The sequence below is a fragment of the Rattus norvegicus genome, chromosome 7 (assembly GCF_021556685.1).
Source record: "Rattus norvegicus strain SHRSP/BbbUtx chromosome 7, alternate assembly SHRSP_T2T, whole genome shotgun sequence".
NCBI classification, from domain to species: Eukaryota; Metazoa; Chordata; class Mammalia; order Rodentia; family Muridae; genus Rattus; species Rattus norvegicus.
In genome coordinates, this window is record NC_141540.1 from 137,349,696 (window position 1) to 137,493,152 (window position 143,457).

Below are 143,457 nucleotides of genomic sequence, written 5' to 3' on the forward strand. Positions count from 1 at the left end.
TAGCACAGCAATATCCAGTGACTGCCAAAGATCTCTGTCCTTAGTGACAAGGCCAGTGGCAGCTAAGGGGATATGCTGGCTGGTTTTGTATGCCAACTTGACACAAGCTAGAGTCGGCAGAGAGGAAGGAGCCTCCCTTGAGGAAATGCCTCCATGAGATCCAGCTGTAAGGCATTTTCTCAATTAGTGATCAAGGGGGAAGGGCCCAGCCCAATGTGGGTGGTGCCGTCCCTGGGCTGGTGGTCTTGGGTTCTATAAGAGAGCAAGCTGAGCAAGCCAGGGGCAGGCAAGCCAGTAAGTAACATCCCTCCATGGCCTCTGCATCAGCTCCTGCTTCCTGACCTGCTTGAGTTTCAGTCCTGACTTCCTTTGGTGATGAACAGCAATGTGGAAGTGTAAGCTGAATAAACCCTTTCCTCCCCAGCTTGCTTCTTGGTGATAGTGTTTTATCATAGCAATCAAACCCTATGACGGGGGCGACGTCTGAGGTGGGAAAGAAGCATCAGGAAATGACCAGTAAATATCCCCACGCCCCTTTCTGCACAGCTTTAGAGTAACTGGGAGAACACTGTGGACTCACTCCGCTGAATGTGCTGCCTGTTGAATGAATTCGCTCACCCTAAAAGGACGGAGGTTCGTTGCTTTCTGCTCAGAGAGTTCCTTTTCTCACTCCCTATCTTCTTCACACAGGTGCCAAACGCAGGCCGGAAAGAGGATGCTAGAGAAGCGTGTGCCTCAGGACCGTGAAGGGCTTCATCGATAGCCCGTTTTACAAGCTGCGGCACCTAAAACCTTGGCACACGTAGCTAGCTCCAGTATTGCATGGCCTCAGTTGCAGGACCAACGCCATAGAAGTACAGGAGGCACAGTCAAAGGGGTTCAGGCACGGGTCGGGGGGCGGCCTTCCCCGGGGACCTTCTCAGGAGCAAAGTCCAGCAGGTACAGGGGAAAGAACAGCCAGACACGGCGTCCCCCACCCTTCTTTCTCAAGATCCTTGGGGTCTAATCCCAGTGTTAGGTTTGGTTAGGAGTAACAAAACCATGCCCTGGTTCTGCGTGGAATAAGTTCAAGGGAGAAGCTTCTCATAGGAGACCAAGTGCACGGTCCGGACGGAATCTAATCGCTTACGCGCCCTGCTCCTGGAGGAGGTGGGGCTGACTGAGGGTTCCAGAAAGCACTCCTTGTGGTTGGAGAGGCACCGCCAGATGGGCATGCTCACTTCTGAGTGCTTTTTTGAGACTTTCAGTCAGGTATCTCGACCTTGAGTAAGGTTCTTCTCAAAACCCCTAAAGACTGTACTGGGGATGCTGGTGCTGCTCTAGGGGACCGAAGAGCTTCTCCATGGGACGGACAGAGAAACCAACAGAGGGAAAAGAGAGACGGTGGAGCAAGATATCGAGAAAGTAAAAGTAACTCATTGGCACAGCACACAGTTCCTTGTGGGATGGAAGCTTCTGGAGCCGTCTGGCTTTGGCCTTTTCATTGGTTCCTCACCTTTCTTGGGATTCAGACCTGGGGCAAGGAGCTGAGGTGAATACTTAACATACCAGAGTAGACTTGGCCTCCAGGTTCTCCCGGTATCCCTCGGTCCCTACCTGGCACACCATACTCTCTACCCTGAAATTTCCAGCCACAGAACTGTATGAGGCATCTATATTTTGGACCAAGAAAGACTTCCTTTCTGTACACCGTGAGATGGAGACGCACATTTTGTAGAAAAACCTTGAAGATATTGAAATGGGGTGGTGGGGGGCATGCTGGCATTTCCCGGGTGACCTCTCAGTGGAACACTACACAGCCCTGCAAGTTTTTTTTTTAAGTTTTATTCATTTATTATATATAAGTACACTGCAGCTGTCTTCAGATACACCAGAAGAGGGCATCGGATTCCATTACAGATGGTTGTGAGCCACCATGTGGTTGCTGGGAATTGAACTCAGGACCTCTGGAAGAGTAGTCGGGTGCTCTTAACCGCTGAGCCATCTCTCCAGCCCCTGCAAGTTTATTTTAAAAAGACCTATGGTGGATGACACCATAGCCATGACCATTTGCAGTACCCAGCCAGGTCAAGTCTCTTCACCAAACAGACCTCTGCCCCCTGAAGCTTGCCCACGGCTGTTACAGACTACAGGCTAATACTGGGGTCTTTGGCCTGGCCTTCCCCAGAGTCTCACAGAGGTGTACCGAGGACCTTAAACTACTGACTACTGACACTCCCAGAGCAGAGATTGGGTACAGGCTTCAGCTGATGCTCCATAGACATATTGCAGGCTGTACCCATGCAGCCTGCATGTCCAGGACTGTTTTCGATCCAGAAGCAACAGTTTTATGTACACCAAGTCCCAACCCAAGATCCAGCAGAACAGAATCCCAAAGGGCAGGTTGACCTGAGGAGAAAAGCTTCCCTGAGCTGACAGGGTTTTAATGCTCCACTTCATGGCTATATAAGGAAGCCATAGCTCTTTCTCCTCAAGCGGTCGGTGTGCGGCCGTGCTCAACAAAACAGAATTAAACTTCTCTGTACTTTCTGAACGCTGAGACCAAGTCTCTCTACTTTGGCAAGGCAACATAGCCCTGGCCTTCCTTGAAAAGTCACCCTGGAGAATGCTGGCCATTTGACAGCTATGTCAAACAAGGGTAAGGAGTGAATGTCTGCAAAACTCTCCCAAGAAAGCTGGCCTAGAACCAATCTTACAGGCCTGCAACCTGTGCCCTAGTTCCAAAGGCAGGGACTAATCTTGTCTAGGCCAACAAAGGAAACTTCCTCATAGGCCGGGAACCTCATCCATAGGGACGTTCAAGTAGAAAGGAATTTTCTCAAACACAGAGACAGTGTGGGTGAGTGCAACGGTCTCCTAGGTTTGCTTTCCTAACTAGAAAATAATGGCAAACTTTTTTTTTCTGGTTCTTTTTTTCGGAGCTGGGGACCGAACCCAGGGCCTTGCGCTTCCTAGGCAAGCGCTCTACCACTGAGCTAAATCCCCAACCCAATGGCAAACTTTTAAAGCTCTGTTCTGCTGCACCATTCTAGATTGCAAAGGAGGCTTTTAGGGTCACTTAACATCAAACCACACCTATACAGATACTCAGGCCAGCCATACTGAGAACAGCCATTTTTATCACCAACAATAATCTATGAGACTTTTTTTTTTATTATGTCAGGGGTTTTGACTTTGAAAGGGATTAAAATAAAATACTGGGTAAACTTTCAGTGAGTGAAGTATGTGTCCCTTCTGGATCGTGCTATTCTCTATAACCTACAAGATTTTTTTGTGCCCTACCTTTAATTAAATAATTAATTAATTAATTTTTGTCTTTGAGGTGTTTTATAATCCTGTAACTTGTAGCAAAACTGGGAAGAGGCAGAAATTTTTATTGCCCAGAGATAAGGGAATGAACTCTGGCTGAGATATTAATAAGATTTGACCTCCCTGAGGAGGTCAGTCTTACACCAATTGCTTCCGTGTCTGTCCTTGAATTCTTCTTTGAACTTCCCATCGAGGCTTTGTGCTAAAATATTGAACCCGGAGCCTTGTAAATACTTTTCAATGCTTCAACTTCTTTCTACATAGTCCCAGGCTTAGCTTCAAACTCGCCACGCGTTCTAGACGCCCCTCCCCTGCCTCCTTCTCTTGGTGCCTTACCATATCCGACATTGTAATCATCTTTAAACATCCTGTTCCTTAGTTATTAAATGGGCTAAAGTTGGGTGTGGCAGCTCATGGCCCGGGTCCCAGCACTGGGGAGGCTGACATAAAAGATTGCTATGAGGGTTGGGGATTCAGCTCAGTGGTAGAGCGCTTGCATAGCAAGTGCAAGGCCCTGGGTTTGGTCCCCAACCCAGAAAAAAAGAAAAGAAAAAAAAAAAAAGAGATTGCTGTGAGTCTGAGGTCAGCCTGGTCTACATAGTGAATTACGGGCCAGCCTGGGCTACCTTGCCTTAAACAAATAAATGCAAGCAACCAAGTACAACCAAGTATACAGCTTGCTCACATATATTTTGTACGTGTGCCCCTAGGTATTGTTCAAAGACGTTATCTTGACTTCTCTTTAGATGTGTTGTAATAGTGATCAAGGATAATGGTCCTCAAAAACCATCCCTCCCTCCGCACCCCCACCCCCTTGAATTTATTGAGAAACCTTTATCTTCCCCGTAGGTTCTAAAGAACACCTTTCTGGTACCATCTGTGCTGTCATAGTGACAATTATTTTTTGCCAATAACAAGTTGGTTTTAGTGCTTGTACCTTTAAGATGAGTTGATAATTATTCGGTCATTCTGATATTATGCTAAATCTAGCAGGCAGATCATAATTCAACTTGAATTAGTCTAAAATTAAAGAAACCAGGTGTTTGTTTGTTTGTTTGTTTGTTTCCTTTCAAGGCCCAGTTATTTGGGCCTCATTCATCCTCTCCAGACTGTATAAGTAGACATATTAACTAACCTCTCCAGGATGCAGCAAACAGGGCCCGAGGTGCAGTTTCCAAAACCCAGGGGTGGGACAGAGCACCCTTAGCCCAAGGATTATGTTACAGACAACAGAATTTGACACACACACACACACACACACACACACACACACACACACACACACAGTGACAGTGGGCAGGAGTCAGAGCTACCACGTTGACTCATAGTCTATCGCTGCGTACATTTTTCCCTTGTTTGGCTTGAAAGTGTTCATTGCCCACACCTTTTGCCGTGACCTCACAGATTAAGAAATTTATGGGGCGTGGTGCGCACACCTTTAATCCCGTCACTCAAGAGGCAGAGGCAAGTAAATCTGTGAGTTCCAGGGCAGACTGGGTCTAAATAGTGAATTCCGGGATAGCCACCTGTACTCCACATAAAGAGACACTGTCCCAAAGACACAAACACACACACACACAACACAAGAGACGTGTAAGGGTAACGGTATCAGCTTTACTAAGGAAGATCCAGCTTGGACATCCTTGCTCCCACTTTTGCCTAGAAACTGCATGTAGCATTGTGGCTCTGTAGGGTGGACTGTTGTTAACAGACCAGGGAGACATGGCCAGCCTTACACCTAGCCACGGGGCTGGGGTGTCCAGGCTATCCTTGCAGTATCTATTTGTGCAAAAGATTTGTGCATCTGACCCTGGTCCTTTTGCCTGTCCACCAAAACCTTAAGGTGTCAAGAGCAGATGATGGAAGGAAATGGCAAAGCTCGAAGGCTGGGAGATTTCTCCCCGAAGGTCCTTAAAGAAAGTGTCCAGAGTCTTCCCTATTCTATGGTTGCTACAATGTATCCTCCTGCAACCGGGCAAAGGTTGGATATACTGTGTACAACCTGCTCTGATTCTGAGCAGTGGAGAAATGCATTCCAGATCAGATGATACCTTTAAAAACAAACAGTCTAAAGACAGGATCTTGCTGTACAGTCCAGGCTGGCCCACTTTGCCATCTCTTTGCTGGGTCTCCCAAGATGCTGGACGACAGACACGTACCACCAGGCCCAGTTAAAGTCTGCGTTCTTGAAGATAAACTTCCGTGAGCTAGAATGATGGCCAGTGGACAAGGCTTCCCCCAGCCACTCCTAACAGCATGAAGAACCTTCAGCCCCGCTTCCCAAAGAATCACGCCAGGCTCGTAAGTACTTTAATTCACATTTTAATGTTTGAAAACTATGTTAACACTGCATTTATAGAACAGAACTTCTTACATTTTTTTTTATTTATACCACACCCCGAAGGAAAAAAAATACCCAACTTTATGTGATGGACAGTGAACAGGTAAGTCTAGTTACCTGTGATTCACTTTGGATGCCCACCTGAAATCATTTACAAGGTTTTTACATTAGTAAAATAGTGCTGTGCTACATGTACTGAGTCAGATGGGGATCGAAGACACACTGGACTCTAGAGACTGCACTGCGTACCGATGGTTAAGATTCAAGTGTTTGGGGGAGGGGGCGACAAGACCATCTATGTTGGCATCAATGCTAAAAGGCAGACATGCACGACCTTCAAAGGCTTAGACATCACAGATGCTGTCCTTCAAACCTGCGCTCCTAGTAATGTTCAGCTCTCACCTCACGGATCCCAAAGTTTGGGAAACAGCAACTTCAGTTTTGAAAACAAAAAACCAAAAACCAAACCCTCCCTAAGTTCTCTTTTCACAACTTCTATGAAGTAGCATCAACGTTCACTGTGAAAGGACATAATGTAGTGAAAAGTCTCCTTTTGGGCATGCCTGTTTCCATAGGACAATGATTTCCCCCTAAACATCTTTCCTGTAGCATCTAGACAACAGATCGCAATACCAGCATAAGAAATCAAAGCAGTTATTTCCCAGACATTTTTCTCTTTTCCAAACAGTTAAGGTTTTAGGCTCCAGATTTACATTGACAGAACTATGGGAAAGAAGGTAAAATTCTTCTAGTTCCCAAACAAAACCACTAACATCTATGAGAACATGGGTTTTTTTAAAATGCGGAATACTAGTGACCTCTATTTCTGTGTGGATCAACACCTGCAAAAATATACAGCCTCCTATGTATGTACAACATATTTACAACAGATGAAGGGTTCCTAACGTGAGTCTCAGCTGCATAGATTCTTCAAGCCTTTGGACAGATAGGCCCAGTGCTTTGCGGTTCTTTCTCCCAGAAGCCCTCAGAAGAGACACCCGCATCCACTGGAAATTAGCATTGTTCTCCACCCACTCAGACTTAGCCTTACTTTCAGTCATTACCCACAACCCCGCTCTAAAGCCCCAAGTCTTTTTTTTGGGGGGGGGTTCTTTTTTTCGGAGCTGGGGACTGAACCCAGGGCCTTGCGCTTCCTAGGTAAGCGCTCTACAAGCCCCAAGTCTTTTATTTTCAGGAATTCACTGTGTTCTAGAGGACTATGTTCTGTTGCAGAAGGATTCTCAGACCTGCCGTCCTGGGAGAAACATTGTAACATTGCTAACTAGGAGTGTGGCATCTCTCTCTGAGTGCCTGGATGCTCCCGTGAACAGGCAGCACCATTCTCAAAGCCTTGCCCCGTTCTAGTTCTAACCGGATGGAGGCTTTGCTGTAAAGTAGAAACCACACAGATGCTCACACCTCCCACCTCTGCCCTAGTCCAGTTAAAGATGCCACCTCACACAGTGCTCCTGCATCAGACCAGGCTCTGCTGCCCTTGCAGCTCCCTCAGCAGTGCAGACCTGTCACCGGAACACTCTGTGTATCAGTATTTTCTATTTTGCAGTGCTGGGACTGAATTTCACCAGGAGAGCACCCCACCCCACCACGGACATGGTCCCCTAAAAAACTCAGCAGTACCCTTTAGGGCTGCATTTGCAAAACGCATTTTTTTAAAAATTTACCTATGTTTTCTGAAAGCCTCAATTGGAATCTTCACAGCTGTAAGAAAACAGACTAGTGCCTCAGGCTAGGTTCCCTAAAGTGCAGGCACCCCAAGTTTCACTCACCCCCTGCACTGCATTGGCAGCAGGACCGAACACAGGTAGGGGCTTCCAGGATGTTCTCTCTTTCCTGCTCTGCAGACACTGGTGGGGTCCTTTTCTACCTTTCCTGGCCCTCATTCCTCACACCAAGAACCAGTCACCTTCTGAGGCTGGGCTGAGTGGTTCCCAAGCTTGATGTCACCGGCCTCACCTGGAGGCTGGACCTCAGACTTGCAGAGGACAGGTTGCTCTACCCACTGAGTCTGGTGGGGCTGACGATTTGCTGCTAAGTCTCCAGATGAGGTTCCTGCTGCTGGCCTGGGATGGTGTGTGTGTGTGTGTGTGTGTGTGTGTGTGTGTGTGTGTGTGTGTACAATTTGAGAAACACCAGCTTGGGGACTCGACTTCAATCCCAGAATTCTTGGCATAATTGTTACAGTGAGGCATCCTGCTACAGCCCTTAGTCCTCTGCAACCCACCCCGACGGTCTTATGTCTCTCTGCAGGGTCCATAAATGTACAAGAAGGATGGGGAGCCTTCATACTGTTCATCTGATCACCAAGCAGTGAACCCATGGCTACCCGCACAGGAGCTGTTGAGAGTGCTGTGTGCTGGCACCAAAGCTGGTACCCTGGAGAAGCTATGAAGTTAACTGCAGGCAAGGAGGGGAACCCTAGGGACCCCTCTTCTTTGACCACCATCCTACACTCAGGGTTTTGAACTTAGCCCCTCTTATCTTAGAGGAGACCGTGCTTCAGGGCACTGGTGTGGAGCCCTGACCCCACTGCCCAGCAGGTGATCTGTGGCAGAGACAACGGTCCAGATTCTGCAACAGGCAATGGGGTATTCCTAGAGACTCCGACACACCCCATCTCCTGCCAATCTGGGGACTTAGCTCTTCCACGGTCCTGTTACTCCATTTCAGCTCAACATCCTCTTCCAGCTGCTCTGGGCAGGTCTAACTGCCACATCGAACTCAACGGAGAAAAATCCACTCCAGGTGACAAAGCTTTAAAATCTGTTCTCCCTGTGATCAGGCCTAGACCATGCCTGAAAGAGTTGGTTTTCCTTCTGCACAGGCTCTAGGAACCCTACTTCTAAAAAGCAACACTAATCTAGGAATCTACAGTATTCTGTGTTACAAGAACCAGAGAACAGTTCTAAACCCAAAGTATGAAACTGGCTCTGGCCAGCAATGTGCCGAAGGAAAAATCGGTTTCCCTCGGTGGAGGCCTACTAGGCTTGAGTCTACTAATTTAGCAGAAAAATATCTGTTACGTCTGACTGTTCTGCTGAATGCTACCTGACGTCTGCGATGCAGGTATGTTCTGGCTGTCGGTTCATTATTCTGAACAAGTGTAAGAACAGCCCGCTTTACAGGACGACCACGGAAACTATGGAATTACTTGGTGGTATCTGACAAAATGACATTAAGACCCATTATATTCAAACTCAGGTACACATACAAAAGAGCTTTAACACACACACACACACACACACACACACACACACACACAAAGAACCCACGCATCACAGACATCGACAACAATGTGCTTCCTGCCAGTAAGTACACTGTGAATACATTTGTTTTACCAACACAAAAATCCAGAGGTCCGAAAATCACAACACGTCCCAGAGTTAGTGAGTTTTTGAATTCACTTTGCGAATGTAAAATTGAAATGTTACAGAAAAGGGGGTGGGGGGACAGCAAGAGGGGAATGCAGCTTGCAAACTGAATTAATGTTTATCTTTTTAAACAGTGCAAACAGAGCTACAGAGGTTGGCGGGACCTTCCGTCATTTCCCGTGACATGGGAAACGTTTGGGCAAAGGGCGGAGACGGCTGTGGGGTTTACCCTTTCTCCTGCCTGGGCCCTGTGGTCGGCGGCCTGAACAGGAGGCGGACGGAACAGTGAAGCACTATGAGAAGAATGATACACAGCAGCAGGCACTCTCATGTCTACCCTGTCTGCAGGACTTCAGGCAGGAGGAACGGCGTCTATAGCTAAGTGTCCGGGCCACTCGGTTAGCGTCTACTCATCTCCCGGTATGAAATCCGTGCTCAGTGTGTTTTTGTATCTGAGGATTTCAACCAGAACACAGCTGGCTGCAATGCAGACCATTTGCAGAGAACGATCATCGTGTGTGCACCTCGTGTGCACCTCACCTGCTGTGGCTAAGCTATGGTAGCCTCAGGGATCCCCATCAGAGGGCAGGCTGCTGCTCTAGGTTCCCTAGCTGCCCGTGTCTGAAACTCTTAGTTTCCAGTCTCCTTGAAGTTTCCCTCTGCTCCCCTTAGGCAGGGATAGGGACAGAGTATAGGCAACTCTGCCCTCTTGCCTGGGTCACACAGAACAGGCGTAATGGGATACAAGGGGATAAAAAAACAGACGGGGAGGGGCCTCCTGTCATTCAAAGCTGTGGCAGGAGGGGACACACAGTGACTTCAGTGGCTCTCCACTGAGCCTCTCTCTGGGAGGTTTGCTTTCAGGACTGAATGGTGAGTTGATGGGGAATAGAAATGAGACTTATTTAAGGTACAAAAATCTTCTATTTGTAGTAACCTAGATTTATAGATATAAAACAAGTCTTTCAAAGACTCCATTAAAGTAAAGTACCCAGTATAAAACAGGCTGACCTATCCTAGGCCACCCTCAGGTACACATTCTCCTCTGTGGCGGAAAAGTTGGTGAACTTGACTAAAGGCTGCCGGGCTCACAAACCAACAAACCGTTTCCCCCTTCAACAACGTGGGTGTGGGCTGAAGGTAGTCTGGTTAAGGAATACATCCTCGGACACGGAGCCAAGGGGGCCCAAGCAGGTGACTCAGCCTAGAGTAGCAGATGCTCCAGACGCCAAAGGGGAAACAAAGTTTCATTCCTGAGATCTCCCGAATGTGTATTTTAATATATACAGAGGCGCCATGCCCAAGCCTTCACAGCTACAGACGCTCCCAGGGAATCACTCCCCGTGGGAGTAGGACAGAGCACCAGCAGGCCCAGGACAGTCCCCGTCAGGTGATCAGAGCTGCCTCAAATATTGGGCACGCTCAGATGCAGCCAGGGCATGCAACCTGTCTCTCAAAGGATTTAACCCCGTGTGCTATGTTAACCAAAATAGGCAAATTATTTATGAAACCTTTTTTTTCTCTGAAACCGTAATTTTTTTTCCGTAAAGCAAAATAAATATATACAATTCAAGATTATTTTCTCTTCTAAAAAGATCCAGATAGCGTGGGCGGAGCGTCAGTAGGAAAACGACTTCAGGAGCTGGGTATCTAACAGGTGAAGACGACTGTTGATCATGTTTCCGAAGTTCTGAGAGAGAGAAGCCACATCAGTGAGGAGAGGGAAGGAGAACTGTGGGAAGGGCTGGACAAGACGGCTGCACGAAATCCAGAGAGGTGGGAATCCAAGGTTCCTAAGCGGCGGTCCCGAGAGGGCATGAGTCTTCTAGGAGTGAGTCTCTGTGTCGCAACCCAAGAGGAGCTCTGTGCGTTTCTGTCTCTGTAAACTTGCAAAAGAAGAGTAGGAGGACTGCTGATGGGGACTGGATGGGTGTGAGCAGGTGCTGGGTTGGTCGCTGCTGGTTTCAGTGGCCTTCACCATTGCTGGAGGAGCAAGCCCAGTCGTAGATGACTAGGGGGATGCTGATCAAGGAGAACAACACCCCCAGGGCCAAGAAAAGGGCCGCCTGAAGCAAAGAGACATGGGTTATTTCCAACATGGCCGACATTTTCCATATGCACCCTGGGAAGAACAGAAACTTCTGCTCTCCTCCATAGTGTCTCTTGGTATTTATCTGGAGTTTGTGACGACCGTGGCTGAACTCTTCTAGAACTGGGCGAATATGACCCTGCATGACAGGCAAACAGCAAGCTGCTCTGGTGGTAATACCTTCTACTCCTGACTTCTGGGTCACAGCGGGTGTCGGCATGCTACAAATGCCTGGGCCTCCTTATGAGTTCCTCGCTACAAAGATCACAACCTAATAAGCTGGGTGTGGCGGTAAACGCCTTTGGTCTCTGCACTTGGCAGGCAGAGCCCTGTGGGTTACAGACCAGCCTTGTCTATACGGGAGTTCCAAGCCAGCCATGGTTAGAGTTACAGAGTAAGACCCTGTCTCAAAATAAAAACAAGAACAAACAAACCCCCAAAACCCCCAAACCCAACAACTCAAAAGAGCTTTAGGAAACCTAGCCAGGGCATTTTGTTAGCCATCACCTGTCAATTCCCATCATTACTGAGAAACAAACATGAAACGTCAAGTCTCTGTTGATTTGATCTCAGGGTATTGGCAGCAGGGCAAAACTAAGTGATCTGAATGAAGGCCACACGTGGATCAGTCAGTCCGGCATCCGGGGTACATTAGCATACACACTGCTTGAACTTGACAATGTTTCCCACAGACTTTGTGGGCTGGGGCTGGGGGCTCATGAGAGCCAGGAGCTTGACTGGAAACTGGAAGGAGTCTGAGCTAAGGAAACGGTGGTAAATGGTGTGGCTGGTAATCCCTTGGCAAGCACAGCTCCTCTCTATGACTCTTTGGGAGACCCGGTTTTGGTATGTGAGCGGGTCTGGAGAAGCCTGCCGAGATCGTGGGCACCAGGCCTCCACTATTTGTAGCTTCGGTAGGAGTTGGTGAATGTCCTGCCCTGGGAACCTGCTTCTTCCTTCCTGGCCTTGTGTGGACTCCCTGCACAGGGACAGGGGATCTGGGACTCATGGCTTTGAGGATGATTCTCTTGGGGAACTAGGGTTCTACAGCATTGATCCTCGCCCTCCCGAGTGTGCAGTGAACCATCTGTCCTGCTTGCTTCTCTGCTCTGGGTCCAGAGACTAAGGCACCATGTGTGTCATGTGACTGCAGTGCCTATCCGATCTGGGAGGCAGCTCCGCAGCCAAGCCAAATGGTTCTCCAGACCAGACCGAGCCTCTTTAACCCTGTTCCCTCACTGTCCGAGCACATCACCTTCAAGACGCCCTTGAACTTCAGCAGATCCACAAACAATCCCAATATAGAAAGGGAATCCAGATCTGCTTGTTCCAAAGCACTTCGGTCAAATCATAAAAAAAACCCTGCACTGCCTGTGTCCTGACTTGTGTTAGGGAGCCAGATGGTAGAAATCGCTTCCTATCTTGCTAAAGACAAGGCATCGTTCTCCAGAGACCCAGGAGTGCAAATATCCACCCCCGTAGCCAGCCACGCCCTGGGTGAGAACGCAGGCAAAGGCCCAGTCAGAGCATCACTAGAAAAGCTACAGGGAGTGATGGCAAGAGTTCTGATCTGAAGCTTTGGGTAAGGGGAGATGTTGGCTTGCAAGTTTAGATGGGGAAAAGTATAGACCAGAAGAATGACAGTGCTCCGGGCAGAAGACATACCCAAATCCTTTGAGTATTCTTGTCTCCATCCTGGTTCGTGATTTTTAAATAAAGGGACGAAGGAAGGATGAAAATGAGCATGTTAGCAGACGTCACCCCTGAAAAATCAAGAAAGCAATTGTTTTAGGGGTCTCGAGAGGAAAGTCGCAACCACAAAGAACGTCCAGACACGGCCATGTGGCCACGAAGCCATACCTACGACTCCAAATATATCCTTCATGGATGGGATGAAGATCACCAACAGGTTGATAATCACAAGGAGTATGATGGTCACCAGGACATGGCGACACAGGTGGAACTTCGTCTTCTTGGCCAGCTCAAACAACGAGGACCGGACCTGCAGCAAAACCAGAGATTAAAAGTGCTCCAGAGCGCTCGGGGGCTGACCTCCACTCTCGAAGGAGCTGATTTATTGGGAATTTCTCAAGCGTTTTCAGTCTGCTTAACAGTCTGAAGGTCTGGGGGGTCTGGACACCAAGCATTAAGACCTCCGTGTATGAAATAGTAGGGTTTCCTTTTGGGTGGCGTGACTTCATTTGAGTGGTCTCTGTGGTAAGGTAGGACCGAGAGGCAAATACTCCTATCTATCTATATTCTTGTAAAAAGAGAACGGTGGAAGACCAGAACGCAGATCCAGTCCCTAGAAGCCACACTAACTTAAGGATCCCACTTGCCGTCTAAGAGGCTTGGGCTGAGCCGAGTGACGATGACCAGAAAATCTACCCATGGCAGGCTTTCTCTGAACAGGATCCTGAAGTCAGAGGGACTGGCCAAAGCCTGGCATCTCCCTGTTCCCCGAAAGCCCATTACTCACTGTGAAGAACAGTACGGGCACCGTGAGGATGACGGCCACAATGACGGCCAGTCGCACAGTCAGGATGAGAATGTCGCCTGTGCTCTGGTACTTGTGAAGGAGGTCTGACTGCACCTTTTCTGAAACGAGAGGGAGTCAGGGAGGTTTTAAAGGAGACCCTCACATTGACCGTTCACCTAAATAAGCAAGACTTTACAAGAGCCAGGAAGGTGTGCTGGCTGGTTTTGTGTCGACGTGACACAAGCTGGAGTCATCGGAGAGGAGGGAAGCTCAGTTGAGGAAATGCCTCCATGAGATTCAGCTGTAAGGCATTTTCTCAACTAGTGATCAATCCAGGAGGCCCCGGCCCATTGTGGGTGGTGCCATCCCTGGGCTGGTGGTCCTGAGTTCTATAAGAAAGCAGGCTGAGCAAGCCATGGAGAGCAAGCCAGTAAGCGGCACCCCTCCCTGGCCTCTGCATCAGCTCCTGTCTCAAGGTTCCTGCCCTGCGTGAGTTCCTGTCCTGACTTCCTTTGGTGATGAACAGCAATGTGGAAGTGTGAGCTGAATAAACCCTTTCCTCCCCAACTTGCTTCTTGGTCATGATGTCTGTGCAGGAATAGAAACCCTGACTGAGGTAGAAGGCAAGGTTTTGAAGGTTTTGAACAATCTGTAAATTCAAAGAAATGTCCACATGAACTGTGTGCTATCAGTTAAATTGGATCTGAAGTCCCCAACAGAAGAAGCTGCCTAGAACGGGAGGCTCCATTTGTATTAAAGAAATGTATGGGGGAAGGGGCATGAAACCCTTTCTCTTTGCCTTTCCACACTGGAAACTCACGCCAAATAACGTCAGACTTCCTGCAGGAACCATGGGCCACACAACCCTCTCTCCTTCCAACCTGCTCCTTCTGTCTTAACTTCCGGTTGTCAAGCAGCCAGCAAACTAACTCAGCTGCCATCAGAAAAGAACTCTTCCCGTTTGTGCCCATTTCCCCCGTGCAACAGTCGTTAGTGTCGGAGCGACTTCCATTTGCCTCAACTCACAACTATAGGAGACGTTGTTTCAAAGGCCGTGGATGCCGCAACAGAAGCTTGAGAAGGACGGGAAACCCTCACGCTTCACGAGTGACTACCCACCCCCTCACCACTCTCCTCCCGAGCTTCTCACTGTCTCAAGGCTGTGGGCAAGAAGTTCAGACTGTGACACACACCGGCCCCCACCATCGGTTTCTGAAAAAGGACTGGAGGTTATAGTTTAAAAAAAAAATTCATTAGATCGAATTTTCTTTACTCGAAGTGCATTAACCACCTATAAATAGCCGAGATTCTCCCTCTAACCGTATGAACGGACCCAGGCTCTATTACCGTTGGAAAAATGGATGTACGAAGATGACGCATACCTTGACCAAGGTCACCCGGGCGGAGAACGCTAGCTCTCTTTTCTACCCTCTCCACCGACCCTGTGATACAGGAAACCCCAGAACGGCATTTTTACAAAATCGAGAGAGGAGGTTTGGTGGTGCTGTCCTCTGATGCTTGTGAAGTCAATAACCTTCCTCCAAACTAAATTAATCTGTCAATCTGTTTGAATGTTAGATTATTTTATGGTGAGGGATGAGTCTAAAGAAGAATTTAATAGGATAGCAGAACCTATTTACATAGTTCTCAAACTGCAGGGCCATGGACGAGAAGCCCTGGCAGGAAAGCCAGCCGCCATCCAGACGGGGTCGGCAGCACAAACGGAAACCAGAGTCTCTCAACCTCTGCTTCTTCCCCGTCTTACCGCCTTGCCTCCCAGTGCGGCACCGAGTTCCGGAGAACAATTAGGTGCTTTATTTTTAATTAACGTTGATTGTCACGAGTGTGGGCTCCGCTCTTTCTCACTTTCAGCGTGTGTGCCTGTCTCTCTCTCTCCCTTTTCTATTAATGGAATCTGACCCAGTTTGTGGTGTCAAGCAGGAAAACCTTCTCCGGTGCCGTTTTAAATTCTCCTAAGATGGGGTGCTTCTAAAATGCGATTTCTCTGAAGAAGGGAAAAAGCTCCAGAGGAAGAAAAGAGTTTACATCATTTTCAGGAATTATTCTACTCTGTGACTTGAGTGAACGTGCTAGGAACCATTACCGGTTCCTAAGCAGGCAAGACAAAGCAAAACAGAGAACTTGGATCTTTTGTTTACTCTTTGGCTTCGATGTAAAGTATTGGGTTTTCCTGATGTTTTCACAGATAGGCATGGCCGGCGGAACCACTTACCATAAAAGGTCAGGTACCCAAAGATGGCGGTCAGGAAGTACATGACAAACATAGCAAAGAAGGAGATGTTGGAAACCATCTGCATTTTTTTCTGTGACCGACTGAAAACAAAGACAAAAGACTTTTTAAAAATTACCTCGCTGATTTAAAGCGTCAGGGTCACCCTGAACGGAGAGTTTCTCTGGTCAAGCTAATGCATGCCCTGAGCGGCTGACCCCCTGCAGTGATGTGGCTCAGTAATTCCTTAATAAGGAATGGGTGCTGAGAGGCAGAGCCCGGGATTACTCCTGAGTGCCCTTCCAGGGGCTTTTAAAAGCCTGTCATGTTCTCATCTGCAGGGTGGACAGTTTTTAAGAAAAACACTGGTGGTTGCTTTGGTTTCCCACGCTGACCGGGTACAGGGAGGGACATTCAAACGTTCTTCCCCGGTCCGAGCGGTGAGTTAGACCAACCCTAGGTCTGCTGACTGGGGTCTGGTTTGGCTTAGCCTCAAGTACACTCTGAGTTCTGCCTATCTCCATGAACTCAGGAGCTCTCGGCTAAAATGGGCTCTAGTGGTCAGGCTTATGCTGGGGTTGGGATGACCCTTCAAGCTGAGCTACCGAACAAAGAATAAACAGCCTGTGTCGCTTTCCACCAGCCATAGCATCTAGTTAGGCTGTCAGATAGCAAAGGTGTTGTGGGGAGTCTAGAGAACAGGGACACTGGGAAGGGCACAGTGAAAGGGGGTCACAAACTAAGTACTGACTACTCACTAAAAACAATTTTATACATATATTACACATATATAAACATATATAAATATATACATGAAAAAATATATATACACATTTATATATTTATTACATATATATATATATATAATAAAAGGATATACTTATTAAATTCTCTAAGTTTAGGATCATACGGAAAGAATAAGCTGTGTGCACATAGATGCAGGCACTTCAAAATTTAAATTTAGCCGCGTAGCCATTACCTAGGAGAGTCAAAAAACACTCAAGAAGAAAGCCTGCCAAGTGCTAAGGGACATCTCCCAATGGGAATGGGAGACACTGTGTGCTTCTTCTGAGTTCAAGACTACATGGGTGACAGCCTTTATGTAGAGTGAGTTTGAAGACCGTGGGCTAAAAAAGCACCTGTGAGAACTTATAACCTGGCCTTTACCTCTCTCTGAGACAACATAAAAGCTAAGTCCATAGGAAGGCAGGATGGTAGTGTACTATTAGAGAAGCTGAGGCAGGGGGATTGTGAGTTTGAGGGTAACCTGGGCTACCTGGTAAGATCCTATCTTAAAAATAACTGTAGGTAACGAAACCCAACACAGATAATGACTAATTAATCACTTAAGGCCACATAGCTTGTTACTTTCTTAATTTATAGCCAAAGATACTGCCCATTCTGTAGCTTCCTTAACACAGGGCTTGCTGGAGAATGGCAGGACTACAGTGAACGCCGAAGCTGGATGTTGAGTCTGTGTTTATTTTCAGATGAAACCTGCCCACTGGTAGGAGGGGGTGGTAAGGAACCAGGTATGATAGCAAAGTGAGTCTTACTCTTTGAGCTCGCTGTAGATTGGCAGGACAGACGGGTGGCAGACAAACGCAAACGCGATGGTTGGTAAAGCGTACACCGTCTACTCGAAGGAAAAAGAACACATTCAGGATCGGTACCTTCACCACGAAAATCACGCAGCTGCCTTACGTCTGAGCTTATTATCAGCCTGCTCCTCAGAGTCCTGGGATTACGTGATGACTAAGAGGATTTTGGTCTCCAGATATGAGCAGCTCTTCCAAGAAGGCTTATCCAGTAGAGCCACAGGGCTCGTCTGATAGAGGAACTTAGAGCTGGCTCCCATGGTGAGTGTCAAATAAGGATACTGTCAGGTACATGGGTCCCCAATGCAGCTGAGAGAGCACTGGACAGGGCATTGCTACTCTCTGACATCCTTCAATAAATGACGTGACTTGTTTAGTGCACACTTAAAAGATGGTATCTAAGCAGAAAGGTGGCGGTGCACCCCTTTAATTCCAGCCAGCACTCGGGAAGCAAAGGCAGACAGATCTGAGTTCAAGGCTGGCCTGGTCTATATAGTGAGACCGTGTCTCAAAACAAACAAACAAACAAACAAAAATGCTATCTAGTAGAGAGTTTAATAACTCTCTACTTTGGCTATATTTTTAGAGTAAAGAAAGAAATCTATTCATTCTTTTGGAGGAGGTATTTTTTTAAAACACCCAAACTCAGCTTCTAATACAGAAACAAAAACAAAAAACAAACCACAAAACTAAACAAACAAAACCAAAAGAAAAATAAAACTCTTCTGAGGGAGAGTAAGGAAAAGTAATGCATGTGATGATCTAACTGTCCCCAACACCTTCTAACAGGAACCTGTGACGGGAAAATAGGACCTTCCCTTTCACAGTCATGGGAAGCCCCCGTGGGGATTCCACCCAAGTCCGACTGACTGCAGAGGTGGCTCCTGTCTTCTAGGCTGCCAAGCAAGCCACAATAGTACAAAGGTTTCTAAGTGCTCAATTGGGTATTCCCTCCACAACCTCCGCACAGGAGAGGCTGGAGGGTGTGACTAATCAAAGCACCACCCAGCACTCCACACAGGAGAGGCGTGGAGACCATCATCTAGAGAGATCGTTACAAGGACGCAAAGGTAAAGGGTGTGAGGGGGAGCGTGTGTGCAGCGGAGCTGTGAATTCCTCAAAGGTGCATGAAGGAACAGCACACAGAGGAACGATGTGCTGACTTCTTTTAAAGGTGAATACATCCCAAATGGGTGGCTACAACAGGCACAAGAGACATTATTATTGAATAATTTCAATAAAAATGCTTACCTTTGAGTTGAAGGTGACATACTTTGGTGTGCACGCGTCAGTCACGTTAGCACTTACTGTTGAGTTCTGTTCCCCATTCATGCAAGGAATCTGAAATTTCTTGTAGATGACCTGGTATTGAGAGACACAGGAGAAACAACGGAAACTGTATTAAAGCCAAGACACGAACAACTGCCCCAGGGCCTCTGACAATGTCAAAACTGCAGCAAGTGCTTCTATCAGAACTTACCACTATCAGGAAAAAAACCATGCAGCTCAAGGAAAATCCACTAGTGTAGCCAAGATACCCTTTAAAAAACAAAAGTAGCAATTACTTTCATGACTTCATTTCTTGTAGGCATTACTTCAAGCACAGTTTGGGACGTCAATAAGCCCACGAGTCCATGTGAAAGAAAGATGCTAGTTTACTTGACAAAATCATATGGATAGGAGAATGATAGTAAGGCTTTGAATAAAAGCATCACATTTGATATTTTGATTCCAGGAATACCTGGAAGATTTCAGGACACAGATCTTAGAATCTAGGGAAAAGGCCTTTTGGCTTTGGCCCTCAGCCTCTGTGTTGGTGCATCCTGATGCCAAACGGACTTACTCCTTGGTCTTCCTCACAGCTCATTCTTGTGCACTTACTGTGGGAATCCTGAATGGCACTGATAAACTCCTCTCTCGATGAGAGGCCAACACAAGTGGACGTGAGCTTCTGGGAACAGAGACCAGCGGTTCTCAGCCTTCCTAACACTGTGACCTTTAACACAGTTTCTCATGCTGTGGTGACCCCCAACCATAACATTTTCATTGCTACTTCATAACTGTAATTTTGGTATGGTTATGAATCATAATGAAAATATCTGATATGCCACTCCTGTGAGAGGGTCATTTGACCCCTTAAGGGGGTCATGACCTACAGGTTGAGAACCGCTTGAATAGGGCATTTGAGGGCCTTATGCCTCTTGGAATGCTACGGAAAGGTGGTCACTTCAACCTCCATAAGGGCACATGGCCTCCCAGGAACTGCATTATTCTCACCCCCGGGAAGAACTGTTTACTATAACCAGAGGGACAGACACGCCTACAGAAACCCAGAGAACAGAGAAATAAGTAGTTAGGAAAAACCTACTTATAAACTTCATAGACACTGTATGACTGACTCTGACACATCTTAGTTTACCCAAGATAAAAACGAACAAACAAACAACCCTCGAAATTCACAACTACATTTGGAAGAATTTCAATACAAAGTTTGCCTTAAATTAGCCCAGATTTTAAAAATGCAATTTGGAGCCTTCAGACAGATGGAATTCTGTCTTCATTATTCACTGTGTGAAATCCCCGAAGTCCTAGGCATGCTTGCCTCCAAATATAAGCACAAAAACAAACGTCAAAACCAAACGGATGGCTTGCAGATCATCTGCCTTTCTTTTTTTAAACTTTTCAATTTACCCTTTGGCGGGCGAGTCACTAAGCCTGACTGTTTTCTAAACCTAAGTGTGGCTCATAACAGTTCTGTTTTGTCTTGATTAGCAGATTTGAAATCTCTAAGTATAAATGATCAGAATATTTAAAACCACAAGCCAGCCAAAGCCAGAAGATCTTGAGTTTAAGACTTAGGGAGACCCTATTTCTGAATTCACAGGAAGTAGAGATGTACTCAGTAGTAGACCATTTGGGTAGCATGCATAAGGTCCTGAGTTTGATCCCCAACACCATAAAATAAAAAAAACACAACACAACACAACTTAGTAGGAGAGTTCCATTTTCTGGACTTTTTTTTTTTTTATAGAAGACTGTAAGTTGTGCTACTGAAAATATCAAATGTCAACTCTGGTTCCAGAACCTCCTCCCTCCCATCTCCAGCTCAGTAAAAAGGCTTCTCAGAGTCTGCACTGTGTTCTCAATATCACGTTAACATCAGCCCTCACTAACACTTCCAGTTTATGGTTTATTTGGTCTCTCTTAATGAACAAAAGCAAAGCTGTCCATTTTCCATTTCTGACTCATTGGGGACTGGACTGCCTGTGACAAAGGCCAGATCTTTCTTTGCTCACCCAGGTTCTTCAAGAGACACAGCGGGAGAATTATGCCAAAGGTTACCATCACCACCAACACTCGGCCATCGACGTACCAGGCTCTGGAAGGCAGGCAAAGGCTGGGTTACAGTCTTTAATTGGAAAATGACATTGTCGAACCCCACCATAACTTTACTATGGTCTCATTTTCATGCAACTGATAGAAGGGGTTTCCCCCGCCCCACTGGCTAAATGTAGCATTCCTGTGAATTATTTATGAATCATGTTTTCAAAGCCAACTTAGTATGTGGCATTCTGTCAGATTACAACTTGTCTTATCAATCATTTAAAGAGAAAATTCTTTCTGTTTTATTTGTATGAGCTCAGCAAGAAAGGAGCCACCACAGGTAGGCATCCTCCCTCCTGGATCCTTTGAATTTGACCTTGAGTGGAACACAGAGGAACTACGGCTTCTACAGTTTCCCTTGAAGGGAAATGGAGACACGGCTGACAAGGACCCTTCAACAAGAGGCCAAACACAAAGCTGTGCCAAACGCAGCGCTCCCTAGGGTAAGCTACATTTTTAATGATGTAAGTTCATGGAAATTCTGCTCCCAAATGCCAGGAACTTTCTTTAAAGAAAAGAAGATGGGATTGGGGATTTAGCTCAGTGGTAGAGCGCTTGCCTAGCAAGTGCAAGGCCCTGGGTTCAGTCCCCAGCACCGAAAAAAAGAAAAAAAAAAAAAAGAAGGTAGTGTGTTTTCTCTCCTTTGCACGTTGTCCTTCTGTATTCAAGACACTCTACATGTGCTCTCTTCCGAGGGCATAGGTATGGGGTTCAAGCTCTTTACCATTTTCAAGGTAATGGATAAATCCAGAGATACCTGGGGTCACACATTTTCCATTTATTTATTTGCGACCCTTTAATAAATACACTTCCTCGTGTTGTGCTGACCCCCCAGCCATAAAATTATTCCGTTGCTGCTTCATAACTGTATTTTGCTACTGTTATGAATTGTAATGTAATTATCTGATATGCGGTCCCTGAGAACCAATGAAAGCAATTAGTTAAATCACGACACACACCAAAAAAAGAGAAAGGGAAAAAGGTGAGAAGCTTACGAAAATGTCTCCTCCTCTCCCATGAGGGATTTTATGGCTGAAGGAAGTTCATTTTTCACTATGAAGAGGTAGCTCAGCATCGCTGGAGGAGAACGAGAACAAGTTTAGAACGGGTGACACCACAGCTCTTCTCTCAAGGCACAGGGACGGTGGCAGCTGTTCCCAGGCCCCCCTTCAGTGAGCACAGGTGACGCTAGCTCTCACTGCAGCGTTTGACCCTGCCTCTGCTTTACTGTCCGAGTGCATGCAAGGACACTTGCTGCTCGCATCGCGTTAGGTCGCACGTGGACACCCAGCCGGCCACCAGCACTAGAGAAGCCAGTGATGTCTGCACAGAACCGAGCCATGCGAGAGAAACTCGCCCTTCTTACCGCCAGTGTTCTGCAGAGAGGTGGCTCCGAAGATCACCAGCTTCCCCGTGGTGCCGAAGACTTGCTCTCCCAGCTTTTCGTAGACCATGCAGCCTATTGACAAATTGAGTTTGAGAGTACAAGAGACGACAAGGTTCTAAGAGTCAGGATGGCTGGCATCTCTCGGTGCTATGGGCTACTCTTCAAATGACCCTGTGCCTGTCTCAAACTCTTCTTACCTTGGCACTAGAGGGGTTAAGCCACTGCCATTTTGAACAACCTGGACACCTCTCAATGTCACACGCTACCACACTGTTTTTCCTTTGTCAAGCAGGCTTCAGGAATATTACAAGTAAAGATTCAGTCATGCTGGGGGGTTGGGGGAGTTCCCACACTAGCTAATCTTAACTCATGGATCTGGCATATGGTATTAAAGATTTGATTTTTAAAGATCATCACATTCAAGAACAAAAATACGTAGTAAATAAATAAATTCTTTTGCATTAAGGCCCTGATTAGGCTAATTATCTTCTACTGGAAGTAGGAGGCCCATCCACACTTTAACCCCAGGCCTCCTTCACCACAGGAGAATAATAATGACTTCATCAGGGAAGATTCTTGCTGTAGCTGGCCATGGTTAATGCAGACAGTTGTAACAGATCAAAGTACTAAGAAAAAGTCAAAGTGGAGGATTTGGCCTCAAATAGGAAAACTGTATCACACCTCTCCCCCGCCCCTCCCCCACAGTCCTCCCCCAATCTCCCATCCTTAAATGAAACTCATTAAGCTCAGTGGGCCACATAAAGAAAAGGAATGGGGGGGGGGGAGGACCTGGTGAGGAGTGTTCCAGACGGAAGGGGCGGGTCAGAGAGAGGAAAAACAGGGATTCAAGTACTAAAATTCATTATATAAACGCACAAAACTGCCAAACGCTTCTTCAAAATGTAACAGAAGTATCTTCCTGATATCCCTTTAATCCCTCCTGCTTTGAATGTAACAGCAAACTTAGAACATCTACCAGTCATGACACAAGAATTTTCGTCCCGTGTAAATACGGTTCAGGGACACATAGCTGACCGAACAAAGTGGCAGACGCGTCTTCCTGAAGGACAGACTGCAGAATGGAAGTCCGCCTGAAGAGAATTTTGGTTGTAGCAAAATTCTCAAGTGGCCATCCAGCTCATTTGAATATGTAGTAAATTTCTAAACCAATTCGCCAAAAATAATAAATAAATAAAACGTTTATGCTTCCCGGGGGCAGTTCATAATTTCAGAAGGTTCACAAGAAGCAATTTGGGTCAGGCTATAATTAAACCTTTGCTTAACCTCATGTAAGACCGGTGTTTAAACTGGATAATGACTAGACTCTGAATTTATTACAGAACATTCCAGTCATCTGCATACAACAGCTGGCCAACTCGGCTTTAGTCAAAGTATTACAAACATTATCCAGTGTCCCCGGAGTAGAAAATAAACACTTCAGGGGTTACACTGCCCAGAGAACTCGAAGTCCCTGGTAGCGAGCTCACTCCCACAATGCCTCGGGGGCAACGTTTTCTCGTTGGAATATGCACAATGAGAATAAAAGGCCCGTTTGCTTAAGACCCCGGAGCCTACGAAATAGAAACCTTTGTCCAAGGTTTACCAAGGCCTAAGGAAGCAGTGGAGCTTTTAAAATAAGGTCACCCCAAACTAGAAAAAACGGGTACAACGGAGAGCGCGCTGTAAAATGACACAATGCACACTGTCCTGAGCATCCTGCCTCCAACGACAGCGTACATCTCAGCTTACCGGTTTCCTTGGAGCAGATCAGTAGTAGGTTTATTGAGTATATAGACAGTAACGTCACCGAAGTCAGAAGTATCCTACAGTGAAGAAAATAAATCCTGTTGTATTATCTTGAGAGCACATCATGGAAAGGCAAAGACCTCCTCCCGGTCAGCACCCAAAAGCTGGCTGCCTGCTTAGTTAAAATCCTCACTAGAATTCTTCTATCGGATGAAACGCTCATCGGAACCCACGTGAGTGTACCTGTCACCACGGGGGATGTAACTAAACACCCAAGCAGCTACAGGAAGACACTGAGGTGACTCGGCTGTAAAATCAGGTTATGAAAGAAAGGCTTTGTAGCCTATGGCATGAATACTGTCGGGTTACGTCCTGGTGAGAAAGTGGTTTTGCACACAGGGTGGTGTCGGAGCAAGACATGGGTGACCTTAAGCGAGTGACCATGTGACTTTGGCGGAACTGCTTGGCTTCCAGACCTCTGATTCCTCATGTATAGTCCAAAGATACACCAGATGACGTGACCCATCGCTCAGAAGCTATTCCTCCACGTGAGCGTATGTCATTAATCTAATTCTCTTCCTCTGCACCTGGTTCCTCTTAGATGTGGGGGCTCTCCACAATCGAGTACAACACAAGAACAAATTCATGTTTTTGTTTTGGTACACCTGGCTCATTAACAGACCTTTCTCCAGAAAAGGGACAGCTAAAATGACATGGGGGCGTCCACGGTTTATTTCTATAGCGCTCGGGTAAACCAGACATGATCATGGAAAAGCAAAAGGCTTGTTAATTAGAAAAAGAAAACTCCAGCCCACAAACAAAACCCCCACACTTCCTCATACAAGGAAAAATGCCCCACATAAATTGGCCCCACTTTAGCCTTAGCATAATTAAAAGCGGTTCTTTTTCTGATGAGTGTTATCGAGAGGCACTTGGCACCTTAGGAGGCTCTCTGTGAACTCAGGCTCTCACACCTCCCCCGCTGCACACCTGTGGGCCTACAGCTCTGCCCGGAGGCTGCCTCTTCTGGCCTCTCTTGTCTTCCCACACACCAGGCAGAATGGCTGCTTCCCCTGATCCTAAGGCATTGATTCCCCGGCAAACTGCACTCGCTACTTGGAGAGACGACTAGGGAGCTCACAGTCACCAGAACAGATGGACTCCAGAAATGGATCTGGAAACGAGAAGGCCAGGCTCCATGGAGGCAAAACAAACACCAGGAGAAAGAACAATAAAACTGAGCACTGGGAAAATCCTGCTGGCAAAGGGAAACTGAGCCATTCATGATCGCCGAGAAAGAACATTCTGATTTATACTTATTCGGCAAAGGTCCCTGAGTGAGGAGTCCAATGAATAGTTAAGGTAAGTCCCAGTGGTACACATACACACACATATACATGCTGAATAAATATATATGTTTATATACATATACAAACACATACACATATATACATGTTAAATAAATATATGTATATGTACATATACACATATATACATGTTGAATAAATATATATACACATACACACAAATAGACATGCTGAATAAATATATATGCGCGCGCACACACACACACACACGTTGAAGAAACAAGCTTTGAGTTTCATTGAACGCAAGTTCATTGAGTTCAAGGGGCAACTTCTCCAAGCCCATGTGACATGGCACAAGGTAACCTGGACTTCCTCGGAGGCCTTCCACCCACAGACCCAAGAATGATGAAGGGAAATTGCAGCCTTGTAAGAGGAAGATGCAGCTAGCAAGAAGAGCTGATCGTCGCCATCTACGGAATAGCGACGCACTCTAAGAACATGGCTGTGGTACTCGCTCATCTGCTAGAGCTCCTGGGACCACACAGCTCTTACATGGTTCCTTTCCCCTTCCGGGGCTCCAGCTCTCTGCAGATGATACTCAGTGGTCTCTAGCCAACGGCAGAGGTGAAGAACCTCTTCAAAGGCTCCTGATGGACCTCAAGAAATACGGATCAAGGAAGATTTCAGTGAAGTGTCCCTGTCTTTCCCACCCCTGAACACGGCGGGATGAAGCATTCTCACGATAATGAATATGACTCGGTCCTTCCATGTGTGGTGACATGATATGGCACCCTGCAGCCAACAACGTGCAGTGTCCGCAAGTCTTTGCCTCAGACCATCCAATCTCTGAAGAGTCTCTTTTTCCTCCTTCTCAAAACACCCCCCCCCCCGCCTTCTTCTTTCTCCACCCTCCTCCCCTAGAACAGTCTTGCCATATAGTCCGACCTGACTTCAAATCCATGGACCTCCTGCCTCAGCCACCTGAGTGCTGAGATTTCAAATGGGAGCCACCACACCCAGCCAGAGCTTCTTGTCCAGAACTGGAAACCAATATTAAACAGACCCTGGGGCTCAAGAGATTAAGAGCAATGGTTGCTCTCCCAAGGGGACTGGGAGTCATTCCCTAGAGGACAGACATGGCAGCTCATATCCAGTTGGAGCTCTAGTCCCAGGGGACCTGAGGCTCTCTTCTGGCTCTCCACAAAGCACTGTACACACATGCCAGTACATAGGCAGACAGGCAAACAAAACAGCCATACACAGAACACTTTTTTTTAAAACCTATCTTTTTCTATCAGGTCACTAAAAAGCAAACTGTAGATGTGAAAACTCCAATTAGGCTATACCAAAACCGAGCAGAAAACTTAGCGGGATGCACCTTTTTTTTTTGGTGCGATAATGTTGTCTAACTGATTCCAACAAATGGTTGGAGAATGGTTTAAGAAACTCAGGGGAGGGGGCTGGGGATTTAGCTCAGTGGTAGAGCGCTTACCTAGGAAGCGCAAGGCCCTGGGTTCGGTCCCTAGCTCCGAAAAAAAAGAACCAAAAAAAAAAAAAAAAAAAACTCAGGGGAGGAGGGGGAAGCAAAAGAAAGAAAAACAACAAGAAAAAAAATAGTTTAAAGAAAAGAAAGAAAGAAACTCAAGTTAGAGATGCTTTAAGAACCAAAGACCGGGCTGGAGAGATGGCTCAGTGGTTAAGAGCACCGACTGCTCTTCCTGAGTTCAAATCCCAGCAACCACATGGTGGCTCACAACCATCTGTAATGGGAACTGATGCCCTCTTCTGGTGTGTCTGAAGGCAGCTACAGTGTACTCAATACAATAAAAATAAAATCTTAAAAAAAGAACCAAAGACCATGACACCCGGACGAGAGAGCCAAGAAGAAAGAGGGAGGATAGATAAAGCGTGTGGTTACTTATGGGAATGCCGGGTCTCAAGCTAACACTGACCCTCTTCATCCAAACAGTCGAACTCATAATCATGGCTTCCTGCAAAGACACAACACCACCTGCCGGACACTGCGGCTTCCACGCTGCTAAGCACCCGGGAAAGCTGGCTGCCGAAGGGGGCGTTCTGATGTGGTGATGGGTTGCCAAGGTCTTCCAGGCCGTCTTTGCCAAGGGATCTTAAGTATGTAACTAGACGCGGACGGGTGGGAGGGGAGGCGAGACGATGCACTTCGGACTCTGAAGAATCCTTGCGCCGTGACACTTCAGAAGATGTGCTGTAGGAAGCAAGCGGTGATGGCACAAGCCTGGGAGCCCAGTGCTTGAGTGCTGATAGCAGGACGATCTGGAGTCTAAGGCCAGTCTCGGTGACTTAGCATTCTCAACGCTAGCCTGGGCTACATACACGAGAGTGTATCTCTAAACAGAAATAACGCAGCTCCCAAACAAATAAAGAACCTCTCTCCCCAAGATGTGGTATGGGGGTATCCTAGGAGATTCTGTTTCTCTGGACAAGAAGTCTGTTAGGAAACAAAACTCTTAGACTCTTAGCTCAGAGCACAATCTTCAGAGGCTCTGCCTGACATCTCTTGCCCCAGAAAAGGAGGCCTCTGCTCTGTGCCAACACGGACATCCACATCGGCAATGCCTGATGGGGAACGCACTGGGATACGGGTTCCATTTCTGCAAGTTCTGCGTGTTAGAAGCGAGGTAGAGCTGAAGTTGCTACAATTACTTCTGCATTTGGGTTTCCATTTTTACCTCTGGGCCCTCCTCAATCGACCTGAAATCTAATGGCTCATCCACTTAACAATCCTCCTCACTGCCCGGCTCTCTGGCTTAACCTCCTCTAACCTTTCTGTCTGTTCGTCTTGTGAGTATCAGGGCTGTCTGCAGGCCAGGCAACCTCAAGGGCTGTGTGCTGGGACAAACTCAATGACATGCCGTCACTATTTGTCTAAACGGCGAAAAGCATGGACGGATGGGATTTTTAATTTTCTGAGTTGGACATCTTTAAGAAAATACAACCCGTTCTGAGATGAACTTCTCTGGCAGTTGAGTTGAGATCGGGCTAGGGTTACCTGGCTCTGTCTTGCCTATCGAAGTGTGAAACTCCACATGCACACAGGCTACATTTGACCTCTCAAGTCTCGTGAATTCTCCTTGAATTGTTGACCCGCCTTACTCTGTACTGATGATCTCCTCAGCTTCCTCTCTGCTGTATGCCTTCCTCCAGACCTCTGGCAGGGGCTGCTTAGAGTCAGACCACCGGAAATGGCCAGCCATTCGCCAACGATCCAAGCCCAAAACGTGCAAGTCAGACAGCAGGTCACCTGTTGTCCGTGACTCCCGTCTACTCAGCAGGAAGAACACTATGTCTAACTTGCAAGTCTGTCCAAAGGCAACAGTCTGCCTGTCTCCCTTTTCTTACTGAGATCCCCTTTCCGTCCAACAGCCAGACTCCTCTGTCTTACTGCTTTACTGTGTATCCCTAGGCTGCAGGCTGGGGGCAGCTGATGGTTTAATTCACCTGTTCACGTTCAACACCAACATGCAAATGCGCCAAGAATCAATGAACTCACAATTAGGGTCTTGTCTGCAAGTTATGTGAGACCACACCAACATCTTGGTAAAACCAAGAGACATCCCTATCTATCTAAGGCGGTCCTGTGACCAGGTTGGTCACACTTACCTCAAGGGTTGACCTACTCTTGTGACTGTGGAAGGATAATGTAGGAGCTTTTTCATGCAGCCACTGTATGAAAATGAGCTGTTTATCCATTTACTCTAGGAGACTGCTTGAGCCCTTCAGAAGTCCTTGGGGTTACATCTGTCCGCCACAATCTTCTGAATTATTTTGACCGTGCGGGCACGCGCTTGTCTTCCTGCTGTGTAAGTGCACGTGCATGTGTGTACGTGTGAAGCCAGAGGACGATCACAGGTGCTGGTCCCCAGAAGCTGTTCACCTTGGGTGTTGAGGGAGGGCTTTTCAGTGATGTGGAGCTTGTCAGGTAGGTGAGGCTGGCTGATCTGCCGGCCTCAGGGATCTGCCGCCTCATCAGAACCGGGATTACAAGCTTGAGTCACCACAACACTTTCCCAAAACACAAGAACAAAAACAAACAAACAAACAAACAAACAAACAAACAAACAAACAAACACACACACAGTCCTGGGAACTGAACTTGGATCCTCAGCTTGTGTGACAAGTGCCTTAACCAACTAAGTCATATCCCTAGACACTTTAAAATTTGTTTTAGAAGATTTACTGTTGTTATTCCTATGGGTAGTTATGTATATATCTGTACGTAGGTATGTGCCCGTTAGTACTGGTGTTGGAGAGACCAGAAGTCCCAGATATCCTGGAGCTGGAGCTACGGACAGACAATTGTGATCTGCCTGACATGGGTGCTGGAGTCGAACCAGGGTCGAGCCCTCTATATCACAGTCGTGATGATGTCGCAAGTATGATTGGGCAGACGTGCTCTTTAAACTGGGGGAGTTTTACTGTAAGGTACCCCTGAGCCACTGTCGCAAACAAGTATGTCATGACACCTTAAGAGAGGTGACAGTGGACTGGAAAGGTCTAATTATAGGCCACAGTGCCTACGACACTCCCACCTCAGCAGCTGAGCCCTTGAAGAGAGGGAGACAAAACAGCAGCACTGCTGTGAATCCAAAAGTAGCTCAGGTGGGGGCATCTGGGGCTGCCGCACGGCTGGACGCTCACACCTTCCTCTGGGACCAGTCTCTCTCTGAAGAACAGAGAGTTCCGCCCTGCCCTGCAGACTCCGGCATGAGATGAGTGCTCTTTTCGGCGGGTGTGGAGTAGGACCATGCACTGATGCTGGTGGGCTATGGGCCACGCCTGCAACAGGGATCTGTGACGCCTAGCTCTGGCCTAGCGGCATACGTGTCTCAGTTGTCCCTGATTCTCAGCCTGCATATCTGTGCACCTGCCGTGCTGTCTGTGTAATTGACAGTAATTAATAAAGCACTTTATTGCTTACTACCAAACACAAACTCTGGAGAATTCATCCTGAGCACTGTGTATATTTCACTAAGCCTAGAGAGGTTACATATTAGGCCCAAAGTGGCAGAGCTAAATGGATCGACGAACTAGGATCCGGTGGCGGGCAACTACTTGTAGAATTTACACAACGGGCCAAGGAAAGCCACGGTTTTAATAGGCTGCCTCCGGAGCAAGCAAGGGTCAATTATACACACAGCACCTTTCATTGGCTTCCTTGTGGGCAAGTCTAAGTTCTTTCACGAGAAATTTGTCTTGAACCAGTCCCATGGTTGGTTGGTTATTTTTGTCTAGAAAGCAAAATACTTCTCACTGATGCCTGTATCTAATACATTACCCTACAAAGAAAGGGGGCGGTTAAAAGAGACAAGAAGGCAAAAATAGAAACTCTGCAGGAGGCCCCTGCTTGCTGTGGAGGAAAAGCTGTACCAGTTACAAACCTGCTCCTTACATCCACTTCCTGCCCCAAGTAGGTTTGAGGGCTGTGGTTTTGTGAGGGACGTAGTGTGTAAATGTTGACACTGTCCTCCTTCCGCCTCCACCCTACAAGGACAACTGGCTTCTCTCTCTTTAAACCTAGATGTTTACCCATTTGAATCATGTCCCGACACCTGCTTCCAGCCTCCGGAGATGTAACTCTTAGTGAAAGTCTTTGTAACAAGTGAAGTGCTTGAGGCTTGGGTTTAGATTCCAGTGCCCAGAGCCTGCTGGATGTGGAGCTTCATCCGCAAGGCCTCCCTTACTCGGTTTCCATGGGAACTCTGCATGCCCCGGATGCGAAGCAAACAAGAGTGCCCAATAGATATGGTCCCTAACACCCAGGGCTTAGTGTCACCCTAGGAAAGTTATTTAACCTCTGTGAATCGCAATGTATTCATCTGTAACATGGAGATGACAAACAGGATTCTTGGGATTCTATAAAGTCACGCATAGTTTATGGCTGTCCCACCTTTGTATCTTTTTAAAAAAAAAAATCAGAGGCCATGGAGAGTGACTGTGAAGCTGTTCTCTCGGCCTCTGTGCGCCTACTCTTGATGTGGACGTTGATTCTTTAACGCTGTGCATGGGTCTAACACAGAGCAAAGCAGAACTGGACTACTCAGCTTTCCTCTCTGTTAAGTCAGCTAGTGCTCTGGGAGATGAAATTTAAGTTGGATTTGCAAACTCCTGTCTCTGAACTGCATTTAACCTGCCCTGCCGGGCGGATGCACACCATTTATCTACCGTGAGCCAGACCGAATGGCATTCTGAGCACCACGGAGCTGAATGACGGGGCAAAGACCAAAGGCACCATGGTTGTCTCTTGTAAGCTGAGGGAAAGACAGTAGGACAAAACAGAGGCCATGGTACTGCCCTCTGGATACAACCTCACCACAGGCAACTGAGTATAGACAAGGAGAATTCTTGTGCACACGCATGGCCCACACAGGCATACACGCGCTCCCATTCTCTGAGACCAAGAGGACTGAATTCTGAGGACCCTTTTTCAGAGGCGCCGTGGATAAGCTGAGCTAAGCAAATGAGAACCGAACTTTTGAAAACAACGCGCGACAGTCATCTCCTACGCAGGCCAGCTCTCTGTTTACCAAACAGGCCCTCATTGTGAGCCTGGCTCTACTTCTGAAAAGCTTCTAAACCCAATGAATTTCAATAGAGGTCAACGGCTCTAGCCCTGTCCTTTCTACATGAATTCCCAAGGTTGGCAAGCTCCAATGTGTCACTTCTCCTTTCAAGTGTCGTTATTCCCAAACAAGGGCCTCCAAGGCCAACGGGTTTTGCTGCCAGAGAAAGCACATTTTTCTCCTCAGATCATTTCTAAGGAACTGTGACAATAACTCCAAGAATTTTACAAAAAACAAGTAACTGACTGACAAGAAGGGAGATGAGTACGAAAGCCATGGACCCCAGGACCATCCGGAAAGATCGAGGCCTCCAGGCCTTTACACTACATATTCATCTTTCCTCAGGGGTGCCCAGAGCAGATGGGCTAGCATTAACACGAATTACTTCGATGTGTGGCACGTATGCCATCCTCTGTTTAGAGCAAAATTATAACCTTGGGGGCGGGGGAGGGTCATTCCATCACTCCGCCTCTTGAAAACATACAAGAAGAGATGGTGTCCATTCAAGAACAGAAGGCTCTCTGGAAAGGCGCCCCGCAACCTCTGCTCAGTGGAATTGTGGGAAGGAGTACAGACGTTAGAACATGGTGCAAGGGGTTGGGGACTTAGCTCAGTGGTAGAGTGCTTGCCTAGCAAGTGCAAGGCCCTGGGTTCGGTCCCCAGCTCCGAAAAAAGAAAAAAAAAAAAACCAAAAACAAACAAAAAAACCTGGTGCAAAAGGAGAACATGAAGGCCTTGGGAACAGGGAGATGGCTCGGTTGGTAACGCGCTTTCTGTGAGGACCCGAGAGAGTTGCCTTTGGCTTCCTAATACATTCACATATGCATACGTGCGCCTGCACATGCACGCACACTCATGTGCACGCAAGCATGTCTTGATAGTGAAGAATAGTTGGGGATAACATGTTCTTAAAGTGACAATCTAATGCGGACCAGATTCCTACAATGTATGGACAGAGGAACTAGCTAGCGTGTTGCTCAATCTGTAACTCAAACATTCTGGCCAATGCACAGATGTGCACAGGTTGTCCCCATGGTCCTTCCAGCCAGTATTCACTCTGTTTCTCCTGCTACAATGTCACATATGTATAATCTACCATGGAAAAGTTTCCGTACCAGTCCCTAAGTCCATTTGACTCTTCTAAGCAACGGACTGATATTCGGTGGAACGGCCACAGGTTTTCAGCCCATTTTCTTACTGTAGATTTGACATCGTCTGACTTTACTATTACTTGGTGTTTAGCTTGATAATAGGTGATTAAAAGTTCAATTACTTCTTTTTTTTTAAAGATTTATTTATTATAGATGAGTACACTGTAGCTGTCTTCAGACACACCAGAAGAGGGCGTCAGATCTCATTACAGACGGTTGTGAGCCACCATGTGGTTGCTGGGATTTGAACTCAGGACCTCTGGAAGAGCAGTCAGCGCTCTTAACCACTGAGCCATCTCTCCAGTGGGGCAAGTGCTTTTAACCTGCTGGGCTGCCTTGCCTGCCCTCCTCTCAGCTTCGCTCAGGCGAAGACAGGGTTGCTCATGAAAAGACTAGAGACGAAGATGAAATGGCCACGTGCATCTCTCCTGCGGGCATCGGGTCCCCACTCCTGGGAACACTGGGTTCTATGATAGCTTAAGCCGGGCTTGCTTCCTACAGAAAATAAATCTGTTAAAACAAACAGACAAACAAACAGACCCTGAACTAGGAAAGTCCTCTCCATGTAGCACATGGTAAAGGCAGCCATTACGCTAAGCCAAAAAAAAAAAAAAAAAAAAAAAATCACACCAAGAAGTTTCCAGACCCAGTGAAGCACCACACCCAGCCCCAGGGCGACAGGGAGGAGCCTTCCCAGTTGAGGCTCTAAGGGAGCCTGGGCAGCCCGAGGCCCTTCCCTGCTGGCCACTGAGCTGGATCAGGGCCCTGGAGCAGCTGATACCTGAGGCTGCCAACTGCTGTGAGCAGCTGGGGTTTTTTAAACAAGTCAGTGCTTCCTTGTTCTGAAGCTGCAAGCTTTCGTGTTCTGTGAGGAACTTCTGAGTCTTTATACCACTGCCCTCGAGGGCCTCCACCTCGGGGCTTTGATTATGCCCCCTTCTCCCTTCAAGTATATGGAATAAAACGATTCCTAATGGCTTCATCCGGGGAACTCTTTACCCAATCCTTAGCTTTGTTTAGAGATTAAAAGGCAACTGACTAGATCAGTTATCCCTAAACCAATATAATTAAGTCATCAATCTTTCTAGGAATGGTGGGTTGGATACAAGGATTTAATTTCTCCTGCTTCCTCGTGAGAAGCCACCAATAGGTCTTTGTATGAATTTATTTACTAGTAAATTGCTAACACACACACACACACACACACACACACACACACACACACACACACACACACACAAAACAGGTCCATTCTGGAGGGGAGAAAAGAACTGGAACCTGGACTGCTGGAAGAGAAAGACAGCATCAATCTAGTTCATACCGGAATCTCCCTGAAGCACTGCCAGTATTCCAAGAAGCCAGGAGAAATGGGAGGATGGGCTGAAAGTATGCTGAGTATGTTTAATTTCCTTGAAGAAGCTGCCAGGCTCCGCCTGCCACCATATACGCCATAAACATAAGCAGCTGTTCCTCTCCTATTTTGGCCAAAGTCTGAAGGCATCAGTCAATGTACACTATAGGTCTAGCCGGGCATGGCAGCACACACCTATAACCTAGCACTTAGGAAGCCGAGGCAGGATGCTTGCAAGTTGGAGGCCAGCCTGGGCTAAACGGTGAGGCCCTTTCTTTAGAAACAGACACACCCCGCCTCAAGGGAGGAAATGCAGGCGGTAATGAAAATGAAACACTCAGGAACACATGCTCCTGGGACACTCTCCGCTATCCCTTTTCCCTCACTTGGTCTCAAAAAGATGGCGGCCACGCCCTGCAGGAAGGATAACCTTAAGAGCCAAGAGGCACATCCTACAGAACCCAGGCGGTTGGTTCCTGAAGCTAAGGACTTCTGCAAGTCCCTCAGGGGAGGCATCACCTACAGGCCCTATGCGATCGTCAGGCTCCACTTGGCCTGTTTCCCCCACTCTAGACACTGTTTGAGTGTGAAATGAAAGGGTACGCCCAGAACAAACAGAGCTCAAGTGGGAGCACGGGGGCAGGGGGGAGGGGAGGTCAGACAGTAAAGAGACAAGAGGGAAATCCACGAGATGGCTGGCCCAGTCTGTCCAGCAAACAAATCCCATGGGGGGTTGGGGGGGGAATGGAGAGAAGTTCGGAATCTACACAGACCAAAGGAGACTTAAAGTGTAGGGGCCAATCGCATTTGATGGACCATATCTGATTAAGCCAACTGCTTCTATTTGCTCCTGGTGCTGCAGGCCTGCAATCCCAGCACCGGAGAGGCAGCGGCAGTCAGATCTCTGTAAGAGTGAGGGCCACTTAGTAAGACGCCACCTCAAAAATATAAAAACGCAATTCGAAGCCATTTGAGTACTAGTTGGGTGTTTGACAGTAAGGAACCATTAACTGTAGGTTTTAGCCATGACTTTAGAGTCCACAGCAAGCCCTTCAAGATTCTGAAGGCCAACTGTTGCTAATACCGAGTGCCCTGGTTACACAAATTCTAATCCAAGACACAGGAGGAGCAGAAGCGTCCTCAGACAGGAGTGTCTCAGCAGCAAGGAACAGTAAGGAGGCGAATCCAGAACGGCCAGGAGATGGGACAAGGACACCAGAGATGGAGCAGGAGAGAGAAGTCCCAGAAGTAATGAAGACCCTCCCAAACCAGGAGCCTGCTCCACTAACGGTAAAACAGGGGGCTGGCGCCAGCACCTTCTACGGCTGTCGCAAAGACTCCATAGAGACCTGTCGCAGAACAAGAAGTACAGGAGCCATGTAACCAGGAAGTTGATGCTTAACACTGTGTCCACAGATAACTTGATACAATATGGTCGACATAAAAAACAAAACAAAACAAAACAAAACCAACCCACAGAGGCAGTGAGACGGCTCACTGAGTAACGGTGTTTGCTTCACAAAACCTGATGACCCAAGTCAGTTCCTCAGACCGTGTGAAGGCGGAGAAACTTCACAAGTGACCTGTGTGATGGATGAGAGGGAACGCAGATTCCTCATTTGGCATACAATGGAAATCAAAAGTATAACTACCTGAGCATGTCTGTAGTATCTTCAGAGATTCAGAGTTTCGGCGCATATTTAAAAAAAAAAAAACAGAAAAAATGTATTGTCTGATACATTTTACTTTTAAACCTGGCACACTGGTTCACACACTGTATTACATATATACATGAATCGTGTGTGTGCGTGCGTGCGTGCGTGCGTGCGTGTGTGTGTGTGTGTGTGTGTGCGTGTGTGTTGATGGGCCAGTTTGGCCACTACTTCCAGTAAAACAAAGCTCCCACTGAAAAGACCAGAGGAGCATGGGGCAGACTAATGAGGAAGCCAGAGGCAGGCAGGATCAGGAGCATGGAGCAGGCCAATGAGGAGACCAGAGGTGGGCGGGACCAGAGAAGCACGGAACAGGCCAATGAGGAGGTGGCCAGAGGTGGGCGGGACCTCCCAGACACCTGAGAGTGAATGCGAAGACAGGGCTTGCGAAGATTTTCCATAAAGTCCATTTTAACCAAGTCCCAACTGAAAATATTCGTCATGCCCCACCTAACTGTCTGAGACGAACTTATGCAAACAGAAAGCTGGCGGTTTCCACTGACACTGTAGAAAGGTGCTGCTAATTGCTCGTCTCCAAAACAAACAGTTCCTTAGTACATCTTGGATAGTTACAACAACACAGTGACAATTACTTTTGCACACAGTACGTGCTCCAAAGCAGCTCAAATACCAGAGCGATAAGAGCTGGGTTAAACGAGTTTCATATTTTGACCCGGTGTCTGAGACTTACAGCGACGCGTGGATCCGGAAGTAACAAATACAAAAAGTTAAATAAAGCTAATTTTGAATGTTTCTGTCCTTACAAAATACACGCACATTTCAGCAACTTGATTAATAAGCAAGAATTTCTTTCTTGTAGGCACTCAGTCTGTTACTGAGAGGCACTGAAGCAAACCAGAAAGTATATGTTGGTTACTTAACCAAATTAATAAATAAGCAAATAAAACTGTTTAGAAACTTCTCTCTTTTTTTCTGTCTGATGAAGGAAGTGGATAAAAGGAGGATATGACCGCTCCTAGCTGTGGTTGGGGAGGAGGTTTTTATTGTAGATACGGAAGAGTACAGCCAAAGGGTTCAGACAGAAATTGGCCATGAGAGAGGGGTAGAGGAGAGAGAGGAGAGATGAGAGAGAAAAGATGAGTGAGAGAGATGAGAGAGGAAGAGATGGGGTGGGGGAGAGGAAGGGAGGGAGGGAGGAAGAGAGAGAGGGAGGGAGAGATGAGAGATTAGAGAGAGGGAGAGAGGAAGAGAGAAAGAGAGAGAGGGAGGAGGGAGGGAGAAAGAAAGAGAGGTGAGAGGGGAGGGGAGGGAGAAGGAGAGAGGGAGAGATGCTGGAGGTTTAGGTAAGGGCAGAGGAGCGCTGGGAGGGGCCACAGGTAAGCCCAGAGGCCAAGTAACCTAATAGACACCAGTTAGCCATCTGTCCCCCAGGTTTCTTTAGGAACTGACAGGAAGCATACAAAACACCAGACAGAGCCCATGGTGCTGCCAATACTCACAGAAACAGGAGGATCCCCGTGTTGGCCAAGGCGAAGGCGAGGCCCAAGATCCCACTGCCCATGATGGCGTTGCTCAGGTTAAAGACAGACATTCCCAGAGAGGTTGTTCCTGGAATCTGGACAGTGGAGACAGACACCATCACTAAGCGCGTGGTTGGTCTCAAGGCATTCCTTCAAGCCAAAGCCCTTCCAGAGCTACCAGAACCCACCGAGAGACGAAACTGGAGAACTTTTTCTGCAGCCTGATTTTTTTTTAATGGGTTGTATGAGAAAATGTAGCCAGTTACATAGTAACATTTTCAGGGCAGAATGAAAGCCCTGACTCTGTGTATCTGAGGTGTGTAGTTAGGTAACACATATGCTGGTATGTTTCTCTCTCTACAACACACACACACACACACACACACACACATATTTAATTTATTTTGCATCGGGACAGCAGTTTTCCCCTCCCTCTTTTCCTCCCAGTTCCTCCCTCCACACCCATCCACGCCTTCTCAATTCTCTTCAGAAAAGGGCCTACCTCAATGTCTATCAACCATGCCTGGCACAGGACATTGCATTAAGACTAGGCATCTCAGTGAGGACAGACAAGGGAAGCCACCTTTCTCCCCCCATGTCCCTTGCTACCCATGGCAGATGGGAGAGCTGGCCCCAGGGTGTTAGAGTGGGAGAGATGGCTCTGACCCTCACTGGACACACTCAGGGAAGCAGTCTCTGCACCTCACCTGGGCTGCAGGGTAGAGCTGGCCCTGGCGGCAGATGCTGCTGATGAACCAGTCCTGAGTATGTGAGAACGTAGGAGCTGGCTCCGCCCCTTGCCAGCATTAGGTGGGCCAGTCAGAACAGGGCAGTGAGCAGCTCGGATACCTCTCAGGCTCACATCCGGGGCTTTGACTTGGCTCACCCCAACATCTGCCCCATCAAACGAACTGCTGGAGTGTGTGAAGGGCCCAGTCCTATGGATCCAAAACTACAAGATTTCCATGACACAGGGCAACAACAGGATATCCAAGAGGAGTCCCAGCGAGAATCCAGTACTGATGGAGTAGGAGAAGCCAGAGGCTTCAAACCAGACCAACAAGTCACTGCAATAAACACTGGCAAGAAATGAGGACAAAAGGGAACACTATGGGGTATGCTGTGCCTCACTACATATTCCACAAAAAGTTTTTTTCTCTTTTTGGGGGAGGGGATTGCAAAGGCAGGTACAAGGGGCTGGGGAGATTAGTGGAATTGGAGTGCAGGGTGTGAAATTCACAAAGAACCAATAAAAAGTTAAAAAAAAAAAAACTAGGCACATTCTCTTCTAGAAAGGCTAGACAAGGCAATCCAGTAGGAGCAAAGGGACCCAAAGGCAGACAACAGAATCAGAGGTAGCCCCTGCTCCCACTGTTAGGAGTCCCACAAGAAGACCAAGCTACACAACTGTGTCATATGTGGAGAGCCTAGGTCCGTCCCATGCAGGCTTCCTGGCTGGCTGTTCAGTCTCTGTGAGCCCGTATAGGCCCAGGTTAGTTGATTCTATGGGTTTTGTTGTGGCGTTCTTGCCCCTGTGGTTCTTACAACCCTTCCTCCCTCTCTTCCCTAAGCTCTGCCTAACGTTTGGCTGCGGGGTTCTCAATCTGCTTTTCCATCAGCTGCTGGATGAAGCCTCTCTGATGACGACTGAGACGCCAACCTATGAGTACAGCGGAATGCCCTTAGGAGTCATCCACTGACTTAAATTTTAATTTAATTTTTATCTACTTTTCATTCTTTTCCATTCATGTTTGGGTCTATCCTGGCTCTCTGAACTCGCCAGTATCCGGCCACTGGCCGTGCCAGGAGTGGGCTCCCTCTCCTGGCATGGTCTCCAGCCACACCAGTCATTGTCTGACTATTCCCACAATTCATTAACCTTTTCGCTTCAAGCTGGCAGGACAAATTGGAGGTTGAAGGTTTTGTGGCTGGGTTGGTGTCCCAATCCCTCCACTGGACACCTTACCTGGTTACAGGAGATGGCAGGTTAGAGCTCAGTAACCCCTACTACTAGGAGCCTTAGCTGGGGCCACCCTCTTAGATTCCTGGGAGTTTCCACCACTGCACCAGGTTTCTAGCTTGTCCCAGAGATGCCCTCCAGCCCCCAACTCCAGCGGCCTTTCTCAGTGCTCTCCCCACATCCTCCCCACACCCGATCCCTCCTGTTCCCATGCTTACTTACCCCTCCACCCCCATTAATTCCCCTCCCCCATCCACACCGCTACACCTACTCTGTTTCCCCATTCACAGTGAGATTCACCTATCCTGGCCTTGAGACTCTCTGTGTTTTTGGATTTCAGTGTGGTTACACTTTATTCAACCGCTAATGTCCGCTTATAAGTGAGCGCATACCATGTCTGTCTCTCTGGGTCTGAGTTACCTCAGTCAGGATGATCTTTTCTGGTTCCACCCCTTTGCCGGTGAATTTCATGAATCCTTGTTTTTAATAGTTGAGCAGCATCCCATTGTGTAGACGAACCACGTTTTCTTTATCCAATCTTCAGATGAAGGACACCTAGGTTGGTTCCAGTTTCTGGCTATTATGAGTAAAGCTGCTATGAACATAGTTAAGAGTCTTTAGGGCAGGATGGAACGTCTTCTGGGTTTCTGCCCGCGAGTGTTACAGCTGGGTCTCGGGGTAGACAGATTTTCTGAGTAACTGTCATACTGGTTTCCAAAGTGGCTGCACAAGTTTGTAACTCCCACCAGCAGTGGAGGAGTGCTCCCCTTGTCATCCTCGCCAGCATGAGCTGCCATCTGCATTTTTGATGTTAGCCATTCTAACCGATATGAGATAGAATCTCAGACTCATCTTGAGCCCCATTTTCCCTGATGGCTAAGGATGATGACCATTTCTTTAAGTGCTTCTCAGCCATGAAACATTCCTCCGTTGAGAATTCTAACCCCATTTTTTAAAAATGGATTATTTGGTTTGTTGATGTCCAGGTTCTTGAGTTCTTTATATATTTTGGGTACCAGGCCTCTGTCAGATATGGGGTTGGTTAAGAGCTTTTCCCATTCTGGGGGCCACTGTTTTGTCCTATGGACAGTGTCCTTTTGTCCTATTGACAGTGTCCTTGCTTTACAGAAGCTTTGCAGTTTCATGAGGACCCACTTATTAATTGTTGATCTTGGTGACTGCTCGATTGGTGTTCTGTTCAGAAAACTGTCTTCCAATGCATTCTAGAATATGCCCCACTTTCTTTTCCATCAGGGTCAGTGCATCTGGCTTTATGGTAAGGTAAAGATCCACTTGGACTTCAGTTTTGTGCAGGGTGATAGATGTGGATCCATTTGCCTCCTCTACTGTTTTTTGAAGGTCCTTTCCTCTTCCCATTGTATATTTCTGGCTTCTTTATTAAAAACGGATGTCTGTAGGTGTGTGGGTTTATTTCTCGGTCTTCAACGTGATTCCATCGATCAACCTTTCTGTTTTTATGCTGGTACGACGTGGTTATTATTATCGCTCTGTAGTACACACAGCTTGAAATCAGGGAGGCTGATACGCCCAGAAGTTTTTTTATTGTACAGGACTGTCTTAACAATACTGGCCTTTCATTTTTCCATACGAAGTTGAGTACTGTTCATTTGAGGTCTATGGAGAATTGTGCTGGAATTTTGATGGGAAGGGCATTGAATCTGTAGATTGTTTTTGGTAAGACGACGGTTTTTACTATGTTAATTCTACTGATCCACAAGCCTGGGAGGTCTCCCCAGTATCTGATACCTTCTTCAGGATCTTTCTTCAGAGACTTGAAGTTCTTGTGATATGGGTCTTTCACTTGCTTGGTTAGTCACACCAAAATATGTTATATTCTTTGTGTTAGTTGTGAAGGGTGTTGTTTCCCTGATTTCTCTTGTATATAAGAGGGCTGCAAATTTTTTTTTAAACTTAATCTTGCATCCAGCCACTTTGCCGAAGGTATGTATCAGCTGTAGGTGTTCCCTGGTAGGATTTTGAGGGTCGCTTATGTATACTATCATAATATCATCTGCAAATAACAATACTTTGACATCTCCCTCTCCAATCTGTATCCCCTTGACCTCCTTCACTTGGCTTATTGCTCTAGCGACAACTCCAAGTACTAATTAGATAGATACGGAGTGGACAGCCTTGTCTTGCCCCTGGTTTTAGTGGAATTGTTTACGCTTCTCTCCATTAACTGGGTCTGGGATAATGGCTTGCTATGCATTGCCTTTATTATGTTAGCTAAATCCTTTGTATCCCTGACCCCTCGAAGACTTTAATCATGAAGGGGTGTTGGGTTTTGTCAAAGGCTTCTTCAGCATCTGATGAGATGATCATGTGGGTTTTTACTTTGTTTGCTTATATGGTGGATTCCACTGATGGATTTTCATGCTGAACTCATCCCTGCACCCTTGGGATGAAACCTACTTGATCACAGTGGTTGGTCTTTTCAATGTGTTCTTAGATTTGGTTTGTATTTTACTGAATATTTTTGCATCAATGTTCATGAGGGAAATTTGTTTATAATTCCTTCTCTGTTGAGTCTGTGTGGTTTATGTATCAGGGTGACTGTGGCCTCATAAGATGAACTTGGCAGTGTTCCTTCTGTCCCTATTTTCGTGGAATAATTTGATGAGTATTGGTAGAATTCTGTTTTTGTTTTTTTTTTTTTTTTCGGAGCTGGGGATCGAACCCAGGGCCTTGCGCTTGCTAGGCAAGCACTCTACCACTGAGCTAAATCCCCAACCCCAGAATTCTGTTTTAAAACCATCTGGCCATGGGCTTTTTGATTTTTGTTAGTAAGGAGACTTTTAATGACTATTTCCTTATGGGTTATATAGGTGTATTTACATTTTAAATCTGATTTCGCTTTAACTTTAGTAAGTAGCATCTATTGAGAAAATTGTCAATTTCTTTTAGATTTTCCAATCTTGTAGAATATAGGTTTTTGAAGTAAGCTGTCTCTTTTCATTTTTGATTTTTTTTTAAAGATTTATCTATGCATTACAGATGAGTACACTGTAGCTGTCTTCAGACACACCAGAAGAGGGCATCAGATCCCATTACAAATGGTTGTGAGCCACTATGTGGTTGCTGGGATTTGAACTCAGGACCTCTGGAAGAACAGTCAGTGCTCTTAACCGCTGTCAGTGCTCTTAACCACTGAGCCTTCTCTCCACTCCCCTGATTTTTTTTTTTTAATTTGGATATTCTCTGTTTTTTAGCAAGTTTGGCTAAGGGGTTTGTTTTTCTTGTTGATTTTCTCAAAGAACCAACTTTTTGTTTCATTAGTTCTTTCTTTTTTTTTCTTTTTCTTTTTCTTTTCTTTTCTTTTTTTTTTTTTTTTTTTTTTTTTCGGAGCTGGGGACCGAACCCAGGGCCCTGTGCTTGCTAGGCAAGCACTCTACCACTGAGCTAAATCCCCAACCCCCTCATTAGTTCTTTGTATTCTTTTATTTTATTGATTTCAGCCCCTTCCTGCTATCTACTCCTCTTGGGTGTGTTTGCTTCCCTTTGCTTTAGAGCAGTCAGGTGTGCTGTTAAGTCAGAAGTATGAGATCATGAGTGATCATTTCTTTACGGAGGCACTCGGTGCTTTGACCTTTCCTCTTAGCACTGTTTTCACTATGTCCTGTAAGTTTGGGTAAGCTGTGCCTTCATTTTCACTAGGTTCTAGGAAACCTTTAATTTCTTTATTTCCTCCCTGACCCAGTGGTCGTTCCACAGACTTGTTCCGTCTCCATGAGTTTGTGGGCTTTGTGTTGTCTTTGTTGTTATTGAAGCCCAACTTTAATCCACGGTGGTCTAATAAAATCAGGGGGTTATGTCAATTTTCTTGTACCTGTTGAGGTTTGCTTTGTGACCAAGTGTGGTCATCTGTGGAGAAGGTTCTGTGACGTGCTAAGAAGGAGATAAATTCTTTTGTGTTTGGGCGAAATGTTCTGTAGGTATCCGTCAGGTCTATCTGCATCATGATGTTTGTTAGCACCATTATTTCTCTGTTTAGTTTCTGCCTGGATGACCTGCCCATTGATGAGAATGGGATGTTGAAGCCTCCTGCTATTCATATGTGGAGTTCGATGTGTGATTTATGCTTTAGTAATGTTTCGTGAATGAATGTGGATGCTCTTGCATTTGGGGCAGTAATGTTCAGATGTGAGACACCATCCTGGTGGATTTTTTCCTTTGAGGAGTATGAAGTGTCCTTCCCCATCTCTTTTGATTAATTTCGGCTGAAAGTCTATTGTGTAAGATATTAGAAGGGCTACACCAGCTTGCTCCTTGGAAAATCTTTTCCTGCCCTTTACTCTGAGGTAATGTCTATCTTTGATGTTGAGGTGTGTTTCTTCTGTGCAGCACAAGGATGGATCCTGTTTTCCCATCCAATCTGTTGGTATGCATCTTTTTATTGTGCAATTGAGTCCACTGATATTGAGAGATTTTAGTGATGAATGATTGTTCATTCCTGTTATTTTGATGGTAGTAGTGGTGGTGGTGTGTGTGTCCTATGTTTTCTTGAATGTAGTTAACCACTTTGGGCTGGAGTTTTCCTTCTAGTATCTTCTGTGGTCTTTTAGAGTCTGCAAGACATCTGTCCAGGCCCTTCTTGCTTTTAGAGTCCTCTGAGAAGTGGGCTGTTACTCTAAATCTGTTTCTTGGCCTTTTTCTCTCACAGCTTTTACTCTTTCTTTGTTCTATGCATTCAGTTATTATGTGGCAGAAGGACTTTCTTTTCTGCTTCAATCTGTTCTGTAAGCTTCTCTTATGTTTATAGACATCTTTCTCTTCAGGTTAGGGAAATTTACTTCTATGATTTTGTTGAAAATATTTTCTGGACCTTTGAGCTGTAAGCCTTCTTCTATTCCTATTACTCTTAGGTTTGGTCCTTTATGGTGTCCCAGATTTCCTAGATGTTTCAAGTCGGAAACTTTTTTTTTTTTTTGGTTCTTTTTTTTCGGAGCTGGGGACCGAACCCAGGGCCTTGTGCTTGCTAGGCAAGCGCTCTACCACTGAGCTAAATCCCCAACCCCTCAAGTCGGAAACTTTTAAGATTTAACGTTTTGTTTGACTGATAAATCTATTTCTTCTGCTGTATCTTCAACGCCTGAACCTCTCTCTTCCATCTCTACATACCGTTGGGAACGCTTGCTGTACGTGTAGTTCTTGTTCACTTACCTAGATCTTCCATGTCCAGAATTGCCTTAGTTTGCGTTTTCTGTATTGTTTCCATGTCAATTTTCAGGTCTCCTTCACCCCCTTAACATTTTGTAAGTGGTTTATTGATTTCCTCCAATTTTTTTGTCTTTTCCTTGATTTCTTTAAGTTTTTTTTTCACTTCTTAAGAACCCCTATCATTTTCATAAAGTTGGTTTTGCGGTCGCTTTCTTGCGCTTCAGCTGCATAAAACTATATCTTGCAGGCCTTCCTGTCATAGCACGGTGCCCTAGTGCCCTGGCTGTGGTTGATTGTGTTCTTGCATTGGCCTTTAGGAATCCAAGTTTGGGATGATTACAGGTCTAGGTGCTAATTTCTGAGTTGGATGGGTGTTTTGTTCCTTGGATTCTGTTTCCCCTTTGGTCTTGTGGCCTTTGTGGCCTGGATTTCTGACCAGGTAGGGGCTTGACTTCTGGCAACTTGCTTGGCCTCTGGTGCAACAATAGCTCTCTCCTTTTGACGGACTCGGCCTGTACCTAAGTAGAGGTGAGGTGGGGCCGAAGAACCCACTACAACGGGTCTTGGGGGGGAACTGAGTCCTGGGAGTGGGACAGTTCAGCAGGCAGGGGCTCCCTCACCAGTCCTTCTGACTCCACATATATTTTTATTCTGCACTATTCACACAGAAATGCTGTCCCCAGTCACACGGTGTGGTTACCAGTCAATGCTCATGCTGCCCCCAGTCACGAGCCCTTAGGCTCTCAGAGTCAGCTGGTACATGCTGCCCCTCGTCATGTGGTTCTCAGAGTCAGCTCCCACAAGCTACCCCCAGTCACATGGTTCTCAGAGTCGGCTCCCACACGCTGCCTGCTGCCCCCAGCCACCCCCCCAGTCACGTGGTTCTCAGAGTCAGCCCGCACTCGCTGCCCCCAGCCACACCCTGAGTCACGTGGTTCTCAGAGTCAGCCCGCACTCGCTGCCCCAGTCACGCCCTGAGTCACGTGAATCTGCTCGCGCACTTACATACGGAGGACACTTACATACTCGTCGCATTTCCTTTTCTCCAGATGGCTGTTCGTGAGACTCCTCCTACTCTCCCGATCAGAGATGAACTTGCTGAAAAGACACACAGAACACGGTTAACCTCACGTTAATGACTGTGAGTTTAGCAGGAGCCTTTCCAAAACACACTGCACGCACCACATGACAAGTTGTCAGCTGGTTGCCAAAAACTGTCTTATCAACTAGCCCCCTACGTGCGTGCATGTGTGGTGTGTGCGCGCCGCTAGCACACTAGCACGCACATTCTCTACATTTCTGTTGTCAAATAAGCTCCGGGCACTCCCAGGCAGGCTCTTCGCCTCATTCCTGTTTATATTTCTCTACCAGCCACAAGGGGGTTGTTGCTTATCTTGAACGAGAGAGACTGCTATAAGGTATAAAAAAGCTATACATTTTGAATCATTTTCAAGGTAAACTAAAACATCATACACAATTTAAGTTAGCTTTTATGCGGATTTCCCACTAAGTAGAAAGTCAGAGGGGCTGGGGATTTAGCTCAGTGGTAGAGCGCTTACCTAGGAAGCGCAAGGCCCTGGGTTCGGTCCCCAGCTCCGAAAAAAAGAACAAAAAAAAAAAAAAGAAAGTCAGATAAAACCAAGGCTACTATGCTCCTGGTGCTGAAAAGATACTAGAGGCAAGGTTCCTCCTGAGCTCAGATCCTACTATATAGGGTCACTAAGCACAACCCCCATGTCCCGCTCCCTTGAAAAAAGTCAGCAGCTGCTTCACCACCAAACATCCAGTTAGCACCAGCTGTGTGCGGCACAGAGGAACAGATACTGGGGGCTACGAAAGCTCTCTAGGCTACCAGGGTCCAAACTGGGAAGCTACCGTAAGGTAATGACCCATAGTTAGAGTCAAAGCCAGGGACTTAAAGTCAACTGTAATTCGGACGCTGACTAGGTCCAAAGGCTTGGGTATATACGGCCTTAGTGCTCTCCTTTGTCAAATGGAAGAGCATTACCACGCCGCCTCACGGCAGGTGAAGGAGGACGGAGCCTGAGAAACCGAGGTCAGTCCTCTCCCAGAGGGGCATAAGTTAGGACTGGGTGAGAACCAGACACAGAGAACTCCAGCATGTAGCACAGACACAGCACCACAGAAGAGCATAAAACGTCCTCAAGACCAACACAACGCAGGCAGAGGTAGTTTAGAGCTGTGCGATAGAAACTTGGGATCTGTACAAATTCTCCATTCCAACAAAGCCTCTGGGCCAGGTGGTGACGCACGCCCTTAATCCCGGCGCTCAGGGAGGCTGAGGCAGGCAGGTCTCTGAGTTTGAGGACAGTCTGGTCTGCAGAGCAAGTTCCAGGATAGCCAGGGCTACACAAAGTCACACACAGTCACACACACACACACCCCTGAAACAACTCCAAAACAAAAGCTTCTGCTAAAGAAAAACCCATTCCCAGACAAACTAACTCTCTCACTCCATCTCTCCTTGCATTCCAGGGATTGAACTCAGGTCACTAGACGTGCACTGTCAATGCCTTTCCCCACCCAGCCATCTCGCTGGCCCCTCTTGTGTGTAACCTTAAAACATTTCAAGAATGATGTTTGGCCCTTGTACTGCCTAGTTTTCTGTGAACTTGACACAAGGTAAAGGCCTCTGAGAGGAGGGAACCCTCATTTAAGAAGATGCCTCCATAAGATCTGGGCTTGGGCAAGCCTGTAGGGCACTGTCTTAAATAGCGTCTGATGGGGGAGGGAGGGCCCAGCCCATTGTGAGTGGTGCCATCCCTGGGTTGGTGATCCAGGGTTTTATAAAAAAGCAGGCTGACCAAGCTACGGGGAGCAAGCTCTTAAGCAGCACTCCTCCGTGGCCTCTGCATCGGCTCCTGCCTCCAGGTTCCTGCCTGTTTGACTTCCTTGATGGACAGTGATGTGGAAGTGTGAGCCAAATAAGCCCTTTCCTCCCCACTGCTTCTTGGTCATGGTGTTCATTGCAGCTCTAGACCATATCTAACAGCCCTTCTTGAGAAATTCAATTGTCTGGTTATCATCAGAATAAACCACGGTAAATCTTTCATCAGTAACTTCAAAGCCACTTGAATCTAATTTAAAGAAACATCTTTAAACTGTTCAGCACTTTACATACTTTTTTTCCTGAATGATGCTACTTTTCGCAATAAAGTTTCTTTTAAACACACGTATCAGTAATGCCGTCTTATATATCTGCCCCTTGTTGGTGTTAATTCAAGGGATCTGCTATTACCACTCTAATTTGAAATGTTTTATTAGAATGAATCAAAGGCTACTCTCTCTGTGCACACAGGACATTTACTTTCAGACCCTTGCTTGCTACAAGCTGCTGTCCACAGCCCCTGCTGGGCCTGGGGGAAGAGAATATGGGTGGGTCCCGAGATTCAAGCCAACATTGCTATAGGAAAGGACCCTGCCAGCTAATGCTGGTATAGGAACGCAGGCATGTGTAAAGGGAAGATGAATTAAGGAATCCAGACGTCAAAAGCAGGATGGTGTAGAGTTGGGTAGAACAAACTCGGAAGCAGAAGCAAGAAAGTTACAGTTGCTTTCTCTCAGCAGGACAAGGGGACCCTTGAGGTAGCTGTCCTAACGCTTAATGGGGCTTTTGCCCCCAGTATTTTAAGTCTTTCCACAGAATGAAGGCTGACTGATAAGGTGAGGCGGGGCAGGACAAGGCAGCCCACAGGCACATGGATGCTGGGCTTGTCCAAATAAAGAGACTCCTATTTAAGGGCAGTTACTCAATAGACTTATCCAAGCTAATTGTAGTAACAGACTCAGGTCTGAGGAATCCTGGGCCAGGGAGGCTCCCATTCGCCTTCCCTACAGAGAACGCTTGTTTTCCGAAGAGAATTTCCATTAGTTTTTAAGCACAGAAAAAGCCCAAGTATTTTGTCCCCAAATAAATCAAAGCATACATAAATCTCCCTGTTAGGGTAGACCTGGATTCCAGGCCTGGCAGAACTCCAGGGCTGGCGGCAGAGGATTGCTGGGCAGAGAAGAGATGTGGGAGGGCCTGACAGGAGGCACTGTTGCAGAGGAGGGCCGTACAACAGGCTCAAACACTTGTGAAGGGCTCAAATACCGAGGCCTCGCCAGAACAAGAAAAATGATACAAACTTACAAATCATGACCACTAAAATACATGAAGACCCCGATTCTGTGGCATGGCAGTAGATTGCTCAGACATCTTTGTGGGTGCTGTATCTAATGTTGTGGAAAAAGGCCATGAGCAAGGCAACTTATTAAAGAAAACATTTAACTTGGAGGCTCAAAGGGTTAGAGTCCATGACTGCTGTGGTGGGGAGCATGGCAGCAGGCAGGCAGGCCTGGTGCTGGAGCAACAGCCAAGAGCTGATATCCTGATCCACAGACATGAGACAAAGAGAGAACTGACTGGGAATGGTGTGGGCTTCTGAACCTCAAAGCCACTCCCCAGTGACACACCTCCTCCAACAAGGCCATGCCTCCTGATCCTTCCCAGAGAGTTCCACCAACTAGAGACCAACCATTGAAACATAGGAGCCTGTGGGAGTCATTCTCATTTGAGCCACCACAGTTGGCTTCTCCACTGTGTATTTCAAATCTTTGGTTCTGCCTCAGTGTTCAAATCACAGCTTCCACCCTTTGGCTCATGAGGATCCCCCTAAGTATGGGTGCGGTTGTGGTCAAGACAAGTAAAAGCCAAAAATAAGGCAGCAGCTGGGGTCTACTTTGCCAAGTGTCCCCTCCTGAAGCCCCCTCTGGCTGGTTCAAACCTTCAAACTATAACAAGCCTCCTGACCCTCCAGTGTGAACTGAGTTTTCTGACCTACTTACTACACTATCTGTTGCATCTAGGGCACCAGGTGATGTTCAGTGTTGATTAGCCCCCAACGCAACAGCTCAGAGGGGTCCTCTACTAAGGAAGTGTCTTCTAGTAACTGGTTACTAGGAACTACCTTAGGCTGTAAGAAAATTTAGTATGTATTTAACCTCACTTACATTTATTTATTTGTTTTACTATGTAAAATGCCAAGTATTTAACTCCATTTATGTATTGGCTACAAAAGACTTTATTTATTTACTATGTAAGATAGAAGTACTTAATTCCATTTATTATTTATTTATTTATTTATTAGCTATGAAAGACTTCACTCATTGTGTGTGTGTGTGTGTGTGTGTGTGTGTGTTGTTTGTGTATACACCAGCATGTGAGGCTCAAGAGACAACTTTTGCAAGCCCACATGGGCTCCAGGATTAGACCTCAGCTTATTGGAGCTGCAGATTAGAACGGTGGCTTATTGACTTGTGACTTAAGAGGGGGTGAGCCCAAACAACCCTTTCACAGGGGCACACATCAGTTATTTTGCATATCAGTTGTTCACATTACGATTCTTAGCAATAGCAAAACTACAGCTATAAAGTAGCAGTGAGAATAAAATGTTATGGTTGGGGGCCACCCCCGCATGAGTAACCAACTGTACTAAAGGGTCACAGCGTTAGGAAGGTTGGGAACCAGTGCTCTCAGATGAATCCCCTTGTTCTCCTAATTGCAGTTTCTTCCCTCTGATTTTTAAATCTTTACTTTGTGTTCCTGTAAACTTAAAAGAGAGAAAACCAACTTTTCTTCTTGTCACGGAAAATTCCATTCAAAACAAGTAGGTCAGGCAGCTTTCTCAGCCAGTTCCATCTCACCATTTTTTTTCTTTTTCTTTTCCTTTTTCTTTTTTTTTTAAAAGAGGTAACTGGCTGTTTAAAAATCACTGACCTCTGGCACTGACACTGACACAAAAACTTATTTTTATTGACTTAAAAAGTTCTGTGGGAGAAGGCATCTATGACAAGTGATCTCAGGATGACAAACTTATTATTAAAAAGAGTTTACGCTGGGTCAGTCTGTACCCATGAAGGAGAACGTGGAAGGCCATCAAGTAGTCGGCTGCTCTGCAAATAAAATAAAACGGAATAAAAAGCTTACGACAGATGACTTAGCGGCAAAACCTCAGCCACGAGTTGTGCGACAGAAAGAACGCCTCTAGACAGGAATCTGTCCCAGCTGGGTTCTTACTAACCGTTCCAACCCCGTTTGATGATTTGCAGCACACGAGGTGAGCGAGAACAGAGCTGTTGGGCTTAAATGCTGGCCCCTGGTCCTCTCCCTGATATACAGACATTCCACAGAGAAAGACAAGGGCAGAAGGCAGAGACCTAAAAGGGGAGCAGGGCCAGCATTCTGGATGTGTTTGTAACATTAGCACTCTGGTAGGAGAACTGAGTCCTGGCCAACCTGGGCTATACAGTGAGTTCTAGTTAGCCTGGGCTACAGAGCAAGTCCCTGTCTCAAAACAAAACAGAAACAAACAAACAAAAAACCAAAACAACTATCCCCCAACCATAAATAATATAAATTTTATATATGTATATATGCATATATAAATCACACACACACACACACACACACACACACACACACACACACACACACACACACGATCATGAAGTGTGGGGGGATATCAGTAAGCACGTAAAGAGAAACAAACGAGAGGCCTGAAGGTAAAGACTGAGGGTGGATGAAACCTTATTTAGCTCCAAACTCCACTGACCATAGGACAAAAGAGACCTGACTTGTAAACAGACTGACAGAAGCCAGAGAAGACTTTTCAGACATGTTTCCCCCAAAATACAGAAAAATTAAGGGGGAGAAGATAACTTTTCAAGGGATCTCCAGGTGACTATGTATACAGGGACCCCACGTTCTTCTACAAATGAATTTGAATCTAACTGCATTCCTGGCTCATAAGCAACCAATTACACACAGGAGTAGACGGGGAAACCACATGCGTAGGGAGATAGGCTTAGAGTTCTCCGGATATTCAAATATCTCACCAAACTTAGGACAGCAACCGTTAAAACCAAAAGCCAACCACGAGATGGAGAAGGAGAAAGCACCTGGCAAAGACAGAGTGTTACGGTTTTATGGATGCAGACGCTTCTCAGACTTGGAACTGCCACGCCGACCGGACTCCCCGGATGTGGCTCATCTAGTTCAGTAACAGTGAGGCGGGCTCCATATTATTGTAGAGAAATTAAATGACTGAAGTTACAATGCTAGTTCCTGAACTGCCGAGCTAGAATCCAAACCTAACCAAGTGTCCGCATATACAGCCTGTGTCCTTAATCTACCAAATGGACAACGTTGCCAACTCCCTGACACACTGTAGCCAGCCTCAGGGGGCTAGGTGACGTTCCCAGACAGTAGATGTGGGGGGGGTGAATCACAGAAAATCTGTGGCAGGGCCAGTATTCAATACAGGTCTAAGCCCTAAGCTATGTGGTCTCTCTTCATCGTCCTCTCTTTTGCCGGTCTGCCCTGACTCAGACTAGAGAAGAACCGTAACGTCAAAATGATCAAAATCCCCCTTCCCAGGGGTCTCATCCAGGGATTCATTAAGAGCTGGCTTGTCATCCCAAACAGTGGCCAGAGAATCCTCCCTGACCTTGCTAGAGAGCAAATCTCAGGACCTGCTCCAGACTTCCTGAATTAGAACCTGCCTTGAGCCAGCTTCACAGTGTTTCACACATACATTAAAATGTCTGCAGAGGTCTAACAGGCTGTTTAGAAGGATGGTTATCCCTCGCTTAAATTTCTCACTCTCTGGCAAAACTTGGCGTATGTAAAAGAAAATAGTATCTGGCTTGGAATAATAGCCAGCATTTGGATGCCCAAGTGGCTCCACTCTATGATTAATTAAACCTCAGAAATGATCTTTACTGTATCCGGGTTAGTTTCCGGGCAAAGCCATAGCTTTGCTAGATGACAGGTCAACCGAGATGATCAATATCATCTTCAATGTCTTCTCCAGTTCCCTACAAAGAGGCCCGATGGGAAGAAATTCAGTGCTTGGGAAACTTACTTCCCTTAGATTTTATAATGGGCCCCGCCTTCCCGCAAATGCTAGCTCAATACAGGAAGAGCCAAGGGCGGGCAGGCGGGCGGGCAGAGCTGGAACAGGGAGCATGAGATACAGTAATGATCAAAGGCGGGTCGCTCAGTGGGGCCTTCAGTACAATTAGCTGCTTTTTTAAAGTTTGTTTCTTTTTATTTGTTTCACACTGTCACGTTTTGTGTTTAATTGTCACAGCCAGAAATGAAGTAAGGGCTGGGGCTGAGTGGACAAGCTCTTGCCTGGCACACACAAAGCCCCGAGTTCAATCCTTCATACTGCCAAAACAAATAAACCTAGAAATGGAGCAAGAATTGTCAGTTATGTTAGTAAAGGACAGGAAGTTAAATGAGGGAGAGAGATGTGGGGGGAGAGGGAGAGAGAGAGGGGGGAGATGGAGAGAAAGGGAGGGAGAGGGGAAGAGAGGGAGGAAGGGAAGAAAAAAGGAAAGAAGAAAGGAAAGAAAGAAAAGAAAGGGAGGGAGGGAGAAGGGAGAGGAAGGGAAGAGAGGAAGGGGAGAAGGAGGGAGGAAGGGAAGAGAGGAAGGGAGGGAAGAGGGAGGAAGGCAGAGAGGGAGAGAGGGAGGAAGAAAGAAAAGAGAAAGGAAGAAGAAAGGAAGGAAAAAGAAAGAAAAAGAAAGGGAGGGAGGGAAAAACGAAGGAAAGAAAAAAGTAAGAAAGAAGGAAGAAAGGAAGGAAAGACAGACACACAAACAAGATACTGACTTTGAGAGGGTGGGAAAAAGTTCTCTATGAAACACCAGGCAAAACTCTCCGGCCCCAGCTGTTGGTTCATCACTGTGTGTGGGGAAGTGAGCTCACCCAGCTGGAGGCCGAAGTCTGGGCAAACAGGAGTGTTCCTTCCACCTACTCAAATGACACCTTAAAACCGGACAGTTCCTAAGTAGAACTTGTAAAATTCAAGGGTAGATCCAAGCTGAGCGTTATAAATGACTCACTTTAAGGCAACGTTGCTTTAGGAATCAGAACATCCTACCTGACCACCATGAGGCAGAGGTCAGCAGGAACCACAGTGCACCAACAGCTTGGAACCATTGAAACAATTACAACCAGACGTTTAACCAAGGGCCCAGGCTTGTATCGCACATAGAGGGATAGAGAGACAGATTTAGACGGGTCAGGATGGCTCCTTGATGGGCAAATTCCCTCTCATTCACAGAAGGCTCATTTTGCATTATGGGCTAAGGAGCCATGGCAGTATAAGCAAAACACTTGGAAATCGAGAAATGGATTCAACATCTGTAAGTTCGAGGCCAGCCCAGTTTATATCGCAAGTTCCAGGTTAGTTAAGACTACATAGATAGACCCTATTTCAAAAAAACAAAATGATGACGGTGATGGGGGTGGTGATACAATGGCAGTTATGGGAACAGTCAGAGAGATGCTTGCTGCTCTTCTGGGATACCCAAGTTCAATTCCCAGCTCCCAGGTTAGGAGGCTCACAGCTGCAGGTAACTCCCGCTCCCGGAAAATCTGACGCCCTCTTCTGGTCTCCACGGACAACTGCACCCACAGGCAGGCACTCCCGCACAGACACTCTCTTTATACATACCCCACCCCCTGCACCCTGCTGAGGACCAAACCCAGAGCGCAAGCTCTCTCCCACTGAGCCAAATCCTCAACCCCTCATATACATAATTAAAAAGAAAAGAAATGGAAGCCACCATTAATTATCACTCAAAAAGGTGGAAGGAGTAAAGTGAATGAGTCCAATAAAGAGAAACAATCACCTAACACTGGAAACACACTTGGACGCCAGGAAGTGTCCGTATTAGGGGCTTAGCTTTCACCACAGGGAGGAAAAGGGAACTGAAAACACCCTGGCACGCTCTGTCAGCCTGTACTCCAGCCTGTCAGAAACGACTTCTACAAAGATGCCCGCCCGTGGCTATGCTTTTATCCTCCGCGCCCTGTCTCGTAGGGGCCCTCACAAAGCGAAGCGCAAGCGCGGATGGCATTCTAATAAGCCGTCCCACGGGAGGACCCAGCCCGTAAAAGGTGCTAGCCACAAAACCTGACCACCAAGAGGGATCTCTGGAATCCACCCGTTAGAAAGAAGGAACCAACTCCGGAAGGTCGTCCCCCAACCTCTGCATTCTTACCGCGACCCCTCCCTCTCTACCCCACAAGTACACCAGGGCACGCAACTAAAATGTCTTAAAGGAGACCTGCAGGAGCCGCCCTCTTCCGGACCCCTGCAGAGGGAAGGTTTCCGCTAAGGATCCATTAAAAAAACAAAAACAACAACAACAAAAAACAGATTAAAAAATCCCCAAGGGGTTGGGATTTAGCTCAGTGGTAGAGCGCTTGCCTAGGAAGCGCAAGGCCCTGGGTTCGATCCCCAGCTCCGAAAAAAAGAACCAAAAAAAAAAAAAAAAATCACCAAGTCCCAGAATGATCTCAAGTCATTTAGAATCAATAAATTTGGTTCTACCCAGGTAATTTAGCAGTCTCGGACTCAAGAATGAGAAGGACTTGTACCCGCCTCCTCCCCATTTTTCTCTTTCTTGGACTATGTCTTCCCCCACCCCGCCCCAGTCCTTCACAGAGAGCTGTTCCGGCTTATCAGTTGCTATTACTATTCAAAATCCAAACCACAACAACGTGCATGGTTTCTTTTTTTTTTTTTTGGTTCTTTTTTCCGGAGCTGGGGACCGAACCCAGGGCCTTGCGCTTCCTAGAAGAGCTCTACCACTGAGCTAAATCCCCAGCTCCGTGCATGGTTTCTTTTTTTTTTTTTTTTTTTTTGGTTCTTTTTTCCGGAGCTGGGGACGGAACCCAGGGCCTTGCGCTTCCTAGGTAAGCGCTCTAACCACTGAGCTAAATCCCCAGCCCCCGTGCATGGTTTCTTAATTAAGATGCGCAGCAATGGTCACAGCACACGTTCGGGTATGAGACGTGGAAAATTTCCAGTCAGTCTAATTCACAGCCACCGCGCTTTGGGAGAAGTCTTGGCTGGTTGGAGTCCAGTGTGTTTATACATTTTTATTAGACTCAACCGAAAGATTTGAAAAGGACGAATAAATTACTCTTCTACTCCCCTCACCTGCCATTCCAGATCGACGTGCAACAGATGTCACAGAAAAAATTCAAATTGCACCCTCAGAGGAAGCGGAACTTTAGTGAACGAGTAAATTCACCAAAATCACCGAAAACCGGAACAGCTCTTGGCAGCCATTCTTTCCCTGGGTGGCTCTTACGGGGAAAAATGCTCACCTATTTATCTGGCCGTTCTCCACTTCCGTGAAGTCATTAGAGTCGTTGCTGACATTGTCATCCTCGGGCACCGTCATGTTCTGCAGCTCCGTTAACTCGAGGCCACTTTTGAAATGCATCATATTTGGGTGTCTGTAGTCAAGAAATCAATCCGAATGTCTTCTGTTCTGAGGACCTTGAGTAGCAGACAGCAGTGAATAGAGATGCCCGAGACCCCTGAAACAGAGCAAAATAAAGGGCTATTCAATGAATGGACGAGAGTGTCGACACTGCACGAGCCCCAGTGAGAAGCAAGCAAATAAATTAGGCAAGAAATGACACTTTCAGATCCTCCCGCCAGACACATGAAAACGAGAAGCTCATCTCTAAATCTTACGGCACTCACACATTTCCCTCCATTTTCTCCTTCAGTTAGTCAATCGCATAACCTTTAGCTCACATTTATAGAAAGCTCAAGTTATCCGGCTGGAGAGATGGCTCAGTGGTTAAGAGCACTGACTGCTCTTCCAGAGGTCCTGAGTTCAATTCCCAGCAACCGCATGGTGGCTCACAACCATCTGTAATGAGATCTGATGACCTCTTCTGGCCTGTCTAGAGAGAGTGACGTGTACCAATACACAATCAATCAATCAATCAATCGATAGATAGAACTAAAACTAAACCCTTTAAAAAATAAATAAAAAAGTTAGCAACAGGCAACCTACACACTTTTTATAAACCCATATTTAAAATGAAAGTGAAGGGCCAGCGAGATGGCTCAGCAATTAAGGCACTTGCTACCAAGTCTAAGTATCTGAGTTCAATTCCCACAACACACACAGGGAAGAAGAATCAATTCCTGTGGCAGCCTCTGACTTCCACATGGGTGCTGTGGCATATGGTTCCCCAACCGTAAACAAACAAGAGATTTAAATTTTAATGAGTAACTACTTAACGGGGATGGGGGGTGTCGGGCGATCCAGCGGCTTTAATGGCCTCGCTCGCAGTGCAGGCACAAGCCCATCGCCGTAGGACAAGAGTACAAATCCCCAGTGAAAGGCATCGCTGGGGATCGACCTACAACCTGGACTAATTTTATTTTGGAATTTAGCAAATAGTTTATACATCCACTGCAAGAGATTAAATCAATCTCTGGTGAAATCAGTCCATGTCAGGGAATTAGGGAATTAAAAACTCATACTCAGGGGATTTCGGTTAATCCACCTGCTACTTCTATTTCCTCATCAGCGATGAAAGATGATCAGAGAGAGGTCTTGTTTTTCCCTCACGCGGATGGCTGCAGCACCAATTCCGGAGGTGACGCCGACAAAACTTATGGGAAGAAATTTGGGGACACAGCATGAAACATGAAAAGGACAGCCATGAAGGCTAATGTAAGGCCTAACCAGGGGTGGCGGCACTGACCTGTAGACATGAGGGGCTGGAGCGACAAGGGGAGCGATAAGGGGAGGGAGAAGGAAAACCCACATAAGCGTGGCTTGGCCCGCTAGTCTCAAGTATCACTTCAAGGACATCTTAGAATAGCACAGAACGCTAAAAAGACACAACTCTAGACCCTAGGCCTGTGACTCTCAGCCTTCCCAATTCTGCAACCTTTTAGCACAGGTCCTCATGTTGTGGCAACTCTCCCCCAACCATAAAATTATTTTCACTGCAACTTTGTAACTGAGTTCAATTTTGAGACTGCCTTGAACCGTGATGTAAATATCTGATGTGTGGGATGTCTGATACGCAACCCCTGTGAAAGGTCGGTCATTCCCCCAAAGGGGTCGTGACCCACAGATTGACAACCTCTCGCTTAGATGAAGAGCTACCAGCAACCAGCAGTTAATGATGGCTGAATGAGAGAAAGTCGAGTCTTCTCCCTCCCTCAAAAGGTTATCCGATCCCAGCGGTCAGCCATACACGCGCACATATGAACAACATTAGGTAGACACCGAGGGTGGTACTTATACTTGTATATGTGTGTGTAAAAACATTAAAGAAGTCACAAGTTGGGGGAGTAAGGAACTTGAGAGGAGTTGAAGGTAGAGGGGTGGGGTGGAAGTTATGTAAATAACAATATTCGTGTGTGAAACTCTCAAACAATTAGGTAAATGAAAAAAAATAAAATTGAAGTTTAAAGAAGTTCATATATTATCTGATTCTGAATACTGCCAGAGGACAGCAGCCTAGGTCAAGGAAAATCTGAGGTACCGGTACAGATGTTGGGGCTGGCATGCTATCTAACAGACCCACAGAAGTACCCAGGATGACATAGTTTGGGGTATAATCTCTCTGTAGGTGGAGACCACACAATGATCCTGTTCCTTCCAGGTCTCCCATCTAGAAGTAAATTTTTCTGGTGTCAGGCGATTAAACTTCCACAGCGAAAGCACATTCTAACATCTCAGATTCTAGGAGACTCCCCTCCAGCCGCACCGAGTGCCTCTGGGAAGGTGGGAAGCCAGGAAGGGGTGGCTAGCGTTGACTGCTTTGGGGGTCTGCAAACAGCGGCGACGGTTGCCCCGTCTCCTCCATGCCAAGTCGAGCGCTTGGCTGGACCCCACTCTCACCTCTGGGATTCCTTTAATGGAAACTGTCCGGCAAAGCCAGCTGGGTAATTTTTAGACTCGTGACTCTCACTCTTGCTTCTGAAACTGCCTGACAGGCCTATGGGCTGTCTGTGTTAAGGAGTTTTTCTCTCTCCGAAGTAGAAGGGAATAGGATGCCAGGCGGGGATTTTCTAAGAACAGAATTTGATTAGTAAGAGATTTGGAGTCTGCTGATTGAAGCTAACCTTTCATGTTATCTGTGTGTGTGTGTGTGTGTGTGTGTGTGTGTGTGTGTGTGTGTGTGAGAGAGAGAGAGAGAGAGAGAGAGAGAGAGAGAGAGAGAGAGAGAGAGAGAGATACAAACAGCACTGACCTGTCAGGTATGGAAGTGAACATTACTAAACCCCTCCGCCCCCCCACTACACCCACGCAAACACCAGTCAGTACAAACTCATCAAACAGGACAAGTTTTCCCGGGTATTAAATGAGTCTCCTTGAAGCCTAACACGTTCTTGAGGATGAAAACCAGAAACATCAGCAAAACTCATCACGATTCTCACCTCCCCTGGGCTGTGCTGGGGAAATAAATACTTGCCCAAATTCTCACTTTCGTATTTGAGCACTGTCTTTCTTAGTTAGGGTTTTACTGCTGTGAACGGACACCATGATCAATGCAAGATTTATAAGGGACAACATTTCATTGGGGCTGGCTTACAGGTTTAGAGGTTCAGTCCATCATCATCAAGGCATCCAGGCAGCCATGGTGCAGGAGGAGCTGAGAGTTCTACATCTTCGCCCAAAGGAAGCCAGGAACAGACTGTGCATCCTCAGGCAGCTAGGAGGAAGGAGGGTCTCCAAGACCACCCCACAGGGACACACTTCCTCCAACAAGGCCACACCTTCTAATAGTGCCACTCCTGGGCCAAGCATATACAAACCACCACAAGTACCAAGCGAAGATGGAGTTTTAAAAATGTTGAAAAGATCAGATCTTCAGTGACCTGCGACAGGACTACAGAAAAGCTATTTGGATTGGACCACGAATTTTCTTTCTTCCCCGAGAGAAACACACACTGGATGGAGACTCTAGGACAAACGTAGAAGAAATTCCACCACCTAAACATAGGCCAGAGACTCACTTCCTCCTCCTCGTTTTCTTTCATTGTCTCTTCCTCCACCTCTACCCCCGCGACATCCTTCTGGTTTGATGCTGAAGATTTTAGATTGTTTTTAACCTACTTTTTTTTTTTTCCCCATGGAGTACCAGTCTATAAGGGTAGTGAAGGACAGAAATGTTTTTCCAAGCTGTTAGTTTTGGGGACATGGTACAGAGTTCGAACCTCAGTTCTCATGGAAGAGCTGTGTACACTGCTTGTATTTATAATCCCAGAACTGGGGGTGGGGCGGGGGTAGGTGGATCCCCAGATCTCCCCACCCAGCCAATCTGATTGAACTTGTGAGTTCCAGGTTCAGTGGGAGAATCTGTCTCAAAATCTAAAGTGGAAAAGAGATGAAGGAGAACAGCCAAGGCTGACCTTTGGCCTCCACAGGCATGTAAGTGAGCATGAGCACACATGTGCACACACAGACCACATGCATATGCAAAAACAAATGTCAGTTCCTCACTAATAAAAAAAATACAGGGTTCATGTGAAGTGCATCTTTACAAAAGGATGCAAACATTGAAGCGTTAAACTGTTCTCAGCAGCAATGATCACCACATTTTGGGATTCGCTGTAGGTTTTCCAGAATTCTGCTGTGGAGACATTGCTGCCTCACGAAGGCACCCCCTCAGGACATCTCTGCCCAACAAAAGGGGACTTGGAATGAAAAGGTATACGCTCAAGAGAATGAGATTCATACAGGTCATTAAGAGATGATTTTTTTTTCCTTCGTGTGTATTTTTAGGTTTGTCTTCTGCTTTGCGACCGTCTCACATAGGCTGCCTAGGATGACCTTGAACTTGACCTTGATCCTTCTGCCTCTACCTTCCAAGTGACGACATCACACATGGGATCACCGTGCTCGGCTTTGATCCCAGCACTCAGGAGGCAGAGGCAGGTGGATCTCTGTGAGTTTGAGGCCTACAGAGTAAGTTCCAGGATAGCCCAGAGCTACACAGAGAAACCCTGTCTCAAAAGAGCAAACAAATTATATATGGTTTTCTACCCTGAGTTCTGACAACAAGCCCGAATCTACAAGATCACCGCTAATGCCTGGCTAACTGCTCAGGAATGGGTACCCGAACTGTCACTGCTGAAGCTCCAATGCTTGACCGAGAGATTGACAGATAGAGAGAGGCCTGAGCTGAGGCTTCTCAGTGGGAGTAACCCATGATTGGTCAGTAGAGGTAGGAAGTTCAGATTGGACTTAACGAACACGGAGACACACAAATCATAATTTCCCTGAAGGATAAGCAATTATAAGCATTAAGGCCCTTGCCCGTCCTCGTAATTCAGAACTTGGGAGACACTAAGACAGAAAGATGGTGAGTGTGAGACCAGTCTGGGCTACCATGGAGAGAGAGTCTTTGATTCCAAGGAAGTGAAAATCGTCAGGGGGTGGGAGACTGCTCAGTTACTCCAGAGCCCCCTGCATGAGCACAAGGACTCAATTCAGGTCCCCAGTGCCCAGGTAACAGCCTGACAGCTTGCCTGTGACCCCAGCATTGGGTACAGGATTTCGGGGGGAGAGAGAGAGGAGATCAGTGTATCCCTGGGGCTCTGGCCAGACAGTCTAGCAGAAATAGAAAATTCTAGGCTCAGTGAGAGTCACTGACTCAAAAGATGGCCCAAAGAGATAAAGTGGGTCACACCAGTGAGAAAAGACACTTGCCACCAAAGCCTAATGCCCGGGACCCACATCGCAGGGGACAACCAACTCCCACAAGCCATCTCTGACACACACACACGCGCGCACACACACACACACACACACTCAGACTACAGTTTAATAAGGCATCATACAATGTTAACCTAACTATAATCACTACACCTCGATATTTAAAATAGTTAGAAACCACGTCTCTCAGCATTCCTGATCCTCACCAAAGCCTCGTTTGCACTGGTCTTGAGGCAGGGTTTATTATGATCCCTGGGACATTTTAGCACAGCACCAGAGGAAACTACCTCATAAGATGACTCCACGCTGCGTTATGTATCAGGACAGGGATTTGCCAATCACCCTGTTCTGGCTTTTTTAAGTCACCCGGAACCTGTTTAAGCAGCAAGGCCATCCCATAGAAGATGTTAACATACCATATTAGCATGGGATATTTGCACGACAGAGAGAAAACTAACACAGACATCCAGGAGGACATCAGAAATACACATGTTCACATACACGTGTATGCATGTATGGACGGAAGTAAAGATGAGGAAGAGACATGATAGGACTTAGACTGTGTCTTAGACTGGGGTGGGGGTGCTACTTACACTAGGGGCAGGACTAACACGCTTACTTAGTACTAGGTGAGGGGCAGGACTAACATGCTTACTTAGTACTAGGTGAGGGGCAGGACTTAGATGCTTACTTAGTACTGGGTGAGGGGCAGGACTAACATGCTTACTTAGTACTGGGTGAGGGGCAGGACTAACATGCTTACTTAGTACTAGGTGAGGGGCAGGACTAACATGCTTACTTAGTACTAGGTGAGGGGCAGGACTAACATGCTTACTTAGTACTAGGTGAGGGGCAGGACTAACATGCTTACTTAGTACTAGGTGAGGGGCAGGACTAACATGCTTACTTAGTACTAGGTGAGGGGCAGGACTAACATGCTTACTTAGTACTAGGTGAGGGGCAGGCTAGCTCAGTTACAGGGAGTACAGGTGGTTGCGAGCTGCCTGGTAATGGAACCTGGGTCCTCTGGAGGAGCAGCCAGTGCTCTTAACTGCTGAGCCATCTCTCCAGCTCCTGTTTTGTTGTTATTATGAAGAAATAATAATAAAACAATAACAACAACAACAACAATAATAACAACAACAACAGTATCTTAGCTCAACACCTGGAGTCAACCCTAAGAGTTAACGAAGTTGAGGAAGTGTTCACAAGCCAAACAAAGGACAGCCAGCAGCACCACTGCAGACACTGGAGATGCAAATTAAAACCACAAGAGGCAACCTCACGCGCCTTTAGGACCACCCTCATCGAAACTCAAGAGAAACATTGTTGAGGGTGTGGAGAAAGAGTGTCCTTGTACACTGTAGGTGGAAATTTACATTGAGAATCCTAAAAAAAAATAAAAATAGAATCACCATATGACCCAACAATCCCTCTTCTGGGCACACACCCAAAGGAATGAAGTCACCACTTCTTGAGGACATCTGCACTCACATGTTCGGCGCAGCGCTATCCTGATAGCCGAGACTATCCTGATAGCCGAGACGTCAAAACACGGGAACTGTCCACGGACAGCTGGATTCGGAAAGAGTAACACACACATATGCACACACAGACACACAGACACACCCACAGACACCAGAGAGACACACGAGTAGACACACAAACATACACACACATGTACCCTCGCAAACACACATATACAGACACATAGACACTCAGAGACACACAGACACATCCGCAGACACGCAGACGCACACAGAAAAACAGACACACACAGAAAAACAGACACATACACACAGACACAGAAAAACATACACACACATACAGAGACACACAGAAAAACAGAGACACAGAACCAGACAGACAGACAGACAGACAGACACACACACACACACACACACACACACACAAATAGTCTTATTCTTCCCAGCCATCTCTCCCCACAACTAACTGAGGCTGTTTGCACACCGGAAGAGTCCCAGATCTGCACTTACACTCTAGTGATCTGCATCTTTATGCAAACACGGGTCCGTATTTCAGAGGGCCTCAGACAGACTAACAAGTTAACCACAACTTACTTATGTAATCTCCTAACTCGTTACTGTTACTTAGGTTACTACCTATAACACCGTACTTTTAGTTGGGTTATCTTGTCTAAATGCAAAGTCATCACTTTCATGTCATATCTGTTGTCACATGTCACTGGGTAAATAAAACAAGAAAAAGAAAAATCAGAGAGAGCCAAGTTCCGGAGCCATTTCCCATAGGACCTGATGATTTTGAACCCAGAAGAGAGGGACACTTTGTAATCTCAGCACAGGAAGGCAAGGCAGAGGACTGGTACAAATCCAGCTTGTCTACACAGTGAGTTCTAGCCCAGCCAGAACTACATAGGGAGACAAGACAAAACAAGCAGCAAAAAAAAAAAAAAAAAGCCAAACTCACAAACAGCAGGACACAGCACCAAGGGATGCTACAACTTCTAGATTCCTAGGACACTGCACTCACAACGCACATACCCACACACGGATACACAATACACGTAATTAAACAACAAGATCAAAGCTTAAAAAAAAAATCAGGGGTTGGGGATTTAGCTCAGTGGTAGAGCGCTTGCCTAGCAAGCGCAAGGCCCTGGGTTCGGTCCCCAGCTCCGAAAAAAAAAAAAAAAAGAAAAAAGAAAAAAAAATCAAAGTGGGGCTGGAGAGATGGTTCAGTGGTTAAGAACACTGACTGCTCTTCCAGAGGTCCTGAGTTCAATTCCCAGCAACCACATGGTGGCTCACAACCATCTGTGATGGGATCTGGTGTGTCTGAAGAAAAACCAGTATGTATATAAAAAAAAAAAAATCGAAGACCTAGGAGAGGCAAGATGGCTCAGAAAATTAACGAACCTACCACAAGCCTGATGGCTTTGATCCCCTACATGACAGAAGGAGAGAAATTATTCTCAAAACTTGTCCTCTGGACCTCACACACACACACACACACGGTGGCACCACAGCTGGCATTGCCTGTGCACACACGCGCGCGCTCTAAATGTAAACAAAACAAGACCCTAATATTAGGCTGCATACAGTACTTCCACTAAAAGCTTAATGCTGACAATTGAAATCTTGGGAGACAGAGTGGAAGAAAAATGCTCTTCTGTAGCGAGAGAGCAAGAGCCGGCAGAGCGCAGAGCAGGCCGTTCCTCTTGTCTAAGAACCCAGAACAGTCCACGCCAATGGCTGTACCTGCACTGGCAGCACGTATCCTTGGTTCTCTCCGGCCTTCTTGGCTTCTGCTCCGCACTCTCAGAATGCCTGACCCACCCTGTAACCTGTGCGCACGGCACTCTCAGAATGCCTGACCCGCCCTGTAACCTGTGCACACGGCACTCTCAGAACGCCTTACGCACCGTGTAACCTGTGCAGCGCTTCTCTCCTTCCTGAGATACTTGCCCTGGTCTTTACAATCCCCTGACGCCATGTTTGACCAGCTGGCTCTACCATGAAAGACGCATCCATATGAGGTCAGGTTAGATTCTCTTGTCTCAGCTTCCCCATCGCGGAAATGGTCCCCGCTCGCACAGTCAATGTCTTAGTTGGGGATACTGTTGCTGTGATAAGGCACCAAGACCAAAACCAACTCTGAGTGTTTTTTTTTTCTTAAACACAATCTCAATTGTTCGATTTTACCAATGACGATCGGGGCCTCATGCTGGGGTGAAAGCCTGCTAGCTCAGAGAGGCACGGAAAGCACCCAGCTCACCTTCCTCCACAGCTGATGTCCCAGAAGCAATTCCACTCTCAGGCTGTCTCAAAAAAAAAAAAAAGTCTCTCAAAGTGAACGTCCCTCCCTTCTACTTCCTGTGGGTCTCTCTATTCATCCGCCCGAGTCCCTCTTACTCTCTATGGTTTTCCTATGTCCACGTCCTGTGAACTGGTTGCTTGCTCTTGACCCACGGTTGTCTTTAATCCTGTTTACAGTATGTAAGCAGAAAGCTCTGGGATTGAAGGTATGTGCTAAGGCTGAGGCACACGACAAATAAAACTGGGTTTTCCTAGTAAGTAACAATCTCGGGGTTCATAGTATGATCAAACATCCTGCAACATCTGGGAGGAAAAGGGTTTCCGAATACATTCCCTGATCGCACTCCATCAAGAAGGGAAGTCACGACAGGAGCTCAAGACAGGAACCTGGAAGCAGGAAGTGAAAAAGCCGTGGGGACCTGCTGCTTCCTGGCTCGCTCTCCCCTGCTTCCTGGATCTGCTTTCTTATGTGGTAGCATCACAGGGGGCGGGACCCTCCAACATCAATCACTAATCAAGGAAATGCTTGAGCCGGGTGGTAGTTTGGATGCGTTTGGCCCAGGGAGTGGCAGTACTAGGAGGTACCGCCACCTTGGAGTAGGTTTGGGCTTTGAGGCTCCTTTTCTCAGACTCCACCCAACGTGGAATGGGAGCGTCCTCCTGACTGCCTGAGGGGAGCCCCTACGGCTGCCTTTAGAAGAAGACGTAGAACGCTCAGCTCGTCCAGCACCATGGCTGCCTGCACGCCGCCATGCTTCCAGCCATGATGGTAACGGACTGAACCTCTGAACCTGTAAGCCAGCCCCAATTAAACGTCTCCTTTATAAAAGTTGCCTTGGTCACGGTGTTTCTAAACTGCAACGGAAACCTTAACTAAGACAAGCTGGGTGGCGGCGGCATGGGCCTTTAATCACAGAACCCAACAAGTATAGGTAGGTGGATCTCCGTGAGTTCAAAGCCAGCATGGTCTCTAGCAATAGTTTCAGAACAGCCAAGGCTACATACACAGTGAGACTCTGTCTGGAAAAACTGGGGGGTCGGGGGGGGGGGGGAGAAGAAGAAAATAAAAGAGAAAACTGAAAACTCTTAAAAGATTTACCTATAGGCCAATGTTATGAAGGCCTCTTCTTAATTCAGACGCCTCCTCCTGGATGACTACAGCTGTGCAGGCTGACAGAAACGGCTGGGCACGGTCATAAATCCCGTGGTTTAGACATGCATCACAGTTGACAGGGCCTGCATGGTTCTGGCTAAACCGACTCTTTCCTCGCCAAGGCAAACAGGAGCCCTTCAGCCTTCCTCCTCTTAGCCTCGAGACCTCTCAGCCTGCCTCTCGCTGCCTGCCTGCCGCCTGCCTCCCCGGTTTTGGCCAGTGGTCCCGCCCCCTTCGCCCTAAGGGCAGGAGTAATTCTGTGACTGCCTCTCCAGCACATTCCAAACTCTCCCATCTGGGTGTAAGGTTTCCTCTCACCAGTACCTTTCAGACCTCCTTTCCCTCGCCTTCCATTTCAGAATAGAATTCCTTGGCTAAACTGGGATTTACGTGAAATACGTGGGATCTCCCTTCTACAAACTCTACTTGTTCATGATGTCCCTCAGCACAAAACATGGTTTTGGTTTTTTGTTTTGTTTTTTTTTTTTTTTTTTATCCGTAGGAAGAGGGAAGGGAGGAGACCAGATCTATCAGCTCCTTCCGGCTTAGAAATTTCCATAAATTCTTTAAGTCTCTAGCTACTTGCTAGGCCCATCTACTCCTCGGTTTCCCAGAGCCACAGCAGACTGGAAGCTGAGCACATCACATGACTTCCAACCTGGGTATCACTTTAATTTTTTTTCTTTTCTTTTTTTCGGAGCTGGGGGCCGAACCCAGGGCCTTGTGCTTGCTAGGCAAGCGCTCTACCACTGAGCTAAATCCCCAACCCCCTGGGTATCACTTTAAAGCGACTTGTTGGATCAGTCACCAACGCCACCGCCTCCCAGTTTCCCTTCGTTCATGGCCCATCCTTTCCCTCCCTCCCTTACAGTTCACAGCCCCAACTCCGCGACGCCATCTTCTCCCCACTTCCGCCACCTTCTCCCCACTTCCGGAACCCTCTGCTCTCCCAACTGCAGGATTCTTCTGGAAAACATTTTCTCTCTCTCTCTCTCTCTCTCTCTCTCTCTCTCTCTCTCTCTCTCTCTCTCTCCCCCCCCCCCCCATGTGTACAGAGCGATTTCTGGATCCTAAGTGTAAATCGCTCAGAGCCCCCTTCCCGACCCTTCCCCCCACCTCACCCCCTACCGGGGTGCTGGAACTCCACACTCCAGCTCCCAGGCCAGACGGCCCCTACTAGATCCTGTCCGTACCCTTCCGACTTCCTATCCCGCCTGTGCAAACTAAAATAGTGCTGTGCTTTCTTTTCTTTTTAAAAAGGTTTATTTATTCAGTTTATGCGAGTACACTGCCGCTGTCTTCGGACACACCAGAAGAGGGCATCGGATTCCATTACAGACGGTTGTGAGCCATGATGCGGTTGCTGGGAATTGAACTCAGGACCTCTGGAAGGATTTATTCAAACCTGCTGTGCAGATTACTTACAGGCTTGGGTCAAGGTCTCTGATATTTTAATAATGATGGGGATTTTTTTGTTTGTTTTTGAGGTTTCTTTTTTAAAAAGTTGTTTTGTTGTTGTTTGTTTTTTCGATTTCAGTTTTATGGGGGAAGTGGTATCCAGGTAACACTGATAGCCTAGAAGACACTTCTTAACACTTGAGATGATGGAGGTCTTTTTTTTTCTTTTCTTTTTTTCAGAGCTGGGGACCGAACCCAGGGCCTTGCGCTTGCTAGGCAAGCACTCTACCACTAAATCCCCAACCCCAACGGAGGTCTTTTTAAAAGCGAAGTCTGCAGATCCACAGAGATCCTCACCCATACAATTTCTCCAGAGGAGAGACATGAAAAGCCGAGAGGTGAGTAGCAGACAGCCCTGTTCACCTTCACGAACCTGCACACAATTCCCTTATGGCTGAATCTGGATGGGGAAGGCAGGAAAATACATCGGAAAGCACAGCTCAGAGGAGGTATTTTCATCACAGTCTGACGCTGCACTGGAATGCTTTAGATTCTCCGTGTGGTTTCTAAAAGTCCAGAGAAGGAAGCGTATCCAGCTGCCTGTCTCGACTGGGGAGGAGTTCTGCCCATCAGGAGATACTTGGCAAAGTCTGGAGACATTTCTAGTAACACATGAGAGGTCACTGTAGACCTCCGGTAGGCCCGGCTGGCACGGCACTTAATCTGCACAGCAAAGAAAGGAGATCTGGCTCAAAATGGCAGCCTGGTGATGAGGTGGCAACCCAGTGGTAAAGAAGGCTGATCAAGAACACACACACCGGCAGCCTCTGCGGGCATAGCGTCTAGCCACTGAATTATACAACAGACTATCTCTCCACTCAGCCATCCTATGCACGGGTTCCAGTAACTGTTGCATTCTATGATCATTCCAATCCCCCTACAGGATCACCCAAGGCTGTGCTTTCAATATGCCCTTATGATATCTATGAATTAATATCCGTATCACACTGATTTCTCTGAGATACAAAGTCCGAAAAGTCAAGTCAACATATAACTTTGGAGTAAGAAAACAGATGCTACTGTAAAATGGTGAAAAAGAAGAAGAAGAAGAAGGAGGAGGAGGAGGAGGAGGAGGAGGAGGGGGTTGGGGATTTAGCTCAGTGGTAGAGCGCTTGCCTAGCGAGCCCAAGGCCCTGGGTTCGGTCCCCAGCTCCGAAAAAAAGAAAAAAGAAAAAAAAAAAAGAAGGAGGAGGAGGAGGAAGAAGAGGAGGAGGAAGAGGGGGAGAGGGGGAGGAGGAGGAGGGGAGAGGAGGAGGAGGAGGGGAAGAAGAAGATCAACATTTGGAGTTTAATGAGCAGGGAGTCCTTTGGTGTGACTACTAATACAAGTAAAATTCTCATTGACTGAGAGCTGATTTCTAGAATTACTACAAAGGCAAGGAGTCAAAAGCAACTTTGAACACTTTAAAGAAAAGCATTATTCTCTGCATATGTGTGTTTAGTTACATCGATATTTGTGATCAAGGACCAACCTTGTACTAAATTAGGTGGGCAGTGATTATGCTGTATTTAATCCCTAGTTGAGCTGACAGTTAATTCCTAACGAAATGCCCTAGGAAAACTCAAATGTAGAGGGGTTAAAAGCACCATAACGTGGTGTATGAAAATTAAACTGTAACAAAGATATCTTTAAGTCCTTCAATTTGAAAAGAGAAGAAAGTCCCAAGGACACTTTGTCATCCAGAGATCACCTTGACGGTGCAGAAATTGAACAATTCCTTTTTTCTATCCGAGTCTCTGGGGGTTGAGTGAACTCTCAAGCTCTCTCCCAGTTCTCATATCCTCTGACTGATCTGTCTGCTTACAGGTCAACGTTACCTAAGCAGAGGAACCTATGGATACGTCACATCAGCTGTCTCAGGACCAGTAGCTATCAATCCAGATGGGCATAAGAACGAGCTGGAAAATGTAAAAAAGAAAATCTGACCTGAAGAGTGACCTCATACACCATGGGTCTAGGATGGGATCCAACTATGCGTATTTTAAATGCTCTCCAAAGGATTCCAATAGGGTGCCAGCCTTAAGATCTACAGACTGAGAGTAAAGGCAAGATCAAATGCAGCTCGTGTGTCCAGGCAGGCTAGACAGATTAACAACACAGCGCCGGCTCAGAGAACTGGAGAACGCTGGTCTTACTCAGGTCCCTCCAATCAGCAAAAGGAACAAGCTAATCTCTAGGGTTTTGTTTGGTTTGAAATAGGGTCTCGGGGCTGGGGATTTAGCTCAGTGGTAGAGCGCTTACCTAGGAAGCGCAAGGCCCTGGGTTCGGTCCCCAGCTCCGAAAAAAAGAACCAAAAAAAAAAAAAAAAAAAGAAAAGAAATAGGGTCTCACCGTGTAGCCTTTGGCTGGTTTAGAACCCACTTTGTAGACAAGCCTTTACAGAGATCCTCCTGCTTCTGCTTCTAGAGTTCTGAGACTAAAGGCAAGCGCTACCACACACACCGACATTTTTTTTTAAGGAGCGCTGAAAATCCGTATGTAAAGCGACATCCTAATTTTTATCCAGCAATTAACTCCAAATAATCTTAAAAGAAAAGACGTAACGTACACAAAATATATCCACAAGCTTACCCAGAGCTGCTTACCAATCTGCAATCACAGCATGAACGATGACCACTTAATGCTCATTTTCCTCAGCCCCACCCTCTCCTATATGCACCGCCCTCTCCCATCAGCCCCGCCCTCTCCCATCAGCCCCACCCCTCCCATCAGCCCCGCCCTCTCCCATCAGCCCCTTTCTTCCACACCTCAGACCACAGCCTATCCCGTTCCTTTTCCTTTCCAGTCTCCTTCGTCATTGCAAGAGATGGAAACTGATATCTTCATGTGATCCTGGCTGTCTCACTGAAAGGGCCTCCCAGCCTGGGAAAATACAGGCCACAAGTAGTAACCTGAGGCTAGGGACCCATGATGTCAGCAACTGGATGGTTAGTAAACTCGAAGGGAAAAGTCAATCAAGCTCACAGCGTCACATCGCTAAGATTTCACCAGGCAACAGGTAGACATCCTCGTTTAATCTGATGCTCGGGTTCTGCGCTTTGCTTTGCGTCTAAACGACCACAGAATCACCCGGCATGGTTTTGTTTGCTTGGGTTTTTGCTTTCTTTTCATTCCCCAGCCTGATCTGTCTCAATCTTTGGAGGTAAGAATCTGTAAACTAGCAGATTTCCAAAGACACAGGTTGAGCCTGCTGTGTAGCCAGGCTGAGAAACGCTTAAAACAAACAAACAAACAAACAAACAAACAAACCCTTCTCCAAGTCTGCGCTTGGCAGTGAACTTGGGCAGTGTTGTCCTGAATAGCGTCTACTTGTTCAAAGAATCCCCAGCTGCTTCTCACTGTTTCTGCACAACTCCTGATGAGGTCTCAACCCAGGCGGCGCCTGAGTTGCCCAGCGGTTATGGCAACCTCTCTGGAAGTGAGTCTCTCACTTCACCAACCTCACTCCCCAGTGCCACCCTGGCTTCTATGTATCTGAACTCCTCTGCCATTAATAACTGGTTTGAAACCCGTTATCACCAGAAAACCGATAACCAAGCCATTAAATCCTACACATGAACTGTCTGAGTAACCTCACATCATCCACAATCTTAATGAACTCTCTGGGATAACTTCAACAACCACCATGGGCGTCGTTCTCATTTAATAAGTGGGGAGGGAAATTCTAAATTCTCAGAGGCAATCAACAATTTGCCCCAAGTTCCGAAAGCAAGCCTTACCAACTCTATCCTACGACTCACCAGGAGTGAAAATGCGTCGTAAAAAGGAAGGTGGTCACTGATCACTTCTAAGAGGCAGAAAAATATCATCCTGACCGGGCTGTCACGAATTTCAGTTGGCATTCTACTTTGGAAGCCACATAGCCATTGAAGCAGAAAGAAAAAATACCTTGGGGGGGGGAATGGGGGTGGAGTTGCAAAAGAATCCAGGCTATTTCTAAGCAAGCGGGGAACTCACTGGAGAGTGAGGGCCTTACAAAAGGCGGACTGTTTAAAAAAAACAAAACAAAACAAAACAAAACAGGATACAATGTAACACTCATGGAGGTGCCCAGACCGAGCTAAGGGAGCAGCGTTTACCAGGCGGCTAAGCTGACTCCCTAGCTCCTAAACATGCTGCCATCTTCCTTCCACATCTGTAGACACATCAAGGGACTCCCCAGCCCTCAATTCCTGATTCTCAACAATCCACTTGATGGATCTGCACCTTTGGGGATGCAGACAAAAGGACAAGCAACAACGGCCGGACACTGCTCAAAAGTAGAGACCAAGGTAAGAGAGAAAAGTGGGGCAGAAAGACAGCAGTGTTTCAAACTTAAGGGAAGAGGACCAACTGTGGAATAGGGAAAGGAGATGATCAGCCCTTCCGTAAGGGGTTGGGTGAGCTACCTTGCCAACGTCACAGCCCAGCAAGAATTTATTAAGCAATCCCTGTATCCCTGGCATTAGAGGAGAAGAAAGGTCAGCATGGTAGCAAATGCCAGGCCTCTTAGGTCCACTGCTTCCTCATTGTAAGCCTCAGTCCATGAAGCAAGGTAAAAGAAAAATCTACAGAAGCAGCAAAGTTTAAAGACTCAAAAGTACCTTTAAATCTATTTACAAACCTGCCGACTTACAGGCAGCCAGGGTCCAGTAAGCACCATTTCTCCCGAAAATTCCCCCCTAATTATTCCCACGGACAATTCTTTCTCCTCATTAAGCTTCCTCTTGCCACCCCTCACACAACCCCTCCTAATGGGGTCCCCTATCTCAAGCACCCTCCGGGTTCACATGACTCTGTCTCATTTCTTCGCAACCTCGAACACCTGGCATTTCTGTTTGCGTTCATCCATAGTCTGTTTCCTGTTGAAATGGACATAGCACGGGAGCCGGAACCTGATCTGATTAGTCGCTGCCTGCTACGAAGCATCCCCTCATTATCCAACACCTGTTCTTTAAAAAAAAAAAAAAAGCCCTATTAAGATCAAAACCTCAATCAAACTAGGCCGCGTTTCCGTGGCTTTCGGCCATACACAGAGAACTAAGTAACTCAACAGCGGAGTCAATTAAGTCATTTTAAGGCAGAGGTTAGGCAGTCATACCAGACCCGTGGCGGGACTTGCCAGTTTCCTATAGGGTGAGTTATTTGACAATTAGGCCAGCCAGCTCAGGTTTTATTTCCGTTGTCCTCTGACGTCAGAAAAAGCACGAGTTGCAGCACTGTTTCTTGTATCAAGGTGACAAATTACAGCCTTGCTCGCCCTGCGTTCTGCAAACCATACAATTATCCCCCCCCCGTATTCTTTTTAAGTTAAAAAAAAAAACACGCCACGCGGAGGTGTCAAACCTTGGAAACACATACCGTTTTCTAGCGTTGGATCCTTTGCTCTCTTCCACGTACAACAAACGTTTATCGTCTACGCGATCCACCAAGCCAGTGTGTTTCCCACCGATGGGAAGAGGCTAGAGAGAGCTCGGGTCCACGCCGCAGAGCGAGACACAAAGGGCTGGAGTAAGCACCACCTTCCTCGGCCCGAGGCAGCTTGTGAAAGGCAGTTCGCGCCGTGACGCGCTTACCGCGAAATTCCTTTTGCCGCCATATGCACTCGTGTCTAGTGCGAGCACAGTTGAGCTGAAACGCGGCGGCGGGCGATGCACCAGGAACCGCGCGCGGTTCGCGAGGGTGAGAAGCAGCTCCGTACCCCGAGCCGGGTTGGCGCGGGGGGTGGGGTGGGGTGAAAGGAAGGCGGGCTGCAGGAGATCTCGGCGCGCTTTTCTCCCCGCGTGGAGCCGACCAGTTTAAAATCCTTTTGCCGCAACGTTTGGGGCCAGGTGCGGGGGAGGGGAGATCAGGGCGCAAGGGTCCTGCGCAAGCAGTGGCCTTTTGTTCTCCCGCCCCACCGGACCCGGGCTCTCCTAAAGGAAGTAGCCTATCGCTGGCTCTTCATTCCGGAGAGGAAAGTGAGTCACTGCCAGCATCCTCCCACTAATTGGAGCGGACACAGGGGCCGAACCCGCGGAGGGGCAGCCAACGTGCACGTGTTTACGGCACTGAGGAGCCAGTCGCCGAAGCTCCGCTGCCCCGCCAGTCCCAAGATGCAGACTGATTCACACTCCTCGGTGTACCTACTGCCCCTCACAGCGCAAGCCTGGTCCCTAACCTTAGAAAATGGAACCGGATCTGGTGCCACACTTCGCCACCATAAAACCAGGTCCGCAAAGTAAGGCAAAGGTGGAAATCTGGGGTCCCTGCTGTTGTGTGAGAATCGCGGCTCGCGTTCGGGCAGACCACACCAGGCCAGCACAGTTCCACGGGAGAGAGATTTATTTGTGGGAAAAGGACAAAAGGGAGCGACGACGGGAAAAGGGGGGGGGGGAAGGTCAGGAAGGGTCTGCCTTTAATTTGGGCAGTGACGCAACCACTCGCAGGTAAGGGTGGGAGGTGGGCCGGGTGGACTCTGGGAATGTATGGAAATTGCCATGGCAACAGATGCGCGGGTCCCCGTCGCCTATGGGTGACCCCACCGTCATCTCTGGGTTAGTAGTGATCCGCAACCGTAAAGCCGGTTCCTGAAGCCAACACCTGCGTTCAGGGAAGGGCACCGGACTCTGCCTTCTAGAAAGGCGCCGCCGCGCTCTGCCCGGGTCCTCCAGACATGGAGGCTGGCTGAGTTCCCTCCTTCCCTTCCTGTTCAAACTCCCCTTCCCTCCAAACCGCCGCTCCCTCTGCCCTCCAAACGCACCTTACCTCGAGAAATAAAGGGAAAGGCGCCGCCAAAGTGTCCGCCCTTCCAGGCCGTCCCCGGCAGTTAGATGTCCTCTTGGTGTCAAGGTCTGCCTAGGGAAAGGTGGCCCCTGGTCTGTAAGACTGGGCGGGGAGGATCCGCGTGGCGGGTTTCCGAGGAAGGTAAAAGGCCGGGTTACCGGCGACCTTCAGGCAGAGTGGCGTGGCCGCGCTCTCCTCCCCCTCCGTCTTCTCCACCCCCTCCTCCTCCTCCTCCTCCCCCCCAGGACTGGTTGGTTGCATCAGAGTTTCCCCCCACCCGCACTCTGCCCGCCAGCCTCGCACTTACATCCACACGCCCGGCGCGGAGGGGCTCCAGCCTGATTCATTGGCTACCGCCGGGCGCGTCGCCCTTTCTCTTCTGCAGTTTGGGGACGGGAGAGCGGCCTTTCAGACCATCGTCCCTCCCTGCCCGCGCGCCCGCCGAGCCGAGCTGCTTGCGGCGGAGCGGTGCGGGTCACATGCCGCTGATCGCCGCGCCTTCTTGCCCCTCTCCCACCGGGGCTGCCGGACCGCACGGAGACCGCGGCTGCCTGACACCGAGCATCCAGGAAGGGCAGTGCGAGCGGCTGCGCGAGCAAGGCGCTGATGCTGGCCCGAGCATACGGAGGCTGCGCGGCGCCCCGCACCTGCCTGCGCCCTCCCGGGGCCTCAGCTGGGGTCACAGCTGCCGCACCCGCACCCTCGGGGTTGGAGGTGGAGCGGCTCCCTCGCCCGGGCGGTGGCAGGGGGGCCGTCTCTTGGGGTACGCCAGGGCCTCAGCGAACGGAGTTGCATTATGGGAAGGGAGCAGCGTGACGGTAGCCCCGCGACCCCGAGACGGTGGCGTACTACGGGACGCGGGGACACCTTTGGAAACTTAGTGTCTCGAGCTCGCAGGCTAAGGCGCCTCCCGTCTCCCACCGCGACACCTGCGGTCCCCCCAGAGCAGCTCTAGGGACCCCTTGTGACTCGGAGTGTGACAATAACCCAAGGGGTCTGCACCAATAGCCCTGCTGTCCCGGCCACGTGACTCTACCCTTGCTGGGCCTGGAAAGGGAACAGGCTGAAAGCCGCGTCAGCCTCGGTTCCTCCTCCTGCCCCACTCTTTGTCTGAGGTGCAGCCCCTTAACTGACTGGCTGGCACAGTCGCTTCTTCTTAAAATGGCGACAGGAAATCCCACCTGCACGCCAGCCAATGAGACCGCCGCCACCATGAAGTCTGCCGCGTGGAAGCCTGAGCCCCTCTCAACAGGATGGCTCCTCTTATGGGTCCGGTCAGAGATCCATCAGCCTGACCATTAATAAATTTTAACCAGGAAGCTTTTATTCAGACAGGCGCCGAGCTGGGATTCCGAAGGCAGCACCCAGACACCTCAGCCAGGGGTTTATAAAGGCAAAGATTACAAAGTTACAATTTGTTCTCTTGCACGCTTGTTTACAGAAGCAGAAGCAGCAGTAAAAATAAATGAATAAATAAAATAACCCTTAGCGGCCCTTAACATTTTGAGGTCTAATTTTACCTTATAGTACTGTTAAGCACAGAGATTTTAAACATGAAGTTAACCATCAACATGTTAGCCGTCGCAGTTCCATCTTCGTTCCATCAAAACAAGAAATGGCGGTTGAGTCATAATTCAAAAATGACTCTACCTGGAGCCTTTGAGAGGCTGAGTAATGCTGTTCTGCAGTGGCTACAGATTCTCAGTCTCCACTGGAAAAGTGAAGGGACCACCAAGGTGTAAGCTTTTTAGTGGCTAATATTCTTTTCTCGCTCCCTTCCAATGGTCGTAAATGGTCGTGGTTAGTTAAACACTGGCTTCCAAAGTGGGAGGTGTGTTCTTGGACGTGCCTGAAAACCGGAAGGTCATTGCAAACTGAAGGGCAGCCTCGCCCAATACGGGACAGTTTCTTCCTCAAATACAGTCTTTTTCCTGGGCTGCTTTGGTCCTGTTGCCCTTTCAAGTGCAAAACTTATCACAGCAACATTCTGCAAGTTTACACCAAAAGTCCTTTCTTCTTGCATTTCTTCCTAAAGGAAGTCGAAATTAGCGATTTTGTTAGGATTCTAAGTTACTTACTTATTGAGCCACAGCTGGCTGAACGGTGTGCGTCTTTAAAGGAAGATGGGTACTCAGAGAACAGGACCCCAAGACATTTAATTTAGCTCGGGTGGAACTTAACTCGCCAGCTCTGGTACACAGAACTGGTTACTCGGGGCTGTTTGAGGTGAATGAAATAGGGACCCTGCTTGTCCTACTCAGCAGCTTCTCTGCTACGCTTGTCATATATTTTCACATTTAATCCTCCTCACATTTCAGTTGGGTATTAATTATCCTTTCTATAAACAAGAAAACAGGTTCAAGGAGGAGGGAACATTGACCACATCGGCAGAGGAGGGGAACGGATTCCCACTCCGATCTGATTTAAAGTCCACGAGCAGTCTTTAGAAGCACAGAGCTCTCAGACGTGGGTCTTCACCCCTTCCCCTGGGGGTTTTAGTTGACATCTGCCACTGAGGGGACAACAAGCATCAATGTCACTCTGCTTCATAGAAAGACTGTCAGAGAGACATCCTGGGAAGAAGGCAGAGGCAGTGTTTTAGAAGTGCCTGGTAGCTTCCAGGACTGTTTGTAGGGGGAAACTTCCTTTCTGAAGTCCCCTCAACAAGTCAGCCTGTAAACCCAACTGCTGTAGTCTTCCTGGGATGTTTGAATAATGCCCTGATGTTTCCCCACTCACCGAGTGCTCACTAAGAGACCAGCAGAGGGTTAGCATTTTACACAGTTTCCTGTTTAATCCCCAGAACATCCTGAACAAAACGTGCTGCTTCAATCTCTTACTGAAGGGTTAAAGGCTCTATCCCCAAACCTTAAACCCAGAGAGCTGGAGCTGAGAGCTCCCTGGATCCTGGGATACCATTGTTTAACTAGGAAGTGGGAAGGGTCCAAACCACTGTGTTTGAGATGAGAGCCTCTGTTTCCAGTCTTTCTTAGGCTCTAGTGGATCATTTTGCCCTGTGTTAGACTCAAGGGCACCACAGGCAGTACTGTTAGGATGTGACTTATTTACCAACCATTCCCAAGTGAGCATGCTGTCCAAAACGGTACTACTAAAGTAGTTAGGATAAAATGGCCAAGTTTACCAAGCTATCCTAAGGGAGTCCGATAGAAGAGAACCTGAGGAATAGACTTGAACTCACTGGATCACAAAAAGACTTTCCGATCAAGACACTGGTAGCACGGACCCTAAGGACAATAAATACACCAGACCTCATGGGAAGGGAAAGCTCTGTAAGAGGAAGGACATCACCATTTGGACGAAGAGGTTATAAAATGGGAAACAATCTTGATCAATGACACATTCGAGAGAGAGTTAATATGTAACATATATAAAGAATGGGGAAAAAAAAACCCTAGGCATCAAGAAAACAAATAACGGGGCTGGGGATTTAGCTCAGTGGTAGAGCGCTTACCTAGGAAGCGCAAGGCCCTGGGTTCGGTCCCCAGCTCCGAAAAAAAGAACCAAAAAAAAAAAAAGAAAACAAATAATCCAATTAAAAATGGAGTGCAAAACTAAACAGAGACGTTCTCAAGAGACAAAACACAGATGGCTGAGTAACACTTAAAGAAATTGTTCAGCATCCTTAGTTATCAAGGAAATGCAAATTAAGACTACTGCTGCTTTGCTCATAATAGCCTAGACGGCCCTCAACAGATGAGTGGATAATGGAACTGATACATTGACACAATGAGATTTCAAAAAACAAATAAAGTCATGAATTCTCAGATAAATGGGTAAAGCTAGATAACCCAGACAATTGTATTCTCATATACCGGATGTTAGTTTTTGAGCCTTTGATAGGCATACCGCTGTTCATGCGTATCCACAGAGGTTAGGCGTGTTAAGTAAAGGACTAGGAGAAAGGGAAGGGTCTTCCCAGGAAGGGGAAATAGAATGTATCCTTATGGAGAGAGTGGAACAGGAGGATTTAAATGGGGAGGGGGAGGAAAGAGAAGGGTAAGGGGTGGGATACAGGGAAGTTCAACTAACACTAAGGGTCATATGGAGTCCTATTCCTTGACTAGGAGAATCATATTATCTTGCCTAATGAATTCTTTATACTTTCCTGGATCTCATCTATACAAGACTTTTTTTTTTTTTGACAATCGAAATTAGCGAGACAACCATAGCAAAGTGTAAAATTTCAGGGAAAGAGGTTCCCCTATTGTCACAGCCATTTTTCAGCAGATCCCTGTGTGACCTAGTTCCCCCAGCCCCCGCCCTGCCACACCCTTGGGTTGATAACAGAAAGCAGTATGTGGGCATGGGGATAAATACTTTCTCCCCCTAGATTTGTAAGAGGCTCTGGCAGTCAATCATCAGCCCCCACTGACCCTTGACGGAATTTAAATTACCATTCCTTCGCAAGCCACTGAAGTCTCTGGATTGGTCCTGGATCAGCTCTGTAAAATAACGCATCTGTTAGAGGAGATCACTTGTGGCTATGTGGTAAGTAATATGGTCTCCCAACAGTTGAAATTCACAAGTGATGCATCCTGGAAGTGTCATGTCTAGTGATGCCCCACTCTGCTGGTCACTGTGAACACAGCTCCCTAGTTCCTTGCAAAATGGAGCAGTGGGAGGCATCTGGAGATCACATGGCTGACTCCGTGTCTACTGAGTGCACCAGTTAGCGTGATAGGTGTGCAACCAATGGCCTGGGCTGCTATTTTGTACAGTTGGCAGAAATAAGCAGAGGCGATGCATTTCCCACCCCGGAACGTGTCAGCACAAAGCCTTTTATTATGTTTGCCCCACGGTGAAAAAGCTGTTATATTGTCATTTCCGTTTAAATTCCTCCCACTGTGACAAGGAGAGCGGGGTGATTAGAGAATATCTAGGTCTCCCCTTCAACTTGAAAGCTTCTGTTTAGGGAGAGAAAGCAGGTTTGGGGTGTACGACGGTGCTCGAACACTAGAAGTGGTTACTAAGTGAACACGCCGTGCTAGCGCCCTTACAGATGCTGCCTTTGTGAATTTACACAACTGTTTTTGTGAGAGAGCAAATGTAAATATGGACTCTGGGCTCTCGTTTCCCCCAAGTTGGCTTTTGTTGTTGTTGTTGTTGTTTGTTTGTTTGTTTGTTGAAATAAGGTTTCTCTGTGTAGCCCTAGTGCTCCTGGAACTTGCTCTCTAGACCAGGCTGGCCTCAAACTCAGAAATCTGCCTGCCTCTGCCTCCTGATTGATAAGATTAAAGGTGTGCGCCAACCCCAAGGTCCTCCAAATTGCTGCTTGGCCCGGCCTTGTGTCATCCCTGTGAGCTTCTGAAAGTTACTTCATTTCTCTGTGTCTTGGTTTTCTCATATTTAGAAAGGAAATAATATTAGCTCCCCTGTTAGTTGACTTCTGTGGCTGTGATAGAATCCCTGAGCAAAGCAAGCTAAAGGAAGGAAGATTGGCTTTGGTTCATGTTTTCAGGAGGTGAGTCATGGATGTACAAGGTAACATACATACATACGTATGTCTCAGTAGCTCAGGGCGTGTGCTCAGTACTTAATAAACAATAATTCTTTTTTTCCTCAGAGTGATTTTATTGCTTCTGTACACAACAGCACTTATGCCCCAAGAGCAGAGTCTGTGGACGACTCATGTTTCCAATTGGGTGGTAGCGTCCACTTAGTCTTCTAGTATGGGGCCAACCGGTGAATTTTACTATCAGAATCAGGCAGAATTTAGCATCCTTATTCTTTCTGTTCCTCTCAAGGTGCTTTCTTAATCAAATCGTAGAGATCCTCAGGGAGATCAGGGGCAAGGCCTTTGGAGTTAAGGATTCCCAAGGTTTTATTTCCAGTCACAAAAGGGAACTGAGCCACACCATGTGAGTCCCTCAGGATCACACGTATCTGGGAGGGAGTCAGGCTTTTCTTGGCCAATTTGTAAATCAGTTCCTTTGTGTCGTCAGACAACTTCAGCCACATGGGGACAATACAGCGGTAGGGTATCGCCGACTGGGACAGACCCTTTCTGGGAGCTTTTCATGGCGGAGGCTAAATTAATTCTTATTCAATGATGATTTGGCAAAATGTACAAGAAGCTTTGGTGGTAGGCAAATCTCTTCTAGGTTTCTGGATCCTGGAAATGGTGGATAGACACATTCTCAACTGCTCAGAGGTTAAGAAGGCAGGTTTTGGGATGAACCAAATGAAGGTAAAGATATCCTTCCAGTGCCAGATTAAGAAATGTATAAATGACAGTCAAATGAAATACTCAGGTGCCTGGCTATGGGGGAGTCCCACATCTTCCGGAAGCTCCTAGAAACGCTCTGAGGGACAGGATGGCAGCGTGTTTTTCTTAGTTCTAAACCCACTCCTACCCACCGGGTTGAGATCCCGAGGGTAATGGGGAACAGAGAAAGCATCTTCATCTAAGACCAGAGAAGCGAAAGCCACCTCCAGGAAGCTGGGGAAAGACACCCAGAAAGGTCGCTATGTGATTAAAAAAAAAATCTTGAAATCCAACAAGCCAGCAGTATCTGGAAGCAGTCACAAAGATACAGCCTGGGTTTCTCAGGGCAGGAAGCTCGGGGACCTCTCAGAAAACTGGAGGTATGCTTCCGGCATCGGTGCTGTGTGATGGGTGACAGTCTCACCCATGAACACACAAAAGACAGAAGGAAAGAACCTCTAGGGAACAGGAGACCAGCCCTGACCCAGGGGCCGGGGAAGGCTCCCCTGGGCACACGGGCAGCTTTGGGAGTGGCTGCTTTTGTCTTTTGTCTTCCTGGTTGTCTTTCTGGTGCTGACTGTATTTAAGGGGAAGAATCCTATTTATAACTTGTACGGAGTAACCATGTGAGAAAAGAGCTTCCATTCTAAATGCTTGTCCATAAAATAAGAACCAGGGTAATTTTCAGTGTGCGTGATTTTTCTATTTGAGGCACAAAAGGCTATTTCAAAAATCACAAACGAGGTGATTTTAATGAGAACGATTTAAAATTGACGGTCTTCCAGGCTCCTAGACTGGCAGTCATTTATACACACATACTCGTTTCGAAAATAAACGGTTCCAAGCTTTCATTCAAATATAACATGTTAAAATAGATTCATCCTTCCATTCCACCACCCAAATCCCCTTCTCCAATAAACCTCATCTTGGGAAATGACACCACATGGGCCCCAGAAGAGGGATCTTTTTTTTTTTTTTTTGGTTCTTTTTTTTTCGGAGCTGGGGACCGAACCCAGGGCCTTGCGCTTCCCAGGCAAGCGCTCTACCCCTGAGCTAAATCCCCAACCCCAGAAGAGGGATCTTGGCTCACCTCCTTCCTTCTTCTCATCTCATTAATTCAATGTAACTAACATTCACCAAATGCCAGGTATTCTGTGTCGTTTTCACAGAGCTTGGAATTAAGCAGAGAAATTAACATTGCTCAGACATTCCCACCCATGAACACACAAATGACAGAAGGAAAGAGAACCTCTAGGGAACAGGAGACAACCCTGACCCAGGGGCCAGGGAAGGCTCCCCTGGGCACATGACCCTTGTTTTGACTTCACTCTCTCGGTGCTGAGGACCAGGTGCCAGATACAATCAAGTGTGCGCTCTTGAAGGGGTACTGTCACTGCTGTCATTCCTCCGCCTAGATATTTCTGACTTGTGTTCCCTCATGACAGCCTTAATGACATCTTGACATCCTCTTGACAACTCTGAGCATGCATCTCTTTCAAGCCAGTCTTGGGAAAATTCCCCTTAAGTAGTACGCTGAGAGCATCTTGGTTACCTCTATTCATCGTAATGTATACATGTATATATTGACAACAATGCATTTGTATTTCTAGTTATCATATACATTCCACATTTGTAAAAGTTAAAAATCCCAATGCTGTGTTTTTACACTGTAGATTTATCTGCTGATAATATTTGACACTAATGCTATAATATGTTTCCAGTTGTTATTCTGAGTTTAACATTTTGGTGGGGAAAACTTGATACAATGTGTTTCATTTAACAGTGTCATGGAACTGTTACACGAGTCCAGATCTAGACTTTTCTCACTTAGGTTCCAGGGCTTAACGCTGCAGCTGGAAAGAGATCTCCCAGAGACACTTAGGCCCCAGAAAGACTATGCTTCCTGGGCTTCAAGCTTGGAGATCCCAAATGTAGATTCTGTTTCTCTATTCCATCTACTAGTTCACAAAGATTTGTTTGCATTGTTAGTCTACAAGTGTACACTTAGATGAGGGGAATTTAAAGGGGAACCTTTCCTAATTCTGAATTTGTGCTAACAGGTTCCTTGTCACATACGACTGAAGTGCAAGTGTTCTTCGTTTCCTGAAGCTCATCTCATCTTTCAAAGGGAGATTTACACAGGACATTAAAGATCTGGTCATCAGCCTTGAGAAGAAGCCATACTACAGAAATCCATCTATTTTACAAAGCCACTCACCTGTGTACAAAGACTCTCAATCAACACATCTGAACTAGGTAAACAGAGTAAACCGATAACATGGCAGTTTGCCCCTTGCTTCTTCCTCATGATACCTTGAATATTATAAGTGCTAAGAACCATCTGATGCGTGGGGCAGGGTGGGACCACCACCAAGCTAGTAATGTTGGGCACTCGGATGTTTTCCTAGGAGTACACTTTTTGCCTCTTTCTTAGTATTCCATGAAGGCCTTTGAGCTGGGCTCCGCCTATTCACTTGATCCCTACAACAGCTTAGAAATTGGTAACCTCAGCTAGGTGTACACTTCTAGAGAGGCTTAGGAACTGGTAGCTGAATGGATGAATTATCAGATGTCCTCACAGCAGCATACTTCTAATTCTTTATATGTATTCAGGTCCTTCAAAAGAAGGTATAAAAACACACCAACTATCAAATTTGATCTAAATTCTGAAAGTTTAATAACCTATACAGGCAAAGCAAATAAATAAACTATTTTGGGAGCTGTAATTTATCACCACCACCACCACCACCACCACCATCATTGGGGGAATCATAAGTGACTAAATATCACTTATCAAATACCAAAAGTACCCATTGCATGTTACATTATTTTAAATGAGAAAGCTTAGCCAGTGTATAAAACGTAATATAGTTAGTTTACCAGTTTCTAGTCTATGAAAATTTCCTGTGAATTTGGGGCTCTAAGCCAGGAGGTGGTAGCACACGCCTTTAATCCCAGCGCTTGAGGGACAAAGGCAGGCAGATCTCTGTGAATTCAAGGCCAGCCTGGTCTCAAAAAACAAACTAGAAGAACAAAAAAACATTGGGGCTCTACCATCCACCAGTCACTTCTAATGAAAAATGTGCCCATTTTCCTTCCAGCATCATCTGGATTGGTGCCAGTAGTCTCCGAGTACCATTCTCGGTATGAAATGAACGTTTGTAAATGAAGTCTAATTAAATGTCGCGCTTTACAGGAAGCGCTGTGTGCTACGGCTCTGCTCTTTCTGTTTGCCATTATCAGCGCTCCTGTTTAGGCAAAGTCCTGTGGTTCAGGAAGCAGCCACTTAGCGATAGCAACTTAATAAAGAGTATTCACGGCTCTTATTTTAAGAAACGCAGAAATGTATTGGTTTTTCTTTCTCTGTGTTAACAAAAGAGGGACAGAGTGCCAAAGACCTGCCATCTGACCACTACACACTCAGGTCCTTCGTGAACTTGTTCCCGTGTGTCTTTTCACGAGGCATTCTTCATTTATCCTTACCGCCACTGGACAGTTCCATTTGTGTTTGTTTTCCTTTTATACGTGTGTGTGTGTGTGTGTGTGTGTGTGTGTGTGTGTGTGTGTGTGTGTGTACGTGCATGCACTTGTGCATGCGTCCGTGAGGGCGTGCCAGAGAAGGCCGGAAGGGGTATCGGATTCCTGGAGCTGCTCACAATGTGGGCGCCAAGAAGCACAGACCCTCGGCGGGAGCAGCAATCACTCTTAACCGCTGAGCCATCTCTCCAGCTTCTCTGTGCTTTTTCTCCCCTCCTTTGTCTTCCACATCTGTATCCTCTTCTCCTTTGGTTGTGAAGTACTCAAGTCTTTAATCATTCAAGACAGAACGAAAGGAGGGGGGAAAGAAGAGGAGGAAGGAGAAGGAAGTCGCCTTGATTTCTTTCTATCCCTCCAGCTCTCCTTCCTTCTGCTGAAGAACCACGTCTTCAAAGAATAGCGAGTGGTCCCTGCTTCTAGGTCCTTTTCCTCCCATTTTATTGTTTAAGCATGCAAACACGTACAAAACTTCCTCGCTGTAGAAAATGGGGACATGCATTAAAATATAGTAGAGAAAACCAAACTATTCAACCCTTACAATCCACACAAAACTTTTCGTGCTTGAGAGTCAGATCAAACGGTGCTCATTTGCCCATGCAATTGAAAATTCCTTCCCCGGCACTTGTGAAGTAGCAGGGAGAACATGAATTTGAGGCCAGCCTGGGCTACGTAGTCAGACTCCCAACTACGAATTCCTCAAAACTATGCAGTGAACTCACATCGTTTTAGAATAACTCTCTCATTAGCACAAGACTTTCGCTCTTTGTCCCAATCTTTAAAAGTTGAACTTCAGGTTTAAAACGCAAGATCATTTTAAAATGTTTGGTACGATTTTCTGGAGAGAATCTCACTAAAATCTTTGTGAGCAATAATTTTCATTTGCTTTGCTGTCGGCTTTCTTGAACTTTAAAAACTGACCTTTTCAGTCTTGTGTTAATTATATCTTTATGGCCTTTGCTCATTTTTCTTTTCTGAAAAATTCATTTGTGGGCATTTTTTTGTGTGTGTGTATAAGAGCTATATTGGTAATGACGTGGATATTTTATTTTTCTTTCTTGTGTCCAAGTTTTTTTTTTTTCTTTTTTTTTTTTTTCAGAACTGGGGACCGAACCCAGGGCCTTGTGCTTGCTAGGCAAGCGCTCTACCACTGAGCCAAATCCCCAACCCCTGTGTCCAAGTTTTTAAAAGGTGCATAAGGGTCTTTGTTTTTTTGTTTGATTGTTTGTTTTTTCTTTTTTCTTTTTTCGGAGCTGGGGACCAAACCCAGGGCCTTGCACTTACTAGGCAAGCGCTCTACCACTGAGCTAAATCCCCAACCCCGGGTCTTTGTTTTGCTTTTGTTTCCTTGTGGAGTTTTGAGGTCTCAGAAACTACCCAGGCTGCCTTCAAACAACTCCTCTTCCTCCCCCCCACCCCCCTCTTCCTCCTCCTCCCCTCCTCCTCCTCCCCCCCCTCCCCCCACCCTCCTCCTCCTCCCCCCCTCCCCCCCACCTCCTCCTCCTCCTCCCCCCTCCTCCCCCTCCCCCTCCCCCCTCCTCCTCCTCCTCCCTCAGCCTTCTTCGTGCTGAAATTAAAAGCGTAAATGTACAGTGTGGTGGGGTTTGAATGTGAAGTGCTGGCTGGCAGGTTTGACTGCTTGGCCCACGGCTGGTGTCTCTGTTTGGCAAGGTTGTGGGAGCTTTAGGAGGTAGAACCGTGCTGGAGGAAGTGAGCAACGGGGGTCAGGCCCTGAGGCCACTCACTTCCTGTTCCCTGCTCTCTGACAGCAGATGTGACATGGCCACCAGCCTTCTGTTCTTGTCACTGTACCTTCCCTGCCAGCTGCAGTGTCTCTCCTACAATAACAGTTTCTCTCCACAACTGTAAACCAAAATAAAGCTTTTGTCCCTGAAAAAAACGAGGTTTACATGTTTTATGTCAATGAATTGATGAACTTTTTCTCAGACTTACAGGGATTTTTTCCCTTTGTACCAGCATAACAGTCATCATATGTTGGTTTCACATTTTTTTAATTTTTATTTTATTTTTATGGGTATGAGAGTTTTGCCTGTATCTATGTCTACATACAATGTACATACATGGCACCCTGGAAGGCCAGAAGAAGGTGTCAGAGATTCCTCCAGGGACTGGACTTACAAACAGTTGGGAGTCACCATGGGTGTGCTGGAAAGGAACCAAGTTCCTCTGGAAAAGCAGCCAGTGTCCCTACTGCTGAGCCACCTTCCAGTCTCCGGCTTTAGTTCTTATGAACTTAGGGTTGTTTTTTTAAATTTGATTTGATTATTTTTGCTTTTGAGACAGCACTCCTAGCACAGAAATGTGGTATGAATGAAACGGCCCTCAGGTATTCGAGCACTTGGTTCCTAGTTGGCGGCACTGTTTTGGGACGTTTAGGATGTGTGGCCTTGCTGGAGGAAGCCTGGAGGTGGACGTCGTCCAGAGTTATAGTCTCACCCTCCTTCGAGAACTTGTTTGCTATTAAAGGTGTGATCTCTCTGCCTTCTGCTACTGCTGCTGTCCCTCCAAACGGCCATGTCCATGACTGGCCACCAGACCCATCACTAACTGGTATGGCTTTCACTAACTGCTATGCTTCCCGACTGCTATTCCATGACTGGCTGCCAAACCTTCCTACTGCTATGCTCACCACTAGGCGCCACGCCCACCACTAGCGGTCACGCCCACCACTGGCGGCCACGCCCACAGCTAGTGGCCACGCCTGCCGCTAGTAGCCACGCCTCTCTGGTGCTTTAATGGGCTCATACCTCATGTAAGCCCAAACAAACTCTTCCTTCCATGAGTTGCTTTTGATAACTGTTTTATCGGAGCAACAGAACAGTAACCACTGCAGAGAGCCTCTTGGCACTGAGACTGCAGGAGTGGACTGCCATGCTTGGCTTGGGTACTAGGACTGCAGGAGAAGGCCAGCATGCTTGGCTTCCTTTATTTAATTCTTGAATTGACCTAGTAAGAGTTAATACTCGGGGTTGGGGATTTAGCTCAGCGGTAGAGTGCTTGCCTAGGAAGCGTAAGGCCCTGGGTTCGGTCCCCAGCTCCGAAAAAAAAGAACAACAAAAAAAAAGTTAATACTCCACATCAGTTTCTTCCAAATCACTCTTCGAGTACCAGTGGCGGAAGCGTCCTTGTTCCTCAGTGGTGCCTTCTTTATAACGTTATTACTTTTAAAGGGGAAGTACTCGTGATCCAACTCCTCGGCCCACTGGCCTCCACTCTTCTATTATCTACACCAGTTTATTTATTGTGCCTTTGTTATGCGCTTTAATACCAGCTAGGGCATGTTTGTCTTGGCCATTCTTGTCTGTTTATTATTCAAGACAAATTTAGAATCATTTCTAAGCCAGTACACGAAAAACTGGAATTCAACTTTTGTTATGCCTGTAAATCAATTTAAATACACGCGTAAAACAGCGTTTACCAAAAAAAAAACATATAAAATACTCTAAAAATTCATGCAGTTTCCCTCTATCTGTTTTTCTAAAAGTACAGACTTTGCTCACAGATCCACAGAGCTAAGTGCAACCCATTTCTGAATACTCTCAGATATCAACTCATCCATACAGAAGTTACCGCGCATACAATCCTGTTCATTCTGAATGAAACATCGATACTCTGCATGTGCACAGCCGTGATTCTCACTTTTAATAGGCTGCATTTCTGTATTAGGCAAGCATCCGTGTGAACGCTTTCTAAACTAATTTAACATTTTACAAACACAAAAGACTTAACTCATGTTTATAAGCGACCCACTGAAAGTCTTGGTCTAACCTACTACAGAAATCAACCAATTAAGTGTCTGTCATAGTTGAATTCACCATTAAGTGTCTTTCACAGTTGAGTTCCCCAAGAATCAGACTCTAAAGCAAGATAAAGAACATAAGTCTATGATAAAGTAGTCTTGAGAACCAAAGCTGAGTAAAGAAAGTAAGAATGGAAGCCTGAGGGAGACAGAAAGGCTGGAAGAGAGAAAGATGTCACCTTAGCAAAACCCTCCATCCTGCCATGGAGAGCCATGAGGCTGCTGCCTTACAGGCTACCACACCCACCTTAGAGATATCCTGAGCTAAGGTGAGCGAGCACACAGTTTACTGCTACAGCGCTTCATCCTTAAGAGAAGGCTGCCAAGGGAGAGAAAGCTGGGACAAAGTAGCTTTCTTAGAGTGAGCTTCCATAGTAAGACAGGCAAGAAGGCCTCAACTCTGTAGCGAGGCCACCTTTGTTTTTAAAGGGACACAAGAAAAGAGTCATAGTTTCCACTATACTATGCACTTAAAATGATCCTTCAAATTCCTTCGTCAGCGTGCATTCGGTAAGTATTTGCAAAAGCGTACAGAGGTCACCCAGATAATTACTTCTGTGAATGTAACTCTTTATGTTTTGTGCTGTGAACAGGTGAGAGTTCAGGAAGTACAATCTTGTTTTTTTTTTTTTTTTTTTTCTATTTGGCTAATTTGATGGATGGAAAAACTATAATAAGAAAAAAAATCGAATCTCCTCTTTTTTGTTTTTATGCAAACGAGCATTCTTTCTGGTGACTTTGGAGGCCAGAAGAGGATGTTGCCTGCCCTGAAACTGAAGTTGTGAGTCACCACGTGGATGCTAAGAACCAAACCTTGGTCCTCCCGGCAAGAGCAGCCATTGCTCTTAACCGTTACACTATCTCCAGCGTCAAATCTCATACTATTTCTTGAAATAAAATAATAAAAAGTACAAAGAGCTGGGGTGAGTGTAGCACTTGTTCAGCAAGGATGTGAGAAAGAGAGAGAGAGAGGAGAGAGGAGTAAGGGAGGGGAGGGGAGAGGGGAGAAGAAAAAGGAAGAGGGTTTAAGGTACACCATGCATTGAACATAGAACAATGGTTGGTGTTAATTCTTCCATAATAAAAAGAAAAATAGCTTCATTTTTCCCCTTTCTCTGTCAAACTGAGTTGGAGTACAGGGACGGGAGCAAGAGGAGGTTGAGAGAGAGAGATGAGGGAGCCATGTACCTACGGACGGAAGTGTTGGCGTCTGGGCTGGTTGCTCGCTTTGCCTTCAGAATATTATAATCGTCAGTGTGCAGGACAGGGATTAGAGGGTCAGAGCGGGGAGGCAGCCTGGCTGTTGGTCAAGTCTTGTAAATATGGGAGGGAGGGTAAATCAAAGCATCCATAAATCATCTTTCTAGAACATTCAGTCTTATCATTCTCTGCTTTAAGGCCCATTCACAGAGTTCCAATCAAACACTTTACAAGAGGAGCAAAGTGCAGTTTCACTTGCAAATTGGATGAAGTTGTAATATACTGAGAGAGTAAGCTCATAGTCCCCTTAATTGCCCAGACATTAGCTGTGCTGTCTCACTGCCACACACGAAGCAGAGCAACCGAAATGTCCCTGCCTGCTTGCTCATGTTGCCTCTATGCCTGTCATACCAGCATTCAAAGGGGCTGTGTCTTAGGTGGAGTTTGGGAGAAAAAAGCAGGGTATGGCCTCATGAACGGGAGACCTGTTTTTGTTGTTGTATTTTGTTTTTGTTTGTTTGGTTTTTGGTTTTGGGTTTTTTTGTTGTTGTTGTTTTTGTTTTTGTTTTTGTTTTTTGCAAAGCAGGCTAAGTAAGCTTGCGGAATGTAAAGGGGTAAAGGGATAAAAATTCTGGCTAAGAGGGGGGTCATCCTGAATTGTTTTCCGACATCAAAGAAGAACCTGAAAGTGTAAGTTAGACATTCTTCCGTTTGGTGAGGCACCAGACACAAAAGAGAGCTTTGCTGCTGCGCCTAAGTCTAGGTCTGGCCCGGCGCCAGCGACGGTGTGGGCAAGTTTATGAGCTTCACCAGCCTTGAGTCTCTTCACTGCAAATGGGTGTGTCCATAGCAAGATTGCAAGATTGTTTTTGTGGATTCTGGGAGACACAAGCTGAGATCACATATCTGCTACTACTCCCAGGCTAGTGCTAACACTATTCTTACTGAGCACTTCACCCACCTCTGCATGGAAGACGGTGCCCTCGCTGGTTAAGGAAGTAGATGCTGGCACCAGGCAGCCAGGTGTCAAACCCAGGCTCTGCCCAGTGCTAACTCTGTAAATGTGGACAAACTGTGTAACCGAGGGGCCCTTTGATTCCCTGGTCTGGGGTGTGAGGATTACAAGACTTCCTACTTTCGGTGCGGCTGTGGAAAATGAGTTAGTGTACGTAGTGTCCGCAGACGTACCATACAGGAAGACCGTGCAATCCTAGCCGCCACCTCCACCATCAGTCATAGAGGCAGGAGCTCCTTCAGCTCAGCCCTCAGACAGGCACTGACATGCTGGGACACATTTACACATGCGAGCCTCCCCCCTACTTCCTAACTAGTCCAAGCACCCAGTTCCTTCCCTGGGAAGATCTGCCATGTACTTCCCGCTGGCTTGAATCCCTTCTTTCTGTTTGTCTCCCTAAGAGACAGAGCCAATCTACAGGCAAAATGAGAAAGAGAAGGACTGTCTCAGCCACCTCACAGAAAGGATTCTGTGGTCTCCTGGGTCTTCCTTCAACCTCCCCTAGCCTCCACAGCGACCTCTCCCAGTCCAGGTGCTGATCTTCAATGAATAGCAACAATGAATCATTGCTCGACCAATTAAAGTATTTGCTGAACTCTTTGGGAATGAAGCTCGCAGGGAACCTTACTTTTTTTTTTCTTGAGCGGGAGCAGAGCCTGATGTGTTGCTCCCCTACCCCTCTAGATCTCCCTTCTCAGTGTCTGTCCTGTGGCAGTGAGAGCTGCAGTAGCCCAACACCCTTCTCTTCCCTGCTTCCTCTCCATTAGGACATGAGCAAACTCTCTTAACAAACTTCGGCAAACAGTATCTCTTTTCTTTTCTTTCTTTTGGTTTAGATTTTTCCTCCCCTTGGTGCTAGGGATGGAACTGAACCGTCACACACATTAAGCAGTTGCTCTACCACAGAGCTTCACTCCCAGCCCGATAGAAAATGTTCTCATGGGGCATCTAGCTGGTCTCTGCCACCTCTGTCCCCACAGAACCTTTCAGTTCTAGTTGTGGAGGAGTCCAGCTCGAGGGCATATGAAAAAGAGGCTGAAAACTGGGTTTAAGTGAGAGAGGATCTGAGCCTCTAGGAGGCTGGATGAGGTCCTTGTGTGACCGGGCAGGACACTGCCGAGGGTCCTTGATCTGTATTCTGGCTGAGGCCATTTCAGATGTAACTAGAATTTGATCTCCTTCATGGAGAATCCCATGGAAAATTACCCAACTCTATTCCAGGAACCCAAGATCAAGATTTCCCAACTAACTTATCTTAGCTTTTGTTAAACCGACTGCGTGTACAGACCTTCCTCTGCAGATGCTGATTAAGACACCAAGATGTGGTTTTTACCTTTAAAGTCCCTTAGTCAAAATCAGTGGGTCTCAACCTGTGGGTTAAGACCCTTTGAGGTTGAACGGCTGTTTCACAGGGGTTGCATATCAGATATTTTCATTATGATTCATAAGAGTAGCAAAATTAGTTATGAAGTATCAATGAAAATAATTTTATGGTCAGGGGTCACCACCACATGAGGAACTGTATTAAAGGGTCACAGCATTAGGAATGTTGAGAGCCACTGGTCTAGATGTTTGGGGCTACTCCTAGGTGCTGAACACCTGAGTCTCTGACAACTGAAATAAAGCCTTGGAATCAGCCATAAATAGTATGCGAGTGGTCACCTCAGGTAGGTTTTCTGTGACAATTGCAATTGATTCTATGAAAATGTATCAAGAATGCACAGTGACTGTCTCTACTCGCCACTTCTCCACCTGTAAGTAGGAATATAATGTCTTTTGACAAACTGCTGTAAAGAAGAAAGAGAAAATCCTGGGGGTGGAGCTGCACTCCAAGTAAACACAGCACTCGGGAGCTAGAGACAGGAGGATCATGAGTTCGAGGTTAGTCTAGGCAACAGAGTGAGACCTTGTCTCACCAAAATAAAAACCAAAGGGGAATCAAATGAACTTAGACTGGAGGTGGCCCATGGGAAACACTCAACAGGCCACAAAGGTGGCTGTAATTATCAGAGGGACTGTGAGAACAGAGGCGCAGGAGAGAGCTGGGAAGCTTCTCTCTGTGATAAGAGTAGCACCACACGTCTGCTGCTCATGGAGTGCTGGACAAACTCTTAAGAGCTTTACAGAAAGCAACACCTGAGTCCTCACAGCCACCACAGGAGGTAGGGCACTGTCAGCCTGGGGCTAAGGACAAGACTGAGGAAAGGCCAGTGACTTGCTCAAGACGCCACAGACAGAATCAAACTTCTAATGTGACTTCAGCTCTCCTGTTCTCTACAGCCATGTGTCACGGGATGTTCCAAGGAACACAGAGATGCATTTGGAGAAAAACAGATCAGAACGGGCAGATAGGAAACTGATGTTATCTGGGAAGGAGATGTGTAAGCAGACAGCCCCGGATGAATAGAAAAATGCCCAGAAGAGCTGCGTCATTGCCATAGAAAAAGTCGTTTGTGTTCAGCTGAATGGATGTTTAAGGTCTGCTCAAAATCTCTCAGGTCAATTGGAGCTATTCTTTTTGAAAAGTAGGATGGCGTATGTTCTTTGGACATGGAGAAGGCTGAGAACCAGCCACTCCACTGGCGCTGTGTCCAGTGATTAGTTCTGTCAATGAGCTACTCAGTCGAGTAGCACGAGTTTAAGAGTCTAAGTACCTTTCCTTACACCCCATTTAATCCACGCTGGCTTTTACCTTCCTGCACAGGTGGCCTGCTTCCCCTTTCCTGAGCTGAATTCTCACAGAAGCCAGTAAGTGTTAGGTGGCCAGGGAAAGCCTCTGGAGCACAGGAGACAGGACAGAAAGTCAGATGGTGCCTGTCATTAGTATCAGAAACCTCCAAGGAAATGGTTCTGAGGCTTTGGGGTTGTACAGAAGAATTATTAAGAAACATTAAGAAACCTTGTTGACAGTATAGCCAAGAGAGTGGTAAGCTTCACGGGATGGCAATTGAAAATAAAGTAGGAAGCTTGTGCATCAGTATGATTGTCAAAGGTCAGAGTTCCAGATGTGCACAAATATAAAAATCTCACATGTTTTAAAGACCAGGAGAGACAGAAGGGAGAGGAGAGGAGAGGGAAGATTTTTTCTTTTTTCTTCTCTACTTAGTTTTGTAATGGGGAAAATGCCAGACTATGTCTTTAAAAAGACAATTGACATTCAGGGTTTCTATTTCTCCTGATAGGTGTTTGAATCTGAATTAAAGGCGCAGTCCCGGCTCAGTCTCTCTGGTGGTGGTGTTCACGCCTAGATTTTTCTGCAGGGTCCTTTTTACCTGGTGTGGTGGCAGGGAAGACCTGTAGGGAAGAGGGAAGATCAGTTACAATGTAGCAACAGTCGGTAGAGCTGCTGTAAGGTGGGAACAAAGACCTTCAGGGAAGAAGAGTTACAATGTAGCGATAGGGAAGAAGAGTTACAATGTAGCGATAGTCGGTAGACAGGCTCCGCCTGGAAGGAAAAAGGCTGAGGACAGGAGACATCTTCCCAGAAGTTTTGCTCTTTGACTTTTCTCAGGGATGCTTGTTACAGGACCCAGCCAGCTGCACCTTGCAGCTTCTTCCAGATGTGTGAGTGTGGAATGCTCACTCTATGGTCCTTCTGTGGGGCGTGTAAACCAGTAAATACGGTAATGTAAAACAAAACAAAACAAAACTAGTAGAGCTGTGGCTTCCCTGACCTTGCAGGAAACAAGTTCTAGAAAGTTAAAGGTCTACTTTTCACAAACTGGAAAGAAGGAGGAAGCCAGTGCATAGGCAACAGGCACCCTGCAGCTGTAGTGAAAGACACCGGTGGGGGTTACCACTGTTTCTCTACTTAAACCCTAGAGGCTTTGAAGCTTAACTCTGTTACTCTCAAAAATGTACAGAATGTTTTATTGTTTACACTATTTTCAAATTCAGGAAGCAGGATGGCCAAGAAGCAAGTGGTCAAGAGCACTTGCTTCTCTTTCAGAGGACCTGTGTTCAATTCCCAGCACCCACATGGTAGCTCACAGCCATCTGTAACTCCAGTTTCAGGGGATCTAAGCCCTTCTTCGGTTCTCCCTGGGTATTGCACATACATGATGCACTAAACATGGTGCCCACAAAATACCCATACACATAATGTAAAATTGAACAATTGTAAAATTGAGGAAACACTGTTACAATATTCATAAAGAATGTTTTAGGGGCTGGAGAGACGGTTCAGTGATTAAGAGGTTCTGAGTTCAAATCCCAACAACCACATGGTGGCTCACAAACATCTGTAATGAGATCTGATGCCCTCTTCTGGTGTGTCTGAAGACAGCTACCGTGTATTTATAGATGGTAAATAAATAAATCTTTTTAAAAAAGAGAATGTTTTAGTATAAGGAAATTAACCATCATTTTAAAACCCAACTATTTTCAGTTTAAGGACTTAAAGTACTTAAGATTCCATTTAAGAACAATTTAATTTTATAAAGAAAATTTGGTGGAAAATCTTTCTAAAATTCTAATTTTCTCAGGCAGCTGTCATCGTTTTATTTATTTATTCAGTCCCAGACTCCTTTTCATTGGAAGAAACATCTTTTGAAGAAAACGTAAATTGTAGTAAGAGGTAATAATTTCTTGACCTGGGTCCATTTCAATTTTCCATTAAATATCATGTTAAATAAGAGAGAAAGTTTGGAATAATGGTTAAAAGCCCAGGCTAGGGAGCAGGCTAGGAGCTCCATTACAGAGTTGCTATAAAGAATGGAAAGTCAGGGGTTGGTGAGATGGCGCAGAGGTTAAGAACACTGGCTGCTCTTCCAGAGGTTCTGAGTTCAAATCCCAGCAACCATATGGTGGCTCACAACCATCTGTAATGGGATCTGGTGCCCTCTTCTGGTATGTAAGTGTACATGCAGGCAAAACTCTGTATACGTAATAAATATATAAGGAGGCAGAAGATGTCATGGCCTCATTCACCGCTGTCTGAACCTTCAATATGCTCCAAAATCACCAACCTGTGGCCAGATGTGATATGGTAGAAGCTTTAGAAAATGGGATCCACAGGAAGGAAGTCAGCTCACTGGAGACATTTCCTGGAAGGAGATTTCGGAGTCTGGCACACTTGTCTCTTTCCCTCCCCTTCCCTCTTTTTCCCTCCCTCCCCCCTTTCTCTCCTTCCTGGCTGTCACAGATACTTGACCCATGGTGTTCCCATGAGGTCACAGTGACTTGGCCCAAAGCAACAGAGTCAAGCAACCATGGACTGAATGAACCCCTGAAACCACGAGCCAAGACAAACCTTTCCTCTTTATAAGTAAAATGTCCATATTGGGTATTTTGTTACAGTGACAAAAGTTTGGCTAATATAAGCATAAAGGGACAGTGCTTTAAGAGAGATACGGGTGGTCTCTCCTTCTTGGGGTTATTGTGAGAGACAGTCTATAGAATGGAGAAAAAATTGTGAATTATATGTCAGATGGGAACTTAGTATTTAGATAGGAAAGAACTTAAAATACACACACACACACAGCATAAACATGCCCAGCGCGCGTGTGTGCGCCTGCACACACACACACACACACACACACACACACACACACACACACACACAAATAAAAGCATCTAATGAACAGATGGGCTATGCATTGAATGGACATTAGCAAAAGATCTATGAATAGCCCAGAATTTATTGGAAAAGTGTTGAACATTGGCCATTATAAGTGGCCAATAAATAAAGTAATAAGTATTAGCCTGGTTTTAAAGTTACGTCTCACCCTACTCAGAATGGTTATGATCAGAAAACAAATTACAAGCTGGAGAGACAATCAATGGTGGCTGCTTTTCCAGAGGACCTGGATTTGATTCCCAGAACACACATGGCTGCTCATAACCTTAACTCTGGTTCCAGGGGAACTGTGCCCTCTTCTGGCCTCCACAGGCACTGCATGTATATGGTACAAAGATATGCACACAGGCAAAGCACCCACAAAGAAAAAAAATAATAAAAATTTTGAATGAAACAAATAACAACAAATAGCCATGACAATATGAGAAAAGAGGAACTCGTAATCCTTGAGATTGGGAATATAAAACTCCACTATGGAAGTCAGTGTGGAGATTTCTCAGAAAATTAAAAATATGGGTCTGGAGGGATGGCTCTGGGCTTAAGAACACTTGTTGGTCTTCCAGAAGACCTGGGCTAGGAACCTAACATCTCTACTGGGAAGCTCACTCCAGCTTTAACTCCAGCTCCAGGGAACCCAAGCCCTCTTCTGGCCTCCACAGGTTACGATTTACACTCATGCAATACATAAAAATACATACTCTGCACACACACGCACTCACACAAACACACACACTCTCTCTCTCACACACACAGTATGTACACACACAAGTAAAACTAAAAGTTAAAAAAAATTTAAGGACAGGGCTGGGGAGATGGCTCAGTAGTTAAGACCATTGGCTGTTCTTACAGAGGTCATGAGTTCAATTCCCAGCAACCACCTGGTGGCTCACAACCATCTGTAATGGGACCGATGCCCTCTTCTGGTCTGTTTGAAAACAGCTATGGTGTACTCACATAAGATAAATAAATAAATAAATAAATAAATAAATAAATAAATAAATCTTTAAAAAAAGGAGGTCGGGGTTGGGGATTTAGCTCAGTGGTAGAGCGCTTGCCTAGCAAGCGCAAGGCCCTGGGTTCGGTCCCCAGCTCCGAAAAAAAGAACCAAAAAAAAAAAAAAAAAAAAAGGAGGTCATGTTGGGGATTTAGCTCAGCGGTAGAGCGCATGCCTAGCAAGCACAAGGCCCTGGGTTCGGTCCCCAGCTCCCGGAAAAAAAAAAAAAAAAAAAAAAAAGGAGGCCATGAATTCCACAGGGTCAACAACTCCACAGGTAGATCAACAGAGTCAACTAACCTGGATTCTTGGGACTCTCATACGCAGGTTGGACCTAGGCCTCCCTGCTCGCCTGCAGCTTCGCCTTCATGTGGGTCCTGAACACTAGAGTGAGGGCTGTCGCCTGCATGTGGCATATCTTCTACTAGCTGGGCTGCCTCATCTGGCCTGTGGGCGAGGACGTACCTAGCCTCATGAAAGACTGGATGTGCCAGGATGGGGGTTTACCCAAAGGGGCCTCACCCACTCAGAGGAAGGGGGAGGGGAATGTGGAAGGATTGTAGGAGGGGGTGACCGGGAGGAGAGCTAGAGAGCAGGATGTAAAGTGAATAAACAAAGAATAATAATAATTTTAAATTAATAAGTATGTAAAAGAAAATGTGCACATCTACACAAAGGAATCTTATACAACTGTGAAGAAAAGTGATGTCATGAAATTTGCAGGACACTAGATGCAACTGAAAAACATTACACTCCAGGAAATAAGACTCAGACAAATACAACATAATTTCTCTTATACGCAGGACCTGAAATTTTTAATAAAGTATGTATGTGTGTATACAAATGAGTATGTTTATGAGTGTACATTATTAAACTAGACAGGGGATCATGGGAAAAGAAGGAGAAAAGTGACAGTAATAGAACACAAATGATAGGAAAGTATTTGGGGGAAGGAAGAGAGCTAGCGACACAATGTATAATGTAGTAAAAAGTCACCATGAAACTCGTTACTTTGTATGTTAACTTGAAATAGTAGTTTTGCACACTGTTTAAGGGAAGCCTGTCTTTACTTCTTATAGAGCAAAGCCTCAAGGGTTGTTACGTGGGGTTAGGAAGCACTGCCCCCTAGAGGTCATCTACATGATCTAAGCAGACCGGCTTCCTAATCACACTAGAAAGAGAGCTCATAGAAGATGCCAACGTGTATTTTCTGACTTGAGGCGATACAAGAATTCAGTTGGAATGCACTAGATAATTTGTCATGTAAAAGGATCTTACATTCGAGCTGGATCTAGCCTGAAAACTTCCTTCCTGCGTTTTAGTTTTCCTTGGTACCAGAAAATACTATGCAAGCTACCAAGGGTGGGGAGAAATTAATAGTCCTACCAGCTGCAACATCTATGAACCACACAATGAGCAGCAGAACGAGATACGGGTAAAGGCTCCATAAGTGTCGCTTACATGCCGGTGGTAACCAGGAGCTGCCTAGCTGGGCTGAATAAGGTCTTCTTTCTTAACAGGAGGGAAATCATGTCTGATACTGAAAACCTAGCCAGCTTCCCAGAGCTAGTAAGCCCAGGGACCTTAGGAGAAAACTCTGCTATTGCCATTTTGCCAGACAATTCCTTATTACATCGTAAATCTCATCCTTATACCCACAGATACAATGTAGCCGTCAGCCCTCATCAGTGAAGCCCCTTTTCACTGTAAATGGTGACCATCCCAGAAAACCGCAGCTGAATACAAAACAGCCCCAGTGGAAAATCCACATCAGAGCTCCTGCATCTATCGCTTAGGAAACACCGAAGAAGAATGTATGGAAAGAGTCAGAACCCTGGGAAGTCGGCTGTGAAACAGTCTGTCTTAGAAAGACTACAACCAAAACCAGCACAGCGGCAGTTATCAATGGACCTGAACGAGGAAAGTTGCACAGGGCGCCCCCTAGTGAAGAATCACAGGCAGCAATAACGGCTGAGAAAGACAGAATTAGCCTCTGGGGAAGAGTGCCTTAGTCGGTTGTCTAATGCCGAGTGATCAGCACCGAAACCATTCACATGAAAACAATAAAAATGGACCCAACAGGTTGTGTCTATATACCTGTGTATACATATACACATATGTACATGTGTGTAACAATAATAAAGAGAGGCTAGCTATTTGAGAGTGGGAGAGACATAGGAGGGGTTGGAGGAAGGAAAAAGAAAGGGGAAAGTGGTGTAATTTTATTTTAATTGAAAAAAATGTAAAGAAGTAAAAAAATGGATTCTCCAGTGTGCAAAAAGTTTTAATGGTAAAAGAGAGTCTCTCATGAAAAGGAAGGAAGGAAGGAGAGAAAGAAAGAAAGAAAGAAAGAAAGAAGGAAAAAAGTTTGAAGAAAATTTCTTCTTGATTAAAGATGTAATCTAGGGGTTGGGGATTTAGCTCAGTGGTAAAGCGCTTGCCTAGCAAGCGCAAGGCCCTGGGTTCGGTCCTCAGCTCCGGAAAAAAAAAAAAAAGATGTAATCTAATGAAAGGCTCAAGAGTGGAAGAAGCCAGCATTTTCCTGGATTATTAAGAAGAAAAGAAGGTGCTAATGGAGTAGAAGACCTTGATGGTGTGGGGTAGGACTCGTCTGTGGAAGCCCTTTTCTAAAAGAGCTGCTTGGAAAAGCAGAGGAGCCCAGCCTACTGAGAATGAGGAGAGGACCTAGAGCAGGTGGTGGTCGGTCAGTGGGCAGCAGAGTGATGGACCAGGAATGGTGGAAGTGAAAGCCATGGAGGTGAGGAAGCCGGACCCAAGCACCTCTGATGACATGGGAGCCAGTGGGTTGGCCCCTTGCCCCCTGCTTTCTTCCTCTGAATTCCTGCTCCCGATCTACTGTGGACTTGGGAACCAGATCTGTAACACAGAGGAAGGTTCTAGAAAGATGAGAATAGGAAGCACTAGGAATCTGTCTCCTGGTTCAGACAACCGGCCGCATGGCAGAATCGTTTGGAGCCAGGCTTGGGCAGAAATTTGCAGATAGCTTTGCTGACTCTCAGTTCTAACATAGCAGCAGTTTTACCCCCACCCCACCCCTTAGCTTCTGGCGGGGCAGTTGTGTTTTTACTCCCAAAGGAGTGTACGCACATTGGGGGAGAGGGTGAGGAGAGGCAAATTAATAGCGATAATAAATTAACAAACTGGTATTGGGATGTCCTCGGTGACGGCTGTCCTTCCCCACAGAGGCACAAGGAAGCGGGCAGGCTTGATGGTGCACCTCGTTTCCTTGCTGTAAGTCTCCCCACTTTTGGCTGAAGGAACTTCTAGAACGTTAAAGAGCCCAGGACTTTTTCCCCTCCCTTTGTTTTTCCCTTCTTCTTTTGGGATCTGACACTGAAGACTAGACATTCTTTTTTTTTTTTTTTTTTTTTTTTTTTTTGTTCTTTTTTTTGGAGCTGGGGACCGAACCCAGGGCCTTGCGCTTCCTAGGTAAGCGCTCTACCACTGAGCTAAATCCCCAGCCCCAAGACTAGACATTCTAATGGGGAAGTTAGGAAGTCCGAGTGTCCAGGGGAGGATGAATGCTCAGAAGAAAACCTAGGAAGGCTTTACACTTGCACCCAGAGCAGTGCTCAGCACAGAAGCAGCCACTGCAATCAAAGCAATGAAACAATGAGCCGGGCTGGAGAGATGGCTCAGTGGTTAAGAGCACTGACTGCTCTTCCAGAGGTCCTGAGTTCAAATCCCACAACCACATGGTGGCTCACAACCATCTGTAATGAGATCCGATGCCCTCTTCTGGTGTGTCTGAAGACAGCTACAGTGTACTTATATATAATAAATAAATAAATCTTTAAAGCCAAGGAGGCAAAAAATGAAAGCCCTGAAGGAAGGAGGGTGTGCCATTATCACACCGTCGGGCTGAAATCCTAGATTCCAACACTTAATGAGAACTGATCATTCATGGTCCGTCACCTGGGTGTGACTGCACGCTCGTGATCCCAGTACTTGGGAGGCCGAGTCAGGATGGCAGGATTTCAAAATCACTCTCTGGTGTGGTAAGTTCCAGGCCAACCTGGGCCTCACAAGACTGTTTCAAAACAAAAACAAACAGAAAACTCATCCAAAGCAGAGTGGGGTGGGGGGTGAGGAATCAACCAAAAAAAAGTGTCTCTGAAAACCACTTAGTGGTCGATCTTCAAGACTCAGACTTTAAAACCCGTGCCGTATAGGCAGGCAGGCCCCTTATAGGTCGGACTAAGAGCAAGAACATGCGGAGCAGCACAGACAAAAACACGCGCCAGAACTAACAGCAAAGCAGAGACATTAGTAAGGAGCTAGAAATTCAAAAATAAACTCCGGAGCAGAAAAACACAATAAAGAAAAATTTTATGGGGTTGGGGATTTAGCTCAGTGGTAGAGCGCTTGCCTAGGAAGCGCAAGGCCCTGGGTTCGGTCCCCAGCTCCGAAAAAAAAGAAAAAAAAAAAAAAGAACCAAAGAAAAATTTTATTTAAAAAAATAAATCACGGGGTTGGGGATTTAGCTCAGTGGTAGAGCGCTTGCCTAGCAAGCACAAGGCCCTGGGTTTGGTCCCCAGCTCCGAAAAAGAAAAGAAAAAATAAATAAATAAATAAATAAATAAATAAATAAATAAATAAATAAATCAATCAATCACAAGAGGAATCAAACACATGTTTGGGCAAGCGGAAGAAAGCATTGGAGAACTTGAAGGGAGGACAAGGAAAATTGTTGATACCTGAGCTTAGAAAGGGAAGGTTGAAGAAACCCCTAATGAGGGTTGGAAATAAAATCTGGAGGCAAATAAAACCGTGACCACATGGAGAGCACAAAGACACAGCTGAGTAAGTCGGCAGGGCAGCCGTACGTCTGCAAAAGCCGTGTGCTTGGTTAGTGCAGCACGCGCACGGAGCCAGAAAGGCTCGGTTTCTATCCCAAGGTGAAAAAGCTTATGTAGGTTTCGGATTTTTTGTTTTTCGTTTTTTGTTTTTGGTTTTGTTTTGTTTTGTTTTGTTTTGCAGCTAACTAGTTTTTTTGTTTTTTGGGCTTTTGTTTGTTTGTTTGTTTGTTTTAAAAAAACAAAAAACCCGAGAAAAGGAGATGAAGGAAATAAAGGAAGGGATTGGCTGCTCCCAGTCACTCCTGGCCAACAAACTTCAGTAATGGGTGGGGACACAGCAAAGCCATCGTAGACAATAAGGCTGACAGGGTGGGAGAGGCAAAAATAGTATACGACATCACATTCCTGGGGTCCTTCTTTGATATAAAAGATTTAGATTCCTCGTAAGTATGTCCCCCAGCTATTCCCTCTTTATCACACCAGCAAACTCTTCTTCCAACTTTACCAGTAATTTGGGAATAAAATCATTTTGGTCTCTTTAAGAGTAGGTCATTTTGGGGTTGGGGATTTAGCTCAGTGGTAGAGCGCTTGCCTAGCAAGCGCAAGGCCCTGGGTTCGGTCCCCAGCTCCGGAAAAAAGAAAAAAAAAGACTGTTTCTGTAAGGCTCTGGGCTGAGTCCAGAACACGGGTGATTATGTCCCATCCTGTAGAATCCTGATTCCAACTGTTACGGGCAAGGATATTAAAATGACGTCACTTTCCCCTTCTGGTACCTGGACCGTCGTGCCATGAGATTGATCGTAAAGGGGTCTTCTATTCCTGAATTTTCTGCTAGTTCGTTAGGGAGGTCATTGGACCTGGGAGAGCTTCCATAATGGCCCCATCATGGATAAAGGCACAACGTTGCCCTCCCAACATTACACACATTCCACATTTCTCATCTCAAATTGTAACTCACATTAACCCACTCTCCCAAGCCATTTTTTTTGCCCATGGGGCTAGGTTGCTCAGAAATCCCTCAGGATTCCTTTCACAGCATCCCAAGCATAGTTAAGAAACCTTTTTGTGAAAAATATAGATAATTCAGTATACATTTCTTAAAATAGTAACCACTCAAACAAGGTCTGTTTAAAACCAGCCGCTATTTGGTTTCCGACTTTGAGTCCATTCAGGACCTTCTGGGGTGCTCTTACAGTATCTATGTGTATGTATGGTGATCCAGTGAGCCTCCTGGAGTCAGTCGCTCTCCTGAGTTGGGGTGGAATGTTTATATGCCTAGTGAAAAGGATAGTTCACTGGATTAAAGCACAAACCATGCTCCAATCTTCAGGCAAGACTTCAGAGAAGGGCCCTCCACAACACCTCCAGATGTCTGCTCCTGTGACCACCAGGGTTAGCTGTTAGCCGTCACACCAGATGACTGTCCTTCTCTGCACTCAGTCTCAATGTCCACTGGGTGAGTTGCTCTCCCCACCTAGGGAGAGGCTGAGAAGTAGTTAGGCCTGGGAGAGGATGATTCTGTCAGGCAGAACGGTATGGCCAAGCCCGAGGCGTCTTGGTCTTGGAAGAGAGACCATGAGGTACATGCCGTTCCAGTAGTCCCATTCCAGTGGAAAGAGAACTATGCGAGTCTTGAGTCTCCATACTCACGTGCATAACAGTAGCTTTGTTGACTGAGTGGAGGGACTGTGTTACCCTTTCAGCCACTTATCTGTCTCCATACCCTGTCTCCTCGGGTCTATTCCAGGTCTTTAATTATAGTAATTGTCACCTAGGTGGGGTCGTTCCTAAAAGGCTTGGAAACATTTACTGATAAGGGGAGGAGGGAGGAGCCAGAAGTAGAAAAGGAGCTGGGGACAAGATAAGATCATTGATCATCTCCCTGTTCACCAAGTCCTGCCCTTTGCTACCAATAAGACTCCGTCTGCTTTTCCAAACATGTGGACCACTCTAAAGGTGCATTTGAAATCAGATAGATCGTTTCTTCCTTTCCTTTCAGGCGTTTTAGGGCTTGGATAAGAGTGAATGATTCACACTTGCGCTGACCATTATTGGGTAATTTCCGTGATTCACAGACAACTGAGTCTCCATCCACCATAGGGCGGCCGTTATAACTCCTTTCCTTGCTTACTCAGGAGGACCCAGCTATGAAGAGCTGGAGTCCTTCCTGGAATAGAGCTTTTCCAAGATCAGGTTGGACTAGGGTCTGATGTGCCATCACCTCTCAGCAGTAATGTTCCAAGGGACTGGCTCCCCACAGGGACTTCACAGGACTGAGGGAACTGATGGCTGTAAAAAATCAGGCCATCTTTTCCACAAGGACAGCATCAGATCTGAGAACTCGGCAGCAAGCTGCCATTTTTCTGCCCTCTGGTTGAATCTCACAGTGGAGTGGCCTGGTAGGGGACGGTAAATGTCAGGGAACCCCAAAAGTCAAATTTCTGTTTTCTTTGCTTCACAAGATGATGGCTGTCACTGACTGGGTACATTCAGGCCATCTTCTCATGACAGGGTCTAGGAGTTTAGACAGGAAAATTACAGGGTGCCTTTCCTCCATCCCATGTTGCTGAATTAAGATCTCAGAGTCATGCTCACTTTGGCAACACATATACTAAAACTTGGAAGGATAAAGAGAAGATTAGCATGGCCCCTGTGTAAGGATGACACACAAATTTGTGAATCGTTCCTTATTTTTTCCAAGGCCCTGTCACATAGGACTGACTGCTCAGTCTGGCCCCAGTCTGCACCTAATCCTGTAGAGACTTGATGCACCAAGGAGGAGGGGGAAGAAATGAGCTCTCTCAGAGGCAAAGGGGATGGGGGATGGGGTGAAGAATTCTGGAAGGGGGAGACCAAGAGGGGAGCAACGTTTGGGATGCAAATAAATATAATAATTAATTTTTTTTGGTTCTTTTTTTCGGAGCTGGAAACCGAACCCAGGGCCTTGCGCTTCCTAGGCAAGCGCTCTACCACTGAGCTAAATCCCCAACCCCATAATTAATTTTTAAAACCACTCCCTGTTGACACTCAAAAATAAGGAAAGGTTTTTTCAAGGAGAGGTAGTGGTAGGTAACATTGGGGTTGAAATGAGATCGCTAAAGATCCTGGGCACGCCTGATCACCTCTGAGTGCCATAAGAGACAACTGGGTTTGCTTTCTAATATCGTAAGATAGAAATCCTTAGCTCCAAGGACATAAAAGATATGGAGAGATATCTCGATGCTTAAGAGCATTTACCCTTCTTCCAGAGGACCCAACTTCAGCTCCCAGCATTCACACAGCAGCTTACAACCTTGTGTAACTCCAGCTCTGGTGATCCAATGCCCTTCTCTGGCCTTCAACACTCACACAAACACACCACACAAATACACATAATCTTCTAAAGAGTCTATCCAGAGTCTACAATACTCAACCACTCCCAGAATTTTTCCAAGATCTCCATGTAGAAGGAAGAGGTGAATTCCTAATCCCTTCTACTCCCTCAGGCCTGACCCTCACCTTCCTTTACTGATGAAGTGTTCCCAACAATAAGTTTCATTTTCAATGAATTAAACTTTTAAACTTAAACTTTGTTGATCCAGATAATTAGGGAGAGCAAAGATAGTCCTAGTAAGCTCTTTCTGGGAGGTCTCTAACAGATCACCTGCATATTGGATAAGGTGAACTGGAGTTGGGGGACTCTATCTTTCCTAACAGAATTTGTCCAAATGGGTTGGGAGAAGTCAGTAAGTCCCTGGGGGAAGAAATGTCCATCTATGTTGCTTCTTTCCTGAGGATGTTGCACTCAAGGGCAAAGGGCAGGTCGGTATAAAACCTAGGTTGGATCCAGAGACCTAGATAGCTGGTGGTGACCCATATGAGGTCAATGAACACCCACAGAACTGCGGATTGGGTCTCCATCAGTTGAGCATCTGATTCACTTCCAGCTTCTGTAATGGCCAAGGCAGTAATTGGCATTCCCACGAGCACCTCCTTCCTCTCCCTCTTCTTCCTCCTCCTCTTCCTCTTCTCATCCCCTCCCTCTTCTTCCTCTTCTTTTCATCTTCTCCTCCCTTTTGTTCTTATTCCTCCTCTTCCTCCTCCTCTTCTTCCTCCTTCTCCTCTTCTTCCTCCTAAGCCACCTCCTCCTCTTCCTCTTCCTCTTCCTCTTCCTCTTCCTCCTCCTCCTCCTCCTCTTCCTCCTCCTCTTCCTCCTTCCTGTTTTGGTTTATTGAGAAAAAGGTCTTTCTGTGTAGTCCTGGCTGGCCTCAAATTCACTGAAATCTACCTACCTCTACTCCCAAATGTTGCCATTGAAGGTGTGTGCCACCACACTGGTGCCATGTGTCCATGGCTTTTTCTTACCTTGGTCTGTGCATAAAGTCACCTAGTACATGCTTGCTTGGGCCCTCCTCTACACCGCAGAGAGACTTTCTGTCTCTGGATCATTACTTACCTAGGGAGTACTGACTGCCTATACCATGGACCCAAAGTTACAATTCTTGACTTCTTCCCAGACAGAATTAAAATCCTGGATGGAGCTCCAAATCGTTAGAAATAGAACCTGGGAGGGGTTGGGGATTTAGCTCAATGGTAGAGCGCTTGCCTAGCAAGCGCAAGGCCCTGGGTTTGGTCCCCAGCTCCGAAAAAAAAAAAAAAAGAAAAAAGAAAAAAAAAAGAAATAGAACCTGGGTGCCAGGGACCCCACTACAACATACAAAGAACATAAGTGTACTGTTAGGTTTGGTCAACTTGACCCAAATTAGAGTCACCTGAGAAGAGGGACCCTCAGTGGAGGAAGTGCCTCCATCAGATTAGCCTGCGTGCATGTCTATGGACGGTCTCCTTGATTAATGGTTGATGCGTGAGGGCCCAGCCCACTGTTGTCAGGGCCACTCCTGGGCAGGGGGGTCTTTGGTTGTGTAAGAAAGCAAGCTGAGCAAGCCATATAGCAGCACCCTTCCATGCTTTCTGCTTCAAGCTCCTGTCTTTGATGGACGTAACCTGGAAGATGTAATATCCTCTTTCCTCCCCAGCTTGGTCAGTGTTTATGCAGCAACAGGAGGTGAACTGAAATGTGGGGATAAAGTGACAGTGAGCCCAGAAGGCAGCTCCTGCCTTTGCAATGGGATGGCTGCTTCACTCAGGTAGCAAGCACACTGAGCGGATAAGTGATACATTTTCATCCTGACTGGAGGGTGTGATACATTTTCATCTCAATGTGAGGGATGAAAATGTATCTTTTCCTCTGTGGCTGGCAGCTGATCTCACAATCTTTTAAAGTTGACTAGCTCTTTTTTTAATGGCTCCAAGGAGACGAGGGAGAAGTGGGGGATTGGTTTGGTTGCTCCTAGCCACTTAGTTTTGGGAATGCAGTAGCTGTGTAAGCAGAAAGATGCCATATTTGTGTATGTTTTTACAGGGCTGGTAAGGTTTCAAAATAGCATTACAAAGGTTACATTACAGGAATCAATTTTAGGTTAAAAAAATGTAAATATTTCCTTCACAAGCCAAGCCCAGCCGTCATTCTTCAACAAGGTAGTTGAAGGAATCAAATTAGCAGTGACAAGCACGAGCAGACATGGAGATTCAGTCTGAGTAGTCAGGTTGGAAAGAGGGACAGAGAGATGTACTGACCACTTCCTTCCCTGCCCCAGTTTGGTTTTGGTGTCCTGATGTGGGGTTTCGGCTGAAATAGAAGGCAAGAAGTATTCGAAGTTAGGAGGTTACAATCAGGATGTGCTCCCATCCACCACACTGCCTCATTCCACTCTCTTCTTCAAGGCCATCAGATAAGGCGCAAGTATTTCCTGCAGGCTGGTTCACTGGCTGCCTGGGCCCGGGGCCTTGTCTGAGATTCCCTGTGAAATTCCAGTTTCTTGGAGTCCATTCTTTCAATGGCCAAAGGGTGGGTCCAAGAATTTCTTCAGAATATCTTCCTTAGGGGTGGTTACAGAGCTTCTGGGCCACCATCAAAGAGGCTGGTGTAAGCATTACTAGGGTATCAGAAGGAGCACAGAAAAAGGGACAGAAAAAATACGTGAGGGGCTGGAGAGATGGGTCAGCGGTTAAGCACTGTTTTCTCTTCCCGGGTTCAATTCCCAGCACCCAGTTGGCAGCTCACACCTGTGTGTAACTCCAAAATCTGACACCCTCACACATCTGTGTGTGAAGGCAAAACAGTTCAGATTAAAAAAATACATGTTTTACAAAAAGAAAAATACTTGAAAAATAAAACAATGACCTGAGAAATTCCAAATTTAATGAAAGACACCAATGTAAACATCCCAGCAGCAGGTCATCCCTCACACAAGAGGAACTCGAAGAAGCACACCGAGGACAGATTATAATTAAACTGTTACAAGACGAAGACAATGGGCAACTTCGAAATTAACTGAAGGACGATTATTGGTTGAGGGCCAGGACGCCTCACCATTAGAACCCAGAGTAGATGCTGCCAGGTCATACCCATCTACTGCTGTGTCTCCCCTCCCGTCATAGCTGATTCTGTGTGCAGGGCCCAGGCTTCTAGTGACACACCACATATGACAGACTCACAAGCCAAATGGGTCCATATCCCCCACTGCCCCCATCCCTCCCATATCCTCAAGGTCCCTTGAAGTGCAGTCTGCTTTAATGTCCCTCTTGAAACTCAGACCTGAGAACTCACACTCATTAAGAAAATCAGCCTGATTTATAATATCCAGAAGCTGGAAAGAACCCAGATGTCCTTCAATAGAGGAATGGATACAGAAAATGTGGTACATCTACACAATGGAGTACTACCGAGCTATTAAAAACAATGACTTCGTGAAATTCATAGGCAAATGGATGGAACTAAGAAAATATCATCCTGAGTGAGGTAATCCAATCACAAAAGAACACACTTGATATGTACTCACTGATAAGTGGATATTAGCCCGAAAGCCCAGAATACCCAAGGTACAATTTACAGAACGCATGAAGCTCAAAAAGAAGGAAGACCAAAGTGTGGCTGCTTCAGTCCTTCTTGGGGCTGGTAAGATGGTTCAGTGGGTAAAGACATTGGCTGCCAAGCTTGATGAACTAATTTTGATCCCTAGGTCCCACACACTCTTGAAAGGAGTAAAAGCAAGTCTGAAAAGTTGTTCTCTGACCTCCACACATGCATTATGACACACACACACACACACACACACACACACAACACACACACACATACACACACATACACACACTCACATATACACACATACACACACATGCACACAAATAAATAAGTAAATAAAATAATAACACTAAGAAGATAGATAGATAGATAGATAGATAGATAGATAGATAGATAGATAGATAGATAGATAGATGGGAGGCTTTAGAATTAGGCTTGACTAAGGATGATCTGGTCTTAAATTTGAGATCCACAGGTATCTTTGGGAAGTCATGCAACTTTCAAGTCTCAGTTTACTGGTCTGTGGACCACAAGTAAGTTAGCTTTGGGATCCCTGGTGTAGATTTAAAGGAAAATGTACACAGCAGCTGACATCTGGGAGCCAAAACCGTTGTGACACGGAGCTGCTCCAGCAGGGCAGTGAGTGCCCTTCCTAATTCTGATTAATGATGAATCACTATGTCAGCATAGGATAAGCCATTAGCTTTGCAGAGTGGAGAGAGTCCTGCCCCGAGGGTCACTCTATCTATCTGTCTGTCTGTCTGTCTGTCTGTCTATCTATCTATCTATCTATCTATCTATCTATCTATCTATCTATCTATTTATTTATATTAGACAATATCAACAGGATGGGAATTTGTAATGGATTTTTACAAAAGAAACAATGCCTTTTTAAAATTAAATGTGGAAAATACTCGAATTTCACTCAAGTTTACCCTAGTGTCACAAACTGAGTGAGCAGACAGCTTCTCCAAAAGGGTATTTCAAAGGTGTACAAAGTTGGTTTTGTTTTTCTTGTTGTTGTTGTTTGTTTTTAAAAGCCCAGAAATGGGATAATTGAAAGATACAGATACCTTTTTTACATTCAGTGTGCGCTCACGTGCATGCGTGTGTGCGTGTGTGTGTGCGTGTTCCTACATGTAGGTATGGCTGTATGTGTGTCACAGCAGACATGTAGAAATCAGAGGCTGACCTTGGGTACCAGTCTTCACTTTCTAACTTTGGAGAGAAGGTCCCTTTTTCACCTCTGTGGGCGACAGGCTTAACTGGCCTATGAGCTTCTGGGGATTCCTTTGCCTCCGCCCACCCGCATCTCCCATAGGTCCTCCGTCCTTTCCATCTCAGTGGTGAAGCGTCTGAAGCAATGTGTGCTCCCTCAACATGATTAAGGAAAGTGAGAATTCTCTTTACTAAGCCTTACGCTGCTGGGTGGTGTTGTTGCACACTTCTGAACCCAGCACTTAGGAGGCGGAGCAGACGGATCTCTGTGAGTTCGAAGCCAGCCTGGTCTACAGCGTGAGTTCCAGTGCAGCCAGGGCTCCACGCAGAAACCCGGTCTGGTAAAAACCAACGAACCAACCAACCAACTAAAATGAAAGATGTAACTCCCGAACTTAAATTAGTCCCAAAGTAATTTGCTGTTAAAAGGGGGGTGGGGTGGGATGGGAAGGAGAAACGAAAGGGAAATCGGGGAAATCTATGAAGCATGACCACTCTGTGTGGAGGATGATAGCTGTACTTTAGTTCCAAATGAGTGAATTACGTAAATACGTAACAAGCGGAAGTAAAGATAAACAGCAGGTAGCAGACACAGGGACGCAGCAAATGCACAGTAAAACATAGTCAAGACGGCGCTTACGACATCCAGCAGAAATGCTGTGGAAGCCCTGCTTGGACTGTTTTCCTGGAGTTCCTACCAAGGGGTTTCCAGCAAAGACCAGTGTTCTCTTCATAGGTGGCTGTTCACCATTAGCTGTTTGCTCTCTTCTTTCTCCCTGTCATAATCATGGGGACAGAGTGCCCCAGGACAAGGCCTCAAAAATGTAAGATAAACAGGAGTCTGAGACTTGGCCTTGGAGTGAGCTCTCCACAAGCGTAAACAGGAAGTGATATTTATCAGCGTTCTTTATATTACAACTAAAGAAAAATGAAACCCTGTGTGCACGCAAAGCTCTTAAAACGTGCATAGCAACGTTATTTATGAAGGCCACGGTGGAGAAACAAGCCAAATGCCTCCTTTGGACAAAGGAAACAGTGTGTATAGTGTAACAGACTTAAGAGCAAACGAACTAAATACAGACACACGGTCACAGGGAGGAATCTTGAGTACACTCTGCTAAGTGAAATAAGTTCTTCGTGGAATGGGGATGATCTATACTTATTAATGGCTGTACAATGCTGTGCCTACACCAAAACCCGCTGAGCTGAACTCTTGAACCGAATGGTATAAACTATATGTCACAACGCAGCTGTGAACATGGCTATTGGCAGAAGGGACTCACTGGACTCAAATGACAAGATTCCTGAATTTTTTGAGAGTTAAGCTGATAAATGACCCACTCGCCTAGAAACAGAGCACTGTTCAGAACTGGAAACGGCTCTTGCTTGACCCAGCCTACGCTGAGTAAGGGATCCTGCTAAGTAATCTTCCTAAGCCACAATAAAGGCATATTTGCTCTTCCCCTGTCTAATGAAGCCAAGAGAATATCGGGAAAAACAGAGTCTTGCTGAGTGTTTACTCAAGGCTGTGAAAATAAGTGGTCTGAGGAGTCTCCTGAGGAGGAGGAACAGAATGAGAACTTAAGTAACGTACCCTGGGGCTGGAGAGATGGCTCAGTGGTTAAGAGCACTGACTGCTCTTCCAGAGGTCCTGAGTTCAAATCCCAGCAACCACATGGTGGCTCACAACCATCTGTAATGAGATCTGATGCCTTCTTCTGGTGTGTCTGAAGACAGCTACAGTGTACTCATATATAAAACAAATAAATAAATTTAAAAAATTATTTAAAAAAATACTAGTGAGACATAAAAAAATTAAAAAAAAAAAAAAAGAAACATACCCTGCCTCACGGTGACCAGCCTTCCCACAGTTGGCCCGGGATGATCTTAGACATGGTGCCAAGTTTGACTTCTGAAGTAAGCATTTAGAACATTCATGCTGCCCCTGACTCACATGTGTGTAGTCTATCAAGGGCTGGAAGCCTGTCCCTTGTTTCTCAGATGTGGAGAGGGGTTAGATCCAGATCTTCTGGCACATCATGAGATTTTGTCCTAGTTAGGTTTTCTATTGCTATAGCAAAACACCATAACCGAAAGGGAAGTCGAGGAGGAAAGGATTTATTCAGCTTACACTTCCACATCGCTGTTTATCACCAAAGGAAGTCAGGACAGGAACTCACACAAGGCAGGAACCTGGAGGCAGGAGCTGATGCAGAGGCCATGGAGGGGTGCTGCTTACTGGCTTGCTCCCCATGGCTTGCTCAGCCTGCTTTCTTATAGAACCCAAGACCACCAGCCCAGGGATGGCACCACCCACAATGGGCTGGGCCCTCCCACCCTTGATCACTAATTGAAAACATGCCTTATAGCTGGATCTCATGGAGGCATTTCCTCAACGGTGCACTACCATCTCAGAGACCTCTGATTCAGCGTGCTACCACCTGAGTTTGACCGCTAGCCCCAGGTCACTCTCCTCCATTTCAGCAGTGCCTGTAGAATCCATTTGTGTCTTGTAATTTCTGAAAGCCAGAAGAGAGTGTAAAGTATTGAATGAATTGTTTATCACTCAGGTTTAATTCGTTCTTTCATATAATAAGTATTTATTAAGACTATAATAAGGGCTGCTACAGAGCTATTTTTAAATACAAATTTAGCCTTAACAGCTTATTTTTAAACACTATTTTTGATGATTTTCCAAGTTCTTCCACAAACTGTATTATATGAATAGCAAAGGATATTTTATATTGGGATACAGTTTAAAAAAAAGTGTGTGCTTAATTTAGTGTGCTGGGATTGCCTCATGAAGAGTGATCCCAAGGGTTTCCTGTTTTGACCAGATGGCTCCATAGTCTTGGCAAGGCCGGGTAGCATCTTACCCAAAGGGAAAGCACAGAGAAGATATGGTGTTCAAGAGCTCTGGGTTGCTGTTGGGATTTCATGGGTCCAGGAGGAGGAACTGCTTGCTAAGAGTGGGAATGGGTAGTTTTCTGTTTTGATTGACAGGCCTGGGTCATGTAAGTTTTTGTTCACTGCACATCCCCATCCCCATGATGCATCTGATATTAATACCACACATGCCCAAACATGCACAGGCATAGGATGTTAAAGGAGATTTCCCATAAATGTTTAGTCAGAGGGGCTGGGGATTTAGCTCAGTGGTAGAGCGCTTACCTAGGAAGCGCAAGGCCCTGGGTTCGGTCCCAGCTCCCAAAAAAAGAACCAGAAAAAAAAAATGTTTAGTCAGAAGACACCATTGCCTTTCTATAGATGAACCCCAAACCAGTTTAGACTGGATTAGCTCCCTGCTTCCAGCTTTCAGATTACGTTCTAGGACATGTTTGAAATCACTGAGTGTTTCCAGAAAAGAGCAGCCTGCTGTATTGTTTGGAGTAAGGAGTGCATGCAGCTCGATGCTGGTAGGAGTCTGAGGTTGATGAATGTATTGCTGGGAAAGGGATGTGTGGAGTCTGGGCATGCTGAACTTGCCCTGTGTTTGTCTGTCCCAAATCTATGTAAGACTTTATATGGCATCTTTTTTTTTTTTTAAGAAGAGAAAATAAAGGCTGGTGAGATGGTTCAGTGGTAAAAGTCCTTGCTGCCAAGCCTGGTTGACCTAAGATCAATCTCTGGGACCCAAATGGTGACTGAGAAAGTCAACTCCCACAAGTTGTCCTCTGACGCCCCCTCCTCCACATGCCAGCTGTGCATGTACACACACACACACACACACACACACACACACACACACACAGAGAGACAGAGAGAGACAGAGAGACAGAGAGAGACTGAGAGAGAGACAGAGAGAGAGACAGAGACAGAGAGACAGAGACAGAGAGAGACAGAGACAGAAAGACAGAGACAGAGAGAAACAAATATTTTCTTTTTCAGATAGAAAATTTGCTGAGCTAGAGAGATGGCTCAGTGGTTAAGAGCATTGACTGCTCTTCCAGGGATCCTGAGTTCAAATCCCAGCAGCCATGAGATATGATATGGTGGCTCACAACCATCTGTAATGAGATCTAATGCCCTCTCCTGGTGCATTTGAAGACAGTGACAGTGTACTTATATATAGTAAATAAATAAATATAACTTTTTAAAAAAAGGAAGAAAACTTACTCGACTGTTTGAAAATTAGAGCTCTCCCTGAGAGCTGGGATCACAGCTGTGTACCACCATTTCCAGTTTAACCTCTCTCTTTGTGAGAGACCTGTGGCCATTCTTGCACACAGAATGAATGTGTCCACAGCTTTCTGCCCTGTTACTTTTCCTTCTCCTTCCCCCTGCTTGCCACTCACAAACCTTTCCTGTCTGAATTGGCCATCTTTCTTTCCTTCTGTCTTTTTGTCTTTCTTTTTTTCTCTTTCTTCCTTTGTTTCTTTCTTCCCCTTTCTCTCTCTCTCTTTCTCTCTTTCTTTCTTTCTTTCTTTCTTTCTTTCTTTCTTTCTTTCTTTCTGTCTTTCGTTCTTTCTTTTTTGCCTCTCCCTTCATTATTCCCTCTAGATTTCCAAGCTATGCTTAGCCAAAAAATAGGCTTTATCTTCCTGTCCGGAGACCGTCCACCATCCCCTTGAATTATACCGCCAAGTCTCAGAAGCTGAAGATAGCTGTCATTCGACGGTCGCTGTCAGGGAGGCTGCAATAGAAAGAGGAAAGGAAGCTGCTGAGGAGATGGGAGGGTTCGGCTCCCATGCATTACTGGTACAAACGTGCAGGGCTGCTGCTGCTGCTGTAGACAGCAATCCAGCATTTTCTCAACTCTGTGGAATGCTGTTGCCCAAACTCAGGGCTGCTCTCAGTGGACTTGTTGATGCTCTCTGATGTATACCTCGACAGCACACGCATGGGTATCCTGCACTAATTGAATCAAGTTAATAATTAAGACTGACTGTCACAGTCCACTGTAGGTCAACTTGATATCCAAATACATCTTCAACCATGGCCCCCATCTCTGGCCCCCAAAAAGGCTGACAAAGCAAGTGAACCCCATCTCCCTCCAAGACTCCTCATCATTTTTGCAGTTTCCCAACACAGCAAAGAATTAAGGCTTCTCTGGGGCTTGTAGGCCCCTTTGCTTTTCTTACTTGGGACAGGGTCTCAGTATGTAGCCTAGGCTAACCTTGAGCTGCAACATTCCTACCTCACCTTTCCCAAGTACTAGGATTGCAGGCATATAGCACTGTGCGTGGCAAAGCCAAATCTTACCTGTGAGCCTCCATTACATTTAAAATGCTTCCAAGAGTAAAGATACAAAGTAGACCTTCCTGTTCCTAAGGGGAACAATGGGAGAACACCAATGGAAGAACAACCCAAGCAAGACTAAAGACCAGAGGGAAATATGTTAAATCTTGTGGTTCCATTTTTGGCATCCCGGACTTATTGTGGTGCAGGTACCTAAGGTCTGGCTGTTCCTGGTTGACGTCTACATGGCCTGTTTGTGCGGACTGGCTCTGTTGACCAACAAGAGCTTTCTCAAGCAAACATTCCATGTTCTGGCATCCTTAGCTGCCTGCCTGCAGGAATCCTGGACTTGCCGCACACGGGCTAGCCCAGCCTTTGCTTTGGAATCTTGGTGGAGGTGTAGACCCCAGCGCTCTTGTATTCTGAATCTCCGCACAACCAGTATCCTTTGGATAATGTCAAGGTCTATTAATAATGCAGGCTTCTTGGACCGCAGTTGCTGTGGCATCTGAGGGCTTGGATGGTTAAGCACGTAGAAACATCTCTCTTGGTGGCCATGTATTCTGAGTACCTCAGAGTTATTGTCCCATGCTGGAGAATGAGACAAGTCATGTTCCAGAAATTCTTGACATGGTAAAACCTTTCCATCCTTAAGACTGGGACAGGTAGAGTCCCAGAAATTCCTGGGATGTTAAAACTCTTGGGGTCAAGTCCCAACCATTTCCCCGATGTGGACAAGGCTTGCTTTCACAGTTTCTGTTATACTGGGAAACAGGACTTGGCGTCTTCTTCTTCTTCTTCTTTTTTTTTAAAGATTTATTCATTTATTATATGTAAGTACACTGTAGTTGTCTTCAGACACACCAGAAGAGGGCATCAGATCTCTTTACAGATGGTTGTGAGCCACCATGTGGTTGCTGGGAATTGAACTCATGACCTCTGGAAGAGCAGTCAGTGCTCGTAACCACTGAGCCATCTCTCCAGCCCTACCACAGTATTTTTTTTTAAAGATTTATTCATTTATTATATATAAGTACACTGTAGCTGTCTTCAGACACACCAGAAGAGGGCATCAGATCCCATTACAGATGGTTGTGAGCCACCATGTGGTTGCTGGGAATTGAACTCATGACCCCTGAAAGAGCAGTCAGGGTGCTTTTAACCGCTGAGCCATCTCTCCAACCCGACTTGGCGTCTTCTTAATGGTTTTAAATGTTATAGAGGCGGCTTCTTCCTTGGCCTCAATTTTTCAAATGTCCCTTTTCTAGGCTAAATATGAGGTTTTTCTTTCTTGCATATTTCTGTTCTATTTTTTTCTTCCAAATCCTCACTGTAAGTTTGTGTAAAACCAGCCAACAGTAGCCAGTCTACTGCCTGAATAGCAGAATGCCTTGAAAATTTCCCTTGCCGGATCAATAAGCCCTTTATTTGATTGATTGGTTGATTGATCAATTGTTCATTTAGCCAGTTTTTTTTTTAAAGATGGGGTCTTGCTAACTAACCGAGGCTTGCCATCAGCCTAGGAGCCTTTTGTCCCAAACTTCCAAGAGCTGGGATTACAGGTATGTGCCTCTGAGCTGACATTAGGCTGTTTCAGTTAAACTCATCCTCACAGTCACAGGACAGATACGGCAGATAAGCGTTTGTTTTGTTCCCAGGTCCCAACATGCTCAACCTCTTATCCAGTTCCCACGAGAACCCTGCTCCCGGAATCACTGGTGATCTTTCCTGTCCGTGTTCCTGTAGGCCTCAATCTCCCGACCACCACAGAACCGCTCGCCAAGCTCTGCTTAAAGCCTGTTTTCTGCAAATTTTATCTACATCTTTCTACCAACCCCGAGCACCATGGTCAGGTGGCTACAGGGACGGCCTTCCTTCTCTGTGCTAGCTTCTGCGATTGTCACTTCCCTGTTCCTTTGACAGAAACCTGAGGACAAAGTACGGAAAAGCAGGAAGAATTTGCCTTGACTTAGTTCCCCAGGCATGAATGGAGCTTTCCAGGTACTTACCTCATGGTGGCCAGGTAATGACAGGACAAGGTCATGTTAGTACCATAGGCTAGCCTTCCACTCGTGATCCTCCTGCCTCAACCTACTAGAGGTTCTGAGATCACAGGGTGCGCCACCATGACAGGCAAAGCAGCTCCTTAATTATCTTTGTGTGTCAGAATTATGTTTGTGGACCCTGGAAGAGCGCGTTTAGGATAAACTTTGTCCTATAAGCACACCAAGAACTAGACTATTGATGGTTGCATTGATCCGCCTTGGCGCTCAGCCAGCACAGACTCTCCTCTTCCTCATCTTCGTCCTCTTCACCACCATCTTGAAGGCCTTGTATAATCACCAAGCTGCTTCGCTAATAAATCTAAGGAAGCTTCTCTTCCGACTGAGCCAGTTTAGAGCTTTAGAAGGCTAGGGAGCCAGGTACATGGTATCTCTGGGCTTGCCCTTCTCATGACCATTTACTACAAAACCGAACTGTTGTTTATTTTCAGGGGCTACCCAATACTCCACCGTGTGAGACTCCAAGTGACAGGCACTTCAGTTAGCATCCCAAACAACCCAAGCCGGGGACACTTAATACCTTAAAGGTGAATGGATTAACACTGTGATATCTGAGTCTGGGCTTCTTAGCTCTGCCTCTCATAAGGTTCACTCCATCATCGGTAAAAAGTGGGTCAAAAATGCATTTTCTGGAGTTGGAAAGATGGCTCAGTGGTTAAAAACCCCTTCCAGGGTTTCCAGGGTTCAACTCCCAGCACCCACGAAGCAGCGCATAACTGTAGCTCCAGTTCCAGAGGATCCTTCGGCCTCCTCGGGCACAGCACACACGGGGCACACAGGGGCGTGTATGATTAGAACACTCGTATACATAAAATGATTTTTTAAAACGTCTCATTCTTAAGGGGAGTGGAATGAGGGCTCTCGGTGCAGCGCATCTGCATAGTGAGCACAGAACTGTGAGAGTTCCGCCCCGCCGAGGTGTGACCAGACTAAGGGGATTGCTGGGTTTCACGCAGGCAAGGAACAGCTAAGGAGAACTTGAATCTGTGCCTCCATAGCCAGAAGGCAACACCATTCTCCGACTACCGACTACCATAAGAGCTTTCTAGAGAGACAGGGCACAGGGACGCCGCACGGAATGATTGCCGCCCCTAAACTTTGTAACTCTCCTCCCTCAAGCCCTGGAGTAAAATCGGTGAGAGCTTATTGGAACCTAGTGTCTTTGGGGCAAACCTCTGTCTGTATGTACTTTTTTTTTTTCTATTCTTTTTTTTCGGAGCTGGGGACCGAACCCAGGGCCTTGCGCTTGCTAGGCAAGCGCTCTACCACTGAGCTAAATCCCCAACCCCCTGTATGTACTTTTTCTGAGAACAAAGAGCGCTTTTTTTTAAAAAAGTAATTCATTGTCTCTCTCCCCCACAAGCAAGAAGGAAAGTCAGCTCTCAGTGCGGGCTGCTGTACTGAGCACTTCCTTTTGGAGCAGCTTGTGAGAGAAGAATGTTTCCAAATGTATGCGGTCCTCACATTTCCAGCAGAGATTTTTCATTTCCACGTATTTCCTTCTTTGGATCTTTCTATTTGGGGAATCGGTTTAAAAATACAGTCCCTCCGTCTGGAGCAGAAGGGTTGTGAACCGTGAGTTCCACCTCTCCCGAGATTCCAGTCACTCGGAAGGGAAATATAGAGCAAATGAAAGGAAAAGAGAAAGAAATGGGTTGTTTTGGGTTTGGACTCTAACATGAATCCACCGTCGACCGCAATGGATGAGAGAAACCGCCATAACGCTTATAACTGAGCACAACGGAGCCGCCATGTTTCCTCCTGAGGAAAACGAATGGTTGCTATTGGGGATGCACCCGTGAAACAGGCGCCTTTGGTATAGTTGGTTCCTCTCATTGCCTGTTGATCAGATACCTCACTTTAAAAACTTACGTTGGTTGGGGCTGGGGAGTTGCTCGGTGGTTAGGAATGCTTACTGCTCCTAGAGAGAAGCCAGGTATGGTTCCCAGCCCCCACATGTGGTGCAGACGCTCACACTCAGGCACACATATATATATTTAAAATGGATAGCTGAACACTTAAAATCTGTTGGTGAAGGACAGCTAACAGCGAGAGAGAGAGAGAGAGAGAGAGAGAGAGAGAGAGAGAGAGAGAGAGAGAGAGAGCTGGTTTTCCCCAAGGATGAGACTCCAAATTAGTTCTCCAAGTCCACGTAGTCAGCCCTGACACCATTACATACTAAAAACACTAAGGGGACTAAGCAGGTTGCCTTTACATAGATCTATCCATACATGTTACAATATCAACTAATGAGGGCATGAATCAGAGGGGATCAAGTAGAGGAGGCATTGAAGGGGTTGAAGGGATAAAAGGGAACAGGAAACTGATCTTTCCTATTTTAATTTAAAAAAATTAAAAATATATATTGGTGTGTGATTTTGCTTCAGATTCAGTAAAAATGTAATATAGCCTTAAAGTTTATATATATATATATATAAACTTTATATATATATTTTTTTCATACAGAAAAAAATATATACACACAGAATATTTCCCCAAATACCCAAGCAATGGATGACTTTGAGGACTGGTTTATGATAAAGTCTTCAGAACTACCCTGATACTGAAGGAGAGACTTTTTTTTTTTTTGGTTCTTTTTTTTCGGAGCTGGGGACCGAACCCAGGGCCTTGCGCTTCCTAGGCAAGCGCTCTACCACTGAGCTAAATCCCCAACCCCTGGAGAGACTTTTTTAATGGTGTCTCCCCTACCATTTCTTCCTGCCCAGGAAGGTATTCCTTTTTAATGGCATCATTGCTCACTGGGGATCATACACGATTTTGTGACATTTGAATCAGTTTTCTTCACCGATTCTGCCATAGAGACACCAGGAAAAAAATTGTGCATCCACTGGGTAGCTAGTGGGTCCAATGGGAGACCCAATTTCCCAGGGAGCTTTGGGGCAATCTGAAAGCTATTGGGTGGCACTGAGTTTCAGGCAGGAGCTAAGGATGTGTCTTGCTAATCAAGGGACCCAGTGGATCCAGACTTGAGGGCTTGCTCTGAAGGAATTTGGAGCTCGGGATGGAGTGTGTCTTCTGTAGGGTCCCGGGTGAAGGCAACCTACCATGGAAGGACATTGTGTGTGTGTGTGTGTGTGTGTGTGTGTGTGTGTGTGTGTGTGTGTGTTGTGGGGATGGAGGGGCCAGAGCTCAGACATTATTAGTCTTCAGCATATCACTTCTCCTTTAACCTATATAAAAGGTTGGGCTCGGGAGTTAAAGAGATGGCCCAGTGGCTAAGATCACTTAGTGGTCCTGAGTTCAATTCCCAGCAACCACATGGTTGCTCACAACCATCTGTAATGGGATCCGATGCCTTCTTCTGGTGTGTCTGAAGACAGTGACAGTGTGGACTCATATAGTCTAAATAAATGAGTCTTAAAAAAAAAGATTTGAGGGTTGGGGATTTAGCTCAGTGGTAGAGTGCTTGCCTAGGAAGCGCAAGGCCCTGGGTTCGGTCCCCAGCTCCAAAAAAAAGAACCAAAAAAAAAAAAAAAAGATTTGGCTCTATTTCAGACATGTTCAACCGACTCAGCTAGAAAAATTGAACTTACCATAACTCCTTTCAAGATAAGTGAGCACTGAATGGAGTTAGCAAAAACAGCCAAAGAAGTCATTACAGAAAAGTGCATGTAAGAGACACCCCACCACTAGCACATGCACACACACATGCACACACACACGCATGCACCCACAAGAGCAGAATTCAGAAGGAATCATGTGGCCAGTGTACTTGCCCTCTCTGGAAGGTAAGTTCTGGAGACCGCTTCAAAGCTTTTATTTCCTGAGCATAGGCAGCTCTGAACGCAGTGTAAGAAAGCCTTCTGGGGATGGAGAGGCAACAGGCTGCATATGGTACGGAAGGACAGACAGACTCCCCCAGTTCACAGCCCAGCCTAAGAAACATGGAAAAGATATCACACGGGACTTCTTGAAGCCCCAGCTAACTGTCTGAGGTTCTGGGTCTCCAAAATGGATTCTTCCAATCGCAAGAGCCAATGTCGGAGAAAAAAAAACAAAAACAAAAACAAAACCAGAGCGCATTTGTGGCGTTTGTTGAAGTTGACTTCCAAGAAACTAAAGCAGGTAACTGACTGCCAAGATTCACTACAACAAAGTGCAGAGTTAAAACAGAAAAAGGCATATTACGGAGGACTGTGGGAGCCTAGCACAGGTTTCAGAGACATTTCTTGTCCAAGACCACACAGGGGAGCTCTTTTTCTTTTTCACCTGACTATGTGGGCCGCAAGCAGAAAACCTCTCGAAGTCTCAAGGCTCACCGGGGGAGGGTCTGCTTACAGAGGAATAGGCCACTACTACGTAACTTGACAGAAACCAGGACCCCCCGCCCCCAACCAGGTGCACATCATTAAACTTGGTGCTTATGAAGAGCAGACTGACAAACCAGTATAGCATGTCTGTGACTGTCACAAAACCCTCAAGGCTAACAAAAACCTTCTGGTGGCAACATTCCTAGGAATCAATCCCCACGGGTCAGTGAGCAGCCTCCTGGGGTTGACTCTTCTCAGTTGGTGAGGGACAAGGTTGATGGAGACTTGAACAAAGCACGTAAGGGGTGGAGAAAGTCAAAGATGGCTTCCACCACCCAGAAGCTGGTCACGAGTTAGACAAGGAAGCCCCCAGCTGTAATTATGTTTTTTTTTTTTTAAGTTGCTCTCTATTTTCACGGCACATGCTGTGTTTATCTTGCAAGGATTTAGTAAATTCTTGCTAAAAAAAAAACCGTGAGGCTCATTCCAACTGTGGGACGGAATAAGGGGTGCTACTGATCCGTTTAGCAGTTGTGTGGAATGAGGCTGAAACGCAGATAAACTCGTGGAAGGTGGGGTGTAAAGCTCATAGGCGAATGGAGGTGGGGTGCAGGTGATGAGGCGGTGACGACTTGGGTCCGTCACAAAAGCTAGCTGGTGTGCTGTGTGACCATCTGAAGTAAAAGAAAATCCAACAGTCTGCTGCCATCGTGAGACTGTTTCATTAAGACATTTATGGGGGAGTGGGGGTGATGTTTTCCTTGTCAGGGGACCGCTCACACTGCTGCGGGCTAAAAGGGTTTTCACAGATCCCCAGCAAAGGTGCAGAGGACCGCAGGTTGTCACCGTTTCTCGCCTACCACCATCCCACCTGTATGAGTCAGGGTTCTCTAGGGTGTCTCTATAGACTGAGGGAATTTATTGAAATGACTTACAGTCTGCAGTCCACCTAACCCGACGATGGGCGGCTGCGAATGGGAAGTCCAAGAATCCAGTAGTTTGCTCAGTCCCACGAGCATAGACGTTTTAGCTGGTCTTCTGTAGCGGCTGGAATCCTGAAGACGTAGGCTCCAACAGATGTGCTGGCACATGAGTGCAAGCAGAATAAATGCTTCCCTCCTCCTTACATAGGCCTCCAGCAGAAGGTTCAGCCCAGATTAAAATGTGTGTACGGCCATTGCCTGGACCCAAGCTGTTCTATACTTGGAACTTTACTTCTAACGACCCCACCAGGCTGGCCTTCAACTCAGAGATCTGCTTGCCTCTGTCTCCTGAGATTAAAGGTGTGTACCACCCTGCCTGGGCCCAAGCATGGCCACTTTGTTTCAGGATCTGGATCAAAAAGCCTGCCTTCCAGCCTCAAGATCTGATCACAGGCGCACCTTCCGATTCTGGATTGCAGTTCATTCCGGATACAGTCAAGTTGAGTACATTCAAGGGAACAGTCATCACTATACCCTTTCCTCTGAAAACTATTCACGCCACAGGGCCTGCTCCTGACAGCTGTGCCTCCAGTCTCCGTGCCCTGACAACCTATATTGGAAGAGATCATGCTGGACCCTGGACCCTGCACTGGCCAGTTTGCTCATCCGGAGAAACTGAAGTTGAGGGCTGAGAATCTGACTGCTTGGCTCTGTAAACATCCCATGTTTGCCACTGATCTCTAGAATAGGCTGGTTTGGGTATTTGCAAGGCCAGTGATGTAACAACTGTCTAACCCTCTCAGGCACCCATTCTACCTGCCACATTTTGTTTGCAGGTTTCCATCAACTTTTTTCCAAGTCACTGGTCCAGGTACGAGGATGTCTGACTCAATGTCCCAAGGGCTTTGTGGAACCTCGTAGAAATGGCTGGCTCACTGGTTAGTACCACCGGACACTTTGTGGACGCTATTACTAATTTTAAATAAGTCCGTGTCTAAACAGTAGCCTAACAAAGCACTCGATCAAAACCAATGTGACAGAGCCCCAACTATCACTCCGATGTTAACTGCAGAGTCCCAGTGAAAGCCTACTAAAACTCCTTAGTTCTGCACAAGCCCCTAGCCACACTGCTGATTCCGGAAGTCTCAAGAGACTTGGAACCTCTCAAGCGCTTTTCATTTGATTATTTCCTAAACCTTAAAGGACCAGGTTCTACCTAAACTAATCTAGGTGCCTTTCAAGTTCCTAAAGACGACAGATGCCTTCACAAAATGACCATTAAAACCTGACTTGACCTAAGATGTCCACTAATGTCCTAATGTCCACTGCACCAGAACTGCTTTCTAACACTGCTGTTGACTTGGGCGGATGGGTTACCACCAGCAGGGATCAGCCTGGACCTCCACCTCCCCAAGGACTCGGAAGCTTTGTAAAAGTTTCTTCCTCCAGACACACCTCATTACCCAGAAGGAAAAAAGGCCACGCAGGATTAAGTGTTTATTTTAGTTCAGTTAAAACAAACATACATTGTTTCATTGAAACTGGCATAGCACTCCCTGCCAACAAGCCACAGTGGCCTGTCAGCCTCTACAGTACAGCGGGGGCATTTACACTATATACATACAAGGAGTCCACGTGACTTCCATTGAAATCACATGACAAGTTACCAGATAGCCGTGTTGTACCTACTGCATTTTGAAAATTTAGACACCTCATTTAAAGCTTTTAGTTTGATATCTGAACTTGTGTTGATGACCAACCAGTTTATTGCAAATACAATTTAAACAAGTTATTTTCAATTTTAGTATTATACACAATGTCAATATTGAATCCTCTGTACAAGTAATCCGGGGACCTATATATAATGTGAATTCATCAAAATGCAGTTAAGAAAATTTAGGGGGAATATATACACTTGAACCCAAGACCCAATTCCAACAGTATATACAGCTTATTTACAAATACATATGGACAATGTATGTACAGTTTACCATAAATATTGAAAAATAGGTTAGCTTTAATGGATTAATGCTGCTCTATAAATAACAGTACAGTTATTGAAACGTTCCGTGGAAGACAGTAATGCAAACCGAGGTGACGGGACAGTGGTTTTAATACTGAAGACTGCTCAAGACTGAGAACTCGGTTTAGGAACCTCAAGGCTGACAGAGCCCCAAGCGTTGGAATTTGGCCTGAAATTCATTGTGAACCTTCAGTTGTGCTCTCTCCACACTGATCGGCTGTGAGGAGGATCCTGGTTGCCATGGCACCTTTTCTTGGATGCCTGTTCCTCAGCTCCCCTGGCAGACCTTAGCGGCGACTCTTTTTAGGACTTCGAGCAGAAGTGCCAAATCTTTTGACTAAAGGTGAGGTTCTGGACTTGAAGGACTGAAAAGCAGCAGGGTGGAGTGTCTTCTTCTCACTGCCTTTGCGTCTACATGATCCCCAGCAATTTCATCTTCGGGACAGAACTGACCATTGGTTGTACCCAACGTAGCACTACCAGACGTCTTCCCGTCTGCAAGGGTCTTTAGTAGCAGACACATCTTGCCTATGAATTTAGTCACATATACAATACAAGACTGTAACAAAAACCATGTGTGTCACATTTGTTCTGGCCCTTGCCTCGAACCAAAAAAAAAAGTTTAGTTCAAGAGAAAAACCTCAGGAGCCAGATGACGATTCCACTTGCTTCCCTCCACCGCTTAATGGAATTATGTATATTAGATCTTAGACATTATGCCTGATGGGCAAGTACCACATTATTTAATAATATATTCACCATACACCGTTAACATACAGTAAATGTGCTCTTAAAGCCAAGCCTCAAAGAAATGCTTCCACTTGTAACTGGAGCTGAAGTGGAAAGCTAAGCATGCAGCTGGACCAGAACTGGGTACAATCGCTCGTACTGCTTCCCTAACTGATCACTCGTTCCATGTAAACAAGCAATTCTGCATCGTACAATGAGATGACGATCCAGTGCGAGTTCTTAGAAAGCTTACTGCATGAGAAACCCAGTGACCTTTCTGAAGAGAGCTTGCAGTGTACAGCACGGTGCAGCCTGCCGTCTAGACCTCTACTGTAGACACAGCAGGAACACAACTGAGCCGCGTGTTGTCAAGTAAATCACGCTTCCAGTAGGCGAGCGTTTGAAAGTTCTACTGCTTTCTATTGGACAGCTTTGGCCTGCGGGCCATCAAACGCCCATTTTCACTTTTGGAAGCGATGTTTTAAAGGATGGGCCCAAAAGCACGACCCAGAGTTGACAGTAGAACTCTGGGGACAGACGCAACTGAATAAACCCTGTTTTACCCAATTGCACTATTTGGTACCTCAAAATCAGTTATTTCATTTCCTACAGTGTTTCCCAGCCTAATTGAAGACACAAACATTTTAGTTTTAATGAACCAATTATCTGAAGGCAAAGACAGCGATGAACGGAGGGAGGCTCACCGGATTTGGTGCAGCAATTACCAATTATCCTTCAAATGAATCTGAAATGAGCAAAACAAAACCATGCTAACTCATGGTGCAACTTTGCGTAACATTTTCCCGAAAATGATTTTGGGGTAAAAAAGTATTTGGCTTATAATGCCTATAAAAAAGGCAAATAATTTCATAATACTAATATTCATTTTTAAATATCAATGAAATTGTTTTACGGAGTTTATTGACAACTGGTTCTGGATAAAGTTCAAAAAATGCAATTTCTTCAAAGTAAAATAGTGCTTCTGAGGTCTTTTAAAGTATTTTTTTGGTACAAAAAATAAGTGTTTTTCTCAATGCTTATTTCAATACTTTGCTGTAAATTAAGAAGTGTTTCTCACATCGAATGGTTCCGTTAGGCACATTCAAGTAAAATCATAAAATATCCAAGTTAAACAATGAGACAGCCAGACATGTGGCTTTGATAAAAGTCCGTCCATTCTCTGGAATGGAATAAACTGTCACTTCCCTTAACCCAAGGCTCGTGGTTTTTGGTGTTAATATCCATTCCCTAACACACAGATAAGCTTCTTTTAAAAAAAAAACCAAAGAGAAAGAAAAGTTCACTTATTCTGCATCCAGAAGAACCAGCGAGGAGGCTGCACTTCAGAAGGAAGTGACCCGAAAGCATCGGGTGAAGTCTGAGCGAGTTGAGTGGACCCAACGCGGCAGGCAGATGGACCGTTCAGTTTGAGTGGGGCGGTTAATGTCCGCCTGCAGAGGCATCGTGGACCCAGTCCAGGACAATCAAGCCCATGCTTCCAATCATCACGACTACGCCACTCAGGAGAAAACACAGAGCCTGCAAGAGGCAGAGAGAGAAGACGCATCAGCAAACACCCAAACATTTCACCTCATAATACTTAGATACTCCAATTACACTGACTAAACGTTAATACTTATAGACACTCCAATTACACTGACTAAATGTTAATGGGATCAAACTGTGTTACTTGTAGCACAAAAAGCCTGCATGTACTGTATTGTTTGAAGCCTTCTGAATTCTGCAATTTTTCAACATTTTCCTCAAGCGAAAACTCTCCTTTTCAAAGAGTTAAGACTGGACTTTTGTGTTGTGCAGTTTTCTTTCAGAGCAAATTGAGTCAAAGTTGGATAGACGTACTCTTCAGGGGTCCAGAGACTCACGTCCCTCTAATCACTTCCTTATGTAATGACTTCCCTACCATTAAACTCACAGATGTAAGGAGGTAACTTGGTTTTGCAGGTGCCTCCTGGGCTCAACTTTGTTCATTTCCAAGCAAAGTTCACCCCAGATTACTCCTCTCCTCATTCTTTAGACCAGAATAGTTGTGGACTGACACTGGCAGGCCTTTACTCTGAAGTATCCCTTGCTAGGACTCTGGTTCCAAAGTTCATGGCTTGTGCTCAAAGTGTACCTTCCACTTTGAAACAAGAAGCTACCAATCCCAAGAACAGAACACACAATGCCAAATGCATTCAGAGCAGGCCCCCAAGGGCTCTCGAGACCTCACCTTCCTGGAGCCCATATATAACCCCTGATGTGCACTTGTGTGCCCAGACACCGACAATTACGTCAGCACTGTTCTTTGGTGAGTTCCCTGCAATTACATCATCTACTGCACAGGAGTTCCCACACCCCCTGCCCATTCTCTCTGGTGAAAGGCTTCATTACTAAACCTTTATAAGAAGAGAGACAAGGTCCTCGTCTTGTGGCCATCTCACTCACCCCAATCTTTTGCACGGATCTCATGGGTTCTTTCTTCACTAACTTGATGTAGAAAGCAGACGGAAGGATGAAGATCAGCATTGCAGCGGCCGATGCACCTGCAAAGCGACGGTTGTCATTTGAGTATCATTTGAGGGCTCACCGAACCTGTACTTCAAAATAGTGAACTAAAAAATAGTACGGGTACGATCGAAGAAAACTCACCAATGAACCCGAAGATGTCCCTGATAGTGGGGACAAAGATGACGAGCAAATTGGTGAAGGCCAGGATCGTCACAGTAATGACACTGTGCCGGAACCAACTGAACTCTTTTGTAGGGCACAGTAAGTGAGTGACCGAACTCCGGATCTGAAAGAAAGTCAAGTGTCGTTTATTAACGACCCAACTTTAATACCAAGAGTTTGCAAGAAGCTGAGACATATCGGAGGCAGTGATGCATTTCTAGGGACCTGATATGATACTCTTGCCTTCTGCACTAAGATCTGGAAACTATGCTATGTTCTAGTCACTTGTGCCCAACCATTTATACAAGTTTCCTTCTTCACCACACCCCAACTCAGCGCTGTTGCAGGAGCCAGTGGTTACTCACTGGGAAAATGACGACGGGGACAGTGAGGGTGACAGCCACCAGCACAGCCAGGCGGACAACGAGGAGGAGAATGTCAGTTCCCACGATCGCAGAGTAGGTATGTAGCAGTTCTGACTCCACGTGCTCTGTGGGGACACAGACCAGAGACAGGCGTCAGTGCGGTTTCCTCTGAGATCAAGCGGCAAGGCAGCGAGAAATGTACAGTGAAATCTGCAGTGAAATTTTTAGCTACTCACACAATGAGTGTAAACTAAGAGGCTAATAAGATTAATCTGGAATTATGGTTAATGCAATTAAAGTAACATTGGAGGAAAAATTTTTCTAAATACTGAGATTTAGTCACATGACCTCCAGTGAGGTCTACCAGGAGCCAAGCAGATAAACCCCAGCTTGGCTGTGTGTGTGTATGAGTGTGTGTGTGTGTTACATGTTAGTTACAACTAAAGTTGGGAGCAGAGATAGCATGGGCTCCAGAGAGCCAAGAATACCACAGAAACACCAACCAAATGGCTCACGCCCGTTTTGGAATCTGGACCCCAGGAATTGCGGATTAAACCAGATTGGAACGTTTTATAGTAAAACTGTACATACGATGTCAGACTCATCCCTTTCTTAAATTAGGCACTATTTACCGTAAAATGTCAGGTATCCGAAGAGGGCGGCAAGCAAATACATCAGAAACATGGCGAAGAAAGAAATCTTGGACACGTTCATCATCCTTCTCCGGCTGCGGCTGCACACCCACAAAAGAGCACAAGTGTGTGTTTTAGCAAGTCCCATACCTTACGGCTTCAGTCTAGGCCCAACAGGCTTAAGTGATAACAGATCAATTACCTCTTCAGCTCTTCATAGATGGGAAGGACAGCGGGATGGCAGACAAAGGAAAACGTCAGGATGGGCACAGCATACACAGTCTGAAAAAGATACACCACCGTGTTCATACCCCGGCCAATTCACACGGCCGTACCCTCGCTGGTGACACACCCCTGTCAATTCCTAGCTAAGCCTCACAGGACCTTCCACATCAAGCCTGGATACTCCTAATCCAGCTAACTATGATTATACTTTTGCATAATTAACTCCTATCCTCCAGCCCATTTGCCAAGTATAATCTGTATCTGACACTGGAGATGTGCTTCGAGGTCATGCCATTAGTGTGCCCGACTCCCTAGTCTAGGATAGATTGCGAAACTTAACCACCATCTATCATCCGTGCCTGTCTGTCTTAGGAGACATTTCTAAATCCCTAGTGGCAGCTTCTTTTTATCCTCCTCTAAACATTTTCTTTCCAGAAAACAGGACTGCAACCAAGTTACCTGTGAGTTGAAGATAAAGTAACGGGGCCTGCAGGTATCGGCTGCGGTGCTGTTGGACGCCAGCGCTGCCAAAGCCACCTGGGTAAAGGTGCCATTCACCGTTTCGTTAGCCATCAAAGCCACTTCCACAGGGCAAGGAATCTGAAACTTCTTGCAAATCACCTGACAACAGAATATTGCACTTGTGAGCAATGCTGGGTGGCCTGATAGAGCTTTAAGAATGCATTTTCTACAGACAAAAACCACAACACCTACCACAATCAGAAAGAATATCATACAGAGCAGAGAAAGGCCGCTGGTATACCCCAAGTATCCTGGAGGGGAAACAAGAACAGCTTTAAAGGGGGCGACAGAGAGCACAGGACACTAGAGCGCCATCTATGGGGTGTTAACAGTTGGGGGCTTTAAAAGGGTCCCGCCCTGCTGCCACCCCCAAGAGCAGGTGCTGAGAGAGAGCCTTCAGCAGTTTCTAAGAATTCTAGCAGCTGGGGAGAGGCTCGCACCTCAGAAATGTGTTTGCTCACCTAGATTTCTCAGCAGTGACAATGGGAGAATGAGCACGAAGGACACCAGAAGGACCAGATAGTCGCCGTTCAGATACCACAGCCTGAAGAGAGGAAAGCCAAAAATGAATGGACGGCACACCTAACACCTAACACCACCATATGCACTGCATTCGAAAAGGACAGTTTTGGAGAGAGGACTCATTCTGTGACCGTTTGCTTCATGGGCTTCTGCACTACTCTTGTTCTGGGAAGACCGCCAGCTGATTTCTAACATAAAACACTTCTGAAGGCCTGATCCTAGCGCAGGGAACAAAGCGGCTCTGTGCGGCCCTGAGCTTATCTTTAGGACGTTTGGGAAACACTGGACACCAGGCACTGTGGCTCTAGTTTGTAATGTCCAACACCGGGAAGGAGGAACCGCGGCAGCAGAGCTCACCAGATGCTTGTCAGCAAGACTGCTCACGAAGCATTTCGATAAGGAGATTTTCAGACTTAAGATTTAAATGCACGGGCCACCACTCTCCCCCTAAATGAGACCGAACCGAACCCCTACTCAAGCATAACTTATGTTATCATAGTTAACACCTGGACTGACCTAAATGTTCCTATTCCTATCCTTGCCACAGGTGGTGGTGGCACGCAGTTGCACTTTTTGTCCCAGAGACAGAGGCAGGCGGATCTCTTGAAGTCCAGGCCAGCCAGGACTAACCAGTGAGACCCTGTCTCAAAATAGCGCTATTCCTTTTAAAAAGCTTTGTTTTCAAGCCTTAACTCCCCGAGATTTCCACTCCACTCCTGGCCGTATGAGGACCCCACAGAAAAGTCACCCAGAAACACTGGCGTCTTGAACTTAAGTCTCCCAAGGCAGGAGGCAGCAACTGTGTGTAGCTTGGGAAGCCAATGAGCGCTGGCTGTTGACATTGGACCTCGCTTCTCCACTGGCACGAATAACTTTGCACAAGAGCTAATTTTTTAAAAACAGTAACTACAGCTGTACACTCCATGGTTTTCCTTCATTAACTATTTCAAACATGACTGGTTTTTGGAAAAAGAAAAGAAAGTATCTTAACCAGCTCTGTACTCAGCAGCCACAACAAATGCAATCGCAACAAGAGACGAGTTGGGGTGCTAACTAGACAAGTTTCGGGGCTGTGTGCTTGATAGTCCAAGCTACAAGCGGGTCGCTGCAAACATCCTCAGCTTGTGGGACACTTCCTTGTCAGAAGTATTCCCCTGGGACTAGTCCTGGGCAAACTCCCTGGTTAACTGTTTGCTATCCAACTCTGACAAAAAAAAATGCACCTGCGGTTGTTTCTACAGATAACCTTACTCGGCACCTACCCATTCGTATCTTCAATGTTCATTAACGCCTTGATCACCAAAGGTAACTCATATTTCACTATGAAGAGGTAGCTTGACATAGCTGGAGGAAGACAGAATTAAACCATTACAAGTGCAAAATGGGGTCTGCGACGCCGCAGTCGCGGGTCACTACCTCCTGCTACCGAATGAAGCCTGCCCGAAGTGCCCTCGCCAAACTTACCTCCGATGTTCTGCATTGTAATCGATCCGGAGGCTGCCAGCTTCCCAGCCAGACCGTATGCCTTATGTCCCAACTGTTCGTATAATAAAGACCCTGTATGGAAGAATGGAGGGATGAGGCACCCTGGAATCCCTACTCCCCCCAAACTAGGGTGCACATTAAATGACTTGGGAAAGGGGGAGGAGGGAAAGAAAAACCAGGAAAGCTACTGTACCTCCTTCGTTGGCAGTCTTGAGGAGGAGGTGAACGGAGTACAGAGAAAAAATCGACACGAACGTCAAGAGAATTCTGAGAAAAGGGAAAGGCACCCGGTTATAAATAAGCACGGCTTCGCACTCACAAACACTTCCTGCCTGACACGGCTCTGCTGCGGCTCCCTCTCCTAACCCGGGACTGACACCAACTTGCAGGTATCGGGTGAGTCTCATCCTTTTAGAATATCCACACTGCCAAATGCAGGAGACTCTGCAAAGCCTCCAAGTCCCAGAGGAGTAGAAACTTGTAGCCTAGCATCCTAACTATCTATAGGCCTACCAGGAGTCTCCCATAGTTTCGTTTAAAACTTGCCATTAAATCTAGTCCACAAGGCCTTCACCCCATTCAGCTGAGATGGGTCAGGAAAGGCTGAGACCCCATGGACCAGACAGACTGAGAGAAAGAAGATGGGTGGGATGGCAGGAACATTCGTCCAGTAGGACACTAGAATGTACCAAAATGGAGGGGGACAGCTGGGAAGACAGGACCGTGCATCCTGGAGTGCAGGACCTCCAAACTACAAGGGAATCATCAGCTCCACCCTTCCCCTTGGATTGGCAGAGAAAAATAAGGGGGAGCAAGGAAGGCCTGACAGATCTAACACCACTGTCTTCCTTGAGGGCACCGGTCCCACGTTCCTTCTCCAAGGCAGACAAGGCAGTGATTAAAACAAGAAAAAAAAAAAAAGCAAAAACAGCAAACGTGCAAATGAGGCAGCCATGTAAATTTTGACCTTGTATGGGCAAACTGAGGTGCTGGCAAAAATCCAAAACCAAAAAATAAACCCATCAGCACATTAAAGTGCGAGATGTGACTTCCTAAGGTCAGCCTTAGGACACCTGGTTCTGGGGTGACACCGAGAACATGACCCCTTTCGGGGAGCAGTTAGAGCAAATTAGGTGCTGTGTCTTACAGGGATGACAATGCCCCTGGAGGTCACTTTCAACCTGAAGATTAAACTCTCTGTAAAAAGGTCGGCTGGCCATTTCAGCATGTGGCTTTTGGCCCATTTACCCTTATATGCAATGCAAGTTTGGATGAATAGAAAAACTCACACCATCTTGATACCGCTTAGCCACTTATCAAAAGGTTAATAGAGTACATCGTAAGCTATCAGAGCAGGATCCCAAATGCTCAAGGGTGACACCGTTACCTTTTACTCTCAGTTACGAAACAAGTTACCGATGACCGCACTGGTAGAAATTTAAAAACTGTCCCCAGTTTTCATGGCAAGAGCTGGGAAGGGTTTCAAATACTGAACTTTGATTCCAGCCGTTCAAATTCCCAACAAAACCTGGAATTTCAGGCTGTTCTGTACCTAGACTTCCCGAGGCCTTGTTTTGGCAAGAAAACCCCTATTCTACATCTTAAAACTTAAGCCAAGGCTTAACATCCAAGCCAGACTTAACATCCGTGTGGGCTCTCACGAAGCAGAACTTTTCTTATGAACATTCTTTTCTTTAAAATCACGATGGAGAAAGTAAATTGAGCGGTAGGTACCTAGCAGCTAATCAAAACATTTTAACTGTCGCAAAAAAGAAAGGGACAATTGCAGAGTGCGTCTTTCTCATCGGTGTGTAGGTTATGGAAGTCACTGGGGCCTTGGCCTCCAGCTATAGGCAGTCTGAAACTTCTGACAGGAAAACTACACACTCAACGTACACATGCTCAGGTACTTGGAAACAGCAGGTCTTCCCTCCTGACTGCTCTGACAGCACTGGGAATCTCGCACGCCCGGCGAGCACTTTACTGCTGACCCTTCAATCATATATCACCCACAGGTAAGTGACCCCAACACGGGCAACCTCTAAACATGACTTGTGGGAAGAGGATCAGCCAAAATAACTTTAAAAAACAAAAACAAATTGGTAGGCTCTTATTTAAAAGTCAGGCACCAATCATACGGATCTTGAAAGACGGTATTTTTTTTTTAAAGGTGAGTTTGCTTTTTAGCATCCAGAAAATTATGACTCACTTGTTCTAAGACAAATATGTTCTAGGCTAGGTAAATATCACCACACCTCATATACCTCGAACTTGCTTTTCCTTGTGTGTGTATAAGGGTCACAGGGTTTAGGGCAAGACAGTCGACATGGAACCTATTTGGAGCCACTCCACTTCCGCTTAGACCAAAAGTTCCTTACTCTAGACTTATCCGATCTCTTTCAGTTAGCAACACCTTCTGGAAAGACTGGCTTTTTTAACCCGTCAGTTTTAAGCGCTACCCCGAGTTCTAACTTGCTTTCACAAGGACACACGGTACACATTAGAAACAGATTCGGATTTCTCACACTTTAAAATCTAAGTTATTTTTTTTAAACACTTTGAGAACAGCAAGCTGCTTTTTTTTTTTCTCCTGGAGCCAAGAATACGTTTATCATATTAACTGCCCCGCACGGCAGGCTCACTACTTACACATACTTACATAAAAAGAGCAATTCCAGTATTAGCCATGGCATAAGAAAGCCCAAGGATTCCACTGCCCACAATCGCATTGCTCAGATTAAATACTGACATTCCAAAGGAAGTAGTACCTGGATGCTACACAGAGGGAAACGATAACCAAACATATAACAATAATTAAAAGGAGAAAAACCACCTTTGGGCAAGTCAGATTTGAAATCTAAAAGTAACACTATTCGTTTACTCCACAAAGCCAGGCACATAAAGAGTACTGTCAACTTACAAAGTCTGTTTCGTACTTCTTCTTCCCCAGATTCGATTCAAGTAAAAAGTTCTGGTTTTCGGGGTCCACGTCCACATAATGGCTGCAAAAATTAAAAAAAAAATTTTTTTTTAAAAAAGACCATTGTCACCCAACGGAAAGATAAGAACACCACGTTTTTTTTATAGTTTACATAGATAGAGTAAGATAGCCCTTCAGTTCCGCTTAAGTTAATGCAGGACTCGTCACATGGGCTAGGTGTTCTAGAAGGCAATACGATCGGTCATGCAGTAACAACCGGGTAATTTAGGAGGCTACTCTCTCCGGGGCTGTGTGAGCAAGGGAGAAGACCGGAGCCCTGGGCGAGCCTTCTGGTTCCTGGGTGTGAGCGTTAGCCTGTAACCGATAAGCAATCCCTCCAGCCCCGAGGCGACCGTGTGTGCAAGGTCTTTTTTTTTTTCTTTTTTCTTTTCTGCAAAGCTCACTTCTCCCACCTTTTTAGAGCAGCCTGCTTCGTGGGGTATGAGTAGTTGAAGTCACCGTTGGAGCTGTAACTGCTGCTGTCCTCATCCGGGGAGATGTTGAACCTTCCCATTTCGGTCTTCTTCATGCTGATCCGGAGGAACGGTGTTCAGCGCGCGGCGCGAGCTTCCTTTTGTCCTTGGCGGCGCACTGGCCCTCGAGGCTGCCTGCGAAGGTAGAAGGCGGCGCGTCAGGACTGCGGCGCCCGCCCGCCCCCGACCACGTGACGCCGCCGGGCGGCGCAGCGCGGCTGATTCATCCCCCGCCAGGCGAGTGGAAAAGTACCAGGCGAGCGAGGGGCGGGGGCGCGGAGAGGGGCGGAAAAGTACCGACGGCGGGGCCGCGAGAACAAAGATGCGCCGCCGCGGCGCCCCTCCAGCCGCCCCGGCGCCGAGCCCGGTCCCCCCCGCCCCAGCCGGGGCTTGTTTACAGGGCACACGCCGAGCCCTCCCGCGGCCGCGGCTGCCCGGGGTAGCCGGCCGCCGGCCCCTCCTCTGCCCCGGGAGGAACTGATGCAATACCGAGGGGCGATTGTCAAGCCCTCTCGGCTCGCCTCTCCCCACGCCCGGACTTCACGATGGGTTTCCAAGCCAATGGAGTCACAAGACCCCGGCTTGCAGCAGACAAGAGACCCGCGCGCGGCTCCCCCTCCCCCTAACGGGAGGTTGCGGCCGGGTGCCCGCAAGCCCCCACTTCTCCCGCCGCCGGCGCCGCCCGCGTCCCCGCTACCGCCCATCCCCCGCCTCACCTCGGTGCTCTTCCTGCGAGCTGGCCCACCTCACGGCAGCGTCTCCCGCGGGCTGTCTCGGTCACACCAGAATTGTAAAACGAGGCAAAAATAAGTGTGGTCGGAGTCCCCCCCCCCTTTTTTTCCTTTCTTTTTTAAATTAAAAAAAAAAGAAAATCCCCGCAATCCAACAGGCACAAGAGATGGATTTTTTTCTTTCTTAGATTTAATTATTCAAGAGATTATAAAAAGAAAAAAAAAAGCGGGGAATGGCGGTCACGATCCTCCAGCAGAGACTAAGGGGTGGTGGCGCGGGCGACGGCGTGGCGCGGTGTGGAGCTGCCTCCGGAGCGCGAGTTATAGCGGCCTGGAGCCGCGTCAGTGGGCGGGGCGCGGGCGTTCGTCTTTGTGTATCAACAGCACCTGGGCTCCGCCTCCCGCCCTGCTGCCCCGCACCCCGAGTCGGGGGGCCAGCCGCACCCCGCTTTCCCGTGGCTCCGGCTGCCGTGGCACCGCAGCCCCGTGGGTGGCCGCCACCCGCGGCTGCCGTAAGGAGCCAGCTCCTTAGATTCCCTCCCAGCGCGGTCTCCAACGCTGCGTTTCGGGGACACATCCGGCGTGTGTGCGGTACCCTACACCCCCAGACACCCCAAACCACCCCCAGCCCGCGACTTAAGATTTACGTTAAGGGTTTTTCTCCCGCAGAACTTGAGCCAGCGCTGCCACGCTGCCCGGAGGGGCCCGGTTGTGTTCTCGATCTTTCCACCTAGATGTGCTTTCACTCTCCACAACTAGCCTGGTGAATGAGGGGCGGCTCGCAGTTCCGTGGCGGGATAGACTTTGGGGTTGCACGTGTCACAGCGTACTAGGGACGGTTGCGTTGGACCAGCAAGCCCTTAAAAGGGGTTCGGGGATGGGAGACCCAGCCCTTCCGAGGCCGCCTAGGGGCGCCCTGTTCCCTCTTGCCCGACACTTTCCCTCCTGCCTCCACCCCACCCCTGGTGTTAGCGTCTCCTCCAGCTTCCAGCGAGCGCGCGCCCTCGTTGGAATGTAGGCCTGGAGCTTTCTCTGCGGCCCGGATCCCTCGGTGGAGCTGTGGTCTTGCAGAGTCGGGCGACCCGGGGAGCCCCTGAGACTAGAATATTCGGTGCTGCCGGAAAGGCGAGGGCCCTTCCCTTTTGGGTTGAACAAAGACCCCCGAGGAGAGAGAAAAATGCTGCTTGAATGGAGGAATAAACAAACGAGTTTGACCTAGTGCTCTCTTCCTTTGGGGGACGTGGGAGAGATTGGGCTGGGCAGAGAGGAAAGGGCTGGGTGTGATCACCGTTTTTTGCCTTCAATGTTTTCCTGAGGAAATCTGTAACGCTGGCTATTTCCGTGGCACGTAAGACTTGGGGTGCCTTCAGCCTGTGCCAGTGTTCGTGATTGACAGGGCAGGACCCCATTTCCCCTTTACACACTGTTCCTCATCCTAAACCTTTGGTCCCGCCAGCCACACTTAAACAATAGTCTTACATTAATGCTGCACGTCCCCTCGCCCCTCTCAAGTGCCACTGTCGCTTTAGATTTAAGAACCAGGAACGCCCTTTTTTCAGCCTCCCTTGATTAAAGCCCCCCCCCTCAGACCTCTTTTTGGCAGTTCTGTTTTCTAAACTTTGGGGTGTCCCAACTTTATAAATCTGTGCTGTCTTGTACAGTCCTCAGATTGTTCAAATTTGTGGTCTTGTGTCGACAGTCTCCCCATGGAGACCGAACTCTCCTCAGACCGGAGGTGAGGAACTCGACGGATAATCAGAACTAGAAAAGTCTTGATTACCTTCTTTCCAAATGCTCACCCCAGTAACATCCGAGCAGCTCCTCTCAGGAAAAGCTTGGTGGTGGGCTCGAGGAATCCTGGGAAATTCCTTTCTATCGGGTTTCAACTGATAAAAATCAAAAGGTCTTAAACCACTTTTTTTTTTTTTTTAATTCTAGGTAAATCTCTTGCCCTCTGAATACTCCGAGGTATTCAGGAAGTTCTGTAGGTTGTTGGTCATGGCTGCAATTCGAAATACAACTACATCTATTGTCCTTTGGACTTTTTGGTGGTGGTTCCTGCTATAGGATAGTTAAGGGGAGGGAAGAAGAGAAGGAGGAAGGGAGGGAGGGAGGGAGGGAGGGAGGGAGGGAGGGAGGGAGGGAGGGAGATTGATTGATTGATTTAGAGGCCTTTATCCGAGTTTCTGGATGGTCAGAAACAGAATAGTTCGTGACCAAAACAAAGCAAAAAAAAAAAAGTGATTTTTTTTTTCTATCACCATTTTGATTCTTCCAAACAGCGACCCAAAAACACATGAGTGGGCCTGGAGAGATGATGGCTCAGCGGTCAAGAGCCCTGGCTGCTCTTCCAGAGGATCCAGGTTCCAGGTCTCAGCACTCGAATGCCAGCTGACTCAGCTGACTATCGTGATAGCCAGCCCTAACTTGGCGACACTGTACCCAGAAAGACACAATTCTACCCCAGGCCCACCTACTTTAATTATTAATGGCACTTCTTTCTAAAATGGCCAGGTCTGTGTAACACTTTATGCATTGGAACCCTAACACTACCACATCTAACTCCAGCTCCAGGGGATCTAAAGCCCTCCTCTGGCTTCAGGGGCGGTGGCCACAGCACACACGGGGGCGCACAGACGCGCACGCAGGCAAAACACCAATAGGCCTAAAAACAATTTTTTTTAAAGATTCTGACCCAAGTGTTTCCCCACCGAGACCTCAACTGGGTTATCGCTGTTTTCCTTTGTCTAAAAGGCGGGAGACACAACTGTATCACCAGATGTTGCAAAGCTGACTCTGCACTTTTTAAACGGCGAGGAGGGACCAAGTGGTTGAGACTGATGAATTCAATGGCATCAACTTAACATTCTTCTTTGGGAGTAGGCTTGAACGGGGGAGAAATCAGCATCCTACTTGTAGCCATCCTAAGCGTTTTTCGGTGAAACTTGTATTTTGACTAAATATGGTGCATTTTGAGTTGCGATGTAAAATGCACTTGCAGGGTATTTTTGAACCAAAGTTTCCAAAGCATGCCTGGGCTAGACTGGAACTCAGGGTCCCCTTTCCTTACCCCTGCCCCCTTTCCTTAACACCTGGAGTTGCAGCAGGAATTCAGCCTTTGCCACAACACCCGGTTTTTTGTGATGTAAAATGTATTTCTCACCGAGAAGTCTGGAAGAACAATCTGATGGCCAATTCCAGGAGAGAAAGGCAACCGCACAATAGCCCTGGAGTTTTCTTGAGTGCATTGTCAGTGTCGGTGACGGAAAGTTTCCTGGGGTGGTTTTTTGTTTTGTTGTTTTGTTCGTTTGTTTTTGTTTTTGTCCCCCAGCCCCAGCCCCAACCAAGGTTTCCCGGTCTCACTCCGTATACTAGGCTGAACTTGAACTCAGAGATCCACCTGCCTCAGCCTCCCCACTGGGATTAAAAGCGTGCGCCACCGCTATCCGGCACGGTTTTTGGAGGTTTTCAGTGAGAGTGGATGGCTACCTTCTATAGAATTATTTTTATTGCCTTATATAATAAGAGTTTTGTTTTTTTTCTAAGGAGAGTCACGTTACTAGGCTATAATTAGCTAACCTTCCCAACCTGTTAAACAGCTAGGCTTAAGAGTGATCCTCAAAGTTTGTCTATTCAGTGCTTCTGCCTACAGTGGGTTTGCTTCCCTGCTGCCTTCCATTTCAGCAAGTCTCAATCTGAGGTGGGCATCTGTAAGCCTGATTTGGCATGGGCTGCACTTCTACCCTGCTAGTGATGGACCCAGTGATCTTACTTCCTGGTCACCTACCTTCTGGAAATCCTCTAGACTGGGCCTAGTGATGTGGATCTCCTTAGTAAAAATAGCAGCATGTCACTTCGTTTTGAAAAAAAATAAATTAAAAGAAATTCATCCCTGCCACCTCCGTGTGTGTGTGTGTGTGTGTGTGTGTGTGTGTGTGTGTGTGTGTTCGAGCTCGTGTGCACGCATGCGCTTGTGGGCGTGTGCTCACAGAAGCCAGAGGGATGGGATCCCGTGGAGGTAGGGTTAGTGCTGATTGTGGGCTGCTGACAAGGATGCCGAGAAACTCTACTGTTCGGAAGGAACAGTACATGATCTGTTAGAGCTGGGCCCTATCTCCGACCTCCTCACTTTTAACTCGGTTACAAAAAGACACTGACGTCCATGGAAGCTGTTGAGATGGCTCTTAAGAGCACTTGTTCACTCAGAGGACCTAGGTCGGACCCTTAGCACGCTCATGGTGACTCACAGCCATCACAACCCCACCCTGCAGGGCATCTGATGCCTTCTTCCAATATTCACGGCTTTGCACAGGTGTGCACACACACGCCTGTGTGTCACACACACACACACACACACACACACACACACACACACACACACACACACACACGCCCATACACATAAACAAATCTTTAAAATAGAAAGTCCATGGCCTGCATCTTTTTTGTTCTTTGCCGTACCCTACCACACGTCTCTTCCTCAAGCTGCCATCTCTGAACTGCCCTACGGGAAGATCCATGTGGCAAAGGCTGCTGTCACTGGCAAAACCAGGGAATCCCGGAAGCCTGCCGGAAGTCACGAATAAGCTCGTGGGCAGCTCCTGCTTGGTCGATTCTTGAGGTGATTTTTGTCTGCAGGGGAAACCTTCGTCTCAGGACTCTGGGAAGCCCAGTTGGGATTCTTGACTCACAGAAACAAGTGATAACGGATCATTGCTCTAAACTGCTCTGTCCTAGCATACTTTATACTTTACTACTTATCAATAGGTGATCGTTATGGTCCTTTCGTACTCTGTGCTTTTGCCGGAACGCACTGCTTATTGTTTTCAATCACAAACCGCTTTCCATCTAAACCACTCCTACTCATCCTCTTCATGTGGCTTGTCTGCAGCTTTCTAACGCATCTGTCCTTAACTTAAACGCCACATCTTTGATTAGTTAGCTCTTCTGGGTCTGATGATGTCTCCAGCCATACCACCCTGAGCGTGCCCGATCTCGTCTGCGTTTGATGATTTCATTTGAGAGTGATCTTATTCTGTAAAGATGTTTTGGACACTCCTTTGAGTGATGCCTGTATACTGCTTTTCTTTCTCTTCTTCTGTTTGGCGCTAGTGGGAAAAGCTCTAAACCTTTCGGGGCAGCCTCTGTTTAATCATATCTAACCTAGTCATTTATGAGAAAGTTCTCTTCAAATATATGTATAAATGAAATGTCCTTTTCCTTTTTTTCACCCATTGCCACCTACAGTTACGTTTAAGTCATGTTTGTTTGATTGATTGATTGCCTGTTGCCTTCACCGGAATGTAAACGGGTAAAAGTTGGGGCTTTATCTAGTTTGATTGCCTTGTCTCTCTCCTGATTTAATCAATGCAGGAACAAAGAGTTTTGAGTTTTTCTAGGTTTCTCAAAAAAAAAATACTATTGGCTAACATGTCTGAAGGACATCTATCGTATCCCTGACAAGCCACAGCAGAGGTCCTGATTTCCCTGTCGAAGCTGGCCCATGTCTAATCTAGTGGTGATTGATAGTGAGGCTCAACCGCCAGGCAGGTACTCACCCTGGACTCAAGTCTGCTTTGCTCTCAACCTGTCCACAAGTCGGGGGGCTCTGCCTCTGAGAGTACAGAGTCCCTTGCCACTTACGAGCTGCATGTGGCTCTGGCCGTCATGCCCATTTTCCTCCCGGCTCGATTTCTAATCTGTGTGTGGACTTCCATTCTTCGGATCCACAGTCCATTTCTTACCCAGCAGTTCAGTCTCTGAACATGTCAGTTTTCTCGCTTAAAGAAAGCAACCCTTTATTTCTCTTACTTAAAGCCCTCTAGCATCCCTTGATTGCAAACAGATCAAATTGTGTTTCTTCCATGGTGTTACCTGCCTGGCTGGGCCCTTTCAAAAACTTAACTTTTCTACTCTGTTGGTCCTTTCCCGTTAAATACTCTTAAATAACTTAACCTCAGAAATGTTTTTCTAAGTGGTGTAGCCAAGGTTGACATCCACCGTTGTATTTTTATTGTTTTTCTACATGAAATGAAAACATTATGTTTTTTGTCGGGTTGGGGCAGGGATTTTCTGTGTAGTTAGGGCTGTCCTGGAACCCTCTGTAGACCAGGCTGGCCTTGAACTCAGAGATCAGTCTGCCTCTGCCTCCTGTGTGTGGGATTAAAGGCATCTGCCACTATGTCTGGGTTGCTCCTTATTAAGTGTACATTGATTGACTGATTGATTATGTCATACTCAAGAACAATGTACCTTGATGATATCCACCCTGACATTCCCTTCCACCTCCCCAGGCACTCCTAACCTGTCCCCCTCCCTCCTCATGTCGTCCCCCTTTTTGTAACCCACTGAGTTCAGTGAGTGCTGCTTGGTGTCTTGTGGACTCACCCTGTTGGTGTGTAGCAGACAAGCACAGCAGCAGTGCGTTCACGAGTGCAGCGAATGGCTGTGTCGTGTGCAGAAGACGCACATTGTAAGCCCCCCTTCTGTTCTCTGGCTCTCAGTCTTTCTGCCCCTCTTCTACTATGTTCTTCAAGTCCTGACAGTTGGAGGGGTGGGTGCTGCTTGTGTTGGTTGTTTATTTGCTTAGGATCCTTTCACTCCCAGCATTTTCCTTCGCATTCTCATTCTGACCCCATACTGAAAAGGTTGCCTTTCTTCGTGTCTTTGAGTCCACACTGCCTGGTATCCTACACGATATTTTGGATTTTCCCCACTCATCTCTCTCATGAGCTCTGAAGCACTGCTTGTTGTCATGGCTCTGTTACCCACACGCTTCTCTTTTTCTCAGACCCACTCTTCTGCAAGACACAAATATGAAAATAATTGCTAAGACTTGCTTTCTAATGGCTTTCTTTCATCTAATTAAATGTCAGTCTCATTCCCTTGTCCCAAGACAGTGCTACGCAAAGTTCAAACTTAAACACGAGCATTATAGAAAGATAATAAAATGACTTTCCTCCCCTCCCTCTTCCTCCAAAGCACATCCTTTCCTTTGTTCCCTTGAATTTCATGTTTTCTTGTTTTATTTTTAGATTGTCCAATAAAATCATATATTTTACGAAAAAAAATTTTTTTTTTGTTCTTTTTTTCGGAGCTGGGGACCGAACCCAGGGCCTTGCGCTTCCTAGGTAAGCGCTCTACTACTGAGCTAAATCCCCAGCCCCACGAAAAATGTTTTGAGGTATCTTTAAATCATGAAAAGGCTCAAGTAAGCTAAGTCTCTTTTTTGGGGAGAAGTGCTTAAAATCTCTCTTTGAATATTCAGAATAAAATAATTAGGTATAGTCACCATGGTGTACAACATGTCTTGTAAACTTACTCTATTAACTGAAATTTTGTATTCAGTGTGTGTGTGTATGATGGTGATGGTGGTGATAGTGATCATGGTGATGGTGGTAGTGGTGATGGTGGTGGTGGTGGTGATCATGTTGATGGTGGTGGTGATGATGATGGTGGTGATCATGGTGATGGTGGTAATGGTGATGATGGTGGTTGTGGTAGTGGTGATGGTGTTGGTGGTGGTGATGATGGTGGTGGTGATCATGGTGATGGTGATGGTGGTGGTGGTGGTGATCATGGTGATGGTGATGGTGGTGGTGGTGATCATGGTGATGGTGGTGATCATGGTGATGGTGGTGATCATGGTGATGGTGGTGGTGGTGGTGGTGATGGTGGTGATGGTGGTGGTGGTGGTGATCATGATGATGGTGGTGATGGTGGTGGTGGTGGTGGTGATGGTGGTGGTGATCATGGTGGTGGTGGTGGTGGTGATGGTGGTGGTGGTGGTGATCGTGGTGATGGTGGTGGTGATGGTGGTGATGGTGGTGGTGGTTGTGATGGTGGTGGTGGTGGTGGTGGTGATGGTGGTGGTGGTGATCATGGTGGTGGTGGTGGTGGTGGTGGTGATCATGGTGATGGTGGTGGTGGTGGTGGTA

At 46.5% G+C, this 143,457-nt stretch overlaps 2 protein-coding genes, 1 long non-coding RNA gene, 1 other non-coding gene and 1 pseudogene across 17 annotated transcripts; 2 read left to right on the forward strand and 3 right to left on the reverse strand.

Annotated features, from left to right (window-relative positions):
* Positions 1-5,615: 5,615 nt before the first annotated feature.
* Positions 5,616-75,146, reverse strand: Slc38a1 (solute carrier family 38, member 1). Of its 10 annotated transcripts, none has more exons than XM_087555571.1 (17): positions 74,724-75,146; positions 74,399-74,484; positions 55,889-56,104; positions 45,720-45,795; positions 37,536-37,651; positions 23,956-24,029; positions 22,186-22,278; positions 21,815-21,896; positions 20,732-20,814; positions 18,916-18,974; positions 18,687-18,797; positions 17,394-17,473; positions 15,841-15,941; positions 13,608-13,726; positions 12,989-13,130; positions 12,794-12,891; positions 5,616-11,105 (listed from the first exon to the last, which is right to left on the reverse strand). In XM_087555571.1, the coding sequence occupies exons 3-17, from the start codon at positions 56,008-56,010 to the stop codon at positions 11,004-11,006; spliced, it is 1,458 nt and encodes a 485-aa protein (XP_087411697.1). In that variant the 5' UTR covers positions 56,011-56,104; positions 74,399-74,484; positions 74,724-75,146; the 3' UTR covers positions 5,616-11,003.
* Positions 73,265-88,911, forward strand: LOC148004959 (uncharacterized). Of its 4 annotated transcripts, none has more exons than XR_015625977.1 (3): positions 73,265-73,333; positions 82,703-82,898; positions 88,718-88,911. It is a non-coding gene; the product is annotated as an uncharacterized LOC148004959 (long non-coding RNA). The 4 variants fall into 4 exon arrangements; XR_015625976.1 differs by lacking the exon at positions 88,718-88,911 and adding an exon at positions 83,744-83,982; XR_015625975.1 differs by lacking the exon at positions 73,265-73,333 and adding an exon at positions 73,597-73,862.
* On the reverse strand, positions 80,033-82,204 carry LOC148004960 (small ribosomal subunit protein uS15-like; annotated as a pseudogene).
* Positions 88,912-104,190: 15,279 nt separating the features above from the next.
* Positions 104,191-104,298, forward strand: LOC120093902 (U6 spliceosomal RNA). The gene has a single exon (XR_015626277.1). It is a non-coding gene; the product is annotated as a U6 spliceosomal RNA (small nuclear RNA).
* A 19,349-nt stretch (positions 104,299-123,647) lies between these two features.
* On the reverse strand, positions 123,648-135,819 carry Slc38a2 (solute carrier family 38, member 2). 2 transcript variants are annotated; one of them, NM_181090.3, is given in 16 exon segments: positions 123,648-126,454; positions 127,361-127,458; positions 127,565-127,709; positions 127,951-128,075; positions 128,583-128,683; positions 128,785-128,864; positions 129,267-129,428; positions 129,522-129,580; positions 129,791-129,873; positions 131,114-131,195; positions 131,316-131,408; positions 131,530-131,603; positions 133,996-134,111; positions 134,257-134,338; positions 134,730-134,924; positions 135,506-135,815. In NM_181090.3, coding segments are annotated over 15 exon segments (1,515 nt in total). In that variant the 5' UTR covers positions 134,846-134,924; positions 135,506-135,815; the 3' UTR covers positions 123,648-126,355.
* Positions 135,820-143,457: the final 7,638 nt, after the last annotated feature.

What these genes read in the sequence shown, in the direction of transcription:
- Slc38a2 (XM_087556052.1), bottom strand. Translation starts at nt 134,333, where the DNA reads ATGTGGACGTGGACCCCGAAAACCAGAACTTTTTACTTGAATCGAATC. An exon ending in AGAAGTACGAAACAGACTTT is followed by an intron (nt 131,604 to 134,256) that starts GTAAGTTGACAG and finishes CCCTTTTCTCAG; the next exon opens with AATTCTCTTGACGTTCGTGT. An exon ending in TACAATGCAGAACATCGGAG is followed by an intron (nt 131,196 to 131,315) that starts GTAAGTTTGGCG and finishes GTCTTCCTCCAG; the next exon opens with CTATGTCAAGCTACCTCTTC.
- Slc38a1 (XM_087555574.1), bottom strand. Translation starts at nt 56,010, where the DNA reads ATGATGCATTTCAAAAGTGGCCTCGAGTTAACGGAGCTGCAGAACATG. An exon ending in GTGTCTCTTGAAGAACCTGG is followed by an intron (nt 18,975 to 20,731) that starts GTGAGCAAAGAA and finishes TGTTTTTTAAAG; the next exon opens with GGTATCTTGGCTACACTAGT. An exon ending in ATCTACAGCGAGCTCAAAGA is followed by an intron (nt 15,942 to 17,393) that starts GTAAGACTCACT and finishes CTTTGTTTTCAG; the next exon opens with TCGGTCACAGAAAAAAATGC.